The 144179-nt window shown below is 46.5% G+C and overlaps 1 protein-coding gene and 1 long non-coding RNA gene across 2 annotated transcripts; both read left to right on the top strand.

Moving 5' to 3' along the window:
- The first annotated feature begins 2122 nt into the window (after positions 1-2122).
- Positions 2123-3759, top strand: MARVELD1 (MARVEL domain containing 1). Its single transcript, XM_078643570.1, has one exon. The coding sequence runs from the start codon at positions 2522-2524 to the stop codon at positions 3071-3073; it is 552 nt and encodes a 183-aa protein (XP_078499696.1). The 5' UTR covers positions 2123-2521; the 3' UTR covers positions 3074-3759.
- Positions 3760-35104: 31345 nt separating this feature from the next.
- LOC144755083 (uncharacterized) lies at positions 35105-106031 on the top strand. The gene is made up of 2 exons (XR_013594838.1): positions 35105-35245; positions 104648-106031. It is a non-coding gene; the product is annotated as an uncharacterized LOC144755083 (long non-coding RNA).
- Positions 106032-144179: the final 38148 nt, after the last annotated feature.

Below are 144179 nucleotides of genomic sequence, written 5' to 3'. Positions count from 1 at the left end.
TGGCTTGGTATATTGTATTGTATTGTATTGTAATTCTTCACTCACCCTCAACCCCTCACCCTCACTCACCCTCAACGCCTCACCCTCAATCACCCTCAACCCCTCACCCACCTTCACTCACCCTCACTCACCCTCACCCTCACTCACCCTCACCCACCCTCAACCCCTCATCCTCACTCACCCTCAACCCCTCATCCTCACTCACCCTCAACCCCTCACCCTCACTCACCCTCAACCCCTCACCCTCACTCACCCCCACTCACCCTCAACCCCTCACCCTCAACCCCTCACCCTCAACCCCTCACCCTCACTCACCCTCAACCCCTCACCCACCCTCAACCCCTCACCCTCAATCCCTCACCCTCACTCACCCTCACTCACCCACACTCACCCTCACTCACACTCACCCACCCTCACTCATCCTCACCCTCACTCACCTTCACCCTCAACCCCTCACCCTCACTCACCCCCCCTCACCCTCAACCCCTCACCCTCAACCCCTCACCCTCCCTCACCCTCACTCACCCTCAACCCCTCACCCTCACTCACCCTCAACCCCTCACCCTCACTCACCCTCAACCCCTCACCCTCAACCCCTCACCCTCAATCCCTCACCCACACTCACCCCCACTCACCCCCACTCACCCTCACTCACCCTCACTCACCCTCACCCTCACTCACCCTCACTCACCCTCACCCTCACTCACCCTCACTCACCCTCACCCCCTCACCCTCACTCACCCTCACTCACCCTCACCCTCACTCACCCTCAACCCCTCACCCTCACTCACCCTCACCCTCTCACCCTCACTCACCCTCACTCACCCTCACCCTCACTCACCCTCAACCCCTCACCCTCACTCACCCTCAACCCCTCACCCTCACTCACCCTCAACCCCTCACCCACCCTCAACCCCTCACCCTCACTCACCCTCAACCCCTCACCCTCAACCCCTCACTCACCCTCACTCACCCTCAACCCCTCACTCACCCTCACTCACCCTCACCCTCAACCCCTCAGCCTCACCCTCACTCACCCTCAACCCCTCACCCTCACTCACCCTCAACCTCATGCTAAAGATTTAAAAAAAAACCCATAAACAATTCTAAAAGCACTAACTCTAATGCTGCGAGACCTATTGCATTTCTAATGCTTGTAGGCCTAGTTCCCCATGCTAGCTGGCAAATCACTTGCTGCATCCAATAGTCACATGCAGTCAACAAACTGTGTTTCTATGTATGTATGACAGGAAATAAATAGAATAGTGTGAAATCAGCAGTGGGACGATTTAACCAGATCAAAACAGTTTGCTCAGATTTGCAAAGACCAACTTAACGAATAACAAATACTAGTATGGAAGCAGCTGGCGCAAATAAAAGGATAGTAGCAAAAGATAGATTTTGAAATATACTGTTGTGACACAATAAACCTGGGTTGATCAGTACCGTGGCGTTTGTGCTTCTTCGACCAGTCTTCTTGGCTCTTTAGCCAACCGAACTTTCCCTTCTGGGACTTTGATTTTATTTTTTATTTGTATAAATATGGGCTTCATATCCAGCAAACACATGCTGCTGGCTATGCATTCAGGAACGGGTGAAGGGCTCAACCATGACAAGGAGACACCTTTGCAGCTGCTTGTTCAGGAACCCTGTTTCCAAAGTAGACGCCCAAAAAAGGCAGCTATTTTGGTATAAAGTTTCTTATACAGAATATGGGATTTTATAAGAAAGGCAAAAAAAAAACTCTTTTGGAGAGAACTTCTTTTTACATTGTGTGCCTTGCGTGCTATTTTGTCCCATTTCTTTTCGCTGTCGATGAGTGCTGTTTTGCAGCACAATGAAGTTTAAGTTTTCTGTAGGTTTTTTTTTGCCTTTCGCAGCCTCGAACAACCAGTGCCATTGACTCTGCCTGCAAATGCACCAGAGTTCCGAAAGGGAAAAAACTGGGATGGAATGAATGGGAGCAGAAAACAGCCAGAGGAAACAGTTTCTGCCGCTGCCAGATGTTTTTAAAGAATGCAGAGTGGGTTACGCGAGCAGTGATGTCAGGGGGGGCGAGGCTTTGGGTTACAGGGGCAGGACAGGCCCCACTCTAGGCAGCAACAGCTGCACAGAGAGAGAGAGAGGGCGGGAGGAAGGAACCGAGGGCGCCCTGGTAACTGACAGAAAAGATCCTCCAGCCCATCAAACAAGAAAAAAAAAGCCAACGCCGCTTCCTGAGCGCCCGTCCGGGGCGGCCCTCTCTCCTCTCCAAAGGGACATCTGTCTGGTCGGAGGGGGTGTTCTCTGGGGCCGCTCCCTTCTCACCGGAGGCTGCTGGGCATCTCTGCTCGGAGTTTGGCGCTGTATCAATCTCTTCTTGCTGTGCTGTTTGCAGAGACAACTAGTTCAGATTTGGTGGTGTTGGCTCTTCTCGGAAACTTTGTGCACGGACAGGACTCTTTCCTCAGATCTTCGCTGGGCTGTCTCTTTAGACGGTCAACGCTGTCCCTGCCAGGATCCTGACCTCTCGCCGCCTGCTATGCCCCCTCCACCCTACCCACCGCCTCCCGCGCACCCGCCCCCGCCAGCACACCCGCCCCCGCAGGCGGCGGCGCGGGGCTCCCTGCGGGCGAACCGGGCCTTCCTGCGCAGCTTCCTGGGGGTGCTGCGGGTGCTGCAGCTGCTGGCCGGGGCCGCCCTCTGGATCACCATCGCCTGCAAGAAGTACGAGGGCGCCATCCACTTCGCGCTCTTCGTGGCCGTGCTCTTCTGGCTGCTGACCATCGCCCTCTACCTGCTGACCCTGCTGGACAAGCAGGACCTGGTGCCCCTGCTGGGCGGCGAGCGCTGGCTGACCACCAACGCCGTCCACGACGCCCTGGCCGCCGGCCTGCAGGCCGCCGCCGCCGGCATCATGATCCACAAAACCCTGCGGCACGAGTACTGCAGCGTGTCGGCCTACAAGCACGACTGCCTCTACCACATCTACCTGGCCGCCTCCTTCTTCGCCTGCCTCTGCTGCCTGCTCTACCTGCTGTCCGCCGTGGTCTGCGCCTGCAAGAAGTGCCGGGGCCAGCAGGGCCTCGTCTGATCTCCAACCACCTCCAGGCGCCTCCAGTCTGAACACAATGCTCTGCCCGGTTCATTACACTATAGCGCCCAATGCTGAAGATCTGTCAGTTTCTAAGCGCTTCCACGTTTAGGCAGCTATAGAAAAACACCAGGGTGTGTGCGGTTTGCCCCGGATCACACGTTTGAGGTGACATCTTTATGCCGAGATTAGAATTCATTTCTCAGCCGTTACACCAAACCTCTTACTGAGGAGCATTACAGGAACAATTCTTTATATTTAAGACTGAAAATGAGAAAATCATAACGTTATGGTACCACATTTGAATAATATGGATACTCGTATAAAAATGCAAGGATCACTTACATAAAAAAGTGAGTTTACAGTATTAAAAAAAATGGATGTCGTGTTTACAAGCTGTCCAAGGGTCAGATGAGATGTGAATGCCCAGGTTTTTTATGTGTCCCTCAGTAGTGCATTAAGCTTGTTTCGTAAGCACAGGAAGGAAACCTGATTTGCCAAAGGCGAAGATTTATTTTTTTGAAATGCGGAAGTTGAGATTAGAGCTGGACTTCAACTTCGACAAGAAAACATTTGACCATATCTCCTATTGAAACTGTGGAGTCGAAAACCAATTCTTCCTCCCAACAGGTTTTTAGTTTTTAATTGTTTATAGCAACCTCGAGAATAAACAGAGAATTACTGTACATTTTGAAAGGGATCTTGTCATTTTCTCTCCTTGCATTGCCACCACACATTCCTCCCCATCTCAGTTTATCCCCCCCCCCCCACGTTTGTCTTCTTTGTAAAGCGTGGGATTTAAATTGTATTAACATTTTGCTTCACCAAACTTTCAAGCATTCTATGCTGCATAGTTTAAGACATATGTAAAAATTCTACTGGAATGTGAAACAAAACCCACTCGACTTTATTAAAAAAATACTAGTGTTACTTTACCATCAACATTTCTAATTGATAAAATGCAGATTATTTTCAAATGCTTTGAATTTGGACTTTTTATGTGACTAAACAAAGAGTGATATCTAAAAGTGATTGCAGCAAGTCAACTGAGGCTAGATTCTGTCACCAGTCCAAGTAGTTATTAATTGTCTATTTAAATGTATTTATTTTTTTAGCTGTTGCAATGCTGGAGAATAGGATGAGCTAAATAGCAGAAAGGCTTAAGGTACTGTTAGTGGTAAAATCATTTTGAGTGTGTATATTACTCGTATTTCTACAGGCATTGGAGAAACAAGCATTGGCAAAGTCAATATGCCTGACTTGCAATTCAACCCGTCGCATTTTAACTCTTAGTTTGAAAAAAACCTACTACAGTGAAAGTATGAAAACTATGTTTTTGTTTTCTGCATACGATGCATCTATGTCATTTAAGTAATTTAATATGTGATCACTCAGTGTACTTTTGAGATGAAAAATTGCCCCTCGTGCATTTCAAAGCAGAAGGCAGAATGACCCACGAAACAGTCAATAATGTGAGGTGAGAGCCAAATATTCCTCTGGGTGGAGCCAAACTAACTCCATCGATCTTATGGAGCAGTAGGTCGAAAAGAAAACGTTTCCTTTTTTAAAAAAAAGCAGTCATAGAGATGGTGCTGTGCTCACCCTTCCAAGCCACCATCCCTGTGATTTAGGCCAATCGCAGTGATCTGCAATTTTCAACCAAACTAATGAAAATTAGTTAGGTAGATCGGGCTGTGACCTACTCTCATTTCTCGTTTTACGAACCTGCTGCAAACAATTAAAAAACGACCAAAATATAACTAATATTTCAAATAACAGCCTACATATATTTGACAGAAACTCCGCTTTATCAAGTCTGAAGAAACAGCAGCTCAATTGTCAGTAGTCTGAGAAAGCCGATAGACTGGAGGGTTCAAAATCAGTCTTTAAACCTGTAGATTGCCAATGGGTGTACAGGTATTCCTTCAAACAAAGAAGCACCACATCTTCTTGTTTCTAGTCATTACATTCAATAATATTCCCCAAACATTCAGATAAGGCTCCTCCCTTTCTCGTACTATGTATCAACAGGCCAAATTGGGCTTGAAACCCAATTGTATCATTGATCACTAATAAACCACAAACAGTAGACAAAGCCTATCGGATGGATCACAAGCTGGAATGCTTCCCCTTTACAGATCTTGAGATGGCTCAGCCGTTGAACAGTATATACATGAGGATGTCTTAAACCGCGTGTTCGATTAGTAGAATAGTTGTTCCTATTTGGGTGTGCTTTTGCATCCCTGCTGTTCCTGAGTCATTACTTGCTGGCATGATGTGCTGCTTTTACAAGTAGGACATCAGATCTTTCCAACCTGCCTGTGCCCGCTGCATCATTCACACCCCTGGGGCAATCTTGTCTTTTGTGACTCAGTTTTGTTTCCCGTAGATGCTGCCACGGGTCTAAAAAATAAGGCTTACGGTGCTCTAAGGCCAGCTTCACATTATTTGAAGGTCGGGCACTTGTGCAGCTACGTCATACCCAGACTCAAATCTGGGGATGGTTAACTGTTTATACAACATAGTGTGTGTCCTTGAAGTCACCTTGAATGGTACTTCTCATGGGCTTTTGATACAGAGAGCCTGACCATGGCTTCTGCGTCTCTTCATTTGACCTGGAAGCTAATGACCATCTTGAAGGAGCTGCAGACGACGAACACATACATTAGTGATAATAACCATTGCCACTAAATAAAATACTTTCAGCAAAGAGTCAATCTACTTCCCATTCCCTTCCCTTAGGAAGAGACAACCTCTTGCTAAGCCTTGGTTTCCAGGACCCTCTCTCCTTTTTTACCATTGCTGCTTTGAGTTTGTCTAGGGCTGGCAGTTGTAGTGCCCTGATCTGTTGCTTGTCCGCAATCATTTTTTCCTCTAACAGGGCCTCCTACAGCTCTGATGCTGAGACTTGCAGTCAGGTCCTTTGTATTACAGTTGCAGCTATAACGTCCCAATCTAACATATTTGATGGTGAAGAAGAATTTGCTTTATGGTTGTCAAGAAAAGTTGTGATTCTTACATCAAAATGAAAGCCAGTTTCTCCAACGTTGGTAGTTGCTGTGCTGCAGCCTTCTGCCACGTCTGAAGCTCCCCAGGGCATCCATCGCCTCAAGGGGATGCAGGCACATCAGGACCTGGAAAAAGAGACCAGCTTTTAAAGGTCAGGATATCAGGATCATGAGAAAAGAAGGGCATCCTGAAAAAATACTCTCTAATTTCTTCCTAAAAAACAAAACACAGCATTTCTTCTGCGTGTTGAACATCCCTACTGGCTCTGCGCATGCATAGTACAGTCCGTACCTGTCAGTGCTCTGGGTGTGCCGTGCATGCTTTTTACTGCTTCCGCTCTGAGTAGTGGGCCACCTACTTTGATCAACCATGGATGGGATCTACCAAATAATTCTACAGTGAAGCCGGGGAAAGAGGCAAAACTTGGGGTCTGGCTTGATTTAGAGCTTTCCAGTGGCTGAAAATCATCAGATTTGCTGAATAAGGGTCATCTGTAGAAACAATTAAATGGTAGATTTTTCTCCGCTATACAATCCCTCTTGTAAATAAAAGTTCACCAGTGGATTCTCCTCCAGTGTAGCACTTCCTACAAGAACCTGATGTTTTTCCACTGACACCCACCTTTAACCCAGGCCATTCCAATTCCAACATGGGACCTGATGTATAGCGTGGTGGTGAGTTCTGAACAAGTGGAAATAACCAAACAATTAATTTGGTAGTTTCCAAACACATTGCTTTTAATATGTCAGATTGGCCACAGAATAAAAAAACTTTTGAGACACAATCTGTACATTTTTAACCTTTCACATTTACAAGCTCCTCACAAATAACCAGCTCCGCAGTAACCTGGCGTTGAAGTACACCGGGGGGCCTTCGGCTTCTCCCGGTGGGCCCGATGATGAAGCATGTCACCAACCAGGGTGGTGAGTGAAGGCTTTCTATACAAATCTAATAGATTTGTTCATCCATCCTCTTCCCTTTTGTGCTTCTATGCATTCATTGAATTACACTCTTTTGTTGTTTAAAGGAGTTCTCAACAATGCCTAATTCAGAGCATCCACTGGAATACTGCTGTCTACCATCGGGGTAGTGTGGTGGAAGAAAGCACACCATTGAGCTCTTCTCTAGATTAACACTAACCCAAGAACTTGGAGGATGTTCAGTTACCACCAAACTCTAAATCAAGCCCATGGTCTCAGTGAATTATAAATTAAGGCTTTTCAGTCCTATAGGTCCCTTAATACCAGTGGCTGTTGTCAGTGGCGTAACATTAGCCCCCGCGGTGCGGTGGCCTGAGCTCCAAGGGGGGGGCCCCCTCTGGCACTGTGCATGTGCAGTGGGTCCGGGTGGGCGATGGGAAGGCGGGTCTTTCCATGTACTTTGCAGAGGGGCCTCCTCAAGTTTCGGTACGCCACTGCCCAGAGCTCCAGGCACTGCATGTGAAGTGGGTGGGGGGGAGGAGCTTTCCATGTACTTTGCAGGGGGCACCTAAACTTTCGTTATGCCACTGCCCTGAGCTCCAGGCACTGTGCATGTGCAGTGTGTGTGTGGGGGGTACTTTCCATGTGCTTTGCAGGGGGCCCACCTCAAGTTTCGTTACGCCCCTGAATGTTGATTGCAGCTTCTATCAGCCCATTCTCCCGATGTGAAAATGTGGACTTTTTCTCAGTGTTATGTTCAAGGTGCTTCGGATATTGTCGCCTCCTCTGAGCTCCCTCTAGAAATGGCGGCATGCCAGATCTGGTTCTGGCCAGGCCCTCTGTCCTTCCGCAGGGAAGCCACAGAAAGAGCCCATTGCTGCAAGTGTGGAATTATATTCAATCCTGGCAAAGGGAGAGCATTTTTTGTATTCTACAAAGCTGGTTGCAGGCAGCAGAGAGGCCTCGGCCAATAAGAGAGCAGCAATTCTCCAAATTCCAGACTATCGTTTTTCGGAGGGCTAGCCAACAAGCTTTGCAATCTTATGTAAGTCTTATTAAGTAAGAGGTTCCAGATGAAAAAAGCATCTGTGCCACAGAGACTTCAGCTGGAGCACATTTCGCATTTACTGTCATCATATTTCAGTTATAATTTTAGAGAGCAGGGAGTGCAGATATGCTTTGGTTTCCAGTTAGTTAAAGAAGTTTGCTGATGAAGTTTGGTGCTATTTCCTTGTGAAATATCTGTAAGGCTATCGATATTAACTTTTTTGGTGTACAGCGCGTTAGCTTTTCTCTAGGAGCCCTCAATTTTGAATGTAAGACGTTTCAATGCATACATTTACAATGCATGCCTTTACAACACAGTTTTTACATCGCAACATCCTTTACAACGCATTCTTTTACATAGCATGCCATTACATCGCATTTTCGGAAACTACCTTTACAACGCATTCCAAAACATCACATTATACCTTTACAACGCATACCATTACAATGCATACTATTACATTGCATTTAAGGTAAGTGTTGGATAGTATAGGGGTAATAATTACTATTCTAACTCCACTGAGTGCAACAGTAGGGTAAGTGTTGGATAGTGTAGGAGTAAAAATTGTTATTTTAACTCCAGTGTGTGTAACAGTAGGGTAAGTATTGGATAGTGTTGGGGTAAAAATTACTATTCTAACTCCAGTGAGTGCAACAGTAGGGTAAGTGTCGGATAGTGTAAGGGTACTATGCGTTGTAATGGTATGCATTGTAATGACTTGCGATGTAATGCCTGCGTTGTAGTGACATGCATTGTAATGACATGCGTTGTAGTGACATGCAATGTAATGGCGGCGTTGTAATGACATGCCATGTAAAGGATGTTGTGATGTAATGACTGCTATGTAAAGGTTGTTTCCCCTCAATTTTGAAAGAAAATGGAACCAAGTCAGAGAAAGCCAAATTGACTTACCCAAGATCACTCAATGAGATCAAGTGATAATAATCTTAAGTCTTACTGTTTATCACTCAGAAAGCTAGACATAGACCACGTTCTCTCATGGCTGACAGGTGGCCGCTAAGCTTTCTTTACCTGTCACCCTGTGCCCCTCACCCAGGGAACGTAGGTAAGTAGTGCCACCCAACACTCAGAATGCCCAGGCAGTACTGCTGACAAGAAATGTAACACCTGACAGCATGACAAGGTAGCCGGAAAGAGTGTTCTGGATTTTAGGCCATCTGATATTGTATTACACTATACTTGCTTATGTAGCATGGACCTTCAGAGCCAGCGTTCCTTTAGTTCGGCTCTATACGACATTCAGTGCCCCAACTACCCATCTGTCGGCCACTGGTCACTTATACTAGCACCATGCAGATAAGGTACTGTGTTAACTGGAGAAAATACATAATTTGTAAATGAAACAATTTGTTTTTTTTGTTGCAAAAAACAGTATAGCTGTATATTACTCTTTGTGAAACATTTACCAAAATAACTGTTGATCTTTGTTAAGATAAACGGTCGCAACAAGACTGTGTAATGATGCGGGACAAGTAAAAAATACTAGAGTTGAAACTGAAGCTCGGACCCTCGGTTTGACAGTCACCAATAGCAGCCTAGGGCAGTACAACCCTTTGAAAGCAGGGAGAATGCCTTTGTACAAGCATATATTCTGAGTTATGGTAAGATGGCAGCTTAGATCAGCTCTGCAGGTCTCTTTTCATATTTTTTTTAACAATCATAGTCCACCTAGCTGGATGTCACACAGAGGTGGCCATCTGAGATCTTTGTTGCTGTTTATGGTCCTGAGCAAGCATAGGTTGTAAGGAGAGATGGTCATGAGATCTTCTGGGTAAACATCGTTTACCACGAAACTAGGACACCGAATGCCATTACAACGTGGTCATTACAACAACAGCATTGTAACAATGCATGCCATTACAATGCGGTCGTTACAACGACAGCATTGTAACAACGCATGCCATTACTCTACAAGTTGGAACAACGACTTGCTCTAGGGGTCAGAAGGTGTTGGATTTAAAATCCAACACCTTCCCTACTGTTGCACAGACTGGGGTTGGAATAGTTAATTATACTATTCCAACATCCAGCGTCCCCCTAGAGCAAGTCTTTGTTCCGACCGTGTTGTAAAAGCATGCAGTAAAAAAACAAGCAGAGCAATGTGGCATATTCGACCTTCTGTGATTTCAGTCTTCCTGTCTATGAATGTCATTGTGAAACTGTCAACAAGAGATCATAGTATGTAGTTGGTCCATGCAGTGGTTGACTAAATTAGAGTTCTCTGGTGACCAGCCGTATGTTGCAGAATTATTTTCTAAAATGCTGGTGGTGGTTTGCTGCTGTGGACTGTTACAGTTCTGGGAGGAAGACATGACCAATAGACAGTGCTGGCTTTAGATTAGTTCGACTGGTGCTGCAGCAGGGCAGCACGCTCGGGAGTGGGAAGGCACTACATTGTAAAATGTCTTACAGGGTTAAAGGTACTTGCTGCAGAGTTCTTTGTGTGGCCAGCAATTTTCAGGAGATGTTAAAAAATACGTCATGATAAATCTAATGATTAAAGTACTTGCTAAAGAGATCTGAGCTTTGTGTAGTTGCAGTTTTGACTCATCGTTAAATAGGATGGAGTGTTAATGTGCCTGCATGAAAGCACAATGTGTAACATGCAGATCACAGATTTGTATTTGATGTAGATATCCCAGTGGGTTATTACTTTTGTCACTGATATCCTTTTGTTACTTGCAGTTCCTAATTTACAATCCTTCTATATAACACAGTGACCTACGAACCAGCATCAAAGAGTTACATGCAAACAGCAAGCAATAGGTTTAGAAAAATATTGTTTTTTTCTTAATCATTTATTACTCCATGGTTTCTAAAAAGGAACCCTTTTGGTAGTAATACATTCTTATTAGTGCAGACAACCTAAACCACTGTGTTATAGTTTAAATCCTGACGTTGTGATTTTCCAAACCAAGCTCACCTAACATATAATGCCTACCAGAATGGAGCATATATGACTCCTACACCTTGTAGCCCTCATTGCCTTATGTAACATTTCCTATATGATTTATACACCTGTAGGATTCATTGTCTCTATATAATATGTGCATGTGTGTGAAGTAAAATGTCCTGACATCCTACTCTGGGATGAGTACTGCTATAAAATAAACCATGTATTAGCAAGAGAGGGGCTATGAAGAGATGGGAGGCACCGTTGGAGGGTGGTAGTGAGGGAATCCATGGAGAAGGAGGTAAGTTTGCGCTATATAAAACTTTATCAATAAATAAATATTGGGGTTGTGCCCCCAAAGACCATTGCAATGGCAACCATCAGCGCTAAAGCCATCCCTGCCTGTAGAGGTTCTTTCTTGAGCATGTGTAAGAGGGTCAAGCAGTATAAGGAAATTATTATGCTGACTGTTTGAGCTACAGTCGACTGCATGGCTACTGAGTGTTATATTATTGGTTTTAAGGAAGGCAAGGAAGGTTATGTTTAAATATATGTAATTTATAATATCTAGGCTAGACACAAGTAAGTCCCTTGTAACATACCTGGACATAGAAATATGTTTGTGTGTTTGCCAACATAAGGAGAATGAGCTAGCTGACTGTTGCTTATCAGCGGATTGGAGCTTGAACTGTAGATTGTACTTGAAGGAGCTGTAATTGTTCCGGGTTCTATCCCAGTATATGAGATGTTTTAGTTATTTTGGTAACAGCCATGTTATTTCCGAGCTTCTAAACTGGAAGTGCTGCTCTATGCTTTAAATCTTGGCTCGTAGTGGATGCCAGAGCTTTGGGGCTTGCCGTGAGAAAGTAATGCCTTCTGTTGTTTTTTTTTCTAATAAGGTGGCGGTGCACACTAGGAGCACAGTGTGTTATTTCTTTTGCATTGCTTGCTCTTTGGATTTTGTTTTTCATCTGGAATCCCTCTGTGGACAATACAAGTGAGTTGATCATTGCTTACCTACCCACAGGTAGTCAGTGGAGTGATTGCAGGACTGGTTCTTTGGTGTGGAGGCGAAGAAGAAGTCTTATGACAGCCAGTAAGGTTAGTTGTGTTTGCATATTATGAAACTGGGACACTGAGGTACAGGCTGTTGAGCTGGGGAGAACACAAAAAGTGAGTATACATTGTAGTTGTTGCTGGTATCCAAGGTATGAGAAGATGGATAACAATGTATTTCATTGTGTAGAAGATGCTCTTTGTGACCTTATGGTGTCAGTATAGACCTGGATCCATGGTTACCCCATGGTTTCTACCTCTCTTGAGGTAGGGCATCATGTTCCTTGGACCATATGACAGTAGGCAGTGTTTGTGCCATTGTCCATACGTCATAATCTTTGTTTTTGCAGGGTTGATATTTAAGTGGTTACTCACCATCTATGCATTAAATGCACTGAGACAATTGTCAAATCTTGACTTGTAGCAGTATTCAAGTACATCCAATTTTATAATTATTGTGTATCATCTGCAAAGTTGTAACAGGTGAAGTTGAACGATCTAACCAGATCTGGTAAGGAAGTTAGGTAAAGGAAGACTAGAGAGAAATATGATGGACCCATGAGTGATGCCACAATATTGGGTGTGAGAGGCTTAGTACGTGGTGGTACGTTCACCAAACTTTGTCTGTCTTTGAGGTATGAGGAAATGTGTTGCATGGCATTTTCACATATCCTGAGATTATGGAATTTCTGTAGTACTGTGTGGTGGTGTCTAATCTAATGCCGCTGAAAGATCCAGACGCAATAGGGCAGCCACTGTTTTATTGTCCTCTGTGTATTTTAGGTGATTCCTTATGGAAACAAGGGCTAATTCTATGCTAGATTGTTGGTTTGATATCGTCATTTTCCACAGTAAACTTGCAAAGATGAGTAAAACTACTGTTTAACCACTTGAATGCTATGGGAATTCCCCTGCTGTGCTGGGATTCCGGGATCCTCATGCTTTCATGACGAGCTGGGCTCGTCATCAGCGTAGCAGCAGGCTACTTCATGACGAGCCCAGCTCGTCATGAGCGTGGAAGGGGTTAATATGTTTTACCTCGGAACAGGCTGTTAGTCATTGGCCTGTGGTTTACTCTCTTTGTTGGATCCATGTTCTTCTTGTTAAGAAGTGGTCTAATGTAGGAAGTTTCAACTCTAGCAGAAAAAACCTAGTTCCAGGGCTTTGAATAAGCTTGTTGTTACCTCCCCTGCGCAGGTTGTGCCAATGATGGGGCATATTATCAAGAGAATTATCGCCGCTTTAGCGGCTGTTTCCGGCCGAAAAGCGGTGATAATTCTATCACATTATAAACAAGGACACGCTAGCGAGTGTATCCTTGATTTATCTCCCATTTCAGTAATAACCACTCGCTACACATCTATAATGAGATGCAAAGTAGGCGTGGCTGACAGAAACAACATGGGAAAATATCGTGAAGGCAGCTTCGCGATATTAGCAAAAAGGGGTAGCAATGATAATAATCGCGCTACCTCTGACCTAACGCAGAAATTTAACGTCTGCTAAATTCCTGTGTTAGGCATACCTAACATGGGAGGGGGAATATGGGGTTAAGGCCACAGGGCCTTATCACCAAGATCATCGCTGTTTTGGGAGGGACATCGCTGTTTTTTAGGCGATGTTTGGCCTTTTGCCCGCTATCGCTGGAATATTTATCGCCATAGCGCTCTGCGTTGGTAATAGAGTGCTAGCTTGGCGAGATATTACAGCGATAGCTGGCGATAAAGAAAAGCGCGCTCGGCGATAATTATCGCCAACCCTAGATGATATGCCCTGATATCTTTAAAGAGTTTCAGAGTTGCTGGGTCTGAAGATGACCCCGATGACCTACTTGAAGATTTGTGTTTTCTCTCTTTCTGGTGGTTGAGGTATGTGTAGAGGAAGTGTTAATTTTGTTCTCCTTAAGGTAATTTTCAATCTTTTCAATTTTTTAGAAGAATTCCATGGAGATGTTATCACAAAATGCTTGCTATATTGGTGTTAATGAGTTTGGCTCCACGGATTGTGCTAGTCTGCTAGAATCTTGAGGAGTTCCTTGGTCTGCTTCAATTATATATGAGAAGTAGTGTTGTCTTTTTGTGGTTCTGATGACTTTGTTGTATTCTCTGATATACTTGCATAGTATGATTTTGTCTTTTTCATCCATCGATTTCCTCCACTTGAATGTTGAGTTCAGTTTTCATTTGTTTGATGTTGTTAATAATGTATGCGGCTTTCTTCCTGGGTTTAATCCTGAGAGTGGTCTTCATTGGTATCTAGTAGTCCAGTGCAGTGATGAGTCAGTTGAAGACGATGTGTATGACATGAGGTCTCATATGTAGAGTAGTTCCTTTGAGAGGGAGTTGACTGCTATGAAGTCTAGTCTTTTCCATTGTCTGTATGTACGTTTGTTCTCGGTCATTTTTCTTGTATTTGGATTGTTTTTATTGATGGGTCAGTTGACCCTGAAGGTAATGTTGTTGTGGTGACTAGATTACTGGGGAGTTGTCAGTCGCACTGTTGCAAGGGGTAAACTATGATGTCCAACAGGTGTCCGTCAGATAGTTGGGCCAGAAACAATTTGTTGGAGGATGAAAGCCTCAGGATTGGAAGTAATGCCTGTGACTGTAGATAGATTTGTCTTATCAAACCAGATTTGAAGTCTTCTTGACTGTATAGATTGTGGTCGTGCAGAAGAATCTTGGTCGGAGTATCTATTCAGACATCTTTAAATTGTGCATTGCTGGGTTCTGGTCTATATATTAAAAGGAGGGAACAAGAAAGAATTGGAGTAGGGTGACTTCTTACCAACACAGATTCTCAGTCTTTCATGGTGAAATATTCAATGCCTGTCATTTTTAATGCTTTTCCGTAAATGAATGCTAGGCCTCTTACACAATATTGGGGTTTCCTTTAAAACATAATACAAAGTGCATGTGAAGTGATCAGGTACACATGGCTCTCCTACAGTCTTTATAAAGGATAATCCAATGATGTGAAGGGGACTTTTCAAAACTCACAGTGTTTAAAGCCTTTATTCATTGGACATAAAGTTGCAACCTTCTCTCAATTTCCCAGCACACCCTTTGAGACCTGGTGGCCTCGCCTACAAGGCCGGACTGGCAACCGAAACCGGCCCTGGTACACTGCTCAGCTGCCCCCCTCCCCGTGGGGGAAGGGGGGGGGGGGAAATGTACGGTGCCCACAATGGCCAGTCCGGCCCTGGTCAGGCGTGGAAGATTGTTTCCATGTATTGTTAGAAAAAATATGTAAATGGCGCCACCTGTTTGCGTGGTGGATTACAAACACCTGAAGTTCAGCAGAGAGGTGAATGCCTACCTCTTTCAGTAATGCTGTTCCGATTGGATGATACATGTTAAGCTATTTGGTACTAACTACCTAAGGCAGATGTGTTGTAGTAAATGTGCCACAGGCCTCAGTGGAAGCAATGAAAATGTGAAACCACGTTCCCCAGTCAGGTAGTGAAATATACAGTGACCAGATTTTCAAATCCCAAAAGCGGGGAATATCACAAACAGAGAAGTAGGACTATAATTTTGCATTGACAGAGGGTCACAGAATGACTTAAAAAGCAGATAACGAGGCACTAAGGGGAATAAATTAATTGCAACTTTTTTCACAGAATGTCATCTACAAAAAGAAAACCTATACCGCTTCTTTTCTGTCCTTACCCCCAGAATATGGTATGCAATTCCTCCTGGAACTAGATCTGGGGCCAGATGTATGACCACCCAATTTGTGACTCGCAAATTGTGTCACAATTGTGAGTCGCAAGTTGGGATGTACAATAGTGTCAGAGACACTGTTAGCGATTCCCAAAGAGGTCGCAAAATGCGAGGCTCATGAATATCAATGAGTCACTCGCAATTTGCGACCCCATAGAGAATGGCAGGCCGTCCCAGGTATGGTGGCCTGCTGGGCTCAGCAGACCACCATGTCTGGGACTGTTTTTAAATAAAGCAGTTGTTTTTTAATGCAGCCCGTTTTCCTTAAAGAAAAAACGAGATGCATTAAAAAAAAAAAAAGAAACGTTTTCGTTTCCTTTTTGAAGGGCAGGCAGTGGTCCCTAGGACCACTGCCTGCCCTTAAAAAATATTTTCTGGGGGCGTGGCCAAGATGGCGGCGGAGTAGGACGTGTTTCAAGTCCTCTCCGGCCCCAGGCCCTGCATAAGCTTTGAATAGCATGGCGCCACGGCTCTATTTTGGCGCCTGGTCCTCTGGGCACTACGGCAGAGGGTTGAGCAGCAGCGGAGTGCGCACCGGGGCCCCGGGTGTCCTCTGAGCAGCTCCGACGTCAGAGGCGGCTGCCGGGACTGGAGCGGTCCAGCGAAGACGGCGCGGGCAAAGAGGCCCGGGACCTCCCGAGCAGCAAGCGTTGGTGTGCTCCCTCGGGCGGAGAGGTGAGGGCCGCCGGTGCCGAGTGGCGACGGGCGGACGCTGGACAACGGCAAATACACCGAGCCTCCCTAGTGGGGGAGGAGCCTATTGCCGACGAGCGTCCGACGCCGAGGGCGGCTGCCCTCCTACTCGAGGCCGTGGTCCGAGGCCTAGCGAGGGGACCGCTTAGAGTTGCCCTCTGGAACAGTGCTACGGAGCGGACCCCTGGACGGAGCACCGGCTTTCCAAGAGAGGCGACTGCCCGGGCCTCGCAGGCGAGAGTGCGCCTGATTATTGCGGTGCTATCGGCGGCCGGCGGACAGTGGAGAGAACAGGTCCACGTAGCGGTGCGGTTGAGTGGAGGCGCCTGATCGGGCAGAGACGGGCAGATCCCGACCACGAGGCTCGGTGAGGGGGAGTTGGACCTGAAGGTGGAGATTGGCGTCTGCTGCAGCGGCGGCCTGGTGATCGACCGAGGGGTGCCAGTGTACATTGCTGAGACGGGGCCGGACTGTCGCAGACTGTGAGGGCCCCGACATTGCTGGCTCTACACTCATACCCCCTGGAGATAGGTCACGGTCGGAACGCGATCTGAGTCGAATAAGCCGCCGGGATTTGTGCCTGGTTTCACCGCGCCCATACCAGCATCGTGGCCTGTGGGGCTCCTACCCACGTGTCTTCCTCTGTGGTGCAACTACGCGGCAACGTCTCTCCTGGCCGTGGGGACTGGAAGGGTGTGCCTGGGATTCCTTATTCTGGGAGTGCTTTTTCTGCTTGTGCTACGGCCTGAGACCGTGTTGAGCGCCCTGGCCCGCCAGAGTGGACGCTTTCTTGAGCCCTGGTGTGGATCTGCTTAGAGGCGGAGGAGTGCGATTCGTGGTGGCCGGCGGGGCGCTTGAAGAGAGCCACGATGTCTAACGCTCTGCGCAAAGGGAAGACCGGGAGGGATGGTCCATCGAAGAGCACTCAGCAACCGGCTTCCCCTGGCCCGAGCTCCTCTCCTAATCGCTCCGATGACGAGGCACCGGCCACTAAGGCGTTTATGACCGACCTCTTCAAGTCCATTAAAGAGGATATCTCGGACCTCCGAGCACAGTTGACTTCTGACCTCCGGGAAGTAAGGAGAGACGTGGACGCCGTGGGGGAAAGAGTAGCCACACTTGAGGATCACGATCTCAATATGGCAAATGACGTCCACCAGTTACAACAAGATGTGCTGAGACTCACAGAACAGAACTTGGACCTACAGGCCCATGCGGAGGACTTAGAAAACCGCTCCAGGAGAAACAACATTCGCATTCGAGCGGTACCGTGTGATGGGGAAGCGGGGGACCTCCGCGGTTACGTCCAGGACCTCTTCCGCCAGCTTTTGGGAGGTGCATGAGATTCGCATGGACCGGGTCCACAGAGTTGGACTACCGCGTAGAGGTGGGGGCCCACCGCCGGACATCCTGGTATCTGTCCACGATTTTCAAATCAAGGAAAGAATCCTTAGGAAAGCACGTGGCACTCCCTCTCTGCAGTTCCGTGACCATCGTCCGCAGCTCTATCAGGATCTGGCGGCGTCGACTCTTCAGAAGCGGCGGGAGTTCAGGCCAGTCACGGCGTTTCTACGTGAACACAACATCACCTACTCATGGGGCCATCCATTCCGCATAGTCTTCCGCTCGCAGAATAAGCTGGCGCAGATTCGCTCGCTGCAAGTGGCGAAGGATCTCCTGGGCATCGGGGATGATTCTTCAGCTTCGAGGATGGGCAGCCCTTCACCAAGGCGACGACATCGCTCCTCCTCGTGGCACAGAGTGGGGTCAGCACCGGACCGTGGGCGGCCGGATCGAGCAGCCAGCCTACAGGAAAGAGGGGAAGCGGTGGCCTCCGTGGCCTCTGCAACGTTGACGTCTTCACAGCAGAGCTCTGGAGCGGCCTGACTTGATGAATACGGGCCTAAGGGGCCGGAGAGGCCCGAGTTCCGTGGTCCGAGGGTATGCAAGTACTTTGTGTGAAGACACCCCGGACCGTGGCCCTGGGAGACCCTCTTGAGGTCTCTCACCCCCCTCCCAGTGACTTTATGGTGCGCTGCACTGTTCTGGGACGTTTCAGGTTCAGTGCTTTCTGTTATTTTCTGTTGTTGTTCTGTTTCCGGGTGTGGGGTGGGGGGTGGGGGGTCCTGAGGGGGAGGGTGGCACAGGGGGTGTTGAGATTTGGGGTGGGGGGGGTGGGATGGTGGTGGTGTCCGGAAGCCGTGTGTACAGAGTGCTGTTGGCAGTCGAGGTGCCCTCCTCTAGCGTCTGTGGCAAGGGCCCTTTTTCTGGAGCACTCACTGCCCCATGCATAATGGCGCGCTATTTCACTGTCCTTGGCTGCTTAGGGACGAAAGGCCTGGAGCTCCTGGTTGGGTATGGTGTTGTTCCCCGGAGAGAGACAGGGGCCTGGTCATTAATGGCGATGTTTCTACCCAGTTATCGCCAGTATGGGTTACCTTGCAGGAAGACATGGGTGCCTGGTTCTGGAGGATCTGGAGATGTGGATCTGGTGACGAAGGGGGGGTGGAGGGGGGGATGTCAGGGGAAGCTTGGAGTTGGGCCTAGCCCGGATACGTGTGATGTGAGAGTACCACTGGTCGAGGAATGGGAGTGGATCATGCTGGTAAGCCTTCAGAGCGGAGAATTCCATTGTCGCCATGACTATTAGTGTGGGAACCTGGAATGTAAAGGGTCTCAACTCCCCGCAAAAGCGCCAAAAGCTCTGGAAGTACCTGTCGGATCACCATCTTGATGTGGTGGCTCTCCAGGAGACCCACCTAGCCAGGAAAGATGAACTTAGACTACGGCACCGACACTTCCCCCTCATCTATAGGGCGTCGGCATCCACCAAACACAGGGGGGTGGCCCTCATGTTCAAGGCTTCTCTGCACTTTCAACCTCTGGGGGTGAGCGGGGATAAGGATGGTCGATGGCTAATGGTGAAGGGGTCCCTTTATGGCCGGCTATGTACTTTTGTAGTTGTGTATGCCCCTAATGCTGGACAGAATGGGTTTTTGCAGGACCTGTTGGATAGGGTGGGACAATTCGTGGAGGGGCATTTGTTCCTCTTGGGGGACTTTAACATGGTTTGGGACGGAGACATGGACAGTTCAGGAGCGCGCCGGGCAGACGCGGGGGTTTTTTCAGTTGAGACGCAACGTCAAATAGAGGCTTTGGGATTGGTAGACAGTTGGCGATTTTTGCACCCCCATACTAGGGACTATACATTTTTTTCTTCTGTACATCGTTCTTACTCCCGTATAGATCATGTTTTTATTAGTCAGGCCCTCAGGGGAGATGCCCAATTCTCCAGTGTCTTTCCGATCTCGGTATCTGATCACAGCTTTGTGGTTTTTGGTCTGCAGTGGCATGTTGGGGGAGACGGTTGGTGAAAGTGGTACTTTCCGGCGGCATTGACGCGGGATGAGGTCTCTTGTAAGGGACTGCGGAAAGCTATAGGGGACTTCATGGCACTTAACCCGCCCTCTGATACCTCAGTGTATGTCACTTGGGATGCGTGCAAGGCCTCCCTGCGGGGCACATGCCTTGCCCTTAATGCCAACCTCAATAGGCTTCGGAGACAGGAGAGAGAGGCCCTTGAAACGGAGCTTGCTCTTTTGGAACAGGCACACAAGTCCAACCCATCTAGAGTGACCCTCCGTCCGTTGACGGCGGTGAGAGAGAAGTTGAGAGCCCACTATAATAATCGGGCTGAGTTCACCCTCCTCCGCCTCTCCTACTCTCAAGGGAACAAGGTGGGGCGGCACTTGGCCCGGCAACTCCGCGATAAACGCGAGAAGGACTACATTGGGGGAATACGGGATCCTACGGGTTCTGTACGACACAGTGATGCGGACAAGGCGGATCTTTTTGGCCGCTTTTACGCTGATCTCTACTCGGGTGATGCCCTTGACCCAGAGGCTCAATCTGCGTTTCTGCAAGGTCTCCCGATACCGCAGGTCTCCAGAGAATGGAACGACTTGCTGGATTCCCCCATCACTAGAGAAGAGGTACTAAACGCCATCAAGGCTTTAAAACTTCACAAGGCACCGGGCCCGGATGGCTACACTGCCCTGTTTTACAAGACGTTTGCGTCGGACCTCTGTGATTTCCTGGTCTCTCTCTTTAATGCCATGGCGTCGGAGGGTAGAACCTCTGAGACTATGGCCGAAGCTTTGATTACCGTCCTCCCCAAACTGGGGAAAGATCATACCGAGTGCGCTTCTTATCGGCCGATAGCGCTCCTCAACCTGGACGCTAAGTTGTACTCGTCTATCCTCGCGGGGAGGCTACAGGACTTGATGCCGGCTTTGGTGCAGCCGGACCAGTCCGGCTTTATAAAAGGACGGCAAACTCACGACAACTTGCGACGCGTGGTCCACCTGATCGAGAAGGCTAATAGACTTCATATCCCGGCGGTCTTGGTGGGGCTCGACGCGGAGAAAGCTTTTGACCGCGTCGACTGGGGCTTTTTACATCGCACCCTGGAGGCCTTTGGATTTTCCCCCCGCTTCATAAAAATGATTGAGGCTAATTACAACAACCCTATGTCTAGAGTGATGGTTAATGGCCATAGATCCGGGCGCTTCCGTCATTCACGTGGAACGCGTCAGGGTTGTCCTCTCTCCCCACTCCTCTTCGCTCTAAGTATCGAACCGTTGGCAATTGCGATTCGGGAAGATGACAATATCTTGGGCCTCCCCTTCTCCGGTGAACAGCATAAGATTTCGTTATTTGCGGATGACGTACTGCTCTCGCTTAGAGATCCAGTGATGTCATTACCACCTGTTCATAGGGTGCTCTCTGATTTTGAGACGGCGGCGGGTTTCAGAGTCAATCTCACCAAATCGTATATTCTGAACTTGACTCTTCCCCCCGGAGAAGTGCTCCGACTGCGGGCGCTCACCCCCCTGTCATGGTCGACGTCGTCTTTGCTGTATCTGGGAGTCCATCTGACATCTACTCTAGGCGCCCTATTTTCGGCCAACTTTACACCAATGTTGGCGATGATACGCACTGAACTTGAGCGGTGGAAGCCGAGGTACATTTCCTGGTTGGGTAGGATACACGCGATCAAGATGGTCCTACTCCCGAAACTGCTGTATCTCTTCCAGGCATTGCCCTTACCGGTGGAGTTAGACTATTTCCGTCGGCTTAAAACTATGATGTTGAAATATGTGTGGCAGGGTGGCCGGGCACGTCTTTCGTACGCAGTGCTTCGTCGTCCGCGAACGGAGGGAGGGGTGGGATTCCCGGACATGCACTTGTATTATAAGGCGGCGCAATTGAGGGTACTGGTTGAATGGTCGCAACAGCTTTCGGAAAAGCACTGGCTCCATATGGATCGGTGTGTGGCCGGAAGGTCCATTTGGGATCTGGCCTGGAAGCCTAAAGCTGACCGGCCCAGGAATGCATATATTAGCACTCCGACCAGCACGGTGTTAAAGGTCTGGGACACACTTCGTGGTGACGACCGATGGACTACCTTCCCGTCTCCATTTACCCCTATACATTTTAACCCGGCTTTTCCTCCGGCTTTGACTAACAGTCCCTTTGACGTTTGGAGGGAGGGTGGTTGCCGAGCTCTGACTCACCTGTTTCATGGGGCGACACCTCTCACCTTTCAAAACTGTATGCGAGATTATGGAGTACCACCCACTGAACGCTTTCGACACCTTCAACTCTTACACTGGGCGACGTCGACTGCAGTGGGGGACGCCGCTACTCGGCCACTGACGAAATTTGAGGCTTTTATTCTCCACACGTCTACGATGAAGGGAACGATCTCCTTCATATATAGGTTGTTACTAGACACCACGGTTTCCCCCCGCCCTCGTTACATGGAACACTGGGAGGCTACCCTGGGCAGGGACATTTCTGACAGCGAGTGGAGGAGCCTTTGGAGGGATGTAGCGGCACATAACCATTCCACAGATCTTAGGGAGGCTCACTTAAAACTTCTGTATGACTGGTATCTTTATCCCTCTAAGTTACATCGAATTTTTCCGACCACCTCAGATAGGTGTTGGCGGGGCTGCGGTATGTTGGGGGATTTCCGCCACATTTGGTGGGATTGCCCCACCATCCGACCCTTTTGGTCCGAGATCCTGTCCCATATTAAGGACGTGCTGGGTTATCCGGTTCCGACTTCAATGGATTATGTACTGCTGGGACTTAGGGACCCTTTGTTGGAACATCAGACTAGAGCTGACAAGCGCATGGTATGGCTGTGTTTAGGAGCGGCCAAGCTGACATTAGGGGCCGCCTGGAAGAACCCATCTGCGCCGGCCATCTCGCTCTGGCACGCGCGTCTGTGGCGGCTGCTGAGTATATTTTTGGGGAATTTTAAAAACTTCATGTTTACCTGGGGTCCCTTGGTTAGATTCTTATCCCGTGGTCTGCCATCTGCGGTCTGCCCCTCAGCAATACGTGCATTACACCTATTTCAAAACTAACCGTTTACATATGTGACGTTGTGATGAGTGGATGTTGGTCACCACCACCGGGGGAAGGGTGGGGGGTGGGTGGCTGGGGGACTTGAGGGGTGTTGGGGGGGAGTTATAGTTTGTTCTTAGTTGCGACATGCTTTGCTTGTGGAAGTGGCATTTGTGACACTCCTGTATAAAGGAGCTCCTAGTTAGGGGCGCCTTCTCTGGTGATCCTTTGGCCATTGGCTACAAACTTGCCGCACCCTCATTCCGGGACTGATTGCCGAACACGAACATTGCCATGGGCACCGACATGAAAAAAGGTGCCATATATGACTTGGGGATTTACGGCACACTTTTCAGCGCCCCCTGTGTGGGGATATGTGGCGGTTTGTCGCCTGTTCCTTCTTCCTCTCTTCTTCTATCCTTTCTCTTGCTCTTTCTCGCTTTCCTCCTCACTCTTGAAAAAACGATCACAAATAAAAAATTTATAAAAAAAAAAAAAATTCTGAGCCAGTCACAAAGGGTAAGGGGTCCGGGGTCCCCTGGGGACCCCTTCCCATTTGCGACTCCATTACCACCCTCTTGAAAAGGGTGGTAATTTGCTAGTGGTTTGCAACCGCAGTCGCAAAACATTGGTACATGGGTTTGTGGTCGCTATTAGGAAGGGAACGCCCCTTCTTAATAGCGAGTCGCAAAACCTATTTAGCGAGTCGCAAATAAATTGCGACTCGCTAAATAGGCTTTGTACATGGCCCATGAGGTTTTTGCATGTGCAAACGGGTCACACCGGTCGTACATCTTGACCCTAATCCTTTGACTACCTCCTTCAAAAAAGAATTTAAAAAGCTGTTGCTGAATAGATACCTTAACCCCTTCGACGCTCATGACGAGCTCAGCTCGTCATGAGTTACGCCTCTCGTACGCTCATGACGAGCTGAGCTCGTCATGAACTGCGGGTTTTCAAAAAAGTCAGCGCACAGCGGGAAAACGCGTAGCGCGCATGGGGTTAAGCATCAGATACTGATAAGGTCCATGAGTCATGATTTCACTAAGTCGGACTACCCTTCCTACATGCATTTCAGAATCCTGGGTATTCTAAGTCATTTGTTTTCATTGTATATATTTTGTTTCTGACCTATTTTTGCTCTTTCTGATACTACTTATTTGCTATTTGTACAAAATATGGCCTACAGTATTCTTATTTGTTTGTTGCTTTTCTTCCCCCAAAAATATTTTACTGTGTTTAAATTGTTTGGCGTTTTGTACAGTGCACTGATACCCTGGCGTGCCTATCTCGCGCTGTCTAGAACTCCTTAAATAAATAAATTAAATCTCTATTAATTACATTGATTTTTGAAAAGGCTGGTAACTAATCCTGCATTGGAACACATAAAAGCTTGCCTCTCTGTGTCTTCAGTGCAGCCTCTCTAAAAACTGGTACATGGGATGACTTTAGTGAAATCTCCTGGGCAGCGCCGGCTCCTCCGCTAATGTGGAAGAACGTCACCCCATTGCTAATACAGCAGTGCACAGAAGAAAAAGAAAATTTTAATAGCATAACGTTATTGTCATTTTCTTTTTCTTTGCGGAGCTCGGAGCCAGGTGGAGGCGGGGTTGGGCTCCCTGACGCCAAACAGAGTGAGGGCCAACCAACCGTCATGCGCACTTGGTATGTTCTGCATTGGGCTGTATTGCACAGCCCGTGGAGAACATACCCAGCCACCCCAGGCACAGCCTGAGCATCCAAACAGGATGCTTAGACAAATCACAACGCTGCTCCTGCAGCATCGTTATTGGCTGGGAGAGCTTGGAAGCCTGGTTGCTTCCGGTCCTTCTTGCAGCTCATGAGGAAGATGATGGAGGAGAGATGTGCAGCAGCGCGGTGGTGAAGGAAAAGGTACTTTTTTTATTATCATTTCTTTTTTGTAATCGAATCCCACCCAAACCCCTTTCTGCACCACTACCCCCGTTCTGAGGTGGCCGCCACTGCTCCTGAGAAAGATGATGAAAAATCTGGACTTTTCTGACAATGCCTGGGCATCTTAGTGAAATACAACTACGGTTAGGGTGCAGAGCAGGATTTTAAGTTGGCCGGGTACTGCCGGTGCTCAGCACTGGTAGTTCTAAAAAGTAGTTGCTAAGACGGGTCCCTATTGGGCTCTCCAATTTTACCCTCACCCTCAGGGTGGAAAAAAAATCTTAACTCCGCAGCAGTACCAACCTTCACTGATTTTGAGGTAACGGCTCGTCATAGTTCTATCAGTCTCATCATTTCAAAACTGATGGACGGAATGTTGCACAGTGGCAAAACATTCACCCCAGTCACAGATCTGGGTTCAATCCATTGTTATTTTGCTCCCCACACCACCCCAGTTCAAACATGGCTATATGCAAATCAGTCTTGACCCTGTGCCTCATGGGAACAGTGCAGCCCAAACTGCCAAGCCATGTCTTCCCTGGACCGAAATCAAGCATCCTAGGACCTGTTTCTGGCTATCAGCCGTCATCAGCCAGGATAGCTTGATTCCAGTGGCATGGAGAGCACGGGACTCATGTCTGAGCATACCCGTCTCACTCGGGGTGACAAATGCAAAAACAACAATTGATGAACAGAATGTTGCACAATGGCAAAACATTCACTCCCAGTCACAGATCTGGGTTTAATCCATTGTTATTTTGCTGACCACACCACCCAGTTCAGACATGGCCATATGCAAATCAGTCTTGATCCTGTGCCTCATGGGAACAGTCCAGCCCGAACTGCCAAGCCATGTCTTCCCTGGACCGGAATCAAGCATCCTATGACCAGTTTCTGGCTATCAGCCGTCATCAGCCAGAATAGCTTGATTCCAGTGGCATGGAGAGCACAGGACTCACGTCTTAGCATACGGCAGTGCGGCGGTGAAGGAAAAGGTACATTACTTTTTTATTATCATTTCTTTTTTGTAATTGTATCCCACCCAAACCGCTTTCTGCCCTACTACCCCCATTCTGAGGCGGCCGCCACTGCTCCTGGGACAGATGATGAAAAATCAGGACTTTTCTGACAATGCCTGGTCATCTTAGTGAAATACAACAACGGTGTTAGGTACAGAGCAGGGCTTTAAGTGAGCCGGGTACTGCCGGTGCTCAACACTGGTAGTTCTAAAAAGTAGATGCTGAGACGGGCCCCTATTGGGCTCACCACTTTTATCCTCACCCTCAGGCTGAAAAAAAAAATCTTAACTCTGCAGCAATACCACCCTTCACTGATTTTGTAGTAACTTCTTAATAAGTCTCTTCATAGTTCTATCAGTCTCACCATTTCAAAACTGAACAATTTTCAATGTTCTATACAACGATGCCATAATTGTTGCTTATTTATATTATGCAACTAACAACCATTGACAAAGCCAATAGTCTGGCTTGTTGTAGGTGTAATGCTACTTGTATTATATATCTGGATGCAATGACAGGAGCAGCAAAATACCAGCCGGGCGGGACACTATGCTAACTAAGCACAGATGTTTAGCTTATGTGTTCTTAAGCCACGCCTTTAATTACATGGGCCATGCCCCTGGTGAGACCCTCCAGTTTTTTTCATTCCAAACCCTGGTGCAGATCGGGCCCCTCAGAGCCATGAGTCATTGAACATGTTGTATTACTGACAGTTTCACCCTGGTCAAAGGCCACTTTGGTGGCATGTGTACACGGCACAAACTTACCCAGCCCTTAAGATATACGAGATGACAAGGCCGGCTGTTTCTCCCATTGCAGGCTGGCTGCCTCTTTAGTTGCTAGAGGATGGGCAGCAATGTATCCAGACTGCAATGGTGGAGAATATGAGATCGAGAAACGGCCTTCATACGTTTTGTAAACGTCGATAGGCCCTCGGAGTCGTGGTGTCTATGATCTCCTTGTCTCTGCCCATCGCAAGGGGGGAGAGGCGCAACTCCCGAGCACTTGTATCTACGCGGGCCTCGGGTGCACACATGCTCTTGTTAAATGCAATTAGAGGCCCAAACGCACAGACTGCTTTGGCTGTGAGGCCTAGAGCAGAGATTCAGACGAGGCTCGAGGGACCAGGCAGCATCTGTCGGCCCAGCTGCCGGCGTGCACTCCAGCCACCAGACCCCGGCTCTGGAGTGCAGTGCCGCGGCGCTCCGCCCTCCGAGACCCTTTCTTTTTAAGTGCATTAGATGCGTCATCGTGATCAAGGCGCAGACACAGGGCTGCTCCGGTAAACAGAGCCGGGCGGTATTATATGTTGGTTTTCTTTGAGCACAAAGGGTTCGGGGTGTGCAAACGAATCTTTTAGTGAACAGCACGAGACGTGTCTGGCCACCCCATCTTAATAACTGGTGCTTTACGGAAATAATCTGGGCAGATATTCAGACAAAAGCTATTGACTGAATCGGAAAACTATATGTTTCCTGTGCGCCTGCTTACGTGTTCATAACTTTCTTCCGAATGCTTAAACCTGATGACCCTATAAAGTCTGGGTGGCCAGGCACAGGTTGCCTCACACACTAAACTGCTTGCAAATGATTTAGTCTATGAGTTTTCCTATTATCCAGTAGCCATGTAGCTCATTGGAAGCCTCAAAAGAGGTTGCACATTGAATGGTTAAGTAAAGCACTAGAGAGTATCCCGCAAGGGAAGGTTCCCCGTCCAGAGTAAGGATGGAGCGTGGCTGAATAGGGGAGGGACTGGATCCAGGGCGGGGATTGAAGGGGGAATAGATCATGAATGTTCCCGGCTAAAGTCCTGGAGGAAGCAATAAACAGCCAACTCTACAACCACCTAGAGATCAACAACCTCCTGGATCCATCCCAATCGGGATTCCACGCCAATCACAGCAACTACATCGCCCTAATCGCAGCTACAGATGACATCCGATCTTTCCTAGACCAGGGAGAGACTGCAGTCCTGATCCTGCTCGACCTCTCCGCAGCCTTCAACACCGTGTCACACTACACCTGCCTACATGGACTCCATAAGATGGGGATCCAAGGAAATGCCCTTAAATGGATTGCTTCCTTCCTCACTGGAAGAACCCAGAGCGTCCGCCTCCCGCCTTACTAGGCCCAAAGATCATCATCTGGGGCATTCCCAAGGGTCCTCACTGAGTCCAACCCTGTTCAGCACATACATGGCCCCTGTAGCCACGCTGGTCAAATCCTATGGTATGAACATCATATCATACAATGACACTTAGCTCATCCTCTCTCTTCCTCAATCCCCACTAACACCAGAACCAATTTCCACAGGTGCATGACCAGTGCAGCCATCTGGATGCAAAACAAATGCCTCAAACTCAACACTGACAGAACAGCGGTACTCAACTTTGGGTGCAACACCTCCCCATGGGACGACCCCTGGTGGCCAGCAGAACTGGGCCCCTCACCCACTCCCACAGACCATGGCAGAATCCTCTGCATCATACTTGACAGCAAGCTCACCATGAAGAAGCAGATAACCGCTGTCGCCTCAGCCTGCTTCCTCAACTTCCACATGCTCTGTAAAATATTCTAATGGCTCCCCATCAGCACCAAACGCACCATCACCCAAGCCTTCATCACCAGTCGCTTGGACTACGGAAACTCCCTCTATGTGGGCATCACCACACAACTACTGAGCAGACGGCAAACCTTCCAAAACACTGTAGCCAGGCCTCATCTTCGACCTCCCAATAAGTGCTCACATCATCCCCCACCTTAGAGTGCTCCATTGGCTCCCTACCCCAAAAAGGTGCCAGTTTAAACTGCTGACCCATGCCTACAAGGCCCTGCACAACTAAGGACCAACCTTCCTCAACCACAGCCTGAACTTCACCAACCCGGCAGACAACTACGCTCCACCTCCTCTCCTCTCCTCTCCCCTGCCCACATACCCCGCTTTCACAAAAGCAGAAGCGGCGGCCACACCTCGCCTACCTGGCCGCCAAGACTTGGAATGGCCTCCCACTTCACCTCTGGACTGCACTCACCTAACAGAAGTTCAGAGGTGGCCTAAAAACCTGGAATTTCAACAGACAACTCCCAACAGCAGACCTCCCCCCCACCCTGCACCTGGATAGCCTCACGGGTCATAAGCTGCGCTCTACAGATCGTTGATTGATTGATACTCAGCATTGTTTAGATGCCCCCAGTCATATTATGATATTCCCTTGGTGTGTAAACGATTCCGATTGAGAGTCTGCATGCATATTTATTCCATGTGGATATCATACAGGAGGGGCAGCTAAGCAAGGCTCAACTCTGACCGGGCCAAATGCCTGGCCCTGGCCCAACTCTTGATTCATGGGGATAGTGTTACCAAAACCGGGCCAGGCTGGCATCCCAGAAGTAACTCTTTTCCCGCCATGATGGTGTTTATTTAATACAATCTAGGATAGATGAGCAAGTACATTAAATCTGAAAGAAGTCTTTTCTCCCTATGCGTTTTTCTGGAGTACAAACGCAGTGTGAAAGTTGGCCTGCAGCCGACGTGTACACTTCACTTATATCTCAGAGATGACCTCTAATTCTATAGGAATTTTGTCTAATAAGTACTTGTAGTTGCCTTCCCTGAGACGGCGAGCTTCCCCTAAAACTAATCAATCAAAGTTTATGACATTAACATTAAAAAGTAGCCTGCCTACTCTGATTTATAAAAAAAACTTTTTTAGATACACTTGTGTCTGCTTCTTGATTTAGCTTGTAAAACCGGTATCTATTTAATATTGTGTACTTATCTCGATCATTATCGAATTAAACACAACATATTAACCTTTGGTGTTAAACTGAATATAGGAGTAGTTATCTACCTCGTGTCTGATTTGTGCAATTCAATCCTGGCTTCCCCACTTGATCAAAATGTGTAATCCCAGGCAATTCCTTTTCTTTACCGTGCCTCCTGTCCCTTGATCGACACGTCCCTGCGCTGCTAGACGCTCATTAAGCATTGGAATAAGAATGAACCGTGAAGGCACAGGCTTGTGTGCACTGAATTACTTCCTTCCCTTTGGAATTCCCCAAACGTCATTTAGTACGACCTCTGCCAAATGAGCAGATCTTTGCTCAGCTGATTGCAAAGGCTGGAGTACCCTTCTGCCTTGGCTGAGCGTCACACCTACGGTCCATGTTTTAGCATTATGTAGACGTCACTAATTACACTTTTAAGCTATATTCTAAAGTTTGAGCAATCAGCGCTCGGTAGTCGAGTGGTAATGTTTTTTAACGTCCTCTTCCACAGATAGTAACGAATTCTATTCACATTTAGTGAAGAAAATATGTAATATTATTGCACATAGCTCTTTCTATCAGAAACCAAGTTGTTCCACTTTAAGAAAATATAAGTATTGTGTAATGCAGAGTGCATTAGGGGAAGAGAGGAGAGATGAGATGACTCTAATGCTCACAGGAAATGACTAGGCAGCCGGTAAAATGAATGATCACAGGGAGGTGGTGAGTCAGTGGTGGCCATTACAGCGTCCCTGAGAGCAGGAGACTCATGCTAATTAAGCTCTCTCCTCTGCACGCTGGAAATATGCCAAAGGAACGCGTTGTTTTCTATAGCGCTTGGAGGCGCCTTGGTGTAAAGTGTGCTATAGATGTGTTTTATAACTCAACTCACTTTTGCACATCCACATAAGGTGTAGGTCAATAGTACAGCCTGTTCTGTGATATAAGACCTATCACTGCCCCTCGGATATGCAGAGATGCACTGTTAGGCAAACTATATTGTACTGTGACCGTATGCACTATAGTGCCTTCGAATGCACCAGCAGCGACTGCTCCGATTTTGGGGTGGTGTGGCAACAACGCAGTGGTGGGGTGGGTGTGGTTGGTTTAGAGGAAAATAATAAAAACAAGCAGTGGCATAGCCAATAGGTCTCGCCTTTGGGACCTTATAAGTGTTTAGTTATCCAGCACAATATCCTTGGTGCAACAACATCAACTGAAGCCCATTGTTTTGTAATTCTGAAGTTTGGTTGAAACAAATATTTTAATATGATCAAAACAAAGTCAATACCCTAGCTGATGTTGACTTCCACACATTATCATTTTTGCGCTGTATAGTTTCATCAGTAAAACTAGCCACGCTGGTGTACAACCTCGCTAAAAAACATTGGCAAAGTCAAGAGCTGTTGGCTTTGCCAATACTTGTTTCACATGGAACCTTAACTAAAATCCCCCCTTTCCCAAAGTGTCCTTCAGCATCATAGAGCCCCTTTCATACTGACACAGCCCAACCAACCTCCTCCTGATGAAGGCACCAACCACATATGACATGAGCCCCCCACCTCACTCCCAAAGTACCCTTACAAATGTTTTTATAACCAAGATCAGCAATGGGCTGACTCAAAGCCCATTGTAAGGACCGGTATAGCACACAATAGGTATTCGACATTAAACAGAAGAAAGCAGTGCTTATAAGGTCTAATGGAGAGTAAGCCTTACTTTGCTTCAGAAAACTGTGTATAGTGAGCCATTTACTGTGCGTCACCCATAAAACCAGAATTGCCACACATATTTGTAGTTACAAAGCATTGCAATATTGTGATTTACTCCATATGGTATGAGAAACGCTACAAGATCCGAAATAAATTTTTTAAATTAATTATTGGAACTGAAAAGTGTTGTCCCAGTTCAGAGCCATTATTTGGTATTAAGCTCACTGTATGTGTTACAATGTGAGGAAAATGACCAGTATTCATAGTCTTGGGTTTGAGATATTCGTCTACTCCTGAAAGGTCAGTCTGCAATCCTTTGCATGCTGGTACTTGAAGTTCTAGTGCTTGACCTCACTTCTGATAAAGTACAATCTAAGCTCTGAGGAGAGAACATATCATTGGTGAACCTCGCATCAGAAAAGTTGCCCTAGGTTAAGTATTGATCTCTGCAACGGGTAAATGTAAATTGTACTCACTATAAGGATGATGAAAAACCAAAGCACGTTCTAGCACAATCCACCCATGACAGCTTGTGATCGCTACATAATGTGTATACCTGACTGTGGCCAGAGATTTGCCCAGAACAAGTAGGTCCAGGAGGGGTCACTCATACCAGTATTAAAGAATATCCATGTAACAAACCAGTACATACAGAAAATGTAAATAAAACATTTACATTTTCAGTTATTATCCAGAAAATCAGACATGGATATAGCCCTTTAAGACCGACATGTCAGGACTAGGACGTAGCAAACATGGACTTTAAATTAAGTAAACTACTAAACAAATAGTACCAAGCTCAGAATGGCAGGAATTTTAGGGCGCTCTTAACTAATCCCCAAGCACCGATCTAAAATTGTGAATAGGTGCCCAGGCCAGATTTTTCATTACACCCGGATACTTTCAGTCCTTTGTTCATAATGGCAAAGTAAGTACTCAAGAAAATATTTCTTTGAAAGAATGCCCATAGAAGATTAAGCATTTAAAGTGAAAAAACACTGATATTTAATTGTATTTATCAGATGCAATCCAGTGGAAGTGCTTCCTGGATGGCGGAGTGATACAGCAAATAGCATGAGGCGAGAAGCGATACTATCTAGGGGGAGCAAAACGTATCTGGGGGTGAAAAAGAGTTCTTTATGTATATTTTACAGATACAATACGCCTGGCAGACTCTTATTTTGTCAAGCCAGGCCCAAAAATGAGGTAGTCAAACAAGATGCCTGCAGAAATCACGACAATTAGTATGAACTTGTGTAATGTTCTGCTGCAGGCGAACCTTAACCTTATATAGGCCAATTGGTCCATTTTTAAAGCACAGCATCCAAAAAATGGTTACAGGGCGCTAGTAAGTACTAAGCCAGTAGGAACATGAAGTGAAGAAGTGGCCTAAAAGGAACCTCCGGATCTAGAGTAACCAGGAATACGGCTAGTAGCCAACCCAACAGCGTGATCCAAAACCTGCAGAGCGTAGCCAAGGCATGTGAGGAGGTAGAAGCTGTTCATTAACCTAGCCGTAAGAGGATGCAGACACCATGGCGGAGCAGCTCCATGTCACAGTACATTTGGACTGCTGTGCTTTCATCCTCCAGTGCTCTGAATTCTGGTACTTGCAGTCCAATTAAACATCAACAAAGTGAGCCATTCCCACAATGCATGTTTGCCAAATGGAAGTACGGTGTTCTTGTGACAGGACGCCTACTGCTAGATCGTCTGGTGCTTGTTCGAGATTGACAGAGTCACCTAAATCCTGATTAACATTACCTGCCACCCCCGACCTTAATCACTGCCCTCTGTTCACAAAAACATTTTCGTGAGGGGCCTCAAATCCTGGAAAATTGTCCCAGCCTACGAACTACCTCTAATCCAGGGATAAATGGATTCTTCAAATTGCATTCCAGGTCACACAGTGAGAAAGAAACACATAAAATAAAATCGGTTATCACTATTCCCGAAATCAACAGAAAAGCCAAAATGTGAGTATTTTTGGTACAAAGCGAAAGCATCAAATAATATATCCAAAACGGATTTGATTACAAATTAAGACGACACTTATCATTTTTGATTCCCAGAGCAGCGCTGGAGAAGCCAGTTTTGAACTACGAAAGTTAAATAAAATTTGCTGATTAATTCCCGAAACAAAACGGAAGGTGGATTCAAGCGCACATTGCTACGCAGAACTCACAGGATTTACACTGCAACCATTAAAACTTCAGCGTATGTGACTGACAACACCTTTGCACACAGGCCCAAACAAAGACACCCCAGAAACAGACAAAGAATGGAAAAGAGCACAACATTTACCGGTTTCTTTATCTGGAAACAACCGTAGGAGAGCCCCATCACCCTTACTGCCAGAAAAACAACAAGGGCTGAAAGACAAGCGCGGCCCCCGAGAATCTACAGCATTTACCTTACGGGAGCGAGCAGTGGCGAGTGCGATAATTGGCAACAAATGGAGCCGCTGCTCGATCCCGCAAGCCAAACGCCCCACATGCACGAGGGCCCATTGGAAACAGTGCAGAACATGCACGAGTTTCCACAAAAGCCCAGAGCGATTGCAAGAGGTCCCTCCTATGCAGCACTTGCGAGCTGCATAGGCGAGACCTAAAAAAACCACTTACCTGCTCCTGCGCCTGCTGCCTTGATGCTTCTCTCCTGATGCGGGTCACGCTGCACAGACTCCCAAGGGGCAATATCAGCATGAGAGCAGCACGGTGATTGGCCTGACTTTACGCCCCCTCAGGCTCAGGGAGCCAGGGGCTTTTCTCCAACCAGGCTGTTGCAACACAGCTGGGTTGGAGAAACATGAGTGCGCATGTCTGTTTGGCCATCCTAAGTGCTGATATGCAGACTTACAAGTGTCCAACACTTTTCCATGAAAGCACGACGCTCGGCAGGATGGCCCCGGCTGGCAGTAATGAAAAATAAAATGATAATAAAATGGTTTTATCTTCATTTTATTTTTCAGTGGGGTGACGCTCCTTCACCATAACAGAGTAGCCGCCCCTGACCAGAGTGTCACCGAACTAGTAGTGGTTTTCAGTCTTGAGACTACAGAAAGCCACAGTGGCAGAGCCACAGCACTTGATAATGAACTCCAGGGCTAGTCAAGTGCCACTGACTAACTTAACCGATGTAAAGTTAACCCTGAGTGCCTGAACTCTTATTCTGTTTCAGTAGTCAAAGATCCTGAACCCATGGGCAAAGCTTCTTCCACATCCATGAATATATGCTCTTAGCCGCCCCTATGGCCGCAATGTCACCTGCATATATATTCTACCTAATGCCCCTCATCAGTAACAAAATAGGACATTGAAGATGTTGGAGAGATGTGCTGGCAAAACCATTTCCAAAAGTGCCCACAAGATGAGTGCGTAAGAACTTCCAAAGCTGAACCAGTTTACTTTGCAAATGATCGTCATTGAATGGCTCAAACTGTGTCATATAGTGATTGACAACTTTTGGATTCTTGAACTTTAGCTAAGAATTTTAAGCTATTCAGGATACACCTGCTAACTTCCTTCCCAAAAACACTTGTTCTGGAATTCCCTTCTACCTCATTGCGTGGACCATGTTGGTCAGGCTCAGTTTATGGTCTTAATTATAATTATATTTACATAGCACTTACTACTCCTGACCGGGCATCGAATCGCTTTTCGGTGACTAGCACATTATTCTGGAACCCAAACAGAATTAGTGGTAAATTAGTTTAGGGAAATATGAATTAATTTGAGTGATGTTGCGGATATAGGTTTTCAATGTTTTCATGAAGACACTTCTCCTTTGCACTGGGTACAACCCGTGAAGTTACTTGGCATGGAAGTGGCAACAAGCCAAGAGAGAAGAGCCTTTCATTGGGAGTGCCTGCAAATAATGTAAGGATATTGTGTGCCCTGTGTAATAATGCAAAGAAATTGGCCGTATGAACTCAGCAAGTCTTCTGGAAGATCAGCACACTGGGCTACATGTAAACAGGTGAGTGACTCACATAAAACCCTCTACACACACTAGTCTTCTCTGCTTTTCTGATTGTCCTCTCTTGTGGTACTGACAACAATCCACTGAAGACACCCTTACTGCTTTCCTGTACTAACCCCCATCATAAGCTGGATCGCGTATAGTTTCCAAAACTCCTGTATTGGCAAATTCCATCTTTCATTATGCATTTAACATAACTATTTTTATGGTCCTGCTTGACAGTGCAGTTGTCTCCAAACAATTATGCGAGCATCACTAGAGAGGATCTTTGGCTTTGCCCACATGTCGAGAGCCAGAAGTACATATTTTGATTGGGCAGAAGTTGTGTGCTTTGATAAAGAAGTGCTTGCACTTCCCACAGCTGTGATCATTTTGTTGATTTATCATGCTTCCTGAGCTTGAACTTTCAGGGTCACACACATGACATTGTAATGCTATTAAAGTGTCTTAGATAACTAGATAATTTATGATGTTTTTCTTTGGATCAGCACAGATGGGAAGAGGGTGGTCATTAACCTACAAGAATGTTTAAATCTGGCTTAAAAGTGCAACTGTAACCTGACCTTCTAACTAACAACAATATAATTCTACATTTCTTTGCTTCTACACAAATACATATCCATTCCCATGCTATGTTCTTGCAGTGCTTCACATAATATGCAACATTATCTTAATGCCAGACCAACTGGCATTGCCAATGCCTGTTTAAAGCTGTTTCCTGTAGGATGAGATACAATTCTGAATTGTTGTGCAGATGCCACCAGGACCATAATAAGTAGGGGTGTCTGATTATCAGGGACTTGCCTCATCTAGGTTGCATGGGTCACATCATTTCCATAGGCTCCAAAGCTTGACTTACATGTTCAGTAACTCAAAAAAGCTCATTCCATTGTCCAGGTGCAGAAGCCATCATTCTGTGATTGCCATAGTGCCTAATACTAACAAAGTGTCTTAGTGCTTCTGCCTCAGCACAGCAAGCCCTACATGGGTGTTGAGAGAAACACCGTGTGACATGAGCTCTTAAATTACAGCAATCCCTTTCATCTGTTCCCTCCCCACCCATGAACCCTTTCTTAACTCCTCGCTCCTGTCCATGCCTCAGTGCCTCCCTCTCCCCCTTTGACCTTCTTTCTCTTCCCTGGACAGCTATCTGCAGCTAGCCGTGCCACCCATAGGATGACAATAGAGGGGACAGCAAAGTAGTGTTGCTCCCCTTTCACGAGGTGAATTGTGTCCCTCCATTGGAGCACAAGCAGGATGTGCCCGCCACTTTAGGAGACGTCACTGTCAGAGGATGTTTTGAGGGCTCACTGTACGTAGAGTGCCCGTGTGAAGGCCACTGCCTCTTTCGCAGTCAGTGGTGTTAGTTTCATTCAATAAAATCACCGCACTCATTAACATGGTTGTAATTCTAGCCCTCACAAGAGCTTATGATAGCAGTGCTATATAATTGACTCATTATCCTGCGTCTGTGGAGATCCAGGAGAGGAATCCTTGCCCCCCCCCACCCATAATCACTCACGAGAGCTTCAGTTTACTCATGGTATACTGCATAAGTCAAGTAAGCCTCCACTGCAGAGGAGAGATTATGCCTTTTGCTGCTATCACTACTCTGAGGGGACCTGGGGGAAGTGACTGGCGCAGTCGGGCCGGCACGACTCGTGGGTGGGGGGGGCACAGGGTTGCGCATTGAGGGGGGGTTGTTAGAACTGGGGGTCTCTAGTTGTTTGAGGCAGTTACCTTAGTCCGAATAGGGACCCTTGTTTCTAGTCAGGGAAAGAAGGGACACCTTTGATAACCCCTGCTCACCCCCTGATAGCTTGGCATGAGCAGCCAGGTTTATCTTCAAGGCAATGTGTAAAGTATTTGCAACCACACTCCCAGTGACACAGTGATAACACCACAAATGGACACCACACTGATGTATGAAAATAGTGGTATCTTTATCAAGAAGAAAAATATGGTAAGACCAAACGATAAAAATCCAACATATGCGTATTCGTAATATTTCCCTTTGCCTGTTATTAGGCCACAAACACGTATAGGTTGTTGCGGTATTAATGAGAAGTTCACGATGTTCAAATGCAGTCCTAGTGCAATGCTATGCAATTCGTATTGTCAGACCCAGGGCACGAGTCAGGAGTAAACGCGGGTGGACGGCGTCCACCCACTTTTTTTACAGGGTGGACACTGTCCACCCTGCCTAGAAGTTGGGCCCCACAGAAAAATAGGCTGAATTAGTCCAGGTGTAATTTGCAAACACTGGGACACATTCAGCAGCGCGTGCACAGTGTTGTCTGCTTTCGATCGCAACAACATGCAGGCGGGAGGAGGCTTTCTTAGTTCAGACTCCTGTTGGGCCAAATCTGAGGGGTCATCAGGCCTCCTTTTGTTTAAGTCTCATGGCTGCCAGCAGTCAGGAGCCTCACACCTAGATGCCAATGTATCTGAGGGGAACCAAAGGCCACACCTTGTTAGCTCTTCACATCCTTAAGAGAGGCAGCTTTTCACTTTGTTCAGTCCCTGTTTAGGAGATATGCATGCACTGTAAGAATGTCAGATGCGTTGGTCTTTCTCTGTATTTACCCCAAATAAATGCAATTTATATAGTGCTTACTACCCCTGAAGAGGCATTGAAATAATGTATTTTTCTTGTAAAGCACTATGGGTAGAGGAAGTTTACGCTGACAAAAGGCAACATTGTTTTATGTGTAGCTTTTCAAAAGTGTGAATCTTCTGCATAAATCAGGAGGGTTTCCCTGTGTACGTGAAATGTGCTCCACTGTACTAATGATAGACCTGCTAAACATACGTGTGGTCTTAAGTTCTGATGTCACTTCTTTTGATGCCACTTCATGTGATGTCATGCGCCGTGATGTCACGCGCCATGATGTCACAGCCGTGAAGCCACTTGCATTCTGATTAACTAGGTTAGTCTCCCCACTACTTTTTTTAGGACTTTTACCCTGGTCAGACCAATGCAGTTCGTAATGCAAGACTAATGCAATCCTCAATGCCCGTAATCATGCAGTTCGTAATGCAAAAATAATGCAATCCTCAATGCACGTAATCAGGCAGTTCGTAATGCAAGAATAATGCAATCCTCAATGCACGTAATCAGGCAGTTTGTAATGCAAGTATAACGCACTCCTTAATGCAAGTAATAAGGCAGTTCGTAATGCGCAAATAATTCAATCCTCAATGTACATAATCAGGCAGTTCGTAATGCAGGAATAATACAATCCCTAATGCAAGTAATAAGGCAGTTCGTAATGCAGGAATAACACCAGGCCAATCGACGCTATTAGCGCAGGCACAACTAGGCCCCAACCACAGACAACAGTCCTGAACTTCAGAGGGTGGACCCGGTTCTGCTGGGCAGGTCCAGGCCACTCGAAGACTCAACGCGTCTAACGCGATGCAGCGGGAGAGAGAAGGTAGCACTCCAGTACTCCTCCTGCACGCCTCCCCAGGCCACACTCACTTGCGGCTCCAGACCGGAGTCCAAGCCTTACCTGGGGGATGTGCTGCCTCGCTCTCTCTCTCTCTCTCTGCTCATCGGAAGTCCTGCTGGGCGCTCCGGATGACGTCGCAGCTCTGATGCAAGGCGACGCTGTAACCGGACAGGTTACGGCGCTGCCTTCTCTTTTGCTGACGATCTTGGGCAGATTCCTCTTGCGAACAACGATCTCGATCATCTCATGACTTCCTTAGCTTTACAAAATCCTTCAGCACGTTGCGGCTCGGGTGGCGGCGGCGATCTTGATCCCCTGCCTCCGTTACGATGACGGCTTGGGCCACAAACAGCTACACAGCAGCGTGGACGATTATTTACTCTGCGGGGGCACTGCAGTCACGGGGCACTTTCCAACCAGCACCAAGGACCCCACGCAGTCTCAGGCTGCACACGCGCAAAGCATCGCTGAGACTCGGATGGTTTTCCGGCCACACAGTCCTGGGGCAATGCTTACGAAGGTCTCAAGGGGCAAAAAGCGTCGCTGAGACACACTTGGAAACTTTGATGTTCCTGAGTTTCCACAACAGGGAGACAGCGCTGCTCGGCCCTTGGAGACAAGTTACTTTGGGACACAGCACACAGCAAAGTCCTTTCAAGCAGGAGGACACAATACGCAGCAAAGTCCCTTAGCCTCTCCTTAGTTAAATCAGCAAATTGCAGGCCAGCCCCAGAACACACAGCAAGGGTCAGTCCTTCTCTTTAGCTGTTCTTCCTTGGCAGAGGTTCCTCTTCACCACAAAGTAGTTTTAGTACTTTTCAGTCTTGATCAGTCCAACGTTCAGGGGTTTCAGTTCCCATAGTTATACACCTAAATGTCTTTGACGTCTTTGTGTTCAGGGGGCACTGACCCCTGTCCAAACCAGTTCTAGGTGTCTCCTTGCCAGTATCACCTTCTTCCTTTATAGTGAGGGTCTGGTTCCTCAATCACTCAGCAGGAGGCGGAGCCATTCTTTTATGGCAGCAGCCCAGGCCTCTTCACATCCAGGGGGCTACTCCTACCTCCTACACTCCAGATGCAGGACAGCCTGTTGCTGTCTCACCTACTCCTCCCCTGGGTAAAGACATTTCCAAGACCCTATCACATTCAAATCCAGACCATCAATTCAGAACCAGGCAGAGACACACAGAATTGTTAGAACAAAAAAGCCACTTCTAAAACACACAATCCAAAAACCACCTTCACAAAAAGATGTATTATTAAATTGTGAGAACAGGTACACTGATCTTCACCTCTCCATCTTAAGCCTTGGGGAATATAGCTGGAAACATATTACACAGCCTTCCCCATTCTCTCCTATGGGCAAGATGACCTTGCAACAGTGAAAAACGAAATGGAGAGTATTTCAGTGTTAGGACATGATACACACCTCAGTACATGTCCTACCTTTCACAGACACTTCCCCCTGCCCATAAGGGGTACCTTGGGCCGACTATAGGGGTGTCTGATGTGCATGGAAAGGGAAGGGTAAGGCCTGGTAAGTGGGTGCACTTGTCAGGACAACATGGCAGTTAGCAAACTGCGCACAGGCACTGCAGTGCCAGGCCTGAATTCTCTCTGTAGGGCTACTTGTATGGGTGGCACAATTAGTGCTGCAGGCCCACTAGTAGCATTTGCATTACCAGCCCTGGCACACATAGTGCACTTTACTAGGAACTTTCCTAGTAAGGCAAATATACCAATTATGGACAACCAATTACCATAACACTTTATACAGGGAGCACTTGCACTTTGACACTGATCCGCAGTGGCAAAGTGCCCAAAGCATCTAAGTCAGCAACATAATGTCATAAAAAGGTCTGGGAGGAAGGCAAAAAGTTTAAGGAACTTTAGCCACAAAGGGCCAAGTCCAACAGGGGAGATAATTAAATAAAAATCAAACTTACATGGCCCGGTTCCGAGTCCCATGTCTTCTTTGCTCTCCAGGAACAGGAAGCAGAAGCAGGCAGCCAGGCTCCCTCCTTCCCCTAAGCAAATCACATTGCTGCTCAAGCAGCGTTGTCATTGGTCGGGACGCCGACCAGCCAGGGTCTGATGGGGAGACTATTTTCTCCATGTAGGCTGCAGCCTACATGGAGAAAAGGCTGCGCGCATTACTGCTCCAGGGCGCCGACCAAACAGTTTTTGCGCACTCTGGAGTGGGCAAGACATACCACTCCTCCCCTACCCTGCTCTCAGAGCAGCCCCGCCCACCTGCCCGCCCGCCAGCAACCAAACATAAAATGGTAATAACGGAAAGCTATTACCATTTTATGTTTCCGCTTCTCGCACTGCGAGAAGCAGTGGGGCGACGCTCCTCCGCCTTAGTGGAGGAGCCGCCCCTGGTACCTTCGTGAAGTGGAGGAGGCCACTGGCGGGAAGAGTAAGAGAAAGGTGCAGGGAGTCAGGAAGGGGTGGATATAGGGAAAGGTATTTAAGGAACTGGGTGATGGAAGTCAGCCTCTTTGCTGACTCATTCACCCAAACAGGCAGGGAAAAGAAATGTGAGGAAAGGCGAGGTAAGCAGGGCCTGCATAGGTATTTTTTTGTTTTTACACAGATTGGGAGGTTTGGGTGTGTCCTTGGGGCTTGTCTGATGCACAGGGAGTCTTTAAGCCAGCTGTAGTGAAAGAGTGTTTGTCGGCCCTCGGTGGAAGGAGAACAGTCAACTTTGGGGAAGGGGGCCGTTTGCACAGCAGGGTTAGCACATGAGCCTCCGCTTACAGGCTACTGTGCAGAGAGGTGGCAGGTAGGGGGAAGGCGCTGAAGGTGTCGGGACACCCAGGGGCCTGTGGACAGAGGCAGGAGGAGTCATTAGGGGAGGCCGATTGTACAGGCCTCAGTGGGGGGACAGGCCCCACAGGTTAAAATAGCCAGGGAAGCCACACAGAGGCCAGCAGGGCAGGACCCCGGTCAACTGTCCAGATGGCAAGGAATTGATATTTAGGCCAGGATCAGGGAGCAGAGGAAGATTTTAAGGGACACCGAGGAACAGTGGGCTTGCTTATGCAGGAAGCGGGAGGCAAAGGCGGAGCTGGACCATTTAGATAAGAAGGTGAGGGGCACAGATGGAGGAGAGGTCAGTAGGAGTGTGAGTCAGGGGACAGGTGACAGAAGTGGGGGCATGGGAGGACAATGGTTGTGGGTTCCAGATGAGGAGAGTGAGGTAACAGGTGGAGGGAGCTGATTTGGCTCATGGGGCCTGTGTTGAAGGAGGCCCTGCTGTTTGGTGCATGGTTGCCACCGAATGAGGGTGGCAGACGCTTGGCGAATACAGCAGGGCAGAGAGCGGCTCCAGGATGTTGGCCTGAAGATGCAGGGGGGTCATAGGCAGCCCTCCCTACACCGTGGATTTGGGGACCAGTGGAACACTCTTTGAACCAAGCCAATGATGTGCAAGGTGGTTCCTCACTGAGTGGTCAGAGGGCTGGGGGTGCCCTAATGGTAATGGTAATGACACAAACAGAAGTGTTGGTGTTTTAAAAAGGTCACATGTGGACAATGGCGATACCAGAGGGAAACAATGCAGACAGAGTGCGAATTACCACAAGGTGGCTAGAATGGCCAGAGACAGGCTGCCACATGGTACGAGGAAATGGTAATCCATGTGGGATAAAGGGGGCGGGGCAGTGCACAAGAAGAGCTTCAGTGGGAGTGGCGAAAGGCAAAGATGCAGAGGCTACGTCAACTAGCGTCAAGGCACTGGAGACTAAAAAAAGGGGGCGAGAAGGGCAGCGAGGGTCAGGGTAAGAGTAATGTTGAAGAAACACTGGAAGGTGTGGCGGACAAGGAAAGGGCACAGCACAAGAAAAAACTGCCCTATATGGCTTTGGTGATGCCTCTAGGGTCTCACATTTCATACACAACTAAGTACAGAATTTGGAAGCACACATATGTCAATGTTTTTAAATTGCAGTATAGGGATGTTTAGGCAAAGGAGAGTTTCAAGGAAGAGAATGGGAGTTGCCGAGGTGACCCAGGTTGCCTGTTAATGTGGACAATGGTATGTCGGTGTTCCTGGTTTATGGTAGTATTTATGCGTGACATTGTTATGACCAGGAGTTTAGGGTTAGTTTGAACTCAGAGAAGTCTCGGGGGATGTAGACTTAGAATTATGATGACACAAGATACACCGGAAACGGTTCAACACCTTACCGCAACTCCGCTTTTGTTCTGAAACAGTTGTCTCCGAACTAGAAAACATCAGGATCACCCGTCTTGCCGGAACAAAGAAAAATTCTTGGAAGCTCGTCTTGATGGTTAGACACCCTACTCGCCCCTAGCACGTTAGTTCCTTTATCTGAAACCTTACAGCCCCACTCCTCATGTTCGACCACAATATCTGTATTACATATGTCTATAATGCTCATAATTGTGCACGTTGTGAATTGTCTTTATGCCGATAATGCTCATAATTGTACATGCGGTGAAGTGCTCTGATAGCCTTGGGTCCAGCTAGCGCTATACAAAACGCCAAAATAAATAAATAAATAAATACATTATGATTGTAGTGGATGTTTTCTACAAAGCTGCTAGCCACATTGTAAATGTAAATGTAAATGTATGAAACTTATATAGCGCAGGACTTACCCTGGGGCATCTCCGCGCTTGCTTAGGGAACCCGTCCTGGTATTCCCCTGTGAGAAACCCCGGCAGGGTATCCACAAGGTGAAAGCCAGGCATCCCGCCGCGAGGGGCCGATGTGGAGATTAAGCAAGCTATTGCCCAGAGTCGCAGAGTGTGACCCCGTGAGTCGAGTAGGCACCGGAGCAAGAATTGTCGAGACCGTGGAATTTTTATGAGCCCGAGACCCGCCGAGGCGGGGAATCGAACCCTGGTCCACGGTCGATCTCAGATTCCGGGTCTGCCGCCTCTAACCACTGAGCCACACTTCTCCCCACTGAGCCACACTTCTCCTTGCATACAGCAATTGGTCTCCCCATTACATATTGGCCCTTTTAGTTCTGCCCCGCACAACAAGAGGCAGGAACTTTGCAGAAATGTACGGGACCCAATGTGGGGGTGTGTTGGAATTTTAACAAAGGGTTTTGTTCAAGGCAACGTTGCAAATTCAAGCATGAGTGCTCTAAATGTGGTGATATACATTCCATTGCCCAATGTCACATGTTGGCAAGTCCAGGGGAACAATGGAGGCCCAAAAGAGGGAGAGGATATCAGGCCCATGCTGCACCAATGGGCCCTCTACACCGGTTAAGGTGGAGAAACTGATACCACTGTTGCAAGCACTTTCCGATAGGGAGGCTGCTCGGAAACTGGAATGGGGATTTAAGTAGGGTTTCCGGCTGGGATACCAGGGCCCCTGAGGATGTAGGTGGGCAGCCAATTTGCAGTCTGCTAAGACTTTGACACAGGTGATGGCAGAGAAGTTGGATAAGAAGATAGAGGAAGGCAGAATTGTAAGACCTTTTGATGACTGGTACCTGAGGGATTTGATTACATGCCCACTGGGTGTAGAGCTCAAGAAGAACAGGGGAGTTTCAGATGATACATCACTTGTCATTGCCCAAAGGGGCTTCTGTAAATTATTTAATTGGCATGGAGGAGACAAAGGTGGTTTATTTTTCAGTGGACACTGCAGTGTGGTTGGTGCAGCAGTGTGGCAAAGGGGCTGAGTTGGTGAAATGTGACATAAAATCAGCCTTTCGGCTCCTGCCTATCCATCTGGCAGATTTTCCCTTTTAGGCATGCAATTTGGGCGGCGCAATATATGTGGAAAAGGTTCTGACTATGGGTTGTGCTATATCGTGTGCACTGATCAAAACCTGTAGTACCTTCCTACAGTGTGCATTTTCTAAGAGGAGCGGCCACATGGGGATTCTCCTATTATGTGGATTATTTCTTGTTTGTGGGCAGGGAGGTGTCAGGGCAATGTGTGAGGGCCTTGCAGTACTTCATGATCTGACAAAGGAGATGGGGGTTTGCGCCAGAAAAGACTGAAGACCCATCCGTGGTGCTGACTTTTTGGGGGATTGAATTCAACACAGCAATTGATTGTTAGGTTGCCCTGTGGGAAGGTACTGGAGATTCAGCAATTTTGGGCGGAATTGATTGGCTTGAGATGATTGTAGTTGTATATGGTGTGGAGCTTTTAGGTTTCTTGAACTTTGTGTGCAGGGTGGTGATAGGGCACTGTCATGCCCCCACAGAGGCACTGGGGTGGTATGCAAAGTGAGTTTTATTAAGGTTCACAAAATAGGGATGTGTTATGCCACAAGCGTGTGGGCTCTTGATCTTGCTTCTGGGTCCAGGGGTGTCTTCTCCCTCCAATGACTGCTGTCTTGGCCGCTTTTCTTCCTCCAGGGTTTGTCCCTCCGGGTGTGCCCTTGGTAAAGAAAATACAAGACGGTCAGTGTCTACGCCCCTTTTATAATTGTTAAGGTGCTCTACTTATGAGACCCTTCTGGGTTAGCCCCCTCCCGGCCACCCAGGAAATGAACCGAACAAGCGTAAAAGAGAAAAGGGGGGTGGGGGTTTCAGGGGCTTGTGAACCTCTGAGGTGGTTACGCTCTTTACTGTCCCCGGACCCTTTCTTAATTCAGGTGGCTCCCATCGGCAGTTTTACAACTTTTCCCATTTCCCATCCCAGGCCCGCCCGGTCATGGGATTATATCCCTTTTAGTTCGCTGGGTTTGTCTGGTGAAAAAGGGGGGAAATAAGAGGGGCTTTAATGTCCCGAGAAACTGGACTGTGCACACCACTACCCCACCACGGTGCGCCCGGTTTCCCTGATCACTTGCCTGAGACCGGGACCCGCTGACAGGGTCCCGGCTGATCCGTCCGCAGGGCCTTCCTTGGAACACGTCCCGGTTCCTCCGTGGATCATCCCGGCGACGTCATGACTTTCCTCTGCCTCTGACTCCTCGTTCTCCTTCCTCCGGGTCTCTTCGCCTTTCTTCCGCTGTGGTTCTCTGTCCTTCGCCTCGCTTCCCTGGCATTCCGCACCCTCAGTATGTGTTTCCGGCTTTTTGTACTGTGTCAAGCTCCGCCCTTCAGAAGAGAGCAGAGTCAGCACAAGTCGAGGCGGCGTGGTGCCCCTGGGGCACGTCTGCTGCTCTTCCTGGTTTTCTGGATCCACCCCGACACAGGCACCTTGGTTGGCAATGTCAGGGGTGTATTTGCCCCAACACAAAGCACGGATTTCATTGGCAGTGAGAGCAGATTTGTGTATATGGAGGAACTTTTTGAAGGATTTCAGTGGTGTGTCTATGTTGTTTCTGGAGGACAAAACGGTTTGGCAAGAGCAGATTTTTTCTGATGCAGCAGGAGCACATGGTTTTGGCTTGTATTGGGAGGGGCGGTGGTGTGCGGAGAGGTGGTCGGAACACTTGTTGAGTTTTTTTCCATAGGTGGTGACACTTGTGGTGTGGGGAAGCGAACTGGCAAACAGAACTGTGATGTTCAATATTGACAAGATGGCTGTGGTGGAGTGTGTGAGCAAGCAGAAGGTGTGCGACTTTAGGGTTCTATGACTGTTGCAACATTTTATGTTTTGTGTTTACAGTTGAATGTGTTTTTTTGAGTGTGGCATGTGCCTGCAGTGAACAATACTATAGCAGATCCATTATCTCATTCACAGTGGCAGCAATTTTGCGTGCTGGCGCCGGGAGCAGATGACAGGAGGACGCAGGTACCACACACATTTGGGCATGAAGGGAGTGAGAGTGATTGCTCTGGTGGAGAGATACTATGGGGACTCAAAACAGTGGATTTACCAACTGGAGTTGTTATGATGATTCTTAAGCTACAATTTTCAAACTATGCATGCTGGGGATGTTCTTTGGCACTGTGAGGATTGCGGAACTGCTGTGCACTGACAGGAGGGTAGGAGTCTTACCCATTGCGGTTTGTTTGGAGGTAGTGCAGCTGTGGATCTGTTTGCGGTGCCTAAGATTAATCTGGTGGGCAGGGGCAGATGAGTGTGGCTTCGTGAGGGAGGCTAGGCGGATGCATGCCTGATGGCGAACTGGCAGGATTTTCTGTTATGGCCAGGCAGCAGGCTGGGGCAGTTTTCTGTCATGAGAACAGCAAACCGGTGACAGCATTTTAAAATTGGCAGTTTGGAAGTTGGCCTTTAAAAAGACTGGGGAAGGACATGTGCACCTACGAGACACATTGGTTCAGGATCGGGGAGCCATGGCTGCAGCACAATGAGGATGGGATTGGAGATGGATATGGTTGATAGGTAGATGGAAATCTAACTGCTGCTGGTGTTGTATGAGGCAGTAAGGGAAAGCTGGGGGAGGACTGGTTGTCAAGTTTTTGTGTCCTTATACTAACGTTGTGTTTTTCACCATAGGATGTATGAACAGGGCTCCAAGGAGTAAGATGGTGACTTGGATAGTGGACAGTGTTGGTGGATAGCGCACACTACAAATGTAAGAAAATACTACTGCAGGTAAATCAGTCTGTGTGCTACGTTAGAAATATGCCTGCCGAGCATATGTGTGAAAACTAAAAAGTGGCCTAGTCCCCTAAGGTGACTTGGACTCTAACGTGCACTACAAATTAGTGTGTGATACACAATAAAGGACAACATTTTGTTATCAATAATTAAACTGTGATAGTTTTTCATATTACAACAGAAACACTTCATGTGTTTACAACATATATAATGCTTACATCAATCTAGTGTACAGTTACAAAATATAAACATTACAAACTGTGCTTGAGCACAACAAGTAACAAGGCCCAATGCATTTCAGGATGCTAGGTCCCTTCATCAGAGGCAATCTGTTATTAAAAATGGGAAATGCTTCAGAAGATGCACACATGGGTCAACGTAAAATTGTCAAAGCAATTATGAGCTGTCTTCCAGTCTTGCGTGTAGTCATGCACCCTGCACCTTATCGTGATATGACCAGTGACTCAATAACATGCTAAAGTCACAACACTTACTATTTCCACAAGAACGACGCTGAAAACACAACCTGTGAAGACAATATAAACCAACATAGACGTATTTAGATGAGATAAAGACAAGTAACCAACACTTCAGCGGTCGAATGTACATAGTCATATTGATGATTTCACATACCTAAGTGAACTGAATTCCAAACTGCGTGTTCACTAGAATATTTCACTGTGGTCTTGTGGTGTCAAGCACCTGAAATTAAACATGGTATTTTCACAATACTGCATTTGTGGATCAAGATCAACACTAGATTGATGTAAGCATTATATATGTTGTAAAACACATGAAGTGTTTTTGTTGTAATGTGAAAAACTATCACAGTTTAATTATTGATTAAAAATATTGTCCTTTAGTGTGTATCACACACTAATTTGTAGTGCACGTTAGAGTCCAAGTCACCTTAGGGGACTAGGCCACTTTTTAGGCTTGGATAGTGGGGCATTTCTTTGTATGATGTGTGACTAAATATGTTGACCAACAGATATATGATAGAAACCTTGGACTACCCAGTAGCAGGCATGAGGTGTTATGGTAAAAGTGGAATACAATGGGGAAACTTGTTACTGTTCTTGGCGAGTCTGGTGGCACAAAGGAGTTGCCCAGTAATCCTCCTGATCCATTTGGGGGAGCACGATCTAGTGAAGCTATCAAGATTAACATTATTGAACAGATGACGGAGGATTTGCATTTTATCAAACGGATATAGACATGTCTACTTTGGACACCGTTTGCGCCATTGCGCCAGTGGAGGGGGGCTTTGAGCATGCTTCTATTGATAAAGCCAGGAGGAAGTTGAACAGAGCTATGCGGGTTTTTTGTTTGTCAGTTGTCATTGCAGTGATATTGCACAAAGGAATTAAGGAGGAGGAACAGTTTTTGTTTCGAGATGATGGGGTACATTTGTCACTGTATTGAAATGCTCACTATATGATGGAGATGAGGGATACGACTGAGAAGTTGTGGAACAAAAATATATTGTTCAAAGGAGTTTATGATTAAATGGTTCTTGGACATGCATCTAGCGATTGGGTGGGGATGGCAGAAAAACATTCTTAGGGTTTTTTCTGGTTGGCAGTGTTTTGGGGGATGGTGAGTCAGATACAGGCATATCCAGCCCTCGGGGGTGGGCAGGGATCACAGGGGAGGGGAAGAAGAAGTTTGTGGCTTTGGAGCAGAACAAGGAGGCTACATTTTGGACGCGATGGGTAGAGTGAGAGAGAGACTGGGAGATGCAGGTGGGTCAATGAACTAATATTGAAAGAATGAGGTTGGTGTATGGGGCCTTAGTTGGTGAATGTTTGGTACATCTTGAGAATGGAGCTATGGAAAAAAGCGTTTGGGTGAATGAGTTGAAGGTATTGACGAAGTATGATAATATGTTATGGTTGTGTTTCAATGTAAAGTAAGTCAATTGATATAAATCTGACCTTATAAAGTGGCCTGGTATGCTTCAGTGGTGTGTGTGTATGTGTGCGTGTGTGTGTCAGTGTGTGTTGCAGTATAGACCACCATCCATTAGGTCCCTATATAGACGACCATCCATGAGGTCCCTGACCCAACAGTTGCGGGAGCAGCATGCACCGACTCTCCCCTGCATCCACTCCGCCACCACCAGATGAGAGGATATGCTATGCTGCTGAGATGAACACTAGCGGAAGGGGCGAGGAACAAACAACCAACTAAAACAACAAGCTCAAATAAAAAGCTAAAACAAGTTACCAAAATAATAAACGTGCTGAGCGATTTTTCTCGGGAGGCTCTCACTGGGTCTCAAGGTTGTGTAATCAATACCAGAATTATCACAAGACACTAACAAGGAAGCTCAGTAACAAGGAAGCAATATCGCGCACTATCATCGTACGCACAGAGGAGCATTGACGCGATCGGCGAGACAGAAGCCACAGTAGAGCAAAGGAGTTCCTTTTCAGACTATGCTTGTGGAATATAAATGGCCTAGATCTAAAATTGAGGATCCAGACTTCCTGCAGTATGTAACAACTTTTGATATATTTTTTTTTACAGGAACCTGGCTCTTGGATCCTCAGCACCTTGAAGGCTACACCTGTTTCGCTACTCCAGCAACATGGATGGGCAGATTTGGCCACTGCTCTGGTGGGCTGGCAACCTACGTCTCCACAACAAGCATACCTTCAAGAACTCTTATGGACTCAATGTCAAACGTAACAATAGCAGTTACAATTTCAATTCTTCTTGAGGAGGAAGAAATGGAGGTGTGTCTAATCAACTCGTATGTCTACCCCAAACGGAAAGCGAAAGACTCAACAGCGCTTGTAAACCAAGTAGCAAAGTATGCCACAGCAATGAAAAACCCTATCTTCATTTTGACAGGGGACCTAAACCAATATCTTATAGGTTCATCACAAGGAGAGGAGGTAGCAATACAAAATGGAATTCACAATATTTCTATACAATGTCAACCACCATACAGAAAGAAGAAGCCTACTTGCAGACTTAGAACATCTAAACCTTCGAGCTTTAAATGGAAGATTTCCGGAGGATATGCCACCAGTTGACTCTTTTTACTCCCCCACAACAAGCTCCATATTGGACTACACCTTTGCACGCCTTGCACTACTCCCACATATATCTGGGTATAGAATGGGGATAAGGGCGACGGCAACCATCGCCCCCAAGAATTCCAATTAATAGCGACTGTCGCAAGATCAATCAGCATGGATGCAATTTTGGGGACCATCTTTGCTTCCAACCTAAGAAGAATCAAATGTACAACAAACAATTCAAATTCCAAGGCCGAAGCAGCTATTCAACTCTTCAACTCGCCATTACTCAGCCCAGAAGATACAATAGATCACTGGGAACAGTTCACTGCCAAGCTACTAGACCGACATGCAGAAACCTCTGCTACAAAAAACTACTCCCAGAAAGCATGGGGAAAAAACATCATTTTGAAGGATCTAAGACTACTGTTGAAACATCTAAAAATATCAATATACGTGACTCTGCGCAGGCTGAGAATATACCCAGAGAACGCCACTGCATGAGCCTCCTTAAATGCTTAAAGGGCAAAATTAAAAACTCTGAAATGGAACATAAACAGTGAGCGCGAGAAGGTATTTTGGGCAAAACTTTTATATGACGCAAACAGCAATAACAGTGTTTGCTTCTGGAAAACAGTGAACAGTGCTATCCACCCACACCACAAGGGTATTGGGTCATATATTTCGGAAGCAAACTGGGTAAAATTCCCTACTACCCACTTCAATAGCCAAACAGACAGTGCTGGAATTCAAATGGCTAATAGTTGGACATCTGAAGAACAAGTTGGAGCTAGTAAAACGGAGATGAGGGAACCGGAGCAGCCACAAAAACAATACAGACCATCAGGCACTGATAACCACTCCCTGCCTCTCTTAATTAAAAAGCAGATTGTCAAAGGGAGGAAGGAAGAGGCTCTGGGACCGAACAGAATTCCACCTGCCATGTTTAAAGCAAAGAGTGAAGACTGGGTTGAAATCTTGCAATCTCCATTTCTGGAATTCAGTCGGCTAAACAGAATACCGGAATCATGGAAGGGCTCAACAATAGTGCCAATCCACAAAAAAGGTGATAAGGCTGAGCCCAATAATTATCGCCTAGTAGCTCTAATAGACAACAAAGCAAAATACTTTGCGGGCTCTATACTGGAGGAGCTGACAAACTGGGCAGAGGCGAACTCGATAATACAGATGAACCAGACAGGCTTCCGCAAAATGGCCAGCACACCCACAAACATCCTCACAGTCCCATTAATATTCGATGCAGCTAAAACCTCAAAATTACCTTTACATTTATGCTACATTGATTTTAGCGCTGCTTTCAATAACGTAGAGAGGGGCAGACTGTGGGGGAAACTGATGCAATGGGGCATACCACAGATTACTCTAAACATGCTGAAACTCCTACATACAGACACCTGGGTGCAGGTAAAATTAGGCGGCGAGACCCACATCTCCTCAAACGTTCCCACAACAAAGGGACTGAAACAGGGTTGCGTGCTTGCACCAACCCTGTTTAATTAATATATGGCCAACCTTCCAAAGCCGCTTGACGCCTGTAACTCACACTCTCCGAGGAGGGAAAACATTGTTCAACCTCATGTACGCAGATGACGTAGTTCTGCTCAGTCACACTTACGTTGGTCTCCAGCATCTACTGACAGAAATGCAGTACTACGCCACAGAAAACAATTTAAAAATAAACTTGAACAAGACACGCGCACAAAAGCGCTGGGATGCCTGGCTGCACCTGGGGGGTGCCCAGGAGTGGACATTCCCCGGGAAAGCCAGGAAGGGTTCCTAAGCGGTATACGGTCAGCGCCGGGACACCTCCGGTGGAGGTAGCTGTGCGCTTTACAAATTCCTACATTTACATTTACATTTACATTTACATTTACACGGACAATGTCAATAAACAACAAAAAGAACCTCCAGAGAAGTTGGTTCCTGGGTGCACAAAACTCGATCCAGTTCAGGAATACAAGTACCTTGGAGTTATATTTCACATGGAAGGGTCATTCTGGCGCCAGAAAGAGGAAGTTAGAAGCAAAGGTCTGCTGATTGCCCTAACGATGAGAAATCTCACTAACAAACTGATGGGGCCTACACTGACTCCGCTTTGAAAGTAGTTCTGGCTAAACTACTTCCCTCAATTGCTTACGGTAGGAGGCAATGCGGGGAAAAGATGCAAAGGAGCTGGACAACACGCAGGTCAAAGCCTATAGAATTATGTTCAGCCTTCCGTCCTACACATCACCCGCTAAAATAAGGCTGGAGTTTGGACTCTTACGACAAGATCTAGACAGGTATTGCACCTATCTCATCTGCTTGTACAGGATTAGAGCGGTAACTGCAAACACAACAATGATGGACAGAATGTGGATCAATGTCACACATTCACCCCAGTCCAAAGATCTGGGCCCAAATCCATTGTTTTTCCACTCCACACCACCCTGGGTTAGACAATGGCGATATGCAAATCAGCGCTGACCCTGTGCCCCATGGGAACAGTCCAGTCCGAACTACAAAAGCCATCTCCTTCCCAGAACGGAAACAAGCATCCGAGGACCGGCCCGGTTTCGAGGTAACACCTCTCTTCAGCCCGGCTAGCTTGATTCCAGTGGTGTGGAGTAACTGGGACTCACGTCTGAGCATCCCCAGTACACTTAGAGCGGTAACTGCAAACACAACAATGATGGACAGAATGTGGATCAATGTCACACATTCACCCCAGTCCAAAGATCTGGGCCCAAATCCATAGTTTTTCCACTCCACACCACCCTGGGTTAGACAATGGCGATATGCAAATCAGCGCTGACCCTGTGCCCCATGTGAATGTCCAGTCCGAACTACAAAAGCTATGTCCTTCCCAGAACGGAAACAAGCATCCGAGGACCGGCACGGTTTCGAGGTAACACCTCTCTTCAGCCCGGCTAGCTTGATTCCAGTTGTGTGGAGTAACTGGGACTCACGTCTGAGCATCCCCAGTACACTTAGAGCGGTAATTGCAAACACAACAATGATGGACAGAATGTGGATCAATGTCACACATTCACCCCAGTCCAAAGATCTGGGCCCAAATCCATCGTTTTTCCACTCCACACCACCCTGGGTTAGACAATGGCGATATGCAAATCAGCGCTGACCCTGTGCCGCATGGGAACAGTCCAGTCCGAACTACAAAAGCCATGTCCTTCCCAGAACGGAAACAAGCATCCGAGGACCGGCCCGGTTTCGAGGTAACACCTCTCTTCAGCCCGGCTAGCTTGATTCCAGTGGTGTGGAGTAACTGGGACTCACGTCTGAGCATCCCCAGTACACTTAGAGCGGTAACTGCAAACACAACAATGATGGACAGAATGTGGATCAATGTCACACATTCACCCCAGTCCAAAGATCTGGGCCCAAATCCATCGTTTTTCCACTCCACACCACCCTGGGTTAGACAATGGCGATATGCAAATCAGCGCTGACCCTGTGCCCCATGGGAACAGTCCAGTCCGAACTACAAAAGCCATGTCCTTCCCAGAACGGAAACAAGCATCCGAGGACCGGCCCGGTTTCGAGGTAACACCTCTCTTCAGCCCGGCTAGCTTGATTCCAGTGGTGTGGAGTAACTGGGACTCACGTCTGAGCATCCCCAGTACACTTAGAGCGGTAACTGCAAACACAACAATGATGGACAGAATGTGGATCAATGTCACACATTCACCCCAGTCCAAAGATCTGGGCCCAAATCCATCGTTTTTCCACTCCACACCACCCTGGGTTAGACAATGGCGATATGCAAATCAGCGCTGACCCTGTGCCCCATGGGAAAGTCCAGTCCGAACTACAAAAGCCATGTCCTTCCCAGAACGGAAACAAGCATCCGAGGACCGGCCCGGTTTCGAGGTAACATGTCCATCATTGTTGTGTTTGCAGTGTACAGGATTAGAAGCGCCACCACAAACACATTAAATTTGCTGTTGTGGCAGGATATACAGCATAGGGAGCACTCCCAAGCCAGAAGCTACCTTCAGCTGGCCTTAGAATCTACCAAACTCACAGAATTCTGGGATGCGCAAATTGGCTATCCCAACTTCAAAAAACTGGTGCGGAAAACCTTAAAACAAATTTCTTTGGTGGAAAACAAAGCAATATTCTCAAATAGATCGCATGCCAGGATGACCCTTAACTCCTATAAACTACTGGCCCCACAACCATATTTCAACCAGGGTTTCCCGAAGTCAATAAAAATGAACTTTCTGAGGCATAGGATGGGAATCTTTCCGTGTGCTCAACATTTACCACCATGGCTAAGGACACAAGCACAATAGACGTACAGGCTTTGCAAAAACGAACAAGGCAACACAGTTCATCTAATCTGCCTATGCAATGAACTGCACCAAGCACAGCAACAGATTCTTAAAGAACCCTTCAAACAGAAAGGCATCCGCTCCAGAAGGCAAGTGGTGCTAGCCTGCTTAAACCCATGAAATACACAATTAAACTGTAGACTGGTAAAATAATTCCTTTTGCTGGCTGAACAAAAAATGCCCAAACCCACACAAACTGAACAAGGCCTGGGCACTGTAGTACTCCTTGACAGGGACACGCCTAAAACCAGCCCATTATAAGGAGATACTGCCATCAGAAAAGAGATAATCCTCGCAACAAGAGGAGAACATTTGATCAATACAAAAAAGAAGTTCATGGTTGCTCCAAAGGGACAAGAGACTACAATTTATAGCTTTCAGTTATATAAGGACATATACTATGCCTAATATTTAAGACTCATTTTACATCTGTAAAGATCTATCCAACAATGGGTTTTATTTTGGTTTTAATCTGAAGATTGCCTTCACAAATCAAAAAACAAAAAAGGCAGCGAAAATGGAGGAAATCATATATATACTGTGAACATTTTATATATATTTTTGTATTTTATTGCTCTAATTTTGTATTTTATTCATTAATATTGAACGGGTTTTAAGGAACTATGCAGGAAATAAAGAAACTTGAAACTTGAAACAAGACAGTTAATCACCCAAAACTAAAACTGACACTTGCTACCTTACTGGGACGCCCAGCAACTGCTCAGAGTTTTGGACTAGATTACAACATCTAGAATAAAGAGCACTCTTGTGTTATGGAAGCACACACTGGGCTGCACAGTGGCATAAGACATGACAAGGTACACAAATTGTAAACTTAGCACATGTTATATATCATGTGAATCTAATAGATGCATGATCTCTAATAGTACACTTTCGAACAGTACACACACACACACACACCTTACTCGCATAGACACATAAATAACAAGTGATTTCTTAATCACACAATTCGCACATTATCAATAATTCTTATTGTAATTGCAGGGAGATATAACTCACGATACACAATGAACTTCAAACAATCTAATGTTGCTGTCTAAGAATGTCCTGCAACATTGTTTCGCACCTGGGTCTTTCACTTTCAACATTTGGTAACAATGTTTCCTAGGCTAAGAGTTTGTGGCCCCCCAAAATGTGAAGCGGCTGCTTCAACCCCCTAAATCCCATGCAGGTTTGTGCATAAGAAGAGGGTACTTATTGCTAGAGGCATCAAGAAGTCATCTGCCCAGATTCCAGGAGCTTTGCAGGATTCAGTCAGAGGAGCCTGGATTCCTTGAGGCGAAGCATCGAACGTTTGGGGCACACCAGTAGGTGAGGGGGGGGAAGCACTGACAGAGACACCAAATTAGTGTGATAAAGGCCGCTTTATTGGAATCAGGTGCACCTACAACAATGTCCCACCTGGCCTGTGCCGAACAAAACTACTGCTCACTAAATAACAAGTGCCTGACAGCCCCCCACCCCCACCCCTAAAGTTAACCCCAACATTGCAACTGAAAATACAACACATCCGCTCAGCAACCTACCCCCCGACTGAATGCCACAGTGACCTCCATGACCTCACCCCCGCCTACCATACATTCCCAGGCCTCCAGCAAATCCACCCTATCTCCTTAGGAAAGCGCCCCCAGTAACCGCACCTGTTCCAGCGACACCACAACTTTAAACACCCTAAACCAGTGCACCATCGACCAACAAAATCCCTCCGAATCAGGAACAACCCCGCCACTCAAACCCGGAGGGAAAATTACAGGGAGGGAGGGCGGGCCACAAAGCTGCCTACGGACCCCTGGCTGCTGTGTCACTGCACCACAAAACAGTGTGCAGTGACACAAAATGGCCGCACATATAGGGGACAAGCCCAAAACAAGCCCAAGGAGCCCAACCAGCCCAACCAGCCCAAACAGCCCCAGCTACGGAGAGCCCCGAGTGCCAAACTTCCTCCCCCCCCTCCCCTGGTGCCCCAAACTTCCCGGGGGAGGGGAGAGCCTCCCGATTGGCGGCCACCCCCCCAAATCCCCATTGGGGCACACCAGTAGGTGAGGGGGGGGGAAGCACTGACACAGACACCAAATTAGTGTGATAAAGGCCGCTTTATTGGAATCAGGTGCACCTACAACAATGTCCCACCTGGCCTGTGCCGAACAAAACTACTGCTCACTAAATACCAACTGCCTCACAGCCCCCCACCCCCACCCCTAAAGTTAACCCCAACATTGCAACTGAAAATACAACACATCCGCTCAGCACCCTACCCCCCGACTGAATGCCACAGTGACCTCCATGACCTCACCGCCGCCTACCATACATTCCCAGGCCTCCAGCAAATCCACCCTATCTCCTTAGGAAAGCGCCACTCGAAAATCGCTTACGACTTTCGACCCCCCCCTAGGACTCCTGCCTTCTGGGATACCTGAGCACCCCCAACGCCCCATCCAAAGCCTCCTTCAACTGGACGAGGTACAATTCCATGCCATACCGGGACAGGTGAACCCCATCCTCCCTGAAAAAATAGACAGCGCCATAGCGCAACTCCGGGTGCTCCATCCTCCCCACCCCCTCCCTGGCACAAAATTCCCTCATCTCCCGATTAATCTTCCTCCGTGCCCTGTCTATGGCTCCTGGGCGCTCCTCTCCCCTCCAAACCCGCCTGGGAATGAACTCGGACCAGATAACATGACAGCCAGCCCATTGCTTCTTAATTTCCCTCAGGTCCCCCTTCATTTGCTTGAGCAACGCCAGCCCCTTGCACTGCACCAAATCATTTTCGCCCAGATGAATCACCACCACATCCGGGCACACCCCCCCTCTCACCACCATGTTTAACAATGGCAACAACTCATGCCAACGCCTACCGCCTTTTCCCCTCCAATGACAATGGTACAGCCCCGCATCCAATCCCAAATTGAGTGTCCGATGCCTGTCCCACTCCGCCTGTTCTGCCCTCTTGACGAATGAGTGTCCCACAATATATAAATTCAAAACAGCCACCTCCGGCCCCGCCACAGCACCTGTAAAGACACACATATCAAAATCGGGAAACACTGTTACAACACCCCATCCGCCTCCCTCAACCGCACATACGTCCGGTAACAATCCGACTTCCACCGTCCCAGCCTCTGAATCTCCTCCTTACCCCAACCCCTCCGAGCCGCCTCCGTTGCCGCCCCGATCCGGAAGGAATGCGTCCCGAAAGCCAGCGGGTCCTCACTCATGTACCGCAGGGCGCGCCGCAGAACCCACAACGCCTGAGCCGCTGTCACTCCGTCACCCCCCTCTCGACCAAAAACCTCCCCCTCCTTCTCGCCGCGGCCTGCCATCAACCTCCTCCCCCACGCCGCCGGGCACATCCCCTCCCTGCCGCCTGGGCCCAGTACCACCCAAGTCCCGGCCCCCCGCTGGTCGGTCTTCGAGCGACGCAAACGCACCGCCACCTCCTGTGCTCGCAACTCCACATCCTCCCACAACACCCCCGCCTCCCCTTTGCGCCCAGCAACTCCGACACCCGAAACGCTCCAAAGAACAGCCAGGACATCAGGGTAGAAAAACGCACCGCCTCGCCCTCATCCCGATTCATAAAAGGGGGTGGTGATGGACAGAGTATCTGAATTAAGCAGAACACTCCTACCCAGCCCGTAGGGAGCTTACGTTCGACGAGGAGAAGCGACTTTAACGGACGCCTTATTTGCCTGAGGGATTCCTGTGACACCGGGACTGCTGCCTACGACGCTGCTCCACCGCTGCCTGTCATCCCCCCGCCGCAGCCTCACTCCAACAGCGCTGCCGCAGTGTGGGGGAGACACAGAGTAAAACCACAACTCCCAGCGGCCTCCGCGACCGGAAGTCGCGTTGAGGCGGAGCGCGCCAGGAGGCGCTATAAAACGGCACTCACCTGCTGAGGAGCGGGTGCTTGTATTCCTGCCTACACACAGTTAACGGACGCCTTATTTGCCTGAGGGATTCCTGTGACACCGGGACTGCTGCCTACGACACTGCTCCACCGCTGCCTGTCATCCCCCCGCCGCAGCCTCACTCCAACAACGCTGCCGCAGTGTGGGGGAGACACAGAGTAAAACCACAACTCCCAGCGGCCTCCGCGACCGGAAGTCACGTTGAGGCGGAGCGCGCCAGGAGGCGCTATGAAAACGGCACTCACCTGCTGAGGAGGGGGTGCTTGTATTCCTGCCTGCACACAGTTAACGGACGCCTTATTTGCCTGAGGGATTCCTGTGACACCGGGACTGCTGCCTACGACGCTGCTCCACCGCTGCCTGTCATCCCCCCGCCGCAGCCTCACTCCAACAGCGCTGCCGCAGTGTGGGGGAGACACAGAGTAAAACCACAACTCCCAGCGGCCTCCGCGACCGGAAGTCGCGCTGAGGCGGAGCGCGCCAGGAGGCGCTATAAAACGGCACTTACCTCCTGCGTCGCGGGAGCGCGCGGGACTGCGCCGGGCTAAGCCCGGGCAAAGGGCGGGCCCTCTGTGGCCCTCAGGGGACTGAGGAGGACGAGGCGGGCCACCCTCTTTAAACCCCTGGTCCGTAAAAACCAACCAAGGTGATCCTTTGTACTTTTCTCATCCCAGCTTTTGTTCAAGGGGTAAATTATTATTGTCAGACTTAAAAAATCAAGTTAAGATGTTTAAAACTAGAAAGACCCCTGTTACCACGAGATCTGCAACTAGAATAAAAAATGTCTCCAATACCCCTCTTCCCACAATAACTGCTATCGATCTAATGCTACAGAAAACGATCAGTGTAGTGGCGGATGCCATCCAGGACTCAGAAAGACGCCTCTCACTAACTCCAGACCTGTGTTTTCCGGACCCCTCTTTACATACTACCGAAAACGTCAACACTATGGACAATACAATGAATTCTCAAGAGTCCATTTTAATGTTGTCATTTACAGGGCTTCCTAGTCCCCAAACCAGAGACAATACACCAATAGCCCTGTCTATACCCTCTATAGACAATAGTAGGGACATTAGTCTTATGCTGCTTAGCGACAATGGTACCAACACATGTTTGTCGCCCATAGCCCATCTAGAACCAGGGGCCCCACCTGCGGGAGGTTTAACATCTATAACAACAAAACCTGCCCCTAGAATAAGTCATGTGATAAAAAATACAACTAGGTGTCGTGGAACACGAAGTAAAAAAACATCTTTAGTCAAAAAAATGCCTCTGCTTAAGGCCAAACAACACTACTCAGCCAAGGACATCTGGTCTACTTTTAGACTGGCTAATCTTGCCTCTAAAGTAGTGATCCCATGTCCATTTACAACCAGTCAAGATCCAGGTCCGCTTTTGAGTAAAGAGCAGACAGTCCTTACAAACACGTCTATACACCACACAGATCAGACAGATCACACACTGATAAATAATAAATTACTTTTGGGTGAACTAGAAACCCTAGTTAAGTCTCTCTTGTTGCCTATTAGTGAGAGAGTTATAAACATTGAGAAGGCATTAGGGAAATTTGAAAGGGCCCAAAATGATGCATCTTCCACCTTGCTCAAAATATTGAACGCACCACAATCAACTTCTACTTTTGTATCAGCTAGTAGTTCCCTCGTTTCAACCAGCAAAAAAAATGCACGGGCAAAGAAAGCCACACATAATACTGCCAACAAACAAAATTTGCCAACTTGCTAGGAAAAAAACCCTCCTACCAAACCTGTAATAAACTTAGACGGAGGAGTCAATCCACCCCACATAGTGGCTGCAACCTTGAGTAATGCCCAAACTTTACCTGACACTGAAACTGAGGAATGTGAATGGGCCGCCGAGAGCTCCCCGGTCAAACTAGCACCAACCCATATAGAACCATTGAGTCAAATTAAAACATCTAGCCAGAGTATACCTACAAACCAAACAGGAGATAAATTGTTAAAACCGGTGGTAGCTAAAAGACCACTTCATATAAATCTTCCACCTGAATCCAGTCTGTATACCATCGTTATGATTGGTGTACCCAAACTAGCGGGTGAGAGGACAGAATCTCAAGTGGAATTAAAAAATAAGGTGAGCCATTGGCTGACAACCCACAGACCGATTCCCCAACATATAAATGGTCATATTTCACATGTGAGAAGGGTAGACTGGGTGGGAACCAGATTTAAATCGACTGAGGGTGATTGTATCGTGGTAACCTTTGGGGACAGTCGTGCAGCTAGTTTTATTAGCAGTTGGAAAAGCGGTGTGACAAATAGTCTGATCCGCACTATGGACTTGAGCTATTTTTACCCTTCTAATAACCCTAGCCAAAATATAACACAATTACAGCCAATCTATGGTCAGGGGGGGTTGCTTGAGCCAACAGCTCATTATCAACCCAGGGAAACCACATGGCCTCACGGCCCGACCACCTTAATGGACTTCACTAATTATAGGCAGGAACCCCCACGGCCGAGTAGGGTAAATAGCTATCCCATAAGACAACAAGAGAGAAGGGAGTTTTCATCCCGCCCACAACAGCAGTACTACTCATACCCACATCATCTAAATATGCAATACGGGGTTCCCATTTCAAACAGATTTGACGCTTTCTATGCTCCAGACTATCTGGATGAGATTGATTGACAAATCGTACTTTCGTCCCCCCATTCTACCCCTCCTGAGTCCCCAAATAGGGAAGCATTTTCCCACAAAATAGTGAGCACTACTTTAGAGTATACACATATCTCTATTCAAGAGTCAGGCGAAACATCTAAGGCAGTTCCACCAGTACACCAATCAGAGAGCATGCTGATTCTAAATGGGCGCAGTCTCTCACATCCTTCCACTCAAGTCTATTGCACAGTCCCTAGTGACGCAAACCCTTTACTTACCACCAATGAAACGCAAGCAGACACAATGACTGATCGAGGGGATCAAGTGATATCTTCATCCATAAACAAGGCCCAGGTAGTAGGTTTAGGCCATACATTACCATGCATTACAAACTCTTATCCTGGAACGTAGCCGGTCTGGCTGCCAAGGTAAATGACCCAATATGGGTGGCATATATAAAAAACTATACCGTTCTGTGTTTCCAAGAAACATGGCTGGAAGATGTAAATGTACATATTGAGGGCTTCCAAAGTTTTTTCCAACCGGCAGCCCCGTCGAACAGCGGAAGATCAAAGGGGGGCTTGGCAATTTACATCAGCCTCGCACTTATCTGCCAGATTTCAAATAGAGCATCTGATAACAGACATATCCAAGCCCTGGTGCTTAGGAGTGGTAAAAGGGCACTCACCCTCATTAATTTCTATAATGCGGTACTTCCAAACAGGGAGTGTAACATCCTCCATCTACACAACTTTTTAAAAGCTAAAGCAGCAAGTCTGCCTCGAAGCACCCTCATTGCTGGAGACTTCAATGCGCATCCATGTGGCAATCCTGTAATGACACCTATTGGCCTCCTAGGATGTAACAAGAGGTCTGGTCTCCATTTTGACCATTTGACGCGTGGCACCTACGTCAACAACTTAACTGATGACAGGAACTTAACTGTTGCAATGTCCATGTCGGAGGATTCTCACATCTTTGACGTCCCCACGTACAAAGGCTTTGGAAACGGTTCTTACATAGACCACATTCTTCTTTCTAGAGATCTTGTCGATTTAGTCACCGATTTTGAAATTCAAACAAGTATCTTCAGTGACCATAATCCTCTTTCTATTCAAATTGGAGGAGGCATCTTTGAACACCGGTAGCCACGGAATGATTGCGGCTCTCTAAAACCAATAAACGGAAATCGACGTTTGAAATGGTCAAAGGTTAATAGTAATACTTTGTACAGCTCAATTAATACCAGCTGTGGCAAAGAATTAGGCCTTTGTGTCTCTCCTACCACCTTGCCTGAAGCGACCTTAATCGCCTTTTCCGTTGTGGTTGATAGAGTTGGACAATTGCTAACCATACCAGCGAAGGGTCATTATGAACACCAACCAAGATGGTTTGACCAAGCATGCTCTAAGGCCGGACGAAATCTAAAAAAAGCACTTAAGGCTATCCCAAGAGATCCTGTTCTTATAAAGACATTGAGAACCAAATATAAGACAGCCTTGGCAGCTCGGAAAAAAGAAGTGAAAGCAGGCATTTGGGAATCTTTGTGTGACCCTGCAATCCTGGGTAACAGTTCTAAGTTTTGGAACATCATAAACAAGCCTCTGTTTGATGACCCTAGCAATCCTACGCTTGGGACTAACATACCCAAGGAAGAGTGGATATCACATTATAGTACAATTTTTAAAAGTGACAAGCCACAAGCGGATTTTGTTTTTAAAACTTCTGATGAAGAATTGTTGTGCTTTACAGCGGGGGAGGTAGAAAAGGGGATTCAGGGTTTAACCAGCAACAAAGCACCTGGTCCTGATTGCATTCCTCCCGATTTATTTAAATCAAATACTCATTTATGGGGCCCAGTTCTTACTGCAGTAATAAATGCCGGAATCTCAATTGGCTGCCCAAAGTCCTGGGGGTCTTCGACCATAGTGCCTGTATTCAAGAAGGGTGACCGTAGTAGTGCAACATGTTACAGACCTATATCGCTGATTAATTCAGTTGCCAAGGTGGTGGTGGGTATCATTTTAAATAGGCTGATATCATGGGCCAACGGAAACAACATATTATCGCCAGTACAATACGGGTTCAGACCAGGTCATTCTACGATAACTCAATGTCTGAACCTGTATTTAATAAACGGCAAATATACCATGGCAAGAAAAGGGACCATTTATATGGCCTTTATGGATTTATCGTCCGCTTTTGATTGCTTTGACAGAGGCAGGCTTTGGGAGGTCCTGCAAAAAATGGGAGTGGAGCAGAACCTTATTAATTTTTTAGCTGATCTCCACTCGGACACAAGAGCAAACGTTCGTTATACCCAAGATATGAAAGTAACCAGGGATTTTAGGATAAATCGGGGTGTTAGGCAGGGGTGCATCTTAGCCCCGTATCTTTTTAATCTTTACATCAATGAACTGGAGGAGCATTTATTAAAAACTGGTACAGACTATCCATATATAGGAAGGCAGGGCGTGCCCGTCCTGCTATACGCGGACGACGCCGTCCTAATCTCCAGAATGGCGATCGGTCTTCAAACCTTGTTAGACTCATTTTTTGCATTTATGAATTCCCGAGGCCTGAGCATCAATAATTCGAAATCCTTTACAATGATGACAGGTTTAGGTCCAAAAAAAATATACCACCACTCTGTAAATGGCGAAAAAATACCGACAACCAAGACTTTTTCGTATCTTGGTGTCCTTTTCGACCATAAATTAATATGGGCACCAGCAATACAAAAGAAAAAGGGTGAGATAGTGCGTGCAAACGCAGCAATAATGGACTTTGCAAAGAAAATGGGTAATAGCCCGGTGGCTGCTGTTTTGAAGCTATACCAAGCCAAAAGCATTGCAGTCGCGTGCTATGGGAGTGAAATATGGGGGTCTGAATCCTTAGATGCCCTTGAGTCACTGAAAATAACTTTTTAAAGCAAGTTTTAAGGCTACCTAGGGGTACGGCAAACTTCTCTGTTCACGAGGAACTTGGTATGCCCTATCTAAGTGATAGGTTAGCTGTAAATCCCCTGCTGTGCTGGCTGAATAGCTGGTTAAACATAGATATCCCCCTCCCTAGAAACATCTTGCAAGAGGCACTAGAGTGGGAAGGGAGGTTTAAGATCCCGTGGATAAAATACGTTAGAAGATGTCTCCTTGAACTAGGTCGGCTGGACCTTTTTTTAGCCCCTGAGAAAATAACTAAAACTGATGTAATATATGTGAAGAACACCTTTATGTCATCCAGGCACTTGGCGAGGGAGGAGAGCGAGTTTAAGAAAAATAGCGTGAGATTGCATGCTCTCACAAAAACGTGTCCACATATGGAACCCTACCTAGCTTGGCCTTTGTCGGGATATGATCGCTTCTTGTTGACAAGATTTCGATTCGATATGATTCATCTATTGTTAGCTGTACCAAGTGGGGCACATAGAGGACAAGTGTTGCCAGCTTGCGGCTGCGACAATAAGTCTCCGCAAGATCTGGCACACTTTTTATTTTTCTGCCCGTATTACACAGTTCCCCGTAATCTGTTTTTAAAACCTCTACTTAAACAGCTGTATTTTGCACAAATCAGACCAGCACTTTATTACCTCCAAATGTTAAACAGTGAATGTACCATGTTTGTATGTAGCTTTTTAAAACTAGCACTTAAACATAGAAAAAGCATGGAAGGTTAATTAATTTTGCTACTGATAGGAATATCTTTTAACTCAAATTGTACTTTTATCTCTTTTAACTATAACTTTGTAATCCCGCTTGTGTTCGTGTTCATGTGGTAACACTCTTCTTATAATTTTTATTGTGTGTTTAATGTCTATGAAATGTACTTTTATGATTGTTATATGTAAACAATCGAATAAAGATATTTTACTTACTCACTCCTACCCAGTCAAAAGATCAGGGCTTGATCCATCACCGTTTTTTAGCTCACTGCACCATCCCAGTTCAGAACCTGGCTACATGCAAATTAGTCTGGCCCTGGCCCAGTGCATCATGGGAACAGGGCAGACCAAACTACCAAGCCAATTCTTTACTGGAAAGGAAACAAGCTTCCGGGGACCGATTTCTGGCATTGCAGCCGACCTCGCCCTCATCCCTGCACACCGCCGGGAGCGCGCCAATGACTCCTTCCAGCAACTCTACCGTGATGGGGCGTCGCAGCCGCACCGTCGCACCCCTCTCTCTCGCCCACCCCTCCAGCAGCCGGGTCCCCAATTCCCCCGCCAACGGAGGGTAACCCCACCACAACTTTCCCATGAACGCCACCGCCGACAACTTGCCCACAATCGACACCCGCGACAAACCTCTATCCATGAACCTTACCACCTGTTCCTCACACCGCCACCGATCCCCTCTCCTCACCGTACCGGACTGCAGAAATTCCTCCCACGCTTGCTCGTATGCCTTCCACGTTGACACCGCTACCGACGCCTTCACCAACTGAAAGACCCGGCCTCGCCCACCGACCACAGGTCCTTCGGCACCGGCGTTCTGACTTCCTCCGCCGCCGTGGCTAGCCCATGGAACCTCTCCCACTGTGAACGAGACAAAGCATCCGCAATGTCATTGTCCACCCCTGGAACGTGGCGCGCCTGAAACAGGATGTCATTCTCTAAGCAACGCAAAACAAACACCCTCATCAATTTCAGCACCTGCGGGTCCCGGGCCGACTGCCTGTTCACCACCTGCACGACGGCCATGTTGTCCACTCGAAACAGCACGCGCTTGTGCGCCAGCGCCCCCGACCACACCGTGACCGCCACCACCAACGGGAACAACTCCAAAAACGCAATGCACCTCCCGCCTGCCTGCCAGTGCTCCGTCCACTGCTCCGCACACCACTTTCCCTCCCAATACAGACCGAAACCGCCGCCGCCCGCCGCATCCGAGTACATGGTGAGGTCCCACTCCCAGTCCTCCGCCGGTGCCATGGGTACTCCATTGAACCGTTCCAAGAACGCCCGCCACATGCGCAGATCCTCCTTCATTCCCGCCGAGAGGCGCACATGGTGATGAGGCAAGGTCAAACCGGACAACGCCAAACCCAAACACCGGCAAAACGTTCGGCCCGCCCGCACCACGCGGCAAGCAAAATTCAAATGCCCCAACAGCACCTGCACCTCTCACCGTCACCTTCCTCTTTGCCAACATCCCATCCACCAGAACCAGCATCGCTGACCTCTTGTCTTCCGGCAGGCGCGCTTCCAGGACGACCGAGTCGAGCTCGATACCGAGAAAGGACAACACCGTACTGGGACCGCACGTCTTCTCTGGCGCCAGGGGAACCCCAAATTCCCCCATCAACCCGGCCAAACCATCCAGCTGCCGCTGACAGTCCTCCGCTCCGGGCCACCCCACCAGGAAGAAATCATCCAGATAGTGCGTCACTGACTCCGAGCCTGTGCGCCTGGAAAAAACCCACTACAGGAATGAACTGAAACGCTCAAATAGCGCGCACGAAATGGAGCACCCCATCGGCAACGCCTTGTCCGCAAATATGAGTCCCTGGAACTGTATCCCCGACAACTGGTGATCCGCCGAGTGCACCGGAAGGAGTCGGAAAGCCGACTTGACATCGCATTTTGCCATCAGCGCGCCCCTTCCCGCCGCCGAGACGAGCCTCCGCGCCACGTCCACCGACTATTGAGTCACCGATGCCAATTCTGCCAAAATGTAGGCATTGAACGACTCCCCTTCCGGCCAAGACAAGTGCTGTATCAGTCGGAACTGCCCCTCCTCCTTCTTGGGCACCACCCCGATGGGGGAGATGATCAAGCCCGGCAACGGCGGTTCCGTGAAAGGGCCCCAAGTACACCCACATCCGACCCTCCCTGACCTATTTGAACAGTTTCTCTCTCACAATGCCCTTGTGCGCGTTCACTGTCTTCAGATTGTCCGCCCAGTGCGCAATCCGAGGGCCCTCATAGCCCAGCCGAAACCCCTCCCAAAAACCACGACGCAGCACCGCAGCATCCTCCGCCTGCGGATATGCCGCCAGCCAGGGCTCCATCTGCTCGATCCTAACCGGCGTACAAGCCTTTGCCCAAAGCTCCGGCTCCCCCCCCTCTGCCTCCCCCCTCCCACCACCCTGTCCCCCTCTGGCTGGGGCACCTCCCTGCGCGGGCTGCAGCCCCAGAGGGCCCCCGAGCCCCCAACAATGCAGCACTGGGTGCCGTTGTCCGCATGTCGAGCACTCGTGCCGGAAACGGCATGCCGCCCGCCCACAGGCTCCTCTATTGAAGTCCCAGCAGGCCCCGACCGTGGCCTGGCCACCAGAGTCTCCCTGCCCCACCCCCCCTCGGGTGGGGCGGGCTGCAAAGGGGGGCGGCACCAGCGGCAAACCGCTTGCCGTGTAAATGGTGCGGCCAAACTTGGCCCCGCCCATCGTCTGCTGATACAGATCCGAATCCAGCTCCCCCATTGCGCTTCCGGGTCCGCCGCCATGAGCGCCCGGAATTCCTCGTCATAGTGCGACCACGCGAACCCGCCGTAAGTCACCTGTGCCCTCCGCACCACATCCATGTACTTGAACAGCGCGACGGACCGGTACGGAAACTTCTCGCAATACACGCTCGCGTATATGAGGAAAGCCGCTGACCAGTTGTCTAGCGTCAGGGGCACCTTTGGGCGCCTAGCTAACTCCTGCTCTTCCTCCTTCGACCCCTCCTTGGACGTCAACTCCCTGTGGAGAAGCTTAAAAATGTCAATGTACTCCCCTTTCCAGATATTTTCCTTCGTCGCCGCCAAAAGGTGCGCCCCCAGCGGCTTAGTCATCCCCATGTACGGTAACTTACGCACCGGCACCACACAACTCTCCTTCCCCCCGCCCGCCGGCTCCTTCTCTCCAACCGCCGCTGACCCGCCGCCAGCGCTTGACCCGTCTCCACCCGTCGCCGCGCCGTCCGTGCCCACTCCAGCGTCCTGCACGTACCGGCCGCGCACTAGCCGCCATCCATCTTCCCCTTCGCCCCCCGTCCCCACCGAAACATGTACACAGCGCCGCTTGCCACTCCCCGCTCCGTCTCCCGCCTTACCTGGCATCAAGGTCGGCGTCCTTGCCGGATCCCGCCGCCTAACCAGTGAAGCTGAGGGGGCCGTCACTCTGGGCATTTCTCGCCTTGCCGGCACCTGTAATACACTGCTAACAACATTACAAGACCCCCCGTCCTCCCGAATCTCTCATTCCTCCTCCGACTCTCCATCAGCCGGCTCCACACCACCCCGGCCCCCCACTTGGGGTTCCAGCCGGCTCAAACCCGCTCTCTCACGACACGATCAAATCCACCAAGTCCACACTCCCACTCCCATCCGCCACACTCGCAGTCCAATCAGAAGTATGCGCATCCATCCTCACTCCCCTACCCCCGGCGGCCGTAACGACCCTTCGGGGAGGGGCCGCGGAGACGAATCCCGCCTCCATTCGCCGCGGTCATGAGCCAGGTCCCTCGCTGGAGCTCGGCCGCCCAAACCAGACAGAGCCGGCCCATCCTCTCGGTGGGTTGGAGCCGCATGCTGCTCACCCGAGCGCCTCGCAAACAGCTCCTGCCAAGGAAAAAATGTGGAGTCCAGCATGCCAGAGTGAAAAGACCCCCCTTTCCCCCCCACGTGCCGCCCCCTCCCCCGCTCCCCCATCCCAGTGCTGCCCCCTGCCCCCATCCTGCCGAGTGACCTCCGTGCCGCTACGAGATCCCCCGCCACCCAGGCCCCAACCCCCCTCCCAATCCCAGCCCCCCGGCCCTCCCCACCCCCCGAAACCCCAACTCGGCCCCGCACCCCCCCACACCCCCCTCCCCAGGCCCCCCCTGCCGCATCCCCGGTCCCCTCCCCATCGCCGTAACACCCCCCTGGCCCGCCACTGCCCCCGCCCCCCCATACTCCCCTGCCTCCCCTCCACTACCCCAACCGACCCACTCCCCCAGCCCCGGCCCAGCCCTCCCGCCCACCGCTCCTCCGCCTCCGCGCACCCCCCCCAAGCGCCCCTGGCCTGCCACACCCCTCTGCCTGGCCCCCCCACCCCTCCCCCACTGCCCCGGCGACGCCTGCCTGCTCGGACCTACCATGCCCCCTCCCTCCTCCGATGACGATGAACCCCAATCCAGCTCTGTGTCGACCCCGTCCCCTCTCCACATCAGTATCTTCAATCAATAGCGGGGAAACCGCCCCCCGCACCCCCATCCCCCCCAGCAGCACACCCTGCTCTTCGCGCCTCAGCCCCGCTACCCCTCCCGGGCCGCGCCCCCCCTCCCCCCGGTCCCATCACCACCCTCAGCCCCCCGGCCCCCCACCCCACTCCCCCCACCCTCCACCGGCGCCACCATCTGAGCCCCTGCAGCCGCCCCCACCCCCCCTGCTCTCCCAGCTCAGCCACTGCCTCGCGGGCTGCCCCCCCCAACCCTGGCACCTCCCCCCACCTCCTCCACAAAGTCGAGCGCTCGCTTCTGTCCCCTCTGCCTGGCCCTCTTGGCACCTCCCTTCGCCTTCGCACGTGGCGCTGCCTCCTTACGCAGTCCCCCACCCCTCGCCCCTCCGCCCCCCCCTCCCGCCTCGCTGAGCCGGCCGTGACCACGGCGGCTCCCACGCAACCACAGCTGCAGCGGCGCCGTTAGCAGCGCACCGCTGCGGCCTCACCTGGAGGTCGGGCCGCACGATGTCCATGCGGCCCCCCTCGCCCAACAGCCGCAAAGCCTCGGCCACCCGTGGATCCGATAACGCCGCCATCCCACAAAAGCAACCACCGCCTGGGCACCAAACACCGCGCACGACCACGCTGCCAGACAACGCCCACAGCGACAATCCGCCTGGCTGCTGTGTCACTGCACCACAAAACAGTGTGCAGTGACACAAAATGGCCGCATATATAGGGGACAAGCCCAAAACAAGCCCAAGGAGCCCAACCAGCCCAAACAGCCCCAGCTACGGAGAGCCCCGAGTGCCAAACTTCCTCCCCCCTCCCCTGGTGCCCCAAACTTCCCCGGGGGAGAGCCTCCCGATGGTCGGCCACCCCCCCAAATCCCCATTGGGACCGAGCCTATTTTTTGCCCCAAATATCCAAAATGTTAAGGTTGTGTTACATGTAAAGTAAATCAGTTGATACAAATCTGTCCTAATAGAGCGGCCTTGTACGCTTCAAGAGTGTGTGTGGGTGTGATTATTTCCCTATGCTTTCTAGCCTGGTGTGTGAGAGTCTGTGATGTTGTGGCCCACTGTTCACTGCCTCCCCCGGATGATAAAAGATGGCTGTGCTTTGAGGCGAGGAATGTATTTCACTGAAATATTAGATTGCAACACGATTGAGCAGCCCGTGTAAAATATCATCCTGATTAGCTGGTGCTTGGTCACTTCTCTTTCCTTTTGGCAGTTGTGCAATGGCAGATGAATATCAAAGCTGTGAGAGAACAGTGTTGTACACAGTCGCAAGTGGAATGGCTCACGGCTGGGTGCGTGCAAGGGCGGAGTCGCGCGTCAGGCGAGGTGGGGGTCGCGCAGGGTGGGGGTTTCAATAATGAAAATAATAAAACCTACCTTCCTGTCGCACTTCACTGTTCGGTCTGCTCCTGCTTTCCTACCTGCGGCAGGAACAGGAAGCAGGCAGCCTCCCTCCCCTCCCCTCTCCTAAGCCAATCACAACACTCCAGTAGAGCGTTGTGATTGGTCGGGACGCCGCCCAGTCAGGGGCTGAAGGAGATTGACTGCATGGAGAAGTGCAGAGTGCACATGACTGGTTTTGGCGGCCCGAGAGGGCCAACCAAACCAGTCATGCATACTCAGGAGTAGGCAAACCACTCCTGCCCTGCCCTGCCCGGGCAGCTCCGCCCTCCCGCCCACCCTCAATTCGGAAAGAAACATAAAATGGTAATAACCAAAATGTATTACTATTTTATTTTTGGGCTTTCTCGCACTGTGAGTAAGCAGTGGGGCGACGCTCCTCTACCCTACCCCTGGTTGTACATTCAGAAGGCTGTAAGCCTTTAAACCCATCGGGTATTGGTTGACAGCAGCCAGTGGTTAATTTGCAAAAGAATAAGGGCCGGTGCCCAGGCCTCTGCAATTAAAAGTTGGTGTGTGGAATCCACCTCATGCATTTTTAATCAAGTGCCAGACACTCCCGGCCATTTACCTCTCTGTTGCAGCTTCCTACTTTCTCCCTTTGTGACGGGTTTTTAGGTCTCGTCTTTTCCATTCCGAAGGAATGGGAAATGGCGAGAATTCAAGTGCTCAAAATCCTCGTGAAACCACCGCTTTTCCACCGCTTTTTTCGTGCGGTTTTCTTCAAGTGCACGTGGCCACAGGCACGCGCTTTTGGCCCATAAACTTTCATGGCCATCTGTTCCCCAATGTGCCTCCCACCCTTCCTTTGATCTTGCCGCGAGTTCTTACAGGCTAATGGCCCTCCCCCTCCCCCAGCACAGAGCGCGCATCGCTTGTTTTTTTTAGAGCGCTGTGCTCTCACAAGCACTACTTCCTACTTGTTTAAAAAAAAGTACTCAAGGTGTTTGCCTACATGAACACTTCAGTCAAACGTCACACGTTACCTCGCAGAAGGGAGATGCAGCCGTTTAATTTGGAGGTAAACGATCCAAGAACTCTCTCCATGAGAAAACTACTCGTTTTTCCCAATAATCTGTTCAATACCCAAAGGCTACCCTCTTCCCACCGTTGACTTTACACGAGCATGCAGCCCCATCTACCATTGTGACCGAGGAGCTCGTGAAAAGGGCATGCTCTTCAGAAACACACACAGCGTTGCTTCAGCACCATAAATGGCCACGCAAACCCATCTCTGTCAAACGAAACCACATGACCTTAACTTACCATACGAATTATTTTGTGGAGTGCAACCAGCAAAGTTCACACTGGCGTCGAAAGTATGAGCGCTGAGGAAGCAATGTTTAATCATTTGATTCAAGTGCTCGTATAAGTGGCAGTGGTGTAACAAGGCCTTTCCTACCAGCGAGAGCCCGGACTCGTCGTCGTGCACACAGGGCCCCTGGAATGAGAAGCAGCATGGTCAGCATGTGTACAGCTGTTCATTTGAGAAGGCCAAACTGTTATTGGCAAAGTCTGAAACACACAAAATACATCTGCCGGCATCGGAATAACAAGCAGGTTCTGAAGCATGAATGCAGCCTGAAACACAAAACTTTGTCAACACTGCCATCTAAAGGAAATAACGGCTAAAAGCAGGCTAGCACTTGCAGCACGAAGACATCTCCTGATCCCCGTCTGGTCTGAAAACCACATTTATTTTAATTCACATGATCTAATGAGGCCCTAAAAGGCACGTTGCAGTCCTGTGCAGAATAAAACAGAGAGGCGAGCAGCTATGCATTGCCGTTGTGTCAGAGTACAGACTTCATTTATTTTTTACTTTTTTTGTGACAAATTGTAGGGATTAGTTAAACCTAAACAAATCACCCATTTACAAATGGACGGCGTCGCGTACAATATTTTTGGAAATGATGCGTTTGTTATTTTTTCCCAAGATTACATTTAAAGGGGCAAATGAGGAATAAAGGTGGCATTAACGTTAAGGGTCTACCGTATTTAGGTACAAATTCATGACGATAAATACGTACAAAATGCTTTCTGGATATCTTCTCAGGGAGATTTCTTCTTCAATAAAAAAACAAAACAAGCATTGGCATAGCCAATAGGTCTCGCCTTTGGGACCTTACAAGTGTTTAGCCACTCAACAGTTGTTGTTTCACCAAGGATATTGTGCTGGATAACCAAACACTTATACGGTTCCAAAGGCGAGACCTATTGGCTATGCCAATGCTTGTTGTCTTTCTCTTCCTCCATCGTAAAATTTGTTTCTTTTCCCTCTGTTGCTCTTGTGTAGTGTCCTATTAGAAAAAATAACTGCTGGTCCCCAGAAATGAATGCTGGTGTCCTCCCACCGGAAACCACCAGCTCAAATTAAGCACCAACTACACTTCTAGCTAAGGAAGCATACCAGATCTAGGTGCAAGGATTGGAACATTTAGAGGGCACTGGCTCCTTGATTCCAGCAGGGTGCATGCAGCTGGGTCTGGCATCACCAATCGTTGGGGGGTGGGAATCTTGTGTTTCTGAAGAGAACTAGTGAACAGAAAAACATTGTGCTTTATAAGACTGGACACCCAGAGCAGGCCATTGTGAGAACTAGGCACAGTACTGTGAAGGCTGAAGGAGAGCGGACAGTATCAGGGAAGATTTCCTTGAATGGGGAATTGAACCACATGGTTTGCCTTCGTCTGCCAGAGCCTGGAGCGTTTTGTAAAACATTTGTCAACGGAAACAACAAGCTGTTTCAAGTCAGGTGTGGTTTATCCTGCCTTGCCTTTATTCCTTACATTCCACTTGTATTACTTTTACCATTATGAATACATGGCCACAATCCCCATAGTGCAAATAATAAACAGAAGTGGAAGAAATACTCCTTCCTGACATAGGGCACATTGCAATCTCTGCACTGCTGCATGAGAACATGTCCTGTATGGGGGGCACTGTGGATCTGGTGGACACACGTGGACATTGTCCAGCTTTAGAAGGTATTTCTGTGAGAACCAAAAGGGCCTAGGTGCTCTGATCTGTTGCTGTCTGTCTGAGAAAGGGTCCTTCAGCCATGGTTCAACAACTCACCCCATCCTTCCCTCCCTTAGGCGCTTTGCTACTACCTCCACTCATCCTCTGCGCCGCATCAGCCAAATCACACAGTTGGGTCTATGTACCTGCTCTAAAATCCGTGATTTTGTTTGAATTTGTTTTTTCTGTGCTTCTAGTGGCATAGGAATATGAATGAAAAGAATAAGGGGTTTTTCCCTACAAAAACATCTAAAGCATGAGAAGACTGTTCAGGATAAGACACCCTAAGGATTGTTTTTTTGAAAGACACATTGGAAAAGAAGAAATAATGCAAGCATTCATGATAGGTATGTTGCACCCACAGTCAGAAATATTATCTGCAACAATCTGTATGTAACCATCAAAATATGTGACAACAGAAACCCCTTCATACGGGCAAATACTTTGAGTCTGTGCATGTCAGGAGGCTACTGGCTATGAGGGGAAGGTACAGGGAACATGATACATGAATATGAGGTCCATGGATACCTCTGAAGTGGACACACGCAAGACCTGGATCATGCTTCCCTATTGTCCTTCCTTCCATTCTGCCTCGTCACTTCCACTTTGGGTGTCGTTATAGGCTTTCCCGGGTGATTTCATTTGTACTCTATCCCTATTCTTGTTAGTGCCAGCTACCCCTTATCTCATTGAGTTAGCAAATTCTAATTAGTTCTCAAAGTAATGCAAGAAAACGTGAGTGATATGGAGTCCAGGGACCATAATATAGAAGTGCCCCGGGGGTACAACTGACATTTGCTCCCACTTTGCACACCCCCTGGGCACTTTGGTATTTCAGAAGGGGCCGCAGACGCATGTGCGACTCCTTCTGTAATACTGAAAGTGCTTGTGCACATACAGCGCCAGCGCTTCCTCAAGAGGGCATTCCCTCATTTGCATTAGGGAATCCGTTTGCCTCTGCGTCCGTGCCCGTATTATAGACGCGGGCGCAGAGGCAAAGAAACTCTCATTGTCTCTGCGCCCAAGCCGTATTATAAATGCAGGCGCAGAAGCAAAGAAACTCTCAGGAGGCACACTGATAGTGTGCCACCTAAAAGGTGGTGCACTGTCAGGCGCCCCCTGATTGCAGCCCTCTGTAGGGGGAAAAGGGGGTCCCATGGACCCTACAGACATCCCCTTTAAAAGTACAGGCGGTGCAGTCACTCACTGCACCCGCCTGCAAGGGGATCTCTAATCCCCTTTAAAAGTGCAGGTGGTTGCCGCCAGCACTGTGAAAACACGGAACGGCTTCAAAGTAGCTGCTCTGTTTTTCACCCGAATGCGCAGCCCTGGGGGCAGCGCATTCCTGCTAATATGGTACATTTTCCTGGTTAGCGCTGGGCGCACCTTTTGAAAGGTGCGCCCAGCGCTAACCAGGAAAATGCGCCGCATAGCTAATATGGCCCAGATCTCATAAAAATTACGGTTCTTAGTTGCACCCTTTCATTATGTAGTGGCACCAACAGAACCAGTTGGTTCCCCCTGCATCTGATAGAACCACTGGTTTAAGGTTAAGGCATCAGAGCGCCAATGGACAGTGATATTTTCAGAATTGGACATCAAAGAGAAATAGTACAACTGGTTCCTGAATCAGGGTAAGAACACGCAGTCCAATGATTGAGGATAAAACAGAGAAAATCAGGTGCCTCTCTAGTGGTGGAGAAAAGTGATTCTGGTTCCTAAAAAAGGCAGGCAGTTCAAGGGTCTCACTAAGAAGCTTAGTACTTCAGTGATCCTATTACTCCCACGCCCCGTTAGTGACGCAGTTCACAGATGCCTTTCCGATCAGGCCGGCCTGCCCTGACTCCACGGCAGACTTTTCCATTTCAGTCATCCTCAGCGCAGGTTTTAGTCAGCTGGTCTTTGCACGTGTCCTCACAGTTAGGCAGCTGCTTTCTTCCTCCAGGGTGCTACAGCTGCAATCTTCAGAGCATGGAACAGTCTCAGGACTTCTCAGATTTAGGGTTGGGTCTGAACTTGAGAAGTACAGCTACACACAATCCTGGTCATGGTCAAAAGTTCTTTCCAGTCGTTATTGTAGGCCTTCTTTCGATGTGAGACAAATACACCTGATGAGTAGTTGTATTTATGGTAGGCATGGTGCAATGGTGAGAAGTGTGCCATCTTTAACAAGCTATAACTGCAACCAACTAGTGCAAGAGTTGCCTTCTCCCAGCCCTCCAGTGTGGGCTACAAGACTTGCAGGGAAAGGCCACATGCATTTGACGCATACACACACAAAACACACAAGCGACATACGTGCAAGGTGAGAAGTCAATGACTGCGATTATGTGGGACTGAACGGCTTGTATAATAAGAGGGTTAGTAGACTCTTCTCCCAAATGGATTGGTAAAAAGGTGTACGCACCCTCACAGGACTCTCGGATGCCACCAAGCGCTATTCTCTCTAAAGTCTGGTAAAGGCGGCAATAGTCAACTTTCATAGTGGGTCGAGGGACATGTTGAGTGCACCTTAGTTCTTCAGGACCTTGCACTATGTTGGTGAGGCACAAGTAGTACCTCTAGTGACAACCCAACGAGGGGAAATGTCCGGGCCATCTAGAAAGTGAAACAAATGTGCAGGATGGTACTGCTATTTCACTATGTAAAAAAAGTTGTTGTATGCAGTGCCTCAAACTCGTATTCCATATGTTTACACAGATGGCCTGCAGACGTGCATGTTTTCTCTTTTTCTCTCTGTCTCTTTTTCTCACATTCAGTAACCCATTAGCCATTTTCTCTGCACAATCCTTTATTATGTCTCCTTTCCAATGTTTTCTCAGATCTCTTCCAGTACAGTAACATGTCGTGCAGATTGTGCCTGTCTGTGACCTCAGCTCTTAGAAGCACCCATTACTTTCATGGCCGTGAAAGCTTGTGAGCAGAACAAATATAGATCCATGGCAAAGTCGGATGAAGCAAGAATAGGCCCTGATTTTCACCAGCATGCAGGCACTTGATCATGAGAGCACAAGCGATGAAAGAGGCATTATTGTAAAAGCAAACATTCATAGGGTTTCAATCCCACAGAGGATAAAGGAAAGCACTGACAGAAATAATCATTCTTTCACTAGGTGGTGTTGTAGTTCCTTTTATTCATTATTTCATACACAACAGCCAACGCGTTTCACCCATTCCGGCTTCATCAGGACTGCAAATAACAATACAAACATAATTAAAAAACACACTATTGAAAAATATTATTTACATAGATATACATCAATATATTCCTCAACCAACTCTTTTTTTGATGTACATGACCAAAATCATAGTGCAAATATGCAATATGACCAAGAAGACATCCGTGGTGCAAGAGTCAAACATGATGTCCATTAAAATATATACATTGATTGGTTACAAAACCAACCCCACACATGTCTCCTTTCCAACGTGTTCTCAGATCTCTTCCAGTACAGTGACATGTCGTGCCGATTGTGCCTGTCTGTGACCTCAGCTCTTAGAAGCACCCATTGCTTTCATGGCAGTGAAAGATTGTGAGCAGAACAAATATAGATCCTTGGCAAAGCCAGATGAAGCAACAATAGGCCCTGATTTTCACCAGCATGTAGGCACTCTACGTGACACAGCCTAATCCCTGCAGAATTGTTTCTTTTACGCTTATGAGATGGCTGGGCTGTGGTGCCGCACTGGCTGACATTGTCATGGTAGTAGGGCAACCACCATGCCGATGCAGTAGAACGCAGAGGTTTCCCCAGTATTCCTGAGTTAGGGATCTGCGGGCAGGTGTTGCTATGGATTCACCTGTCTGTGCCGAATCTATATCAACATATTGGAGAATCATCTGTGCTCTGTTGGGAAAGATGTGCCCAGTGCCAGTTCGGCTATATGCAGATGACACAGTTCATCTTGCAAAGACCGCTAAGGGCCTACAAATCCTCCTAGATGCCTTAATGACCTGTATGTCCCCTCTAGGTCTTAAAACAAAGGCAACACAATTGTTTATCATGAGAAGTGGCCCAAAATGTCAAATCAAAGACACATCTCATTACAACTCAAGTCACCAAAGTTGATTATTTTACTTATTTGGGCATGCCGTTTAACTATGCCACAAATTGGGGATGTTTACTTAATTTATGGGCACATCAACTCCAAATAATGATTGAGTCTGCCTTTCGCTTTGCATTAAAATTGGGCCATAAGTCGACGAAGGAAATCCTACACATTTACAGGAGTCTTAGTGGGGAAATATCTTGCCGAAGAATGTGGGTTCTAGTAATGCAGAAACCTTACAAAAGGTGTAGAATGGGTTTGTACAAAGCCTGTTAGCTGTGCCACAAAACACAGCTACATTTATTTATATTAAAAGCAGTCCTTTGCTTCTATGTCTGAGTATATGGGGAAGCCTGAGGTACCTTTTCACAAGCTAGACGACATGTTAGCTATCCCCTGGCTTGTGTGTGTGAAACAGGTTTTTACCATCCTGGGGGTCCCAGAGCTTTTCACTAAGCCAGAGAATGGTGGACCAAAATCAAAAGATCTGGTTAAATGTTTATTTTTAAATTTTTGTGAAGATGTTCATACACTGAAAACTTAAAGATTCAGTCTGTTGTTCCTTACTTACCTTTAAAGTCATTGTTATGATTAGAGCACTAACTGCAATTCTCAGCTCTCAATTTAGATTTAACCTCCTTTATTTATGTTTTAACTCTATACATTTTTTGGTTGCATTCCCATTTCAGGGAACCTGGTTCCCAAGCCTCCTGAAATGCCCTTGTGACAATGTATCTGAACAAAGTGCTGCTTTTTGGCACATTGTATACCCCTTAACAAAAACGCTTTCTAGCACCAATTTTACGTGATGCACATTTTACACAACACAAACTTGATATAATTTTTGCACAACAGCTAAGATCTATTCAAATATGTGCTTTGAATATCATTTATGTTTGGTGTTCAATGATGACAAGGAATAAATATAGATTTATCAGACAACAAGGGTCCTTGACAATTTACATTAAACAACTTGGAATAATTATAGGCCACAATCTGCACTATAATGAAGGTGTCCAGCCGGACCCTGTTTAATAATCAAGAATGAGAAACATAAAGAGAATTCAAAGCACACAAAATCTCAGTGGGACACAATCCTGTATCCAGTACAAACAGCAACATTTATGGACAAACCAATATTTACAAGGGTGGGGAATTGTCAGGCGATTATATAAAAGATTGAGGCGCTAGTGGGTACATAAATATCAAAAAATCAGTCTAGCTGCACTCATGTAGTACAACACAGATAAGTCACACAGTGGAGAACTAGTGTACAACTACATCAACTGTCGACGGCGTTTCGATCCTATTAGAAATAAAGGATCATCATCAGGACTGACATTGTGTCGCCTGAATTGCAAGCCTTGGCTCATGTGATAGAAGTGATGGGAAACCCTGGGCTTTTACAGTTGGTGATACAAGATGAAGGAAGACTGGGGTGCCAGGATTATATAAGAATTCCCATTAATCCTGTGTACTTGGCACTCTTGTCTACCCTCCTTAGGCCTGCCTACCAGGCATGGCCAAAGATGAGGCATACAGGACTTCCACAGTCACAGAACCCCCCTGACTGCTGTGGTGTAAATCAGTCAGCAGGCACTGATCTCTAGTGCAACACTGTAAACACCTAAACTGGTTTACAGGTGAGAACTCGGAGGGTAAGAGGCTACATCACCTAGGTATGTATATAAGTGGTATTTCAAGAGTGTGAACCTAGCCAGAATGTACGGGAGTGCTGTACAGCTTCAAAGACACACATAAAGTCCATAAGTGATAGGGGAAGTTGCCGGTTTGTGGACGGTTAATACATTTAGAAGTAGTGTTCTTTAAAGAAGTACATCTTCAACTCTTTCCTAAATTGGAGCAGCATTGGAGAAGTCCTAATGAATATGAGAATGTTGTTCCAGATCCTGGGTGCACTGATGCACTGATGGAAAATGCCTGCTAGTTTTTTGTTTTTTTTTACATTTCTCAGTGTTCTTTGAGATTACGAATTTGGCAATAAGGGTACTCCATTGCAGATATGATGGGGTATTCTGTCTGCCAAACCCTTGGTCTGCCACCCTCATTTAGAGATTAACAGACCTTAAATTTCCCATCGTCAGAGCCCCTGTTGGCTCCGTCTGTGGAAATTTCCTCCAACGACCCCCAATGGTATAGTGTATGCAATTTAATGTCCTTCCCTGTGGTGCAGTAGCGACCGTCGGTGGAAGACCATTACACCGCCTATCCTATCTAGGGTAGATGGTGTAATGTCTTTTTTTTCTGTCCATTACCACTGCCCTTGAAGGACAGAAAAATACAATGAACCCCCACACCATAGGAAAAAAGTCCTAGGGTGTTGGGATCATGAGTTTTTTGTTTTTTAAAAACAATCTTCTACTTTTGGAGTTTGTTTCGGCAAAACAAAAACTTTTTGTACATTCGTAGGAACTGCTATCACAGTGGTTCAATTCAATGTACAGAGATGACCACTGGGCTGGCAGACATCTTTAAATTTGACATCCAGAAGTCCATCTTGATGGCGGAGATAATGTCCTAAGCAGGCACACCGTCCATCAAATATAAAATCAGGCTCTTGGCCTGCTTTCTGATGGTATCTGGACTGCAGGTATGCTGAGAACCACCAGAGATGGTGAGCTTTTATGTAAGATAAGTGGCGAGCTCATAGTGAGGACTTTGTAAATGTTGCAGCTTTAATTTGGATGGTGGCTTTATTGTAAAACTCTTGTTCCACCTCCTGTGTGCAGGCTCATCAGAGCCTCTCAGGTTGGGGCATTTAATCCTCGAATGTGGGGTTTAGGGTAGGGCGCTATCTAAAAGGAATTTCTTTTCGCCTTTTCAATTAGTGCACACACCTTATTTCCATTTTAATCGCTTTAATTGCTTGAGTGGTCTGGACGGGGTCGATTGACTTGCTGTACATAGGCCAGCAACCCGGGATAATGGCTCCTGCGGACTTTCTGAATCTTCTAGCGTGGTTACTGGTTTAATCTCTGGCTTATCGGATGATCTAGTGGCTCCTGATAAAGGCATCTGTGGACCTTTTTATCTACATGGTGTCAATGCAGATACAGCTGAGGGAAGTGACCGGGACCTTTTGCCTGTGGATAACGGCTTGCCTAGTCTCTCTGAGCCATTTGCCCCTATTGCTGACCCTGTCCCAGGCCTCCCGATGGAAGTGGTTGGTTTGGCAAATGAAGCCCCTGAACATCTGAAGCTGATATGCTGGAACATTGCGGGTCTGGCCAACAAACTGGGCGAGCCAGATTGGGTAAACTACATTGAGACAGGTGACGTTTGCATGTTCCAGGAAACCTGGGCCAGAGAGGACTACGGGCATCAAGGTTATACATCCTTCTCCATACCAGCAAGGTGGGAAGGTAAAGGTCGTCCGTCAGGGGGGCTCACGACGTGGGTCGCTTCCCATTTGGGCTGTGTGGCCACAAGGTGGCCGTTTAATTCCGAAGATATCCTTGTGGTCTCATTACTTTGGCCAAATAAAGCTAAACTTGTGCTGGTCAACATTTACTCCTGGCCGATGGGAATGGCAAAGGAATCACCAACCATTGATGAACTTTCTAACTTTTTATCTGAACTACCGAATGATTCATACTATGTGGTGGATGTGGACTTTAATTCTCACTTTGAGCCATTACCCGGCCTTTTGGAAGGGCTCTCATTCGAAGAAGATGCTAGGTGGGCAGTTCCCGCGGTGGAAGCACCGCCCGCGAAAGCTTGGACCCCACTAGCATTACAAATTACGGCTCTTACCCTAAGGTTCGGAATCAGAGCCTGTAATGAGCGGATGAAATCCGATATACCGAGCAAATCCACTTACAATAGAAGGGGGAGAGAGTCTCGTTTGGACTATGTTTTGGCCCAATTGGTGAGGTGGACTACAATTCGGGATTTTAGGGTGATGGAAAGGATCGAGAGCGATCACAACGCCCTTGAGCTTGACCTGGTTCATCCAGGCCCTCAAGCTCTAGTGCCTATAGTGGGAGGGAATAAACCCGCGCTTCTCCTGGATAACAGCAGGAGAAGAATCAGGTGGGAGCACCTGGTCACATCTAAGGACAAACTCCCCTTGCTCTATGCTGAGATTATTCCTATTTTAGAAACCATGGGGAGCTTTGACATTGAGGTAAACAACATAGGCTCCCAGACTAAACTGTATAAAGCCCATGAGGACCTTATAAAAATCGCGGCACTCCATTTTTCCAGCAGCTCACGGAAGCCAAGGGAGATGCCCCAAGGCAAAGTATTGTGGTATAATCGAGCATGTAGACGGGCTAAATCAGAACTTCTTGGTGTAATTAAGGAGGGGACAGGTGGGGAACGTCTCAAACAAAGTAGGCGAGCCTATAAAAAACTTCTTGCCCAGGCCAAAGTAGAATGGGAGGAAAACCAGTGGGAGGAACTCACAAAGGCTTTAGCCCTCCGAAATCAACGTTTGTTTTGGAGGATAGTGAATGGGGGGTCAGGGAATCTACATTCGGCACTAGAGCCTAATATAGCACCTGGGGTCTGGCAGGCTCATTTTCAATCTCTATATAGCTCTGAGCCGGGAGAACTTCCTGCTGCTACTGAGGTGGACACGCGGGGCTACCAAGGGGAGCTGATAACGCTGGGCGAGGTCACTGCTGCTATCTCTGGCCTGGCTTCCGGGAAGGCGCCGGGACTGGACTGTCTACCGGGGGACCTGTTTAAACAGGAGCCCACTGTCTGGGCGCCCTACCTCGCCGCCCTTTTTAACAGTGTTCTTGGTGGGATGGAAATCCCTAGTACTTGGCTGGGGGCAGAGGTGGTCCCCATTTTCAAAAAGGGCTCCCCTCTCCTCCCAGCCAACTACAGACCGATTAGTCTAATAGACGTTCCGCAGAAGCTGTTCGGAAGGGTTTTGCTGAACAGGCTTCAGGATTGGATGGAGGAGGTGGGAGCCCTCAGTCCGTATCAGGCGGGGTTTAGAAAGGGGGTATCCACAGTGGACCAGGTTTTTAGATTAAATCTAATCTATTGGAAGACAGCAAAGTTCGACGGCGGCAGTTTGTTCACAATTTTTGTGGACTTACGAGCCGCCTTCGACCTGGTCCCCAGGGGGAAACTCTGGAGCGTCTTGGCAGAGATGGACGTCCCCGCAGACATCCTGTCAATCTTACAGAGGCTGCATCACAGCAACTATGCGCGTGTGAGGTGTGGGAGGTCGGGGGAACTGACCGATAGATTCCCCGTTGGCCGAGGGGTAAGACAGGGCTGTGTGCTGGCGCCGACCCTGTTTTGCCTTTTTGTCAACGGGGTAGTCGCCCATCTCAATGCCACCGATTACACGGACGCCCCCAAACTAAATGGCAGCAGGGTGCCCGCAATTATGTTTGCGGACGATACCCTGTTGCTATCGAAAACCCCTATGGGCATACAAAGGATACTTGACTCCTTCATGGCTTTCTGCCATGATAGAGGGCTAGAAATAAATGCCGCAAAAACCAAATTCATGGTTTTGAACCCGAGCGCGAAACTGCGACCGAATCCATTACTGGGGGCCGTGCGGCTTGAGCGAGTAGCCACCTTCGAATACCTAGGTGTGACCCTTAATGAAACTATGACCTGGGGATCCCATCAGAGTAGGGCAAACCTCAAACTTATACAAACCACTGGGGGCATTGCCCGGATAATGACTGGCTCGACGTACCGCCCATTGGGGGCTCTAATCCAGATTTACAAGGCCCAGGCTAGAGGAGCGATTATGTACGGGGCTGAACTGTGGGGTCATAGGCCTTGCCGCAGCCTGTCTGTAACAGAAAATAAGTTCATAAGGCAGGTAACCGCACTCCCCCCGAGTACCCCGCTTCTTCCCTTGAGGCTTGACTTAGGGTTACGACCATTAGCTGACGAGATAAGCCTGAGACCCATAGCCTTTTGGCGCAGGCTATGGAGTAGTGATGATCTCGCAGACTATAGGGCGGAACTGGCCGAACTACTGAACCACCCCAAGGCGCTTAGTATTCCCTGGGTTAAAAATATCCAAACTATTTGTATGGAATTGGGCCTCCCTGAGCTATGGACTGAGCCGGCGACGGCAGCACCTACCATCTCCAAGAGGTCCTTGTCGAATTTGTACCACGAACGCAAATTGGCATTGGCCAAAGTTACCCAGCCAGACGGGTCTCTATCATCCGTGTTCTTGCAAAGCAAGGATCTCTATAGGTTTGAGAGGGCACTGGATCCTATCTATCCCATACTTGCCAGAAAGCTATTCCTCCAGTGGAGGTACGGCACATTGCCCTTTAGGTCCTTTACAAGCTTGTGGTCATCGGCGTCCTCCACAAAGTACTGTCCTGTATGTGCGGACAAAGAAGAAAATGATCTGCATGTGGTCTTTTTCTGCCCAGCCTATAAGGCAGCAAGAAAGTATTGGCTCCTTCCGTTGATAAGGAATATGGGTGGCAGGGAATATGCACCAATGTACAGGATTTTAAAATCAGATGTCACTGGCCCAACTGTTTTTGCACTCTCAAAGTTTTTTATTAATGTCTGTTACACGCGTAATCGCATTTTAAAAATGTAGGGTAGTGTTTAGAAAAGTTATCTTTGCCAAAGACGTTTAACCCTGTACAGGAGCCTTTTTACATATGTATCAAATATTTTATTTGTTTTGATGAAGTTACATGTGTTTTCTTTTTGTATTGTGCATCTTTTATGACCAAACGGTCGAAATAAAGATTGGAAAGTTAAAAAAAAAAAGTTAAATTAGTGCATTTGATTTATTGATAGGTCTACGTCATATGTTTTAAATAAAAATGCCCAGTAATTATATGGGATGTAGGTAACAGCATGCAGGATAGTTATTGTACATAAATGCTACTATTCGAGTATTAAGTTGATATGTCCCAGTGGCCCATATGCCAATAAAATAAACCTAATGTTTTACAGTTCAGTTAAAGAGCGCACTATCCACATGTTAAAAAAAAGCTAGACCAGCTGAATAATTAAATACATTCTGCCTGATGCCTCGTGGGCATCTGATGTTAGGTCTGATGCTCGGCACGAGTTATTCTGCGGCTTTAATTTAGTATATATTTAAAAATAAATTGAGAGCGAAATTCCAGAGGGTCCCGATGAGCTCGAAAGACGAGCACTCAGATTAAACAGAGATCAAAACACCCTCCATGGAAAATCATCTGAAAATGTGAAAATTACCAAAACTACTCGTTAATGAGTAGAGCAGGTGTAATGAGCAGTAAACATTGCGGTCCCTGCTCACTTGTAGTGTCTTAATGGAAACAGTGTGTTGCAGCGGGCCTCTGTGTCTGCATGTATCTGGGACAGGCTGCACAGAGCTTCAATGCCACGCCCGCCATAACTCAGAAAGCAACGCTGGTGCTGCGGTAAATTGGGCAGATGGCGACTTTTTTTTTTTACCACAGTAAGTCTTTGTTGAAAGGATTTGAGGGATAGAATAGATGCTACTGTGCTCTAGGTCGAATTATGTACTTCCTGCGTATACAAGCTACACCCTAAGGGTTGTTGGCATTGAGCCATGGGCATCTAGAGTGGAAAACGACATCATTTCTTTAAAATAGTGCAAGCCTCGCCTTTAGAAAATTCTCTCCTTCCCCTTACACCAACATAGTGAAGACGCATTGGCGGCTTGAAATCTACGAGTCAGATCACCCTATACCTCCACACATTAAGCGATATTATATTAGGGTGCAGGGTGATTGCAGTTTTGGATACTACCGGCCTGACATGATTATGACGTGCTGTAGGAAGTGTTGAAGGGCTACGTAGGTGCGCGTGCAGACCTTGGAGTGCAATAAAGGCTGGACACCGGCCCCCGGATACTTAGGATGGTACGGTCCACCACCTCCTTTTATTAATTGCGTTGGCCTGGCCGGCCTCCGGTTGCAAGTGACGTGGGGTGTCTCCTAGGTAGGAGTTGGATGTCTCACTCCATCCCTCCCCACTTTGGGTTGTAGGTCAGCCCTCTTGGTGCTAGTCGGTGGCGTGTCAGCACACATAGTCCCTGGCTTGGACGTGAAGTTTTTGTCTGTCCCACAGAAGGTGTTTTGGGCGTGATGGGTTGCCCAGCCGGCACTTCTCATCAATTGCTTCTCATTTGGGTCGTGGTTGTGTTTGGTGGTGTGGACGAGGTGTGGGTTGCCCATTCCCATAGTCCTCCATCCTCGGGGGTCTTCATTTTGTCCGGGCAGCCTTCTCAGCAACTCTGGTTCCAAGGGTGGGCTCTCTCTGAAGCGCTGACTCCCTTTCCCTCTAACCATCCGTCTTCCTTTTTAGACCATGTGACATTCTGCGTTCGCTTTTGTGTCTCCCTTTTGTCTGTTACCTTTACCCATTTTCCTGTTATACAAGTCCAGGACTCTTTCTCAAAAGGGGTGCTAAACTTCGAGCCAGGTCTTGGGTCGATCATCAGTACTCCGTTTGTTTTATACAGCCTGAAGCGGGGGCTCTGAGCCGCTTGTTGGTGTTGTTGTTTTTCTCATGGTGCATCTGACATGCCATAATGGTGAACTGGGTTGATATCACTTGGTGACTGATGTAAAGGGTCTCTTAGCGATCACCCGAGTACTATAGTGGCTGGGACAGAGTGAGTGTTGCAGTGATGGGTGTTCGAAACACCCATAGGAAGGTGTGGAGTGTCCACTCTGTGTCCTCTCCTTGCTCAGTTCCTATCCACAGGGCCTTGTTGCCGAATCACATAAAGCGCTCTGCATGACCATTGGCCTGCGGCCATTGGGGCATGATCGTGTGAAGGCAAATCTAGGAAGTAGGAAGTTTCGAAAGTAATTCTTATATCTTGAGGCAACCCGTAAGTGGCAAGAATTTTCTCTATTTTCTGTTGTACATGTTCAAATGCATTGATGACCACTAGCTAGGGTGACAATCTGTTCATATTTTTCATGGACTGTCCTGAATTTGTGTTCCCTGTCGTGAATGCATGGATGGTCCGTTACGGAGACCTTTTGTCTTTAATTTTAAACACTGGTGGCCCTTGTGGGGCTGCATCATCAACACATGCTGCGCCGGTTCAAGGCAATTCGCATCACAGTGGTTCTACAGCCTCTAGCCTGAAGATGGGCTTGTCAAGAGGGGTGCCGGCATATTGTTTTTCCTTTCACAGTTTCTCTTAGGACAGGTTTAATTTCTGCTCCTCACATTATTCTGGAACAGAAGGTTGTTCGTTTTTCCTAGGAGTGTAATGATAGGCAATTAGTAGCGAGATGATCGTATATGCATTTAAAAGGTTATCTTTACCTCTCACCTACTGGACTGTAACCTGTATGCTGCCCAGTTTATTAAATTATAAAGCTTTTGCTTGATTGAATTAATATACATATAAAAAAATTGAGATTATACCACACTAATAATATTAGTAGCTCTCAATGCATTTCCTTGAACATAAGTAGCTCCCAGTACAGAAAAGGTTGGAGACCCCTGTACCTTTGGCTGACTACAAGAAAAACAAGCATTTGCAATGCAACAGGACTCGCATTTATGCAAGACCTATTGCATTGCAAACGGCAGTGCGGGCGGGCGGGGGCAGGGGGGCGAGAAGGCATGAACAACAGGAGTGCGAGAGGGAGAGAAGGCACGGACAGCGGGGGGGGGGAGAAGGCACAGGAAGAAAATAGTGCTCTTGCAACACTCGAAGTAAAGGGGCCAGTAGCCATTGAAGGATGCAAATGACGGCATGGCCGTCATAAGGAGGGACTACAAGCCTATAAACCAATCGGAAGGCAGCTTTTAGAAAGGACAAAGACACAAGCCAATGAAAAAGTTGGATTGGGGAGTGGGTGTGGCTTTTCTCCTGTACTCTACTACAACAGCAGAAGGTCAGGGAGTAAATTTCATTTACAATTTCACAAGTCAGTAAAGTGGCAGTATGGCATGTGGTAAGATCCCTGGCTTTTCAGACAACGGTATGTTGCATTGTAGAGCTTATAGTTAGGCTTTTAACACTTACTTTAGGGATTCAAAACACCAAATTAAAGTTGGCTAAAATGCCAGAAACGACCAAAGGTGGAATAAATATCATGGGACCCCTTGTCACCTATGTGTTCCCGTCCATTTAAAACTCTTGTTTCCCCCCCAAAAAAACCCCAAAAAGTATTACATGTGACACTCTGCTTACATTTTTTGTGAGAGTTCACTCAAGTCATGCATAAAAACAAACATTTGCAATGCAAAGTGTTTTGTATTTTGTGTGGTAGAAAGTTTTTTACCAAGGTTCACAATGCAAAAAAGGTATAACATGGACACCTACATTTCAACCTTCCTTAAAACAAAGAATAACTAAAGGACAGGTAGCAGTAGAAGGGGGATTGTTGAACATCACAATTCTCTCACACATACAGGACATGTACAACATAGGTCGTTAGAATACTAAAGAGGGAGTACATTGAGTTAACCCCTTCCATGCTGGGCCGTTTCCGCCGCTGTGCGGTAAACAAAAGAACAGGGCGGGCCGTGACGAACCCCAAACGTCATCAGCACACGAGCGCCGCAGAGCGTGACGGCTGGGGTTCGTCACCAGCATGGAAGGGGTTAAAGGACTGTTGTATGCTCTCTGTAAACAGAAATAAAAATACATGAAGTACAAACATCCTGGAAAAACCATCCAAAACGTTTATGGGATTACCAAGCATTCATGTACTCATATAAGATGATGAACCCTCACCTATCTGGCGTGGTATGCTTCATCAGCCTGTTCCACATCTAGCAATGGAAAGCATCCAAGAGTACTACTGTTCACTGGCTCTACAGATTCATATGTATGGGTTCCCTAGTTTGGTTGAGGTTATATCACTACGTCAACATTTATATTCTAACCTTTTAACTGTTAGACCTGTATTAAAATTGCCTGGGTGATCCAACAATATTTTTGTGTGGGCATCTCCCTATCAGATGATTAAAAATGAGAGGGTCAAGCACATTCAATATATCCTTTGTTTTTTATATAAGAGGCAATAGCAATGGAGTCACCTCTTCTTCATAGCACAGGTACAACTTGAGCAGAAACAGTGCAACTTCCTACCTTCTGAGAACAGGTACAACTAGGAAAGCACAAAAGTAGTGGGGTATTTCTTTGACCCCACCGCAGCGGCGACAGCCCTATCTGAATGTGCTAATGCTTCCATAATTTTTTCATATTTTAACTTTTCATCGTTTCATAATCATATCGTAAACCATAATTTATGCACTGCTTAATCATGTTCATTTAAGTCGTATCATTTGAACTTCTCATCATGCGGGCGGATGCAAATTTTCCAGGTTTCTAGTGTAATGGCGGGCCATCCGAACCTCTTGGCCAAAAACACGAATAACGCAAGGTTCCATTTAAGCAGTTTGTTTATTTGTCCAATGCATTTCGGACCCGTTGGGTCCTTCGTCAGGGACCATACTGTAAATAACAATAAAACATATATTTAATATCCCCTTATTTAACCCATGATATCCAATTCTCTAAAACGTACTGCGCGTGAACTTACATGTTATTTAAACTTGCATTTTTTAGACATTGTTATTCATACAGCGTTTAAACAAATATCCTCCTTCTATCTAATTCATTAGCATAACGTCATTCCCTTCGTATGTCAACAGAATAAAGACTTTCTTCGTTCATCCTGGGGGTCAACTCAGTATCCTCCCTTCATTGTTTCCGTGATAACTTTCCACACCCTTTCAACCCACAGTTTAATTTGCGCATATTAACTAAACCTTCCGTCACCCTTCGTCTATTGTTTCACTTTTTCTCTCTAGCTGGGGGTCGCGTAATTACCCGCCCTCATACTTGTTTCTTGAATCTTCACCCTCAACATACCTGCTCACTTCACATCGTCTTCCTATCCTGTGTAAAAATAGACGCTCTCTCTACTTCGTTGTTCTTCAGCATTTTAAACTCGAAGCTCCCGCCTTCATGACTGTGACCCGCCCTTCTACTTAATCCCATTGCATGCACCTGAGTAAACAAACACTTGAGTAAACGGACACTCGTCGGGGCAACTACATCTCCCATATCACCTTTTGGTGACGTACTATATTGTCCAATCCAAATTCCCAACGTTTTAACATAACAATGTCTCTATTACTCTAAACTATCATTTTTAAACACGTGAATGTAAAATGTCCACAGTAATTCATCAGACAACCATGGTAAAATAATTGTTTTCACATCTTCCACTGACACGTCTAAACAAACTTGCTGGGTGAACCGTATTGTTCCGCCTCGCATGTAATGCTCGATGTTTCCTCGTTTTTCTTCTACAAAGAACTTTTCTTCATTGGGTGCTAACCCTTACAGGGCTAAATTATGACAATATCACGTAAGAAAAAGAGTTGCACACCGTCTTTTTTAAGCCTACTTTTTTTCGTCTCCTTATTCGTCCATCCTTGTTTTAACCTTTATTCTTCTGAAGAATGGCGTGCTCGCTGATTCGTGCCAAGCCCACACGGCACGTGTAAAACATAAACACAAAAGTAGTGGGGTATTACACTAGAAACCTGGAAAATTTGCATCCGCCCGCATGATGAGAAGTTCAAATGATACAACTTAAATGAACATGATTAAGCAGTGCATAAATTATGGTTTACGATATGATTATGAAACGATGAAAAGTTAAAATATGAAAAAATTATGGAAGCATTAGCACATTCAGATAGGGCTGTCGCCGCTGCGGTGGGGTCAACGAAATACCCCACTACTTTTGTGTTTATGTTTTACACGTGCCGTGTGGGCTTGGCACGAATCAGCGAGCACGCCATTCTTCAGAAGAATAAAGGTTAAAACAAGGATGGACGAATAAGGAGACGAAAAAAAGTAGGCTTAAAAAAGACGGTGTGCAACTCTTTTTCTTACGTGATATTGTCATAATTTAGCCCTGTAAGGGTTAGCACCCAATGAAGAAAAGTTCTTTGTAGAAGAAAAACGAGGAAACATCGAGCATTACATGCGAGGCGGAACAATACGTTCACCCAGCAAGTTTGTTTAGACGTGTCAGTGGAAGATGTGAAAACAATTATTTTACCATGGTTGTCTGATGAATTACTGTGGACATTTTACATTCACGTGTTTAAAAATGATAGTTTAGAGTAATAGAGACATTGTTATGTTAAAACGTTGGGAATTTGGATTGGACAATATAGTACGTCACCAAAAGGTGATATGGGAGATGTAGTTGCCCCGACGAGTGTCCGTTTACTCAAGTATTTGTTTACTCAGGTGCATGCAATGGGATTAAGTAGAAGGGCGGGTCACAGTCATGAAGGCGGGAGCTTCGAGTTTAAAATGCTGAAGAACAACGAAGTAGAGAGAGCGTCTATTTTTACACAGGATAGGAAGACGATGTGAAGTGAGCAGGTATGTTGAGGGTGAAGATTCAAGAAACAAGTATGAGGGCGGGTAATTACGCGACCCCCAGCTAGAGAGAAAAAGTGAAACAATAGACGAAGGGTGACGGAAGGTTTAGTTAATATGCGCAAATTAAACTGTGGGTTGAAAGGGTGTGGAAAGTTATCACGGAAACAATGAAGGGAGGATACTGAGTTGACCCCCAGGATGAACGAAGAAAGTCTTTATTCTGTTGACATACGAAGGGAATGACGTTATGCTAATGAATTAGATAGAAGGAGGATATTTGTTTAAACGCTGTATGAATAACAATGTCTAAAAAATGCAAGTTTAAATAACATGTAAGTTCACGCGCAGTACGTTTTAGAGAATTGGATATCATGGGTTAAATAAGGGGATATTAAATATATGTTTTATTGTTATTTACAGTATGGTCCCTGACGAAGGACCCAACGGGTCCGAAATGCATTGGACAAATAAACAAACTGCTTAAATGGAACCTTGCGTTATTCGTGTTTTTGGCCAAGAGGTTCGGATGGCCCGCCATTACACTAGAAACCTGGAAAATTTGCATCCGCCCGCATGATGAGAAGTTCAAATGATACGACTTAAATGAACATGATTAAGCAGTGCATAAATTATGGTTTACGATATGATTATGAAACGATGAAAAGTTAAAATATGAAAAAATTATGGAAGCATTAGCACATTCAGATAGGGCTGTCGCCGCTGCGGTGGGGTCAAAGAAATACCCCACTACTTTTGTATTTATGTTTTACACGTGCCGTGTGGGCTTGGCACGAATCAGCGAGCACGCCATTCTTCAGAAGAATAAAGGTTAAAACAAGGATGGACGAATAAGGAGACGAAAAAAAGTAGGCTTAAAAAAGACGGTGTGCAACTCTTTTTCTTACGTGATATTGTCATAATTTAGCCCTGTAAGGGTTAGCACCCAATGAAGAAAAGTTCTTTGTAGAAGAAAAACGAGGAAACATCGAGCATTACATGCGAGGCGGAACAATACGGTTCACCCAGCAAGTTTGTTTAGACGTGTTAGTGGAAGATGTGAAAACAATTATTTTACCATGGTTGTCTGATGAATTACTGTGGACATTTTACATTCACGTGTTTAAAAATGATAGTTTAGAGTAATAGAGACATTGTTATGTTAAAACGTTGGGAATTTGGATTGGACAATATAGTACGTCACCAAAAGGTGATATGGGAGATGTAGTTGCCCCGACGAGTGTCCGTTTACTCAAGTGTTTGTTTACTCAGGTGCATGCAATGGGATTAAGTAGAAGGGCGGGTCACAGTCATGAAGGCGGGAGCTTCGAGTTTAAAATGCTGAAGAACAACGAAGTAGAGAGAGCGTCTATTTTTACACAGGATAGGAAGACGATGTGAAGTGAGCAGGTATGTTGAGGGTGAAGATTCAAGAAACAAGTATGAGGGCGGGTAATTACGCGACCCCCAGCTAGAGAGAAAAAGTGAAACAATAGACGAAGGGTGACGGAAGGTTTAGTTAATATGCGCAAATTAAACTGTGGGTTGAAAGGGTGTGGAAAGTTATCACGGAAACAATGAAGGGAGGATACTGAGTTGACCCCCAGGATGAACGAAGAAAGTCTTTATTCTGTTGACATACGAAGGGAATGACGTTATGCTAATGAATTAGATAGAAGGAGGATATTTGTTTAAACGCTGTATGAATAACAATGTCTAAAAAATGCAAGTTTAAATAACATGTAAGTTCACGCGCAGTACGTTTTAGAGAATTGGATATCATGGGTTAAATAAGGGGATATTAAATATATGTTTTATTGTTATTTACAGTATGGTCCCTGACGAAGGACCCAACGGGTCCGAAATGCATTGGACAAATAAACAAACTGCTTAAATGGAACCTTGCGTTATTCTTGTTTTTGGCCAAGAGGTTCGGATGGCCCGCCATTACACTAGAAACCTGGAAAATTTGCATCCGCCCGCATGATGAGAAGTTCAAATGATACGACTTAAATGAACATGATTAAGCAGTGCATTAATTATGGTTTACGATATGATTATGAAACGATGAAAAGTTAAAATATGAAAAAATTATGGAAGCATTAGCACATTCAGATAGGGCTGTCGCCGCTGCGGTGGGGTCAAAGAAATACCCCACTACTTTTGTGTTTATGTTTTACACGTGCCGTGTGGGCTTGGCACGAATCAGCGAGCACGCCATTCTTCAGAAGAATAAAGGTTAAAACAAGGATGGACGAATAAGGAGACGAAAAAAAGTAGGCTTAAAAAAGACGGTGTGCAACTCTTTTTCTTACGTGATACAACTAGGAAAGCAACACATCACAGGACACAGACACTTTGGGCATCAACATTGCAAGATTTGTTTCTTCACAGAAGAGGTACATCATGGCAGTAGCAAAGCAAGCTTCCCTTTTTAGGTCTCGCCTATTATATCCCGCAGGGATTAATAGGCGAGTAGCTAGTAGGTCAAATAAACTCTTGACCAAGCGCGGATTACGTCCAGTGCATGTGATCTAGTCGTGTGAGACGTGTGTGAACGTCAAACCCATCAGCCTCGCACCAGACATGGAATGCTGTGTCCCAAGCTGCTCCCCCGCCCCCGCTATCAGACTTCAAAGCAATGCGCTCCCGCCCCGCCCCCCTACAGCAATGCCAAGAGCTTGTTTACAATAACGTTCTCATGTTACTTGTTTAAACAACGCACGGAATTCTCCATTTCTTTCCTTCCCGTATTTTACTGTATCTTTCGTCCCGTCCCTTCCTCTCTTGTTTTTCGGCCCTGACCGCCGTCTATAAAATGGAAGTGTATCTTCCGTCCCGTCCCTTCCTCTCTTGTTTTTCGGCCCTGACCACCGTCTTTAAAATGGAAGCATGGATGCCGTCGGAATTCTCCATTTCTTTCCTGCTCATATTTTACTGTATCTTCCGTCCCGTCCCTTCCTCTCTTGTTTTTTGGCTCCATTTCTTTCCTGCTCGTATTTTACTGTATCATCCGTCCCGTCGCTTCCTCTCTTGTTTTCCGGCCCTGACCACCGTCTTTAAAATGGAAGCATGAATGCCGTTGGAATTCTCCATTTCTTTCCTGCCCGTATTTTACTGTATCTTCTGTCCTGTCCCTTCCTCTCTTGTTTTTCTGCCCTGACCACCGTCTTTAAAATGGAAGCGTAAATGCCGTTTCCGCAAAAAAATTACATTTTTATTCTGCTTTGACTTCTGCTTTCCGTACAGAAACAGGAGTTCCAAAGTAATCTGTGACACGCTCTGGCAATAGATAATAGATACATGCTCTAGACTGACGGATAGCAGTGACTTTGTGGGGCATGTCTTAAAAGCCGTGTATTCAATTTAAACTGTGTGCCCAGTAGCACAGCGCAGGTTGGACCCCATGTAAGTGCACAATGCCATGCCTAGTGTGGCACGCGCCTCAGGTTCATGCCTCCCGCTTTCAGTGCAAACATATTTGCGGCACTCTGGTCTTTTAATATGCCACAGAAACTTCTCCTGCCAGCGAGGCGGCCTCGCCGCCCGGATTTGATTCATTTGCCGTCAGATGCGGGACAGTCTGTTCTGCTGACTTGTGCGCGGACGGGGTTTTATGTTTATGGATACTGGCGCACAGTCATGTTCAGTTCCGTCCAAAGCAGGTTTCTATCCACGATTTGTACCCGCAGCCCCCTTTCTCCACTGCCTCTCGTGCCACAGGGGTTAATGCAGTGTCCGCGCTGCTGATGAAACATTGCTTCCGGAACTCATTCGGGTAAAATGGATTGCTTCCACATTTCGGGTAAAATTCCTTGCTTCCACATTTCGGGTACAATGAATTGATTACACATTTCTGTTCAAATTCATTGCTCCCCCGCTTATTCAATAAAATGTTGCTAATTACTTGTTTCACAACGTTTTTAAGTTGGTGGTTGTTTGAATCGCCTGCCTTTTTTTTTAGAATGTATACATAGATTGCATTATGCATAAGGCCCCTGTGCTCCAAAGGGTGACTCTATATGCACAGATGTTCTGAGCAAAGGACTCGGAGCGGAAGCGCTCAGAAATGTGTTGAACATACCAGTGTTAACCCGTTCCAGACTGGGGCGTCTCAAGTTCTGTCCTCGGAGTATTAGAATGCCTTTGAGGGATGGGTGTGCACTCACCAAGAGTGACCTTTCATTTAGGAATGACCCCATGTACGTGCCCCACAACTTTGGCCTAAAATAGTTCAGGATTCTCCAAGATCCTTAGTACTTTTGAATTTATTTTTACCGGTTCTGAGTGATATTTTATTACATTTTTATTTTGCGATCTTGTATTGTGCTGTTAATGTCCTTAATACACAACCGATGGTCCGTCAGACTGCTTTTTTTCGTTTACTTCTTTTACTTTTGAAGATTTTACATTTCTGACAGTTCACTCAAACCACAAGTTGCAAGTAACATGCTTTTTAAGGCATTTTGTCTTTTTCTTGCTATTTTGGCCCACTTTTTAACGTGTTAACTCCTAAAGTTTCTAGTTACAAAACTGCTACCTGATATTTTATGTAATTATATGATCCTGAATGTCAAGCTCAGAGTCGGGCAGATTGTAAAACGTTGCTTACCAGAGACGTCGTAAATCAGAACAAAAAAGCATTTGGCAAAGCCAATTTCTGACTTAGAGGTTTATTGGCTTTGCCAATGGTTTTTTATCCCACACACACAACCCCCCACACACACAACCCACCCCACACACAACCCCCCACACACACAACCCCCCACACACAACCCCCCACACACAACCCCCCACACACACAACCCCCCTCACACACAACCGCTCACACCCACACCCACAGACACACCCACACACACACAACCCCCTACACACAATTCCCCCCCCACACACACACACACAACCCCACACACATAACACCCCACACACATACAACCCCGCACACATGCACAACCCACCCCTACACACACAACCCCACACACATACAAACCAGTTTCACGTTGATCTTCTCAAGTATAAGGCAAAAAAGTGCCACATCACTCAGGAACACCACCACATCACTCAGGAACACCACCACATCACTCAGGGACACCACCACATCACTCGGGGACACCACCACATCACTCTGGGACACCACCACATCACTCTGGGACACCACCTCATCACTCTGGGACACCACCACCACATCATTCTAATACACCACCACATCACTCTACTACACCACCAAATCACTCAGCCCAACCACATCATCACTCAGCACCACAACAGCACTGTCCTTGCTTGCTACCAACAAGCATTGCCATAGCCAATAGGACTCACATTAGGAAAGTGTAAGCTATTGGCTTTGTGAATAATGATGTTATTAATTTATATATTTTCAAAGCCAACACATATTTAAATATTAATATTAATATATTTTACAATACCAATAGCTCACACTTTCCTAATGCGAGACCTATTGCATTGCAAATGCTTGTTTACAGAAGGCAGCAAGTGTAATATTCCATTCCTTGCAGAACAGATCCAACAGAACAGACAAGTACAAGCTTTCGTCGCTCACAGAATACATACACTTAAGGCATGGTTGGCATGTAGGTTACAGACAGATCTCTAAAGCAGGTGCTTAACTCACTGAACGGAATGTATAGGTGGATTAGTACATGAATTGTGAGTTGGGACACCATTCTTACGTCGGTGATCACCCGAACACTCTGCTGCTGTCTCCCAGAGACCTGCTATTTGTGTTGATTCTTTGGTTTTCCATGTATTGAAAAGTAGCCCATTTCTAGAAGGTCCTTTCTATTGAGAGTAGCCCATCCAGAGTCTGTGCTCCAGGGAGGCGCACATGTGCATACCACTTTTAAAACATTTTGAATGCATGCACACTAGGCGCTGTACATTCCTAGCCTAGGTGCTACACCAGTTCAAAATGTTGAAAACCACCAATTAATTAAAACAAGGTAAAAGCTCTTTAAAGAGTGGTAACTGCTGCCAAGGCTCATGTATCTGCAGGCAACCGAAGAGAGCGAATGGGAAGGAGGGGGTGAGCCAGCCTGCGCCTCTCTCCAATGTGGCTCCCACTAAAGCAAGACTTTGTAGGTGGTCTTCAGTAAGGTGCACACACACACACATCTCTCCCTCTGAAGAGGTGCATGCAGACACCCTCTTAACACCTGAAAACAGAGCTAGCACCTCTGAAATGTGTGACCCCTCCAACAGAAATTGTACTACTGACTGAGGACAGACGTTAATTAAAATGTCCTGGCCAACTTTCCACTTTTACAAAATGAGAGAGAATTTCCACCGCATCTCTATGAGCTTTGCTTTGCCAAAGAAGCAAACTATTTTCTCTTCAGTCTGTTTTACTTCAGTGCATTGACACTGACAAATTACTTATTCATTTTATATGTGTGCCCATGAATATGCTGATTTAGGTTATGCTTCTGAAATCTGGCTTTGGCATGAATTACATAGAACATTTTTTCCTCAAGCGGAGCTCATCTACGTTTTTTGTTGTAATTAAACTAAACATAAACATATGTCTGCGCTGAGATGCCCCATTGTTTATTACAAAGTTCTAAAATCTTTCACAATGCTCGAAGACCCTCAAACCTCAAATGGTCTATTGGACAAGAGCTATGTTGATGAGTGGATCGGTGAATGGACGACTGCATTATATGGGATGCTGGATGGATGATAGAGAGTGTTTGGAGGAGTGAAGAGGGTGTAGATGGATGGATTGAAGGATGTGAAGATGAATGAAGAAGAAGTTGATAGTGGATAGAGGGATTGTGTTTGGGATGAATTAAGAGGATGTTGATGGATGGGTGGAGAGTGTGGTGGTGAAAGAAGGTTGTGCAGTGCAAATGGTTGCACAGTTACGAGTGAAGAATGTGTGGATGGGTGGAGAAAGCTGAGATGAAGGAAAAAGGTGTAGATGGTTAAATGGGTGGATGGATGGATGCAGAAGGGTGGATGGTTGGGTGAGTGGTTGGATCTTGGTTGTTGGATGGGTAGATGAATAGATGGATTGATAAATGGATCTTGGTAGGCACATAGGTGGATAGGCAAGTGGGTGCTTTGGTGAATGAATGGCTCTTGGTGTGTGCATGGATACATTCATTTATAGATGGGTGTTGATATGGATAAATATCAACAAACTCTTAGTGCATATGGTCCACATTCTGAGCAATCTGTGTACCTTTTTGTTCAGCATCAGTATCACATGAGCTGCAGCTTGCTGTATTTGCCAGAGGTAAAGGGGTTCTGGAATGGACTTTGATATAAAGAAGCTTCTGCTAACCATGTAGATACCAAGAAGGTCTGTGAGAAATACTAGTTGTGGTTTGAAACTCTTGGTGCCCCTCACTGTGCTCTCTAATCTTCTCTTGGTACAATTAAAGTGAGCATCTGCCAAGCCTTGGATCCTGTCAGTGGTTAGGTAATACTTTGCTATCACATCATTATAGAGTTAGTTTGTTTAGTGCTGCACAAGCCATGTAGACTACTACCCTTCCATGTAAAAGGCTCCCATTCTCAGTTCAACAGCCTTCTCAGCTACATTGGATAAGAAGTTCAACTTTAGTTAAGACCCTGTCCAGTGTTGTAAGGCCAGAAAACATTTTCATTTAATATAAATCTCCATTCATCAAAAAGGAATTGAAAGACTTCCACAGATTGTCGCAGGAATTCTGATGGTAAGCAGAACTGTTCCTTGGGTTGACAGGACATGTAGGGACTGTTTAGCTGTCCCACATCAATACTTGTCTGCCCAATTCCTGGCTAGCTCACAGTGTCTCACCTGAACTCCTAAACTTACTAGAGTAGCTGGAGATTTTGGCAAACATAGAACATGGTCCTCTAGTCTGCAAGGGAACTGTGAAAACAGAACATCACCTTTCGTTTCTCACTCATGCATGCTCTTAGTAAACTAAAGAAAGACATTATGAATGTCTACAATACCTTTATTGAAACTATCTTAGTCTATTATGAAGCATATGTGTTGCAATAAGTATACAAATACAACTAAACAACGTAATTAGCATTACTAGCAGGCTGTTTGCAATGAACAACCCCACCATGGTAAATTATCTTCCAGTCCATGCCTATCCTTACTGTCTAAGCACAGGGACATATTACTGATCTCTAGGATTAGTGATGACCCCATATCTAGCGTGCATTCATTCCAGGATTGGTCTCTGCCAATCCTGGAGCAAGAATAAAATATTAGCTCACTAGCTCGGTATTTTTAACATAACTTCCACCACTCCACGAACACTGAACTACACATTTCTTCACAAAAAAGTGCTCCTACGTAGTTCCACAAGTTGTAGCATGCCCCAAGCAGCAGCTGTTTGGGATGGCCCCAATGATGAAGCATGCCACCTAGAGACAACCCTGGGTGAGTGAGGGGACTCAAGAAAATAATTTTTTTTTCTTTGGACACACGTCTTGATTTTTCACACATACAGAGGAATACCCATTCCTTTGGTTAGGTTTTTTAGATCTGACATTTACAGATTTTTTGTGAACTACGTGTACATTGGAGGGTGAACCTAACCAGTACCTCCATCTCCCCCCTTTTTTGATTGTTATGTATTCTAAATATCCTTGTACAAAATGTGCACACCAACTCCTGAGACGAATCACTAAATAACAAAGCTAAATGTTCAGCACACTTCTAAAATAATGGGATAAAAATAAAAGTGTTTTATGTGAGTGTGCAAGCAGAGGCAGCTTAAACTATCTAATACACTAAACTAAGGGAGAACCAAAGTGAGCGCAAAATGGACATCCCTAAAAGATTGCATTTTGCTAAAATATAGCTTATTGTAACTCCCTTCAATGTGTTTGTAAGGTAGGATGTGTTATTGCACTATGCCATTAGAGGGGAAATCTTACTCAGTGGATGATGACACACTTTGCTGCAGGTGGTGGTGCTCGATTGGAGGCTGATGTTCGGGGCTCTCAGGTTATAGTTAGATGTGTGGTGGGTGGTGGTGACTGTTCTGTGAGTGGTAGTGCCCTGTGCTGTATGTGGTGAACAACTATGCCATTGGTTGAGGTAAAGTAGGCAGTGGGTAATGGTGCACTGTCTAGAGCATGTGGGAATAACGAATTGTTTAGCTCAACCTTTATACGTGATCAAAGATTGTATGTGTGTGATTTTTCATATTTGTGTCTGTTCTCCTTTTCTATCTCTCATTCATGATTTTAGAGTTGACAGTGTAAATACATTATTCATGATGAACATATTGTGTTCTATACTTACTCAAAGGGGCTTTAGTACATTAACACTCATTAGTACACACACTCTCTCTCTTTCCCTCTTTCTATCTCTCTCCCTTTAGTGTGCTGTAAACATTTATTCTACATTTCTTTCTCTCTCTGTACTATTACAAGCTATAAGCTGGTGAGCCATGTTTTTCCACAGAGCACTGTTTCTGGTACTGTCATACACGATAAGGGTGCAGAATCATGTGGTATCAGTCCCTTATGTCAGTTGTCAAATGTTGCATTTATTACTAGTTCATAATCTGTAGATAAGTTTGCTTACAAACAAATGTTTGCTTAATACTTCTGAGTATTATACAAACAAAATAACATAAACCTACTTTAACTTGTATTTGTGGTTGGCAGTCTATTTACTTACTGTTGTATTATTGCTTGACTTACAAAGATGTGTCCTGAATTTCTTTTCTGAATGTTGTGCCTTTGTCCTTATTCTTACAGTTCCTGCCCAGACTTTGCTTCTACAGCAGGTGGTCACCCTACTACTCGCTCAACCACGGTGAACTTGGTTTGGGTGTCAATGATGACACATGCCTGTCTCCCTTCAATGAAGCTGCCAAAATCATGCACTGAATTTGGTCCACAGGAATGTGCAGTGGTCTTCGGTGATGACTGTCGCTGGTCGTTTGGTCGCATTGTTGAATTGACATGTCTGGCCTCCATTGACTGCTTCTTCCATGGCACAGTCCATTCCAGGAAATAACAACCTCTTGCACAGTCTAGCCTTTGTCTTGTTGACCCCTGGTGTCACTATGGGAAAATGATGCCACCATCTAGGACTATATAGGTTCTGTCTTCCCAGTAGGGCACAGCAGTGGAGCTTCTACGATCTGTTAAGGACTGGACACTGAATAAGTGTTAGATTCCCTTCGTGAATGCCAGAGGAAAAGGTGACCCCTCCCAGTAGCCACAGTGCCAACCTGCAATTAAGAAGGGATTGATAACTTTTCATGCATGATACTAAGTGACTCCCAGTTAGGAGGAAAACATATTAAGTGTTTCATGATAAAGATTAATGCACAAGTTATTAATAAGATTAATAAGACACCAAACTCCCCTTAGAAACAGGGAAGAAGAGGCAAGCAAGAATATTCAGAAGTGGATCAAGTAGAAGTTCCAAATGCGAGAAGCAAAAATCAGGGACAAAAATACTACTAAGGGGTAAATGGTGAACAAAAGGGGAATTAATGCATTGTAACACAACTATCAATTGCAAATGACTCCATATAAATGATTAAAACTGGAACTGATATCGCAGGTGAAGGCTCTACCTCATCTTTGAAGGGAGCCTTAGACAGCATTCTATTAACAGACCAACATTGTGGAAAAGACAATTCATCAGGCTTCTCCATGTTTTTTTCTAAACACTTGTGATGGTGGTTTATCAGATGAAGAAGAAGCCCAAGTGTGACATCCTTTGTCCGGTGCTGAATTCTGCTTCCTCAGCCTTTCACACCTAAATTCTTCGTGTTTCAAGATACATCCCTTCAAGTGACCGCAATCGCAGAAACAGCAATACTGTCTAGGTGACTCTGAAGCATAACCATTCATTGAAATCGCCATCCAGCAACATGCTGTCCAACAGCAAATAGAGCGCTCCATGATCTCCTTAATGTTTGTTATTCCTTGTAAATTCAACAGCATAGATGTAATAAAATATTAAGCTGTGTCCTAGCCTTAAAGTCACACCACTCAACTTCTCTCAGCGAAGCATTGTTGTTGTTGTTCCCTTTCTCTTATATTGGTGTTGCAGAGCATCTTCTGTAGTTTAGACAAATACACCCTATGGGTTCTAGAGATATACTCTTAAAGGCTGCATTACAGAACGTCCCCCAGGGACGTAACAGGCATGTGCACCCGTTTACGCGCCTCTGGGCCACGTTGATATTACGGAAAATGCCACAGATGCTTGTGTGGCCCCTGCCCCTTCTGTAACACTGAAAGCAATGGTGGACATACAGCGGCAGCACTTTCTCAAGAGGGTATTCCCTCATTTGCATAGTGGGTGAGGCCCCATGCAAATGACGGAATCCCTTTGCCTCTGTGCCCGCGCCATATTATAGACGTGAGTGCAGAGGCAAAGAAGCTGTCAGGAGGCCCACTGACAGTGTGCCTCCTAATAGGTGGTGTACTATCAGTGTGCCCCCTGAAGGCAGCCCTCTGGAGAGGGGAAGGAAGGTCCTATAGACCACCCAGACATCCCCTTGCAGGTGGGTTCAGCCACTCACTGCACCTGCCTGCAAGGGGATCTCAAATCCCTCTTTAAAGTGCAGGCAGGTTCCTATCTGCATAGAGAAACACAGAGCAGCTTTTAAAAAGCCGCTCCGGATTTCTCTTGAATGCCCCGGGGGCAGCGTGAGTTCGCGGCTGCCCTGAGGGCAGCGCATTCTGCATGATAGTGTGCACTTTTCCTGTTTGCACTCGGTGCACCTGCTTAGTGGTGCGCCGTGGCGCAATCAGGAAAAGTGCACCCTATCTATAATAGGGCACCCTGATGTTCCAATAGTTGACACTATATCTACCATACTTGCTTAGAAATCTGAGCATTATGTTTCTTGTGACTCTATTAAAAGCTTTATAGTGTGTGTGGCGTAATACCTCTGGTCATCGGGTAAACAATCTGTACTTAAATCTCCAGTTTACTCCCTGCCCACTGTCACATTAAATACAACTGTAATGAAAGCTACCTCCTAAATTCTGTATTTATTACATCACAGTTTGGAAAAATAATGATAAAATATTATTTACAAAATCTAGATATTATTTATTTAATTACTGTTACAATTATTGACTCATTTCAACACAAAGTATTCTGTTGTCCACTTATCACAGCGTTCAATCATTTGTAATACTCTCTATTTCAAACCACGTGGTTCTTCTTCAGGAGAGAAAACAAGCTTGTTAAGTTAAATATTCAAATTGCCTCTATAAAAAAAGTAGGAACCAATCATTTACCATTTCGATCGTTAAAACATTTCTTAATATGTCCTACACCCACACTCCTTGCCAACTTCGGTACCTGTTAGAGAGAGTTTTTGCAAATGGAAAAATAACTCTGGCATTTTTCAACTGGATTTCCTTGGGATGTTGGCATCTACTGTAGGGTAACTATCATTCTACTTTACCCAAATTTCCTATTTTAGTCTCACCCTCACTTGAGTATCGATGTCTGTTTTCATTGTCGTTCTTAAAAGAAAAGAATCTCAGTCCAATTGTCCTTTTAATCTCTTAGTTGCTTTGCTTTTAACCAGTACTTCAAATATAATCCCCGTTGTAACACTTTCCATGCATAATTTTGACTTTGCTGTGATGCCTGAACGACCTCCAATACTCAATAGTGTTTACAAATAAAGGTACTTTTGCTCTTTTAAATATTCATATTTTTTATTTACTATTCTATCTCAGATAGGGAAATTTAAAAAAGTAGTGTCATTGTCAATGCTGTACAGCATAAGCAAGAGCTTTTGGCAGCGGCCAACCGGTCTCAAAGGTGAGACCCATTGGCTTGCTCGATTTTTTAATTTCTATTTTTTTATTTCTATTTTCTTGAACTCTCTTTCTCTATGTTTAGCTCATTTGGCAGCCTCGCACCCTGCAGCTGCATGTTCTTTCTTGCAGTGTTTATTAGCTTCTGTTTCTGTCTTGTGCCCCGTCAGTCACAGATCAATATTAATGAGGGACATAAAGAACAATGTAATCAGTCAGAGGAGCATTCCCAATGTAGCTGCTATAGTGATTCTTCAGTACGCCCTTGCTCAGGGGCAATGCTGGCTTCTTTGGCAGATATTTCTGTTTGTCAATGGTTTTTATGTCAAAAAGTGGCCAGCTGCTCTTAACTGGCTGGAACTTGTGGAGGAAAAATGGAGGGAAGCCAAGGCAAGTGGAAAGAAGCTGCATGTCCTTACCCCACAGTGAACTGCAGGGCAATGCCGGAATTCCAAAGCAGCTATTTCTGATTTTGTTTCAAACAATTGTGAATGAGGCAGCAGGGTTACTGCTCCTGACTGACAGTCAGGTTTTATAGGGCGGGTTTTACATGAATTCCCCCCGTAGTTCATTCAAGGGCGGTGTAGGATGGATAGGATTCTTAAGTGTGTGCTTCTGTTTTAACATAAACTGTATTTTTTCTTTAAATATTTTTCCACTAAAAGTACATTTATTTCTTATTTGTCTTGAAGTTATTAGTAAAACTGCAGTCAAGGAGTAGTTGTAACAACACTGCTTTTTGCTTGTTTCTTGCAGTTTGGAATCGAAGGATCAAGTCTACTCTGCTGCCAGTTTAGTCTCTTGGGGTCTCAGGTTTTCGGGCTCTTTGGTCGCAAAAGAGATCAATTGCTCTTAACTTCTGATGGAAGAATTAGACTTGGACTCAATGTGCTACAAATGTCTGAAAGCATTGTTGAATGTTGTTGCCCATTGGCTTCACAACAACTGTGCTCAACATTTATTTACGTTTTGGGAATTATAAATCACATTGACAAAATTGACATAATTTCCTTATCCTCTACTATATCGTTTTTTAGTTGCATCGCAGCTCTTTCTACCATGCATTCCAATGCAATGGGGTGTGATTTGGGCATCAAAGTAAATGCCGTCTAGATTCCAAGAAATTGATATTGAGATGGAAACACTGTGAGATTTTAGGATACAAAAGTAGAATTATGACAATTTTCGCCAAACTAATGGGTAGCATTACTATATTGGAATCTTGTTGGAAGTTTGAGGATAAAGAAATATAGAAAGCGAATCATCGTAAGTTAGCGGGATATTTTCTATTGCCGTTTGGTAGTTAAATGAGGATTTAAATGTGACATATATAGAACAAACCTAAACTCATGCCTCTTTAACTCATCTAAATATTTGCTAGTTGGATCTTAACATGTTGGATTGGTTTACTTTAGATGCTTTTTCTTAAAGCTTTAGGTACGTCCTTTCTTAACCAATATATAATCAATTGAGGTTAGATTGCCTATTAATATGTTCATGTTTCAGATACACAGGTACATGCTAAATATTGGTTCACTCACAGTAGTCAATCAAGAATAGAGAATATTAGTTACGTCATATCATGTAAATACCATTTCTGGAGATGCCTGAAAACCTCAGAGTCATCTCATTTAGTGCATTTCATTTAGGGAGTTACAAGTGATCTTCTGCATATGGGTTAGTATGAAAGAAAGCACCCTTTACAGAGCACATCCCATGAAAGATGTTTATTGTGTATGTATAGTATATTGTGACACCAGATGCCATTTTATTTGGTACATTTGGACATTGGGCACTTCATGACGCTAGACCTGTACACAAAGGGAAATGCACCCTTGCATGGATCCTGATATTTGAGGCTCATCCCGGTGAAAGTGGAAGAAAGTAAGTAAGGGAATGTGCTAAGGAGTATACAAGGAATGAATATTATGGTGCTGTATTATTATCTTGTTGGAATTCCACCGAATTTGACTGTGGGGTATTTACTTAAATGTGTGCATTATTTCAACCCGTTGGTGCTGTTTGTTCGACAGTACAGATTAAACCAACACATATTTCTAGATATTTTTGGTTTAAAGTTTACTTACAAATACATTTGCTGCCAGGGTTTGAACTTATGTGAATAAAGTTATGATAATTATATGATTTGTCATATTTATTTATGCTTCCACCTTTTGCAACAGACCGATTCGTTTACTTGAACAGCACTCACAAATATCTTTGATCTATTCTAGAACCAAGCTCAGGCTTGGAGTTCAGTGGTCATCACCTATGCAGGTGAAGACAACTTATCAAGAAAAGAGAGATTTAGGGGAGTAAAGTTATAAAAAATAACAATTAGACCCGAGGAGGTTGGCGCGCACGCTGGCAGAGCCACCAGCAATTTTATTCGTAACTAACAGTCCAGTAACCACACGCTCTCCGAAAATGAGCCAGCACCAAGCCAATGTAGTGTCAAAAGTTTAATTCACAATGCTTTTCACCTCGAAAGGCTTGATCACGTGAAAGGAACAAACTATGTATCAAAGCATATATAGTGTGAGGCAACCAGTAACATAAAGTAACAATGAACAGAGGACTATACTCTGAAAGTTGGCGGCCATCTTTTAACGTTGTAAACACACTGTTAATAGATTGTACATTTTACCATACAGTGAAAATTATATTTAATATACATTGTTGAATACTGTTGACATCGCTAAAACACTGGCTCGAAAAAATAATAATATAGCTTGTATTTATAATCTCATACACTATTCACTTTGCACAGGTAAAGGTACCTCATCTCATATAATTTAATCGTATACTTATGAGCACTGTGTTTGGACCGCCGTTGTGATTGTTGTGCTCCGGGAAATACGTTGTGATAATGCTTGCACTAAACAGTATGCGCCGCCATGAGCATACGAATGCGTAATGGCATCGGCTATTGCTCACGCATACTGCGTGTACTTTGTCGCTCAAATGCTGTCAATAAAGTACATTGACAATCCTATTGCCGTGTAGCATCTAGGGCCAACCCGAAGTGCATTAACTAGTCAATAAAGTTATGCACGCAAGGTGTAGCTAGTGCTTGAAAATAAACCAGAAATCATAGTATCGATACGAGGTACTGATTATTGGCAAGTGCCTTGATACATTAATATCTGGAGAGGCAGAAATTTACCACCTCAGAAAACAAGGTCGGTTGACAGAGTAAAATGCATGTTATTCAGAATGATAATAACTCTGCACTCATGCTGTATAGTCAAAAATACAAAAGGTTACCGTGTCACCACACCAATAACATGCTGAATGTAAATAGTGTTGCAGTGCTCTTGACGGTCAAGAAGGAGGTAGATGAGTGTAAGGCCGAGTGCAGTGAGTGCTAGTGATAGGTGCCCTTTATTCGCCTCCTGTAAGATAAAGAAATGAAATATACAGGTTAAAACCCAGGATTAACAAAAGAACCCTGTAACATAATCCAGACAGCTAAGTATGTACATTAACGAAAAAGAATTACTAGGTAAAGCAGATGATGAACATAATGTAACTAATTATTCTTTTAAATGTACTGATAACTCCTCTTCATGATTCAAACCTTTGGGTGTTTTGGTCTGGAAATCAATGATGAGCTTCGACTCCCTCTGGCGTAGCTTCAACACTCTATTCCCCCCTCTGGGGTTCTTTCGTATCTGTTCTAAAGCGATGTATCCCAGTTCTTTGGCATTGGAAAAATGATGTTCTCTGAAATGACGGGCTACCGGGTATTTTGGATCAAAGTTCGCGATAGCACGGCTGTGCTCCAAAATCCTCTTTTTGGCCATACAAATAGTGCTGCCTATATACCATAAATTACAAGGGCAAATTATAGCATAGATGACAAAAACAGAGCTGCAGGTCAAAAATTGCGTGATATTTTTGGTTATGCCATCATAAGTCACACATTTATGGCTTTTACTTTGTGCATAGGCCTTACAATGGCCACATGGGTAGAAGCCTTGGAGGTCTTCTATGTTAGTTGGAGGATATGTGGTTATATCACTCCCCACCAACATGTCCCTCATGTTCCTACTTCTACGATAGGTAATGCTGGGCCTTTTGGGGATGGTTTTGCCAATGACATTGTCGTTCCTAAGAATCTCCGAATTTTTAGCCATGATTCTCTTCACTGCCTGTGCATCTGAACTGTACATCAGTATCATTCTAGTTTGTTCTTGTTGTGGTCCTGCTTTTTGTTTGTCAATGATGGTTTGTGTTCTGTCTATACTGTCGGCTCTTTTTAAGGCATTCTTGAGTACCCAAGATGGATAGCCTCTCTCCTCAAATCTTTCTACAATGATCTTACTTTCCAATTTGTAGGCCTCATCTGTATTGCAATTTATTTTTGCCCTCAGCAGCTCCCCAAATTGAATGTTCCACTTGAGAGTTTCTGGATGGCTGCTGAGGGCATGCAATACACTGTTTCCCGTGGTGGATTTGCATTGTAACGTAGTGAGAACCTTGTTGTTCTTCACTTTAAGTTTCACATCAAGGAATTCAGTCTCAGTGCTATTAATATCACCACTGAGAACAATATTCAACTGGTTGTTATTGAGTTTAGTAATGAAATTCTTAGCATCACTCTCACTGCCTTTCCAAATAATGAATAAGTCATCGATGTAGCGGAGCCACATCGACACATGTTCAAAATCAGATTTGAGTTCAGGATCTGACCTGATGTCCTCCTCCCAGCTTCCCATGAATAGATTAGGCAGGCTTTCCAGTGCATGACTCACTCAGAGGAAATGGATGCAAATATTTTAAACACACACATGAACTTACTAAAAGGAGAATAATTACCTGCATAACGGACTCCATGCTGCATCAAACATCAAGGGACTTCATGCCCCACAATACACCTAGGGAGAGTGTAAAATCCTAACACCCATGGTGTGCGGAAATGGTGAATAAATACCGGAAATGACATGCAGGGCTCAAGTGTGTTGTTTATTGCCCAAGAAGAAGGGGCTTGTGGCCCTGAAACGCATAGGCAGGAGAGAACAAGAAACTTGAAAGCAGGCTGCACAATTTAGCTGGATGGCAAAACATCGTGAGTGCTCCTCCAATGCTTCCGGGCAATTGGGTGATTTTTATATATATATATATATATATATATATATATATATATATATATATATATCTGCCACCAATACGTTCTTTTAGAAGGCGCACGCTATATCACGGTCAGTGCCAGACAGCAGGGATGAACGTATCCCCACAAAACAATCTTCCACCAAGCAATGATTAATGTCTGCACACGTCCAAATGCTTTTTTAGAGGGTATTTATTCAAGAGACTTGCAAAGCCCCATTCACCTACGCGTTTCGACCGCAGGTCTTGATCACAGTGTTAACCACTGGTCCATTTTTTATTTTCACTTTTTATACTGTTTTTCCCAATTAGCCCATAATGAAGCATCTTGGGAGATGTAGTTTTTTAGAACAAAATGACACAATTTCAACATATAAAATTACAAAAAGATTCACATTGTCATCTTAGTAATTATACTTTCTCAATGGTGTAAAAGGAAAGTGGGGAAGTCATAGGAGGAGTGAGTACAAAAGTCGGAAATGAAAGGGAAAAAACCAAAAATAATTTTTTCGGTCCTTTAACTACCCTCAGAGTGGGTAAGCCGACATAAGTGGAATATTATTCAAAAGTTGAATATATAATACCACTCAAGTATATGTTGCATTAAGTGGCTCAGTGCCATAAGTCACCTCCTAATGAAAGGTCCCACATTCCAAGAGTTTATGTACTGGGCTAAGTGCCCTTTATAACAGTATTGAGAAAGCCAAGTAGTGAAAAGTGTAGAAAGATTGTATGCGGAAAGAGATTTCCAATAAAGTGTAATGTTTCAAATACAGATCTCTCACATCTGATTATAGTCCCCAATAGTCTATTCAAGAAGTGGTTTCCTCCTCTTTCATTCGGGAGTATCGTTGCAATCCCACTATAGCGTATGTCTTTCCAGGTTTTTCCAGTGTGCATTGACATATGCAACGGACAAGTGGTCATCAACTATATCGGGATGACCACTTGTCCGTTGCACAAAAGAATTCTGGAGCACATCCGTGCAATCCAAAATGGAGATATGTCCTACGCTATAGCCAAGCATATGTCAATGCACACTGGAAAAACCTGGAAAGACATACGCTATAGTGGGATTGCAACGATACTCCCGAATGAAAGAGGAGGAAACCGCAAATTGCAACTAAGAAGATTGGAGTCGCGTCTAATCATACGGTTCCAAACTAAGGCACCGAGAGGTTTGAACATGGATGATGAGATGTATGTTCATCTTTAATAACTTCTTGAATAGACTATTGGGGACTATAATCAGATGTGAGAGATCTGTATTTGAAACATTACACTTTATTGGAAATCTCTTTCCGCATACAATCTTTCTACACTTTTCACTACTTGGCTTTCTCAATACTGTTATAAAGGGCACTTAGCCCAGTACATAAACTCTTGGAATGTGGGACCTTTCATTAGGAGGTGACTTATGGCACTGAGCCACTTAATGCAACATATACTTGAGTGGTATTATATATTCAACTTTTGAATAATATTCCACTTATGTCGGCTTACCCACTCTGAGGGTAGTTAAAGGACAGAAAAAAATATTTTTGGTTTTTTCCCTTTCATTTCCGACTTTTGTACTCACTCCTCCTATGACTTCCCCACTTTCCTTTTACACCATTGAGAAAGTATAATTACTAAGATGACAATGTGAATCTTTTTGTAATTTTATATGTTGAAATTGTGTCATTTTGTTCTAAAAAACTACATCTCCCAAGATGCTTCATTATGGGCTAATTGGGAAAAACAGTATAAAAAGTGAAAATAAAAAATGGACCAGTGGTTAACACTGTGATCAAGACCTGCGGTCGAAACGCGTAGGTGAATGGGGCTTTGCAAGTCTCTTGAATAAATACCCTCTAAAAAAGCATTTGGACGTGTGCAGACATTAATCATTGCTTGGTGGAAGATATATATATATATATATATATATATATATATATGCAAACAAACGTCACAGCAATCATGTAGAATGACGAGACGAACCCAGGAATCAGTGCCAGTTATTTTATTCCGCTCACCACCACACCACCATTACGCGTTTCGGCCGACCACGGCCTTGATCACATGACAACGTTGGGGGCGTATGTGCTCAAATTTAAAGTGCTAGTGCCAATGATTTTTACTAGACATAGACAACATACTGTGATGTCGTAACTCTTTGCTGCATGAATGCAATTGCCTACAAGCCAATCTGTTTAATACAGTTGCTCATGGAATCAATAGAAAAAAACTCTTACTGTGTAAATACAACAATATCTCATAGTGGTTACTCATAGAAATACATTGTAAAAATACATGAATATATAACTATATAAATATATAAATATATAAAAAACAGATTATGTATAAAAATACAAATATATATATATATATATATATATATGACATCTAAAATTGAATAGGTATACTTGTGTATCAAAAAATAAATAAATATTTGTAGGATCAAAAAACTAAGTATACACACAATCATAAATATAGCAGCAATTCTATGCGATAACAACATTAATGTATTAAATCCTACACAATAAATGCTGTTTTACCATATCTGACACGAATTCAAATTTATCTTCATGTCAAAATATCTGTTATATCGGAACCACAATTTGACATCTCATGAGCAATAAAGGCTTAAGTGCAAAGTCAGCAATAATTATTGGCAAAAAATAAGTGCTACCACAAGTGAAAAGTGCAATTACTTGAAAAATATAATGATAATGAAAATAATACCTTTCATAGATAAAATAGGAATAGAAGCGAACTACTTAACATGTTTACCATTTTTGAGTTAAATGCAACTGAGGTGTTTACAGGTAAGTGTGACAGTCTTCACCTGCATTGAGACCATTAGGGGTCTTGGTATCCAATAAAATGTCTGGTTTCAAGTCTACGCAACATCAGTTCACGGTCACCACCCCTCCTCTGGGGTGGCACAGTATCAATAACAAAGTATTTTAGTTCCGCTGGGTTTTTACCGTGCACTTCATCAAAGTGCCTGGCCACAGGGTAAGTCATATCTCCATTGGTAATCGCCCTGAGGTGCTGAAGAATACGTTTGTATACGTGTGGTCGCGTGCTACCAACATAGCGCAAGCCACACGGGCATTCTAATGCATACACCGCGTATTCTGTACGGCAAGTTAGTTGACATTTAATGACAACAGGCTTGCTGCTGAATGGAGTGGTATATTCTTTACGGCTTACTCCATTCTTGCAGGCTTTGCATGAAGCACATTTGCGAAAACCTCTGCTAGCATCCAACCATGTAGTTGTACTTCTGGTTTCAGGACTGCTGGAGACTAAACAATCACCCATGTTTCTTGCACGTTGGTAGGTGAAGTTGGGGCTTTCCTTAACAAGATTACGCAACACCGGGTCACTTTAAATTAGTGTCCAATTGCGTTTGATTATGTTTCTAATGACCTGGTGTTGGTTGTTGAATGTTAGAATGAGCCGAGTCTCACTATTGTCATTTTTGGATGGCAACGATCTGTTCTGAGTCGAGCTAGGCAACAAAGCTGTTCTTTCTCTAGCATTGGCTCTACTGATAGCTTTATCTATGCAATCCTGTGAGTATCCTCTCTTTAAAAATCTTGTTATGCATGCAGACTGGGCCTCCCTGCAATCACTTTCATTACTGCAAATTCGTCTTATGCGGAGCATTTCACCATAAGGGATACTCTTAATGAGATGGGACGGGTGGTGGCTGCCTGCATGGAGGATACTGTTGCCAGCAGTTGGTTTACGTAAAGCTTTGTTTCAAGTTTCCCCCCACGGGAGAAAACCTCTACATCAAGAAAACATACTGTGGACTCACTGATCTGTGCCGTGAATTGCAAATTGAGATTGTTTACATTGAGCTGTGAAATAAATGCCTTAGCATCACTGACTGACCCATCCCAAATTATAAACAGGTCGTCAATGTACCTGAGCCATCTTACTACATTGGTCTGCATTATTTCAGTGTAACTTGGCATAAGGACCTGCTCCTCCCAGTACCCCATGTGCAAACAGGCGTAACTGGGAGAGAAGCAGGCCCCCATTGCCACACCCCTCGTCTGTTGGAATAGTTGCTTGCCAAATAAGAAAAAGTTGTTGTCTAAGCACATAGAAATCATAGATAGTATCATACGAGTGTGCTCAGCTAAGTCACTGGGTCTTAATTCCAAATAATGTTGTACTGCACGCAGACCATCCCTATGAAAGATGCTGGTGTAGAGTGACGTTACATCTAAAGAAATTAACAAGTAACTCTGTTTCCATTCAACATCCTTTATCTTATTCAAAAAATCCCCTGTATCGAGTACAAATGAAGGTAAAGTCCTAACAAATTCCTGCAAAAAATGTCAACGTATTTACTCACATTTTCTAAAATACTATTGCATGCGGAAATGATAGGACGACCTGGTGGAATTACACTGTTCTTGTGTATCTTGGGAATGAAATATGCAACTGGTGTTACTGGATTGTCCTTTTTCATGAACTTAAATTCATCCATTGAGATAATGCCTGTGCTCCGCCATGCCATCAATTTGGAATAGATGTTCCCCTTTGCTTGTTGAACTTGATTGGCATCTATACGTTGATAGCATGCTCTATCATTCAATTGTTCCAACGCAACTTCCATATACATTTTTAGAGGCCACAGAACAACATTACCTCCTTTATCGGATTGCCGAATTACGATTTTTGGATTGTCATGTAATTTTTTCATGAGTTGATGATACTCAAGATCACGATAATAGTGCTTATTGGAAAACCCACTTCTTTTTAAGAATAATGTTTTTAAATCCTGGGAAACTTTATCATGAAAAAGATCAACATTATCTTTCAACATCATCGGACAAAATTTAGACTTGGGTTTAAAAGTAGTAGTTATTGATGCAGTATTCATACTGACAGCTGGACTCAGTAGAGGTAAATCCGAGTTGTTACCAATTTCAATCATTTCTTGAAGAAAGATAGATTCATGAGAATTCGCAATTGCAATTTGAGTAGACTGGACATTCTCATCTAAAGGTGGACTCCTTTTGTGCAAGCTGTAGTATTTCTTCAATTTAAGCTTGCGCACGTATTTAAAAAGGTCTATTTTGGTTCCTGCATAGTCGAAATTTGATTTTGCGCTGTAAGACAAACCCAAGGAGAGTATGGACAATTCCTTTGGAGTCAGTTGGGTATCAGTAAGATTGATTACCGTCTGTGCTTCGTCAGATCCCTGACTCATCTGCGATTCCACTGCTTGCGTGTTTTCTTTGCTTTGTTGTTTGCTCCTGCGGCGCCGACTGCACCACCTCCTTGCTGCCCGTTTTGAGGTTGCGTTTCCTTTGCGTTTGCACCCTGAGCACTTGAACGGAGGGTCTCCCTGCGATCCCGCTGGACTACCTCGATTTCTTGTGCCGGGGTGAACTTGCGAAACCCCACTCTCCGGGTACGAACTTGCTCATTGTCTGACTCACTGTCTATGTTGGAGCTGCCGTCAGTTACAGTTAATACTTCATTTGCAGCTACCTCAGACATCTGTGATGTTGACTGTGCATTGGCCGCTGGTGTAACTTGTGCAGATTTTTTAATGTTGTCATATTTTTTGGCAAACGTGAAGATTTGTCCATGCTCATAATCAAGACGGTCCCTCTTACCATGCCAGTCGATGTTGGGTTACACGGTATTCAGCTTGCTTCACAAAAGAAATCACTGAGCTTTTTCGTGTCTTTAACAGAGCTTTTATGCTTTGTCAGGGCGAATCTCCGAGGACATGGACAGGATTGCCCTGCGTGCTGGGCAATCAATGTGACAAGCTTTTCCTGTTATCTCTGGACCTCAGGATCTGAGTACTTTGGAGGAGCTCACTGTAGTGCCAACAGCCTCCCTTTTTGGCTTTGGCTTTGTTGAGTAACGAGTTGGAGAAGTGAAGGTTGTATCTTGGAGGAGAATTCATTTTAGAAATTGAGATAAAGTTCAAACTTAGCGTGCAATAATTTAAATATCCAATAAGTGGTATTCATTTTGAAAACAAATATGACTTTAATTTACAGGAGTATCACTAGTTCAGTAGAAGTGTGACTATGACAGCTCACCAGTATAATGATTTCCACCCGAATTAGGACAGTCTGAATCAGTCCTGATTGCCACATTTAGCAACATAAGGGAATGTGGCTGGGCATGTTCTGTTTAACTGGGCATTTCTTAATACTTTGCAAGTTTTTCTCAATGCAGTCTTCCTTGTCGGTCATTGGGCATGCCTGCCTCGCACGGCCAAATGCAGCTGGGGTTCGACCTGAGCAGTTACCTGACCGATGTTGACGGCGTATGGTCTGATTACCAAATCATTGATTAATGCAGTCAATCTGATCATGTCATTTGGCAGGCTTAGCCTCAGGACATGAATATGGGCACCACAAGGAGATGTGTGAGCAAGCCAACAGGGCCAGCAAGTGCACAGACTGTCTATCCTAAAGGCTGTGCGATGCAACCATCAGAGTTGGGCGGCTCCAAGTCTCAGCAAGGGGAGCAGAAGGAAGTCTGCGAGGGCCATCACAGTTATGGGGGCTCAAGATGAAAAAACTACAGGCAAAGAAAAGCACATTGGTGACCCTCAGAGAGGCAGCCGATGATCTTGAGTTCCTCATTTGGCAGCCACAGACTCGGACTAATGGGGGGAGGGGAGGGAATTCACTCGACCAGAGATAGTGCTGGGAGAGAGGCCAGGAAAGCAATCATTGCAGTGGTTGGGAGGATGCAGTACCGCTCTCGTATTGGCACTGGCTACTCTCCATGGATAGGTCAAACCAGATGAGCATTGCAGTTCTCTAACATATGTTTGCACTAGCCCCTAATATCCAGGGGCAAAGTGAGCGAGGGACCCATGTCTGGGCATACCCTGCCAACTTAGGGCGAACAAAGCGAAACAAAAGGGGATGATAGACGGAGCGGTGAAACTTTTCAGACACTCACCCCGTCACAGATCTTGGTTGAATCCATCATCATTAATTAGCTCACTTCGCCACCTCAGTACAGACCCAGCCATATGCAAATCAGTCTTGATCCTGTGCCTCATGGGAGCAGTCCAGCCCAAACTGCTAAGCCAGGTCTTCCCTGTCATGGTCCCACAAATCAAAAGAGTAAACTGGGGTGGAAGAACGCTAGCTTATCAGAGGGGAAAACTATGGAACACCCTTCCCCTGGCTCTCTGCTCACAACCAGCATTGCAGCTATTCAGAAAGCAGTTAAAGACTTTGCTGTTTACACTTTAATTAGCGGGATCACCCAGGTCCCCCCCCCACCCCCATCCCCCTCCCCTAAACTTGAGCTCCTTTACAATGCAAGCCAATACAATGACTTGCTTTAGGGAATGGGGTGTTGGACTGGTGTTGTATTTCAAGTCCAACACTTTCCCTACCGATACACTGACTGGAGTTGGAATAGTAATTTTAACTATTCCAAATTCCAGTGCTTCCGTAAAGCAAGTTGTTGTAATGACTTGCGTTGTAATGGAACTCATGGTAACGACACAGTTATGGTACTGACTACATTGTTAAGCCATGTGTGGTTTTCACATGCGTGGTAACAGTTGCTATTCTTTTTTGGTACCTGTCAGCAGAGAGAACTATTTAATCTCGCTTCAATCACACATTCTTTTCCTGCTAGGATGACACTTTTTGCATTGTTGTCTTTTAGTTTGCTTGCCTTCTCGGTACCTGATGTCCTGAGGTATGGTCATCGGGACTCATTCGAGGAAAATACAGCTATTACACCAACTCCAAATTGCAGTGTTTGTCACTACGCCCTAGGAAAAGAAAATTAATCCAATGGTGTTTTCTCTGGACCATGGTCTTTCATTTATGTCATACACAAACGGAAAAAGGTGATGATTTTTTCAGTCTGATATTGTCAAGATAAATGTTGAAATACTACCCCAACTGTGTGCCTCGATTTGGAAATGAAATCTTGTTGGGCAACAAGCTCATAGGCATTGCAATGATGCGGGCAACCTCCAATCCACTGGATTCAGGGTTACGAAATTTAGACGAATAACAACATTCTTGGTGGACTTCATGTCCGCTCTCTAAATGAGCGAGCTCCCGCTCTTACTTGTGAGACAGCTCCATGACAATCCACAAGGTAAAGGAAGCTCCTCATACTAATCATAACTTATTTTCCAGAAGATATTACTTTCAACTGGATCAAGAGGTTTTCCTCCCAGCAATATTTGTCACCTGATGCCACTAGCAGAAAGAAGAAGCACAGAGCACAGCCCGTGCACGTGAACTAAATTGGTGATAATGCAACCATTGTGGTGGGGAAACACAAGAAGCCAGTGTAATGCCCTTGCTGCGGTCAGTTGTGTAATGTGCAGGATTGAGCCGCCATTTCTAGCATTCCATCTCTGAGCCCGTGCCAGCCTCCTCGCTGTATCCCTTGCACTGCATTGATCATAAGTTGCTTTGACCGCTAGCTGAGGTGCTTTCAAACCCTCTGTGGTCCAGGCCACGTGCCTCTGGAAGGCAAACACTCTACGAATGCCAGGTCTGGCTTCAGAGAAGGAGGAAGGGATTGCATAAGATTGCCAGCCTTTGCAGATGGCAGGGAACATTTAAATACCGCGTTTTTCTATTTCTGGAAAAGTGCGTATTAAAATCTGAATGTAATGGATACAGGGCAGGCATGGGCGTTGTGTTTTGGAAATTTTAAAAACAGCCACAAAGGAAATCTTGTTGGAGTCCCACAAAGGAACAAAGTGTGTGGGGATATGTGTTGGAAAAGAGTTGGGGCACGTAGACTGGAACAGCGGCAGCCAGTGAGTGCCTTGAAAGGGCGTCCGCGTGACTTCGCGCCCTTTCTGTCCTGCATGAATGATGTCTTTGTTGGTCAAGTTCTACGCAGTTCGGACGTGCAGCAGACTGGATGGAAACACTGGGCATGCAGGCAGCTCGTGGACTGTGTGCTGCCATGTCTGAGAGCAGGCTCATACTCAGTTAGGGTGACCAACTGGCATTGGTGCAAATTCAGGACGGTGAGTGTAAAAATTCAGGACAAAGGGCCAAAATTCAGGACAAAACTTCAGGACAATATGTACGTTTTACAGACACATCAGAGGTCGCGCAATAGTATATAAGTAAGCCCAGCCATTTCCAAACATATTCAACCGTTTGCAAACCTATCCATCATGTATCCTTCCATCTATCATTTCACTCATCCATCCCTTCATCCATCCCCTCATCCATCCTTTCACTCATCCTCCATTATCCATCCATCAATCCATCCATCCACCCTTTCACCCTATCCATCTGTACACTTATCCATCTACTCTTCATCCCATCCATCCATTCACTCATCCATTCAGCCATTTACCCTTTCACCAATCCAGCCATCCTTTCACTTACTAATCGTTCCACCCATCCACTATTTTAGTCATCCATCCATCCTCCCTTTCTCTCTCCATCGACCCTTTCACTTAGCCATCCTTCCTTCCATCCATTCATCCACCCATCCATCCATCTACTCATCCACTCATGAATCCATCCATTGACCCTATCACTCATCCATCTATCATTTCACTCCTTCACACATCTATTCATCCTTTTGTCCATCTACCCTCCCTTTCACCCACTCATCCATCCTTTCACCCACCCACCCACCATCCAATCCACTGATCCATCCTTTCACCCACCCACTCATCATCCATCCATCCTTTCACCCACCGACTCTCCATCCATCCATCCTTTCACCCACCCATCATCCATCCATCCGTCCTTCCCCTCATCCATCCATCCTTCCTCTCATCATCCATCCATCCTTTTCCCTCATCATTCATCCATCCTTTTCCCTCATCCATCCATCTACCCACCCACTCATCATCCATCCATCCTTCTACCCACCCACTCATCATCCATCCATCCTTCCCCTCATCATCCATCCATCCTTCCCCTCATCATCATCCATCCTTTCACCCACCCCCTCATCATCCATCCATTCCCTCATCATCCATCCATCCTTTCACCCACCCCATATCATCCATCCATACACCCTTCCCCTCATCATCCATCCATCCACCCTTCCCCTCATCATCCATCCTTTCACCCACCCCCTCATCATCCATCCACCCATCCATCCATCCCCTCATCATCCATCCATCCATCCTTCCCCTCATCATCCATCCTTCCCCTCATCATCCATCCATCCATCCATCCTTTCACCCACCCATCCATCCATCCTTCCCCTCTATCCATCCCCTCATCCATCCATCCATCCATCCCCTCACCCATTCATCCATCCATCCCCTCACCCATCCATCCTTCCTTCCCCTCATCCATCCATCCTTCCCCTCATCCATCCATCCTTCCCCTCATCCATCCATCCTTCCCCTCATCCATCCTTCCTTTCATCCATCATCCATCCTTCCCCTCACCCATCCATCCATCCCATCCATTTATCCTTCCCCTCATTGATCCATCCTTCTCCTCATCCATCCATCCTTCCCCTCCATCCATCCATCCTTCTCCTCATCCATCCATCCTTCCCCTCCATCCATCCATCCTTCCCCTCATCCATCCTTCCCCTCCATCCATCCTTCCCCTCCATCCATCCATCCATCCATCCTTCTCCTCATCCATCATCCTTCCCCCTCATCCATCTTTCCCCTCCTCAATCATCCAGCTACCCTTCCACCCATACATCCAGCTATTTACATTTTCTCTCCATCCTTCCCCTCACTCATCAATCCATCCATCCTCTCCCATTATCCATTTATTCAATCTTTCATTCATCCATTCACCCTTTCACTAATTCATCCAGCCATTCACCCATCCCTTCACTTACTTACTCGCCCACCTTTCCATATTAATTTTGAGCTGAGCCCTTTTGAGAAGAGGCCCATCAAGAACTTCACCCTCGCTGCAGGGGCCGTTCCAGGACTGGGACAGAAGCCACCCAGGGCGGAGAAAGGATCCACCACAGGGGGGTGACAAGAGCCATCACAGGTGGGGGTGGACTGGAGCCACAACATGGGGGGACCGGAGCCATCACAGGCGGGGGACAGGAGCCATCACAGGCGGGGGTGGACTGGAGCCACAACATGGGGGGGACAGGAGCCATCACAGGCGGGGGGGGGGGTGGACTGGAGCACCACATGGGGGGACAGGAGCCATTACCGAGGGGAGGGCAGGAGCCATCACAGGAGAGGGAACAGGATCCACCAGGGTGGGCACAGGGGTGGGCATGCAGTATTCTAGTATCATCTTGGGCTCCTCGCCCCCTCCTGCACAAGACAACGAGAAGACAGGCTCTCTGTCCAAAATGCCATCCCCCACTGTGATGTACAGTACTTACAGGAGATACTCTAAGAGAACTGATTGAACTGATTGTCCTCCATACTTTGTTAATCAGTGTGGGTGCGATTGTGCCATTTCTTTATTTTCTTACATTGTAGACTGCATGTTTGAAGAACCGAGGTTTGCTTACAATTTAGTGACAGTAATTACGCTCAGAACCACGTGCTGCCTCGGTGTAGTCAGGGGTGTAATCTGGCCGAGTCTCGGATGTTTGGGGCCCTGGGTAGAAATGGAATGTGTGAGCCCCCCTCTAAATAGCAGAGACATGATGCGTTCAGGGCTGTTTGCATGTGAATAGATGTCGCTGCTCCTGAACCTGCAGCCCCTCCCTCTCAGTCACCTTCGAAGCACCTCTTAACAGGTCATCAAGGGCTGGAGGTGTGAGGGTTGCCATCCTGCTGTGCCTCTCCAATGCTGCTGGGTATCTGAGGAGCTTTGGTGCAGCATCGGGGTGAAGAAAAGAGGTGGGTGCAAGCTGTGCCGGCTTTAGGGTGGGGCAACCGGTGCCCTGTTAAAATGACGGACAAATGGCGTCCGTTAAAGATTCCTTCACGGACAACGGACAACGGACAGACGGCCGAAATTACGGACTGTCCGTGAAATTTACGGACGGTTGGTCACCCTATACTCAGTTGAGGGACCGGACGGAGTGACTAAAGGAAGGCCTTACTCTCTTTAGTGTCCTTTGCACGCTGCCTCCTTTGCTCGGTTCATACGTTGGTTGCGATATCCCCACTAAACACATCTCTGATCTGTGGGGAAATATTACGCTGTGACAGACTTCAGTGCTTAATTTGTCAAACAAATAAGTGCCATGCTGGTTAGCAGGCCACCGCAGCATGCCACCCCCTACCCCCGTTGCCACTGCCACCAATGACAGTACGTACAGACATGGGATCCGCAGAAATTTTTCCGGGGGGGGGGGGGCGCTAACCTGGCAAATGAAGGGGCGTGGCTAATGTTAATCAATAGGGGCGGGGCTAAAATGGCAGACAATCAGGATCGGGTAATGCTCAGGCCAAGCTGAGAAAAAAAAAGTGGTGAATTCTGCATTTGAAACTGGACAACAATTAGAGCACACATATGAACCCTAATATTACACCCTGGCCCCTTAAAACTCAAACATTACCTAATCCCTGAAATTAGCCCCCTGGCACCCCAAAACCCATAACCGCCCTGACCCCTAAAATTGTCCCCCTGGTACCCCAAAACCCATACCCGCCCTGAACCCTAAAATGTCCCCCCTTGCAACCCAAAACCCATACCCACCCTGAACCCTAAAATTACCCCCTGGTACCACAAAACCCATACCCACCCTGAACCCTAAAATTACCCATGCCCCCCAAAAGTCATACCCGCCCTGAACCCTAACATTACCCCTGGAACCCCAAAACCCATAACAACCCTGAACCCTAACATTTCCCCTAGCACCCCACACCCCATACTCGCCCTGAACCCTCAAATTACCCCTGGCACCACAAAACTCATACCCACCTTGAACCCTAAAATTATCCCTGCCACCCCAAAACCCATACCCACCCTAAACCCTAAAATTACCCCACTGGCATGCCAAAAGCTGAACGCTATGGGGCAGATTTACAAGCCCCTGCGCCACTTTTGCGTCACTATTAACATGGGAAAAGTATCGCAAAAGTGGTCCAAGGGGCTTGTAAATCTACCCCTACAAGCTTACACTACATTCGCATATTCGGAGGGGACTGTCCTCCTTGAGGTTTCCATCCATGTAAGTCTAAAACACTGTAACCTAGATATGCAGCCAGTAGGTAATGCTGGTGATGCTGCAGAATGCATTAAAGTTACTGGAACTTATTTAAAAACTGCTGCCTGCTCTTCTGATACTATTCGGTGGAGTCGGGCTGATCAGCAGCACTGTCGTCCTGGCATCCAGCCCTCCCGAAGGTCTCACTTTCTAGATAGGTGTTGATCAAATGTCTCCTGGATTCTCCTTGTCTGGGCCTCCTCTGCTTCTTCGTCTGTGCCCTTGGATGCAAAAAGAGACAGATCCATGGCCCTGTTCACCATTTATCTGGTGAGCAGCGCCATGGATGTGTATTCCATACAAGTGCACAGACAGCAGGGTGAAAGGGATGGCAGTGCAGGTGACGCTTTTCCTTTGTAAAGTCATTCCTGCTGGCGTCATAGCCCATGGTTTGCTGTCTGTGCACTTGTATGGATACACACCTATACAAGTGCACAGACAGCAAACCCTGGGCTATGATACCAGCAGAAATTCCTATACAAAAGAAAAGCGTCACCATCCCTTTCCCCTTGCTGTGCACATCTTCCCACGCCATGACCAGGCAGCTAGAAGTGGTGATTTGTCATTCTGAGGGGTGTGAATGTTATAAGAATGTGTGTGCCCGGCTGAGACAGCTTCCCCGCACACCACACACACACAGCTGCACCCGAGTACTTCACACAGGTCTTTAAAAGACCATTTACTTGGTAATGAGGCTTTGTTGTGTTTTCACCCCTACTTAGAGCCCCTGCATCTCCACTCTGCACATGGCTTTGGCTGGATGAATTAGCCCCCCCTCCCGAAATTTGAGGGAGAGGAGTTGACGTGAGGTTTAAAAGAGGGGTGAACAAGGGATTGAAGACACTGAGTGGTGACCGTGATGGGGCAGACATTTAATGCAGTTTCCTTTACAAATAGGTTTATTGTACAAATCTAATTTGACATACTCGCAGACAGCAAATGCTGATGCCTTTCCATGGTGTCTGAAAGTTTTTTTCAGGAAGTTGGGTCGACGAGCTGATCGGGTTATTTTCTTCCTTCATGTGGTGGTGATGAGTGGGTTGCAGGGCGCCAGCACTTGTCGCCTCTGTCATTGGTAGCCCCCTCCATCTGAACGCCAAGGATCACCGCCCCCCCCCCCAACCACCGGTACCTGGAGGGGTCAATGTGATGCCTAGAGTGACCAACTGGCATGGGTGCAAATTCAGGAGAGTGAGTATAAAATTTCAGGACAAAGGGTCAAAATTCAGGACAAAAATTCAAGACAGGAGGTCAAAATTCAGGACAAAAGGTAAGGTTTAAAGACACATCAGAGAAGGTTGCGCAATAGTATATAAGTAAGTAAATAGACAACCACTAAAGTACAAGTGAAAATAAGTTTATATTAGGTTGAGACAATTGTGCACTTAGTGGTTTGTCAGTATACGTGCAGCTTTAAGCAAATGCGCAGGTCTTTTTATGGTAACAAAACCGCCCCCACCTTTCCAGCTCCCAGAGAAAATGCCTGATGCCCGTTCCGGCCACTCTGGCCTTGATACCACCCTCCAATGGCCCCCCTCATCTTCACATAGACCCTCTCTCATGTGTATTTAATTTCTTGTATAGTGTTACTCATCCCAAATATGTGGGGCAGAGTTTTGGAGTGCGTTACAACACACACATATTATATAGAGACAATCACTCATATAAATGAGAAAGTCAATATATAGGAAATGTTGCTTAAGATAAGGGGGCTTACAATGTGTAATCATACTTTCATCCATCATTCAGTCTTTCACGATTCATTCTGTCCTTCCATCTGTGTGCCGATCCATGTCCATATTCATCCATTTACAAACCTATCCATCACGTTTCCTTCCATCCATCTGTACACTCATCCATCCCCTCTGTCCCACACATCCATCCATTAACTCATCCATCCAGCCATTCACCTGTTCAGTCATCCATTTACACATCCCCCTTCCTCTTTCAATTCCCCTTTCACTTAGCCATCCATCCTTCCATCCACCCACCCATACATCTACTCATCCACTCATGAATCCATCCATTGAACCAATCATTCATCTATCCTTTCTCTCATCCATCCACCCTTTCTCTCATCCATCCACCCTTTCACTCCTTCACTCATCTATCCATCCTTTTGTCCATCTACCCGCCCTTTCACTCACTCCACCCTTTCACTCATCCGTCCATCCATCCATTCACCCTTTCACTTATCAATTCATTAATCCACCCTTTCACTTATCAATTCATCAATCCATCCATCATTTCACTCATCCATCCACCCATTCACTCGCCCGTCATCCACCCTTTCACTCATCCATCCATCCATCCTTTCACCCATCTATCCAGCCATCCATCCATCCACTCATCCCTTAACTTACTTACTCACTCACCTTTTCACATTAATTATGAGACCCATCAAGGACTCCACCCTCGCTGTAGTTCCTAAAGTAAGGGGTGGGGTGGAGCAGGGTTCACTATGCCCCTGCACATAGGCAATCTGAAAAAGTGGAAGGCATGAGTCATGCATGATGCGCAGGGCCTTGACGTGGGGAGACTGTGACATGGTGTTGTTTCCAGAGCTTTAAGTGGGATGAGAAAACTAGGGGGTCTCTTCAAAAAGGTGTTTGATGTAACAAAATGCGTGCCTTAAAACACATAAGCTAAAATTCTGTGCTTAATATAATGTGCCGCCTGACTGGTATTTTTGTTGCTAGCGTCATTGCATCCAGATATATAATACAAGTAACGTTACACTTACAACAAGCCAGAACTATTGGCTTTGTTAATGGTTGTTAGTTGAATAAAATAAAAAAACTATAATCCTTTCCTTTCAACTTCTTTGACCGCCTTCCCTTGGCTAACTGGATTCTCACCGAGCCGCAGCATGGGCGTTTTTGCACTTTCATGTGACAGAATGCCCTGCCCTGGACCGAGGCTGGATGAGGCCACCACATGCTGTGCCAGCCCAGACTGACCCAATCAGCCCCACACAGAATGATAATGGGCGGGGTGGGGCTGCTCTTGTGCACAGAGGAGTGCGAGGCGCCCCATCAGGGAGCTGAGGCCTTTTGCAGGGGAACGGCTCTGTTCCCTGCAATGCTTAAAAGCCCCAGCGTCAGGCCTCACTCCTGGATGCATTGGTACAGATAGGCTTGCGCAGGGGGGGGCAAGGAGAGGCGCTCCAGGGGGGGAAAGCGCCCCTCCTTGCCCCCCCTGCGGACGCCCATGAGAGCAGCCCCACCCCTTCCATTATCATTCTGCGTGGGGCTGATTGCCCCGTACAGAATGACAATGGGTCAGTCTGGGCTAGCACAGCATGTGGTGGCCTCATCCAGCCTCGGTCCAGGGCAGGGCATTCTGTCACATGAAAGTGCAAAAACGCCCATGCTGCGGCTCGGTGAGAATCCAGTTAGCCAAGGGAAGGCGGTCAAAGAAGTTGAAAGGAAAGGATTATAGTTTTTTTATTTTATTCAACTAACAACCATTGACAAAGCCAATAGTTCTGGCTTGTTGTAGGTGTAACGTTACTTGTTGTAAGTGTAACGTTACTTGTATTATATATCTGGATGCAATGACGCTAGCAACAAAAATACCAGTCAGGCGGCACATTATATTAAGCACAGAATTTTAGCTTATGTGTTTTAAGGCACGCATTTTGTTACATCAAACACCCTTTTGAAGAGACCCCCTAGTTTTCTCATCCCACTTAAAGCTCTGGAAACAACACCATGTCACAGTCGCCCCACGTCAAGGCCCTGCGCATCATGCATGACTCATGCCTTCCACTTTTTCAGATTGCATATGTGCAGGGGCATAGTGAACCCTGCTCCACCCCACCCCTTACTTTAGGAACTACAGCGAGGGTGGAGTCCTTGATGGGTCTCATAATTAATGTGAAAAGGTGAGTGAGTAAGTAAGTTAAGGGATGAGTGGATGGATGGATGGCTGGATAGATGAGTGAAATGATGGATGGATGGATGGATGAGTGAAAGGGTGGATGATGGGCGAGTGAATGGGTGGATGGATGAGTGAAATGATGGATGGATTGATGAATTGATAAGTGAAAGGGTGGATTAATGAATTGATAAGTGAAAGGGTGAATGGATGGACGGATGAGTGAAAGGGTGGATGTAAGGCTGGATGAATGAGTGAAAGGGCGGGTAGATGGACTAAAGGATGGATAGATGAGTGAAGGAGTGAAAGGGTGGATGGATGAGAGAAAGGATAGATGAATGATAGGTTCAATGGATGGATTCATGAGTGGATGAGTAGATGGATGGGTGGGTGGATGGAAGGATGGATGGCTAAGTGAAAGGGGAATTGAAAGAGGAAGGGGGATGTGTAAATGGATGACTGAACAGGTGAATGGCTGGATGGATGAGTTAATGGATGGATGTGTGGGACAGAGGGGATGGACGAGTGTACAGATGGATGGAAGGAAACGTGATGGATAGGTTTGTAAATGGATGAATATGGACATGGATCGGCACACATATGGAAGGACAGCATGAATCGTGAAAGACTGAATGATGGATGAAAGTATGATTACACATTGTAAGCCCCATTATCTTAAGCAAAATTTCCTATATATAGACTTTCTCATTTATATGAGTGATTGTCTCTATATAATATGTGTGTGTTGTAACGCACTCCAAAACTCTGCCCCACATATTTGGGATGAGTAGCACTATACAAGAAATTAAATACACATGAGAGAGGGTCTATGTGAAGATGAGGGGGGCCATTGGAGGGTGGTATCAAGGCCAGAGTGGCCGGAACGGGCATCAGGCGTTTTCTCTGGGAGCTGGAAAGGTGGGGCCGGTTTTGTTACCATAAAAAGACCTGCACATTTGCTTAAAGCTGCGCGTATACTGACCAACCATGAAGTGCACAATTGTCTCAACCTAATATAAACTTATTTTCACTTGTACTGTAGTGGTTGTCTATTTACTTACTTATATACTATTGCACAACCTTCTCTGATGTGTCTTTAAACCTTACCTTTGTCCTGAATTTTGACCTCCTGTCTTGAATTTTTGTCCTGAATTTTTACACTCACTCTCCTGAATTTGCACCCATGCCAGTTGGTCACTCTAGGCATCACATTGTCCCCTCCAGGTACCGGTGGTTGGGGGGGGGGCGGTGATCCTTGGCGTTCAGATGGAGGGGGTACCAATGACAGAGGCGACAAGTGCAGGTGCCCTGCAACCCACTCATCACCACCACATGAAGGAAGAAAATAACCCGATCAGCTCGACGACCCAACTTCCTGAACAAAACTTTCAGACACCATGGAAAGGCAGCAGCATTTGCTGTCTGCGAGTATGTCAAATTAGATTTGTACAATAAACCTATTTGTAAAGGAAACTGCATTAAATGGCTGCCCCATCACGGTCACCACTCAGTATCTTCAATCCCTTGTTCACCCCTCTTTTAAACCTCACGTCAACTCCTCTCCCTCAAATTTCGGGAGGGGGGGGGCTAATTCATCCAGCCAAAGCCATGTGCAGAGTGGAGATGCAGGGTCTCTAAGTAGGGGTGAAAACACAACAAAGCCTCATTACCAAGTAAATGGTCTTTTAAAGACCTGTGTGAAGTACTGGGTGCGGCTGTGTGTGTGTGGTGTGCCGGGAAGCTGTCTCAGCCGGGCACACACATTCTTATAACATTCACACCCCTCAGAATGACAAATCACCACTTCTAGCTGCCTGGTCATGGCGTGGGAGTGGGAAGATGTGCACAGCAAGGGGAAAGGGATGGTGACGCTTTTCTTTTGTATAGGAATTTCTGCTGGCATCATAGCCCAGGGTTTGTTGTCTATGCACTTGTATAGGTGTGTATCCATACAAGTGCACAGACAGCAAACCATGGGCTATGACGCCAGCAGGAATGACTTTACAAAGGAAAGCGTCACCTGCACTGCCATCCCTTTCTCCCTGCTGTCTGTGCACTTGTATGGAATACACATCCATGGCACTGCTCACCAGATAAATGGTGAACAGGGCCATGGATCTGTCTCTTTTTGCATCCAAGAGCACAGACGAAGAAGCAGAGGAGGCCCAGGCAAGGAGAATCCATGAGACATTTGACCGACACCTATCTAGAAAGTGAGACCTTCGGGAGGGCTGGATGCCAGGACGACAGTGCCGCTGATCAGCCCGACTCCACCGAATAGTATCAGAAGAGCAGGCAGCAGTTTTTAAGTAAGTTCCAGTAACTTTAATGCATTCTGCAGCATCACCAGCATGACCTACTGGCTTCATATCTAGGTTACAGTGTTTTAGACTTGCATGCATGGAAACCTCAAGGAGGACAGTCCGCTCCAAATATGCGAATGTAGTGTAAGCTTGTAGGGGTAGATTTACAAGCCCCTTGGGCCACTTTTGCGACACTTTTCCCATGTTAATAGTGACACAAAAGTGGCGCAGGGGCTTGTAAATCTGCCCCATAGTGTTCAGCTTTTGGCATGCCAGTGGGGTAATTTTAGGGTTTAGGGTGGGTATGGGTTTTGGGGTGGCAGGGATAATTTTAGGGTTCAAGGTGGGTATGAGTTTTGTGGTGCCAGGGATAATTTGAGGGTTCAGGGCGAGTATGGGGTTTGGGGTGCTAGGGGAAATGTTAGGGTTCAGGGTGGATATGGGTTTTGGGGTGCCAGGGGTAATGCTAGGGTTCAGGGCGGGTATGAGTTTTGGGGGGGGCATGGGTAATTTTAGGGTTCAGGGTGGGCATGGGTTTTGTGGTACAAGGGGGTAATTTTAGGGTTCAGGGTGGGTATGGGTTTTGGGTTGCAAGGGGGGACATTTTAGGGTTCAGGGCGGGTATGGGTTTTTGGGTACCAGGGGGACAATTTTAGGGGTCAGGGCGGGTATGGGTTATGGGTTTTGGGGTGCCAAGGGGCTAATTTCAGGGATTAGGGAATGTATGAGTTTTAAGGGGGCAGGGGAGTAATATTAGGGTTCATATGTGTGCTCTAATTGTTGTACAGTTTCAAATGCAGAATTCACCACTTTTTTTTTCAGCTTGGCCTGAGCATTACCCGATCCTGATTGTCTGCCATTTTAGCCCCGCCCCTATTGATTAACATTAGCCCTGCCCCTTCATTTGCCAGGTTAGCGCCCCCCCCCCAGGCAAAATTTCTGCGGATGCCCATGGCTGCTCTTGTGCTCAGAGGAGTGCGAGGCGCCCCATCAGGGAGCTGAGGCCTTTTGCAGGGGAACAGCTCTGTTCCCTGCAATGCTTAAAAGCCCCGGCGTCAGGCCTGACTCCTGGATGCATTTGTACAGATGGGCTTGCGCAGGGGGGGCAAGGAGAGGCGCTCCAGGGGGGGGCAAGCGCCCCTCCTTGCCCACCCTGCGGACGCCCATGCACCCAAGTGATTGCAAGAAGCGCGCGGAACGGTGACAACGCGACACTTCCTAGTTATTGCGAAATCGACTGATAGACCTACGTCAGCTACTGTACCCGTTCTAGTAGGAAGAGCTGAAACTAAACCTATAGCCACTTCCGAAGCGCAATGTATGCGCACGTAAACACCATAAAGCTACTGTGCCCATTCTAATAGGGAGAGCGGAAACTAAACCTATAGTAACTTTCTAGGCGCAATGTATGCCCACGTCAACACAATAAGTATTATTTCAGACTAACACCAGTCTGGACTGTGAGAAAGACGGAGCGGCCACAGGTAGGCCTGGGACACGGCAGCCCCGACCCCCACCATCCTATTAGTGGTACACGAACCGGAAGAAGAGGCATGCCAAATTTAAAGCCCCCCCGCTCGAGAACACATTGTCCCAGCCCTGGCAGTGCAACAGCTTCGCGCAACTGCCCCTGAGCCCCGACTGCCCTCCTCAAAATGGCCACCGGTGAGGGACGGGGGGGCACTCTGCTACACTCCTTACTGACCGCAGCAGTGTCCGTGCTACACAAACGTGACCCCGGCCCCCAAGCTCGATGCCACTCATTCCTCTGCCGCACAACACCACCCACCATGAGGAGGGTTCGCGGACCACGCCGGCCCCAACTTCTGCCTAACCAAAAGTCCGACCCGACTCCCACACGGAGTCAGAGGCAGGAGAGGGGGGGGAAACCTACGGCTGCAGTGCCCACACTCACCGGAACAAAAACCGACGCCAGACCCGGCACGACGCGTCACAAGGATGATCCAACGGCAACAAGCAGCGAAATGTGTCCCCACATGAGGACACTGCGACTCGTCCGGTGCGGCAAAGAGGCAGGGAAAATGGCGAGGGGGGCTTAAGTACCCCTCGCCCTGCCTGCCGCACCGGAAGTGCCCACCCAGCTCCTCCTGACTCCCCTCGGGACTCCGCCTGCCCGGGGGAGGAGAGAGGCAGAGAAGAGGGGCGGGGGGGATGCCCTCTGTATCTAAGGGGCCGCCCTCCTGATGGCCACTGCGTGGCCTCGGGCAGCCGCATTTGTCGGACAAGCCCCCATGCTGCATATAGTGAGTGAGCGAACCTGATCACTGCAAGAGTAAATGGGGGTGAGTGTGTGTGTGAGTGTGGGGGGGAATTCTTCACTCACAAGACATTTTTAAAACAAAATCCAAATACGGTGCGTGTTACAAAGCATTTTACATCATCGAACCTTATCCATTCGTGGAATGAATGTAGACTGGAGAGATGGCTGCTTGGCTTAATGAATGAATAGTTGAATGGTGAGGAATGGGTGGATGAATTAATTCAAGAGTAGATGACAAATAACATCGACTACACGTGGAGCAGATAGTCTCAATGTACACTCCAAGGTTGGGTGCTCTGGTATTACTTTTCGCTTCTGCATTTGTACATCACTTTCCTCAAACACTACCACTAACAAGCCATACGAAACATGCATCTCCTGTATATATTTAACACAGTGCATTGATTTAGCACCTCCAAGAATTAAACACAGCGCGTTAAGCTTTAATCTTAAACAGGAGAGAGACTCAAATGACCATGTAGTGGCTGAATTGCACAAAATCCTTGCTCCAATCCCGGCTTCCCCTTGACCACATTGCTTGATCCTAGGCAATTACTTTTTTCACAGTGCCTACTTTTCCTTCATCATCACATGACAGGACCTTTAAATACATTACAAAAATAAAAGACTTTAATGTTACTCCATCTACAGTAAGACCCTAGGCTACGTATAGAGGGAGAAAAAAAGCTTTGCCCATGGTTCACTAATAGTATCGTTGTCAGGGTGGTGGCATACATATTTGTAAATTCGAGATTAGAATCTGTTACTTCTAACAATTGCCACTGAATGCAATGGTATAATTTAATTTACTATACTGAAATGTGTTTAGACGATCACATTTTCAAGAAATACACTGTTTAGTATCTTGAAGAGTCTTTTTAGGTTTCGACCTGGCGAAAGCACTGCGAAGCAGTGCTTCGCCCAGGGCGAAATCTTATGTCTTACACTGTGTGCTTTAGTTCAGCCTCTCTCTTCCATTGGCTAGCTCCATAAATGGAGGCTAGCCATTGGAAGAGAGAACTGTCCGTCATTTCCCGAGGCGATTGGTGGGCGTTCCCGCCGATTCTTTCCCTCTCCACAACGTCATGAAGACGTGGCCACTGTGGGCGTGTACTTTTTTTTTTTTACCACCGATGTTTGTGTTCATTTTCCGTGTTGTCCCTGTCCCGCTGACTGTTTCCTGATCACCCTCCCGCTGTCCATGTACCTGCCCGCCCCCTCCCGCTGTCCGTGTGCCTGCCGCCCCCCCTCCCGCTGTCCGTGAGCCTGCCCCCTCCCGCTGTCCGTGAGCCTGCCCGTCCCCTTCCGCTGTCCGTGTGCCTGCCCGCCCCCCTCCCGCTGCCCCCTCCCGCTGTCCGTGTGCCTCCCGCTGTCCGTGTGCCTCCCGCTGTGCTCACATATATGTAAATATATTCTCCACCTGACAGCAGTTATTTAAATTCCCATAGGAAAAAAAACCTGCAAGCGATACATGTGCACAGAGCGGCGCTTGAAAAGATCACACGCCGATCTACCTGTACGAAAAAAATCAATCATCCATCAAACGTTTGCAGGCGCGGTTCGTCCATTGGGGCGTGGGGGCGTAGCCCCCCTGCCCGACGCCGCCTGCAGCTCCCTCATGACAATCATGTCAATGAATCAACATGACGTCAGACCGCCGGGCGGGCGTCATGTTGATTCATTGACATGATTGTACAGGCGGCAACACAAGTACGCATGCGTGGGGACGGAGGGTGAATTTTTACCCGTGCCCACGCATGCGCATTTGTGTTTTTGCGGCGTTGCGCATGCCCATCAGGAGCCCTAATGGGTGTGCTGTGGGCGAGAGGGTACCTGTGCCCCTGGCGCCAGGATTGGCCAGGGGCGCTGTGAGCCTGTGACGTGTGCGGGACCGGCAGCAAGGTAAGAGTGTGTGTTTTTCGGTGTTCCAGTAAACTAGCTTGCACAAATGACTTGAGATAGTTCAGTGTGTTAAAGCATCTGCTGCAGAAATGTGTGCGTCTATTCCAGGTCACCCGTTTATTTCACGGCATGGGGTTTTGAAAATGTAAAAATTCTCAGAATTTCTATTTTGATAGTTGCAACAACAGCCTTCAACAGATTTCATGTTATAAACATTTTCCAGAAAATGAGTTAACAACTTTGTCACTACAAATATAATGTACTCTTTGAACTAAGGTTATACAATTTCAAAATGTTAGCAAACGGTAGAGGCGGAATAGCATGATATATGCATTTATTATTGCATGCATGTTGGTGTATGTTTGTATGTGAATTTGTATAGTACATATAGTACATACCTAGGGCTCACAGGATGGCAAATACATGGGCGGTAGAAGGTTTCCAGCATAAAAAGGTAGGGGTGATGTAATATGTAAACTGGCACATCCTTCAACATCGATCCTAAAGGCTTGATAGAGTCCATAATTTATTTTTATATGGTCATAAAAATACATGAATGATGGATGGATGCAGGGTGGGTGAATTAATGATTGTTCGGTGGATGGGTGGGTGGATGGGTGCATGGATGGATGCATGCATGATGGGTGGATGGATGCATGAATGATGGATGCAGGATGGATGGGTGGGTGGATGGGTGGATGCATGAATGAATGATGTATGGATGCAGGATGGGTGGATGGATGGGTGGATGCATGAATGATGTATGGATGTATGGATGGATGCATGGATGCATGCATGATGGGTGGATGCATGATGGATGGATGGGTGGATGGATGGATGCATGAATGATGTATGGATGGATGCATGCATGGATGCATGCATGATGGGTGGATGGATGGATGGGTGGATGGATGGATTGGTGGGTGCATGAATGAATGATGTATGGATGCAGGATGGGTGGGTGGATGGATGGGTGGATGTATGAATGATGTATGGATGGATGCATGCATGATGGGTGGATGCATGATGGATGGATGGGTGGATGCATGAATGAATGATGTTTGGATGCAGGGTGGGTGGGTGGATAGATTGGTGGATGCATGAATGATGTATGGATGGATGCAAGGTGGTTTGGGCTCGCTCGCTGCGCTCGATCGCTGCGGTGCAATATGCAAATTAGTTTACGCCTCACCACTTTCAAATGTCACCAGCCGCCCCTGAACGTTTGGCAGTAAATATTTTTAACCGCCCACTCAATTTTTCACTGGCCCATGGAACGCATGATTGTGTCCTGGTAGCTGGCGGGTCATCCTCTGAAAGGGACCGAGAGTCTGTACGAAGGGACTGTCGTCGGTAACCCATGTATATCGCGATTTAACGACCCATTGCGGTATTCGGGCGGCGATGTTCAGCGCCTAGAAAAGAGCCAACGCCGTTAATTTGTTGATAATTTGTGGAAAGAGGGTTAAATGAAAATGTCTGTGAAGGAATTCATTTTACTCTGGAATCTCGTCTGCATTCACCGGCAGAGATGATGCGCCTAGAAGGCGCCCCTCCCCCACGGCTTTGTGTGATGGTCAGGACTCAGGAGGTGGCGTGGTGGAGAACACACCCTATGCCACTTGGGGCTGCCGAGGCGTCTCCCTGCATCAGGACCTGAATGTAGGGCACGGCAGACGTAATGAGCTCTGGCAGCCCCGGAGATGATAGATTCATATCTTCCCATCCCGGATACACGCCCCTCCAGGCGCCGAGAGGCAGTGCGCAGGGCAGGCAGCGCACTGCTTGAAGGGGCACCGTGCTTACCTCTCGCACAGGGCCCTGCCCTCAGTCTCCGCATGTACGAGGGGCAGTGCAGCGCTGGAATTCAGAGCCCTGTCTGCACTGTGCCATTTCACCGCATGCAGTGCAGGGGACCCCCGACCCTCAGAGGCCTGTCTGCACTGTGCCTTGCATGGCATGCAGCAGTGCCCTTCCCTGGCATAAAGTGCAGCGCAGAAAGGCCCACTGCCCGTCCCTCAGAGCACTGTCTGAATTGTGCTATTTACAGCATGCAGTGCGCTTCAGTACGGATTCTCCTCAGCATGCCCTGCAGTGCACACTGCCCCGGCCTGCGTTGTTCCGGTGCACACCATTTCGACAGTGCTGAAATTCCCCCACGCCCCCTGCATGCCAGTGTATAAACCCCCGTGTTCGTGTCGTGCAGTGCATTGCTGCAGTGACGCGTCTCCACAACGAGCTTCGCATGCCTTCTGTCTGGGTGCAGCACACATCCATGCGGCGCCGCTCCCAGTCATGCTGGGCTTGGCCTGCAGCGCGGGCCTCCTGCATCACCCTGCTTGCATTTCCCTAGTACACTTAATGCAGTCATGCAGTGCGGGCCTCCCTCTCTTAAGGGTCTGTCACGCCCCCTCAAAGAGCATGCAGTGCTCTGCAGTGCTCGGGCCCTATCCCGGGTCCCAGGCAGCGGTCCGGGGCCTGCGCACTGTTTTCCTCAGGCGCTGCCAATAGCTCTAACTTCTCCAAAGGCGAAACCGTTGCATTGTAAATGCTTGTTTTATAAATGTGGATTCTGTCCCAAGAAACAGCAGACTACTCACCCCCACGCCCCTCGTGCTTCTCTTGGTGACCCTGCAGGAGACAGGATCCATCCAAATTCAAAAACAAATGGTTCTGAAGAACTTTTTAAAACCATATATGTTACATAATTTATAAGTGCTGTAGGCAGGAAAGATGACAGACTGGTCCCCTGCAACTAAAGCACCCTCCACTGGCAGTGAAACTGACTCCCACCCTGCCAACCCACCAGGAAAACTCCCGGTGCCCAATAGCTCCAGTCCGGGCCTGCTTCTGAATGTGCCAAGATACACAAAGAAACAAACAATCAGACACAGTACCTTGCCAGTGACATTAATTTGTCCAACAAACTTTCAGTGCAAAGTAGTGTTGTTTGTTTAAGCTATTTACATGTATCTTTATATATATATATATATATGTATATATAGGTGTGTATATGCTTCTAGCTAACTGTGCACATATACATATATACCTAAACCTCAGGGTTAAACCTCAGTTTTATATCTAGCCTGTTGTTTGCCACCTGGTTTGGAACTGGAGTCCTTTGTCATTGTTTGGAGCTTTTACTTGTAGCCTGTAGCTTGAGGAGGCTGGCAGAGAACAAATGCCACAGTGCCAGTGTAGTCTACATTGTGGGGTCTGTTAAAAAACCATAACAGGCACCTTGCACTTGCCAAAATCTCATATGTTTCAGAATGCTGTGGCACTTCCATAACATTTAAACGAACAGACACCTTTTATCTGACATGTGAGATCAGGTAACATTTTGTCAGCCAGCCCAGTCTTTTGTTGAAGACTTGTGGGTTGAACGTGCACCACCCTCCATGAGATGCTGGACGAAAGTGCAGATGCTCCCATCAATTTTCTGTTACTCGCTACCCCTAGTAGAAGTGCCAGTTCACCAACTGGTCCTACTGGTTGCAGCTTTAGTTTTTGGCCATCTAGTGCCGTAAAAGTTTGAATAAAATCCTAGTTGTTTCAAATGACCACTTGAACCTGGTTATTGGTGTCTAGAGGTGAATCAGGGTTTTATGTAGCATTTCAAACGACTCAGTAGAAGTTCCACTGCATTTTCTGTGTGTGTCCAAAATCCAACGTGCTACGACTTGATCCAGAAATGTCCATTTGTAACTGGTGAGATTGACATTCGTGAAAGTGAAAGCAGCAAGGATTTCGAAGGAGCGCCCTGCTAGCTGGTGCCTATTCTTAGTCTTATCTCCTTCTTGGCCAATTTTTAAAAATGAACAAGTAGAAGGAGGATCCTCCTCCAGGGCAACAGCAGCATCAGGGGTGAATAATGTGCCTCTGTGAGTAAGAGCAAATGCTTAATCCTAATACAAATTCCTCTAGTTTGTTTGTGGTGGAATCAAAAGTTTGCTAGTTCATGTGAATGATTGGCGGGGTGAATAGCTCTGGTATACAAGTCTTAGAAGACTGAAAGATTGCAGGTGAGTAATTGCTGGTTTGTGAGAGGAAGGAATTATGGACTGGTGGTTGAGAGAGGCAAGTCACTCAAATAGATATCGAAATGTAGTGTATAGGGCTTACAGCTTGGTGTAGGAGTTAAATGAGGTCATGCAATTTTGATTAGGTGACCAATATAGGGGGCTGGGCATCTGGAGGATTATTGGTATTTGATGATCCTTAATCAATTGATGGTCATAATTTAAAGTAATTTTTGTTTTGTGGAGTGAAAGTGCAATATAGAGGGAGGTAGCTTGTTGAAGTAAAGGGACTAAGGGGCCGATTATGATGGCGGACGGACCTGAGTCCGTCCGCCACCATAGAGTAGGAGGGACCGTCCGCAGGGGCTGTGGCGGTCCCTCCGTGCAGATTAGGATGTGACCGCCAGGGTGGCGGTCACATCCTCAATCTTTAACATTACGGCGGTGCAGCTTCAAGCTGCACCCGCCGCAATATTAAAAATGCAGGCACGGCATTTGCATGCACAAAGCAGCGGTGCCTGCAGCTTTGTCCAGGCAAATGCAGGGGGTACCATAGGTCCCCCCCATGTGCACCCCCCACCCCCCCCTTCACCAAGGGGGCCCGCAACTAGCCCCGAGCCCCTGAAGTCAATGTCCGTATGCTTTTCCACTGCGGAAAAGCCGCCGTGGAAAAGCATATGAATTCCGCCATCCTAATATGGCTGGCGGTGTCTGATAGACACCGCCAGCCATGTTAATGCTTTTCCGCCGCGGTCGGAAGGCGACCGCAGCGGAAAAGCGGCGGACAGATTCAAAGACCCACCAGCCATCCTAATTTGGCGGTGGGTCTTTCCAGCATCCGCGGCGGTTTTCCCGCATCCTCCGGGCTGGCGGTGGCTTCCGCCGTCCCGGAGGATGCGGGAAATCCGCCATCCTAATGACCCCCTTAGTTGTCCAACATAGAGTAAACAGAATGGGAGTGATTGAGACACTCTGAAGACCCTTCCACAAGCCTCAGTAATGTTTAATTCATAATCTCACAATTTCAGAATTCAAACATTTTCAGTATTCATTTACAACAAACAAGAAAATCATTGCTGTTACTCATTTATTTTAAACAGCTAACCACCACTGACAAAGCCAATTTTAGGTGCAAGTCAGTTGTGTTGTATATCTGGATACAATAACAGAACACTCAGAGAGTCCCCAAAATACTGGTCAGGTGGCACACTATGGGAATCACAGAAATGTAGTTTACCTGTTTAAGCCACAAACTTATTTGCAGAGGCCACGCCCTCTTTAGAGGCCCCCACTTTTTTTTCAATCCCACTTAAATACCTGGTTCCAGTCCACAAAAGCCTGAGTACCAGAACCTACATGCCGACAGTGCGGGATGCAGGAAAATGAAGGAGACAAAGCAGCTGGAGCAGCGAAGGGAGGCGCAAACAGTCTATGAATGAAAAACACAGCAAATAAACTAACCACTAAGTTCAACAAATAACTATATGCAGTATGAGTCAAGCACACATACTTGGGTCACTCCAGAGAGTAGCCCCTGACTTCAACTCATGATCGACTTGAAGTCAGAGCCACTGTGGCATCAATGCTATTGTTTTCAATTAAAGTGGTAACAACGACAATCTAACGAACCAGCCATGAACCGTCAAGAGTTAGAGCCCCATACACCCACCTGAATTGACTTTGAACTTTTGACAATTAGAAGTTCCACCAAAGATGGTACCAGTGACTACCGAGCCACAGTCAGCAAGTCCAGTCCCCTATGCTTTGCGCACGGTCACTTCTAAACCACCAGGAAGCATGGATGAGAAAGAATCACCATAGTGCAGGTGGAAAATTAGGTTTACAATGTCGGTAGATAATAACACATACAACAAGACAGCATTTCTCAAACTAGACGAAGGGAAGCAGCCTCATATGATACTAATAAGTGCTATTTATGCAAGATCAAGCAAAGCTCCCCACCCATGTCCAACAATAATGCTTCAATTACAGGACAAAAGAAAATGTGTTTTCTTTAAGTGCTATATAAAACAGAAAAAGACAAGACTCAAAAAACTGCTGGTAAACAGCCTAAGCTCCAGTTGAAAGCCAAAAAGGAGGCATCGAAGAATGCAAAACAAAAAACAGAGCTTAAGTAAAAAAACAGAATATTCCACAAGACCAACATCTTTATGAGAAGAGGATACAAATCATCTGAAAGATAAGGTTCAAGACTTGAGTGAACCATCATATGGGAAGGCTTTGGTAATCAGCACAAAAGGAATTTGGGAAAACTAAAAACAGCATAGCTGTTGGGAGCTGGCAGATCGCATGTTTTCAGAGGGCATATGATGGTTGTGCTCGGGTATTTCACTGTGTGCCCTGGTATTTGAGCTGTGCCTTTGCATTTGAAGCCTTATCTGGGCATTTAGGTTGTGCCAGATCATTTAAGCTGTGCCCAGGTATCTAACGTTGTCATTGAGCGTACAATGACTGTATACTATAGCATCTGCTGTGCCCCATATACATAATGGCTTCACACCTGGTATATCATGGCTGGTTTCCCTGACATTATGGCTGCACCAAAATTAACTCAAGGAATGTAACTAAAATAGACATGCTGCTTTCTCATTCTTTTCGTCATTAATATATATATATATTTTTTAGAGTTTTATATAGCGCGAACTCGACCAAAGATACAAGTTATCAGAGCGCTTTACATGGGCACCCGTTTCGTTACATGAGGACACATTCATTTTTGTTAGGCACGGGGAGATTAAGTGATTTGCCCAGAATCACAGGATGTTGAGTGTCCCTGCCGAGACTTGATCCCGCCTCCTCAACAGCGAGGTCGACTACTCTAGACGTAAAGCTACATCCGCTCCTCAAATTTCTTTCATCCGCTCCTCAAATTTCTTTTATTTTAACTTTTTAACTTCATATTCTGGCCGTGTGATGTCACTTCTTTCGAGTCCATGGAGTGGTGCGTCAACTTTCAAGCTGTTACTCGTTCTTTGTTTACAGAAAGGTTGCGTCACCAATGCACATTTAAATCTGAAAAGTGTGCCCTTTGCCTGGAAACAATCTAGCAACCATGAACCCTTAGCTGTATTGCCCTGGGCACTGAATTTTGTTTTTTTTTAACTGACACATCAGTCGGAATATTTACGTTTGTGAGCCTATGGCCTCTTCCCAGTAAATGCTTTCAGTTAGTATTTCATAGATCGATTGTACTTGGCAGCTAAAATCTTTCCTTTCCTCGCGCTTCAAGCATTTCATTTTTTATGGTGTTTCATTAAATATTACATTTATGTTGTCTTTGCTGTGTTCTACTATCTGTTTACAATGCTCTATACTGCCTTTAGAATTTCCTTTTTGTGCTTTGCAATTTGTGCAAGATTTATGTTTGCATTTGAAATCTGATTTTACTATTGCAATAAACCTGTGTTGACTGTTCCACCACATCCTTGCCAGCAGGTTCTAACTCCGTGACATTATGTGTGCCCTGCTGGCACCTACTCAGCCATCAACTGATGGCTCCGTTCCAGGAGGTGGTGTCGCTTAGTTGAGTGTTGACACCAGGTCCACCTCTCTCCACAGCCGATTCTTGGGCAGTCTGTGGATAATGGATAGTATTCATGGTTGGAACCGTTGTTTATAACTGGTTGAGGCCTGAAAAAAATATTGCATTCGAACTAGATCACCAGGTTACTCCTTTTGCACACTTGCCTCTCTATGCGTAGTGCTAGTGGGAAACAGCGTTTACTACGCAACTTTTACAACGCTGTGCCTTTACGACGCAACTTTTACAACGCAAGTCATTACAACGACTTTCGCTGGGGGCGCTCCAGGATAGGGAATAGATTAATTTACTATCCAACTCCTTCCCTACTATCCACGGGGACTGGAGCTGGAATAGTAAATTAAACTATTCACTATCCAGCGCCCCCCAACGCAAGTCGTTGTAACGACTTGCGTTGTAAAAGTTGCGTTGTAAAGGCATGCGTTGTAAATGCATGCGTAGTAACGACATACATCCGTGCTGGTGAGAGGTCAAGGCTAACTCAAGGAGATGGCAGAGTGTTTGGAACTAAGTTACCGTATCACACTCAGTACATTCAATGTTCAGTTAAAGTTACTTCTTTAAAAAAAATAAGTATTTTACAATTTAAGAAGGTATAGAACCTAAAATAATGAACAACACCACAAAACATGGAGTGTCACAGTGCTATCTTGGGAAAGATAAGACCCCACATACAATATTGCTGTCTGCCATAAGGCTTTATAAGGCAGATGAACATGAGCCCTGTGACAAATAAAGCTATATTTGGAAACGTATGTCTGTCATTGCTGGATTCTTTAGTTTTTTAGTCTAATTCATTTTCAATGTGTATGTTGCTCCTCTTGCTTGTCTTATTCATTCCTTCGGATTTCCCTTTTTCTCTTATGCTGGTGATAGATTATTTTCCACCTTGGCAATTTCTTTTCCTCTGCAATCTCCGTTCCTAGTTACTTTCTATGGTTGCTAGGAAGGCTTCCAAGCATCTCAAAATCAATACAGACAAAACAGACATGTTGCTATTAGGTAATGAGTTTGTCTCTCGCACGTAACACGTGCAAGAGAGGAGGAGGTAAGCCGCTGTACACCCTCCTAGGAAGAGAATGTTATCACAAAATGCACAGCACCTGCAGGTAGAATACACTATTGGTATTCTTGCCGGAAGACAAACGGCCAACAAGCACCACTTGGACCATCACAGAAACCGCGGGAGAGTGCTAAAAGGAGGTAAGGTCATTCTTATGGAAGAGAAAGCGTCACACACAAAATTGGGTCATGCTTCATCATTGGAAACATCCCCCACCCTGAAGGACAGTAACTCGAGGGCGGTCTCAACATCCTGTTGGACTCGGCGCAGGAGGGAGTTCTTAGATAAAAGCTACTGGACAACTAAGGGATCCAAGACCGTGAATGAAAAGTACTTTATTGTATCCTTGCTGTTTGCCTATATTAGCGGGTACCATAGGTAGGGTTAAAAACTTGTGGGGCGGTAATATGAGAGCGATGACTCACACCACCATAAGAATCAGGCCAACATGTTTCTGCCCATCTTAGAAACCCATACGGGTCTGCGGCATTCCTCAGAGCCTGGGATCCATAACTTCCTTTTCGGGGCCTATTCACCTACTTACTTAGTGAGGTGGAAAATCAATGAAAAAAAGAATAAAATACTAAGGTGCTCAGGTGAGGGCTACCTGAACACGCACGAGGAAAATGATCTTAGATTATAGGGGATACCGGCTCCATGAACCGAGAGGGGGATGGTGTCCTTTGTAGTTACATATTCATCAAAATTCCCACTGTGCCGGCAGTGGCGTAGCTAGGGGGGGGGCGGTGGGGGCGGTCCACCCCAGGCGGCACTATTGTGGGGGCGGCGGCCCATGACGGCAGCCTTTATAATTTATTTGGGGACACTCACTGACACTACAGTAGTGTCATTGTCCCCAAATAAATTATAAAGGCCGCCGCCGCTACTGGGGCCCGCGCGTGGAAGAGCAAGCACACCTGATTGCAAATCATGCTGCCTGCAGTGCAGCACGTGCGACGTACCTTGTTTGTGGTTGTGTGGGTCCCGTCCCAGGGCCGTCAATCATGTAGCCCGCGAAAGCGCTACCAATGATGGCCCTGGGCATAATGTTTGGTCAGCCCTTGCGTTGCGCTGAAAAGTAGCGTGTCAGTGATGCATTACGCGCTCCATGACCACCACACGCTCGCCTCTTTTCCGTGGATCAGGCAGCACAAGGATTTTGCTGTAGGCATCAGGAGGATTTTCTGCTCACGGCGGTTCGCGTCGGGTCCATCAGCCGGAGGAGAGCAGACGAGCAGTTGCGTCGCCGCGCCGCGGTTTGATTCCGAATAGTCACGTTGTTTCAGGAAAGCCCCGGTGTAATTTCCACATTCTACTTGGCCTAATAGGGGGGCCTGCTTTACCTAAGTTGCTCTCCCGAGCAGAGTCATGCACCCCAAAATTAGGGGACGTTCACTTGTCGGTTTTAATGTAAGCGACTAACCCATTTGAGAAGGACTCAAAAACATTCTGGCAGATATTGAGCCAAGTAGCCACAGATCGAGTTAAACAACTCAAATCTTCTATTCAGCCCAGGAAATGAGAAGAGAAGAACATTTCAGATTGTTTTTTCATGTTCAGTGTCTGTCTTGCAACCACAGACAGCCCAGTTCAAAAATCTTGCAGTACATTGAATGTGGCAGCTTTTTAGATGATGAACTGAAGTGTGCTTATTGGTGTGCTATCGGAATGTTTTGTGAAACACGTATTTCCTTTCTTCTCACACCTGGGTATTACACCTGGGTATTATTGGATTCGATATTGAAAGTGTGTTTAAGGATGTGTCAAGCTTCAGCCAAAGATGTAGACTCCCTGAGATTTCCAGCTGTCCCAGAGTCACTCTGAAGTAGCAACATCTTGAATAACTCATGTGAGAAAGAAGGGAAAATGAGAAGGGGAGGGGGAGAGGTGAAAAGGAGTGCTTGTTCTCGAGAGGTGGCATTGGAAAAACCTGGGATGGACTCGCATCGGACTAAGCGGGTGATTTTGCTTCATTAGATCTCCCCCTCAGTGAGTTGCAGCAGCAGTTAACGGCGTTAGCTAATTATGCCCAAGAAATAATTAAATACAAAAGTTAAACAAAGTAATCATCACTGGAGCAGAAAACTTACATTCCCATTGCCGGCAGATAAACAACAAACTCCATAGGTGTGTAAGAGCTATCAGGGCTTTAAGTGGGATGATAAAATTGGAGGGTCTCTCGAGTGAGCATGGCCATTGTAATTAAGGGCGTGGCTTAAAACACGTAAGCTAAAAATCTGTGTTTAGCATAGTGTGCCACCCAACTTGTATTTTGCTGTTTCTGTCATTGTATCCAGATATATGATACAACATGTAACATCATACCTACAACAAGTCAGGACTATTGGCTTTGTCAATGATTGTTAGTTGCATAAGATAAATAAGCAGCAAATATGGCTTGTATATAATATTGAAAAATCTTACACTTAAAGCCCTGGTGACACCACGACAATGTTGCTGCTCCTGAGTTTGAAAAAGAGAAGGGAAATCCAGAGAGAAAATAACTCTCTCTAAAGGATTTATCTTCCCCTACAATGCTCACCTGGCATGACGTCATGCCGTAACTTCTCCATTAGTGAGTGCTTTTGCCAGGGCACAAACCAGAGCCCGATAAAGACCCGTTTCGAGGTCCCCTTTAAAAAACTGCCAGTGCTCAGCACAGGTGAGACCCGGCCCTCTTAAAGCCCTGAGAGCTATCAATATTTACAAATTACAATAACCAATACTTTTCCTTAGTCCTCTAATGCCCAATGTCACTCAGCTAAGGAAAATTATGTTGGGTGTGGTATTTTTCAGTTTTAAAAACTTCATATAATAGAGACTTTTTATTTCTTTTAAAGGAGCTTTCACAGAAAATACTGTCTCTAGCGCTCTACACAAGTGAAAATGGAATTCCTATTTTCTTAGCCAAATCAGGAAAAGTGGAATTCTACCTCTGGAAATGATTTCTGTCCTTAAAAAAACTACGCTGATCAAGGCTATTCAATATGAAATAAGTTTTCCTCTGCATAGGACATAGACACCAGATAGAACACCGAAGAGAAGCAAACTTGGAAGAGTGTG

This window comes from Lissotriton helveticus, chromosome 5_1 (assembly GCF_964261635.1).
Source record: "Lissotriton helveticus chromosome 5_1, aLisHel1.1, whole genome shotgun sequence".
Lineage (NCBI taxonomy): Eukaryota > Metazoa > Chordata > Amphibia > Caudata > Salamandridae > Lissotriton > Lissotriton helveticus.
Note: the sequence above shows the minus strand (reverse complement) of the source record. Positions and strands in the feature narration are given on the sequence as shown.

What these genes read in the sequence shown, in the direction of transcription:
- MARVELD1 (XM_078643570.1), top strand. Translation starts at nt 2,522, where the DNA reads ATGCCCCCTCCACCCTACCCACCGCCTCCCGCGCACCCGCCCCCGCCA.